Genomic DNA, 144,179 nt, shown 5'->3' on the forward strand with positions numbered 1-144,179 from the left:
CACGTCATGCGTGTGCAATCATCAATAAATAGCAAGAAATAACGAAAATTTTGCCCCCCCCCCTCAACTTTTGCCGGTCCCCACACGTCAGAGTGAATTAATGAAAAAGGAAAGTCAACCTTCTTATCATTCGATTTGAAAGTATGTCTATGACTCTTGGCCAAAACACATGTCTCACACTTCAAGACTTTATTTGAAGGAAATATTCTAGGAAACAAACGATGCAAGTAACCGGTGGATGGGTGTCCCAATCTTCGGTGCCATAACCAAGCCTCCCTATCTGTAGATCCGTGAGCTAGCATCAGAGTACCTTGTTGAGTCACTTCATCCACGTAGTATAACCCTTGGCGTTCAGTACCACGCCCAATGATCATTCCCGTCCTGATGTCCTGTAAGATACAAAAAGTAGGGTGCATTAGGACAACACAGTTTAGTTCTCTTGTAACATGACTGATTGATAGCAATTTATGGGATAGAGATGGAACATAAAGACAGTTTGACAATTTCATGGTTGGTGAAATTTGAATAGTCCCTCCTCCTTTTACTTGGATAACTTCCCCATTTGCAGTATGAATTCGAGATTTTTGGGGTTTTGACATTGAGCGTAAGTCAGAAATATCAAAGGTCATAGTGTCAGTCGCACCACAATCAAAAATCCATGAGTCATTTTTTTCATTATTTGTTGCTATATTAACTTCCCCAATAGCAACAGACCTTTTTGACTCTTCTTTTAACAAATCAGAAGTTTGAGGGAAGCTTTTGGTCATTTCTAAAAGTTGGGGTTCATTTAATAGATCAAGAATTTTAGGACTAAAGAATTGAGGGTTTAAAACTGAATTATTGGAATTATATGGATTTAAAGAAGAACTTTGAGAAAGTGAAGGGCTTGAGAAGGAATCCTCAAACCCTATACCTGCAACATCGACCCTCTTTTCTTCTTCTTTCATGGCTGCTAGAAAAACACAACCACTGTCCATTTTTTCATCGGATTTTTGGTATACGCTGCTGCCGCTACCACCGCCGCCACCGCTGCCGGTCTCTGGGTTGCTTACAGCAGCCGCTGCCTTCCCGTCTTTTCCCTTTTTGTGGCCATCAGCCCACCATTCAGGATACCCAACAAGTTTGAAACATTGTTCTTTCGTATGCTTCGCCATACCACAGTGGTCACACTTTAACTTGTTTTTATCAACCCGAGATGATGACGGATTGAATTTCTGATCCGACCGACGACCCCTTGAAATAAGCCCTGCCCCATTGGAATCACTAGAATCACTGGTAGAGTTCAACCCAGACGCTACCCCTTGTTGTGTGGTCCCGAAAATATTTTGATGGGTTGTTTCTTTTCGAACGGCCGCATACGCAGCCTCGGCCGACGGCAAAGGTTCCCACCGGAGTATCTCCCTTTTAATGGGGTCATATTTCCGGTCGAGTGCGTTAAGGAATTGAAACAATTTATTTTCTGATCTGACTTTGTTGTAAGTAGCGATGTCGGTAGAACATGTCATTGGGTTCGGATCTCTTCGTTCAATTTCTCCCCATATGCCCTGCATCACAATCCAGAACTCTTCTAACGGTATGCCATTTTGCTTGAACTCGTTTGCTTTGACGTGGAGATCGAAAGTTTGGAGCTTGTCTTTACCACTGCTATACGTAACTGAAAGAGCATCCCATAGTGCTTTTGCTGTCGGGAACTCTGTTAAGTTACTAGCAAGAGCCGGCTCGATATTTTGGATAAGCCACGAGAAAATAACAAGATCATCTTGTTCCCACTGATCATATTTTTCATCAGTGGGTTCTGGTGGATTTTGGGTAAGGTGGTTTAAAAAAGCTCTTGATTTCCCCCCTATGGCGACTCGTATCATCCGAGCCCATAGAGCGTAGTTTTGGCTTGTGAGGCTAAGGCTAATTTTTAGTCGATCGGAAGGATTTGGTTTGGAATTTTGGGTTTGAGTTTGAATGCTATCTTTCAGAAGGTTGGCAATTTGGATGGCAAGGCTATTGTCTTCTTTTTCAGACATGTTTTTTGGTTTTGGTTGATAAGAAGCAAAAGAGTCTAGGATCGTAGGTATGGCTCTGATACCATATTGACTTTGATAATCAGAGATATGAGAAAGGAATTGGAGTAATGCTTTTGTATTTCTTGTATATCCACTAAAAAGGAACATGGACAGTATTTATAGCCTATACAATTGTTACTAAGAAAGGAATGAATAAAAGACATTTAAAAAAAAGGTTGTCAATTAGCAAGCCAAGAAATCAGCTTTGAATAGCAAAGATGTCGATCTTGATTTGCAAGGTTGTCAATGGTTTATTTTGGTAAAAGATGGTGACAGCTCCAAGACTTTTTCAATCAAATATTTCAACACCTTCCTTGCCTGTGATCTCTTTTGGATCCTTATTGAAGATGATGTTTACTTTTCTTCGTGTTCTGTTGTCTTGTATCTTCCTTCTATACATATTTTTCTTCAACACTTACAAAAGTTTTCTATCAATTTATTTTATAAAGAACCCGCTTACATAAATATGGGGATCTAATTTGAATGCTCTTATGTATGTAAATGGAAAAATATCTCTTCATTTATGTTACTTATGTGTAATTTGATATAAAGATATCGTCTATTGGCTTCATGATGGACTCGTGCATTCATGGTAGAAATTAAATCGGTTTCAGATATTATTAAAAAAAAGAAAAAATTACAATTGCACCTAGTATATATTTTTACTAGGTTAGAACCCCGTGTATTACACGGGTTTACTAAATTTTTAATATACTAAATAATAAAAATAATATATCCTTAAAAAACTCGTGTATTGTATGGATTTAACAAATGTAATTTATATATCAAATAATAAAAAAAAAATTATATCTTTAAAAATCTTGTGTAATACATGAGTTAAACAAATGTAATTTTGTATAGTAAAGTGTAAATAATAAAGAAAGTTATTTTTTTTTAAACCCTATGTATTACACGGGTTGAATAAACCTAATTTTATGTACCAAATTAGAAAAAAAAAGTTATATCCTAAAAAAACTAATGATAATATATTAATACAACATTTGGTTTTCGTGACAGTAAGAAAAAGTTATAGCAAAAAAAAAAAAAAAAAACAAACGATTTCGTTATAGGGAAGCATTCTGTTTCAAATTCAAAGTAAGCTAAGATTTAATACTAATTTATTATTTGCTTAATTAATATTCTAATAAAAAATAGAAGCATTTTGTGAATAACACGTGTCACACATGAATTGATAGATAGATAGATATAGATTAATAATATTAACATGTTATTAAAATTTTATGCATGATAAAACCAATAATGCTTAGGGTTTTCCCCTCTTCTAATTGTTACAAAATATATATAAAACACACGATAATTGTTTTGATTAGTTGGCTTGAGGTGTCATAAAAGATTCATTTCTGGCTAAAAGGGTAAAAGTGATAAAACCACATGGGCCAAAATCATAATTTACTCTTGATACTAACTATATATTTGAACGTTTTGTTTAGTTTGGTATCAAATAGATTTTACGAAACTTAAAAAAAATAACTAATATTATTTATCATTTCTACATTTACAAGTTTTAAATAAAGGGTTAAATTTATTGAGACTACATAACATTTATAAGTTTTAAATAAAGGGATCTTCATAATCACAATATCCATCGCGTATCGAGTATTATCCATTAGTATATTGAAATATATGACCTTTTTATTATTGGTATATAAAATTAGATTTATTAAACTCATGTAGTACACGTGGTTTTTTAAAGATATATCTTTTTTATTATTTATTATACAAAATTACATTTATTCGACTCGTATAATACATGAGGCTTTTAAGATATAACCTTTTATTATGTGATATATAAAATTAGATTTATTCAATTCGTACAATACACAGAGGTTTTTTAATGATATATTTTTTTATTATTTAGTATAGAAAATTGTATTTATTCAACCCGTGTAATACACATATTTTTAAAGGTGTAACTTTTTTATGATTTGGTATATAAAATTACATTTATTCAAGACATGTAATAAATGAGGTTTTTTTAAAAATGCATTATTTTATTATTTGGTAAACAATATTACCTTTATTCAACCCGTGTAATACACGTGGTTTTAAAAATATAACTTTTTTATTTGTTATATAAATATTTATTATTTAATATATAAAAATATATTTATTTAACCCATACAATAAAGGAGGTTTTTAAAGATATATTGTTTTATTATTTAGTATATAAAATTAATTTATTCGACCCGTATAATACACGATGTTATAACCTAGTAAAACAATTGGTGATTAATATACTAAATAATATTTAGTATAAAATATTATTACACGGTATTACACGTGCACCGGCTAAATAGTTTTAACCTAGATATTTGGTGTTTTATTATTTAGTTATTTTTATTTGATCTCTTCATTGTATTATTATTATTATTAATGAAATTTGTATTAATTTAGATTAAATATTATTATTATTAGTATTATTAATAATTTTAATCAATTAAATGAGAGAATGACAAGTGTACCAAAACATGTTTCTTTTACTATATAGTATAGATGTGATAATTCTCCTATTTGTTTACTCATGAAAATATGATACAGTTACTTCACTTTGGAAATTTGGAAGCGTAATGGAAAGTCATTATGTGTATGTTTGGAGCGATATATTTATTTATTTATTTATTTTTTTTGCTGTTAATAGGGCTGTAAACAAACCGAACGAATATTAACACGGCCTTGTTCGTGTTCGTTTGTTAAGGATTTCATGTGTTCACGAACACTTACCGAACGAGATTTTTTGTTCATGTTCGTTTGTTAAGGAAATGAACTTGTTCGTTTTCGTTTGTGTTTGTTTGTTAATTTAGGTACCGAACACAAACGGACATTCATGAATGCACACAGACGCAAACGAACACAAACAAACGTTAATGAACATAAACAAACACAAACGAACATATATTTACTTTCGAAGATGATCATAACAAAAACAACACTAAGTAGATCCACCCAAAATATACCAAGCTAATTATCCAAACTTGAGTAGCTTAATATATAATTTTTATAAACATAACTAACACAAAGTAGTGTCTCAAAACTTCACCTTAAACTTCAAGTCTCCATTTAATCCACCAAAATAACCTTGAGATCGTCTATAACCAAAATAAACTTGAATTCGTCCAACCATCATCAAGTAAGCTCAACACATATGGCATAAACAAACGATAAAATATAAGTTGGGCCATACAATATAATATAATATAAGTTGGGTAATAAAATCAAATTATATATATATATATATATATATATATATATATATATATATATATATATATATATATATATATATATTCCTATACACAAACGAACACGAACATAAACAAACGAACGTAAACGAACACGTTACCGAACGTTCACGAACACAAATGAACGAACATGGCCTTTGTTCATGTTCGTTCATTTAACTATTTAACTAAACGAACGGAATGTTCGTGTTCGTTCATTTATTAAACGAACGAACACAAACGAACTTCCTGCCGAACGGTTCATGAACTATTCGCTGAAAGTTCAGTTCGTTTGCAGCCCTATCTGTTAACACGTGACTTGAATCTTAAATTTTCAAGCCATATTCAGAAGTGGCCGACAATGGATCGAGGTGTAATATTTAGAAAACAAAATTTGTTTTTTAGACTAGTATAGTGTTGGTCAGCTGAACTGGTGTATAGACATTATTGTCTAGTGGAGGTAGATATGATCAGATGGTTATGCTGATAACACGATGATGCTCCAGTGGTCTGTCAGTGATCCAAAAATTTGCCGTTCAAAAAAAAAAGACAAGTATAATACAAAATTGACCCTTTGACTCGTTAAATTATCAAGTTTTTTTTCTTTTTTGTATGGATCAAGTAAGTGTTTGTTGGAAAAATAGGTGAAAATAACATTTTCCACAATTATAGGAAAATGATTTTTTCCTATTTTGGATTAGAAATAAATATAATAAAATAAGCGGGTTTTATATATTTATTTGTGGGTTTGTGTTCTATGTTGCAAGAGCTTCGAAACGAACTAAACCACGTCCAAAACGGAGCTAAGATTAATGAGATATCGATGCTCAAAGTTGGGTGTTTGAAACATTGAATGCTGAAACAAAAGGAAAAGTAGCACATTGTCCCACATCGGAGGAGAGATGGAACTTAAATGGGTATTTAAGGTGGAACTCTCCATCCTTAATGTTTCATGGAAGCACACACTAGTGTACTCGCGAAGGGTCCGCACCCAAACTCGCACTCGCACTCGCACAAGTTCGCGCGCGCGTGGCGTGGGCGATGAGGCGCAATGTGGCGCTTTGATGGCGCACGCTCGCATCATCGCGAGCCGCTTGAGAGCCGCCTTTGTATTTTTGACCGCGTGCGCGTGTTTGATCTCAAGGGTTGCAAGGATCAAGTGGTAGGTGATGTGGCGCATGACGTGGCAGTCATGCGCATGCGCGCGCGAGTACACATGGCACGGAGGCGCGCGGTTGCGCATGGTGCTTGGGTCCTACTGTGTCGTGCGCGGCGCACCACAGTGAGCCAATACGGCGCGACCGTGTGGCACGCTCGTATGGGTTCATAGGTGACGTGGCGCACGCGCGCATGGACTTGAGCTAGTGTGGCACCTGCGCGCATGGTAGTGAGCCAAGCGCGCGCGCACCAGGGTAACTTGCCCGCGCGCGCCCGAAGAAGCTTCCAGCATTGAATGACAGTGCAGTTTCAGTCCAGCTTCGTAACTGACGAGTTAATAGGCTTTGACTGAGAATTAAATGACGTATTAAATTGTATTGAAGACGTTTAATGCAATTTAAACCTCTCTTTAATTTGTTTTTGACTGTTTCAACCTAGGAGCTGTATAATTACAGCTCCATACCCACAGCAGATGGACATCAGAAACAATAGCTATATGCTAACAATTCTCTACACACTTATGATTATCTTCTTCCTGCAAGTTTCAAGGTAACCTTCGGGTTTTAGGCGAACTCCGGTAGTACCGCTGCTTCGGCTGTTGTACCCTGGGAAACAAAACGAGTACTCTTGGGAGACTCAGAATTTGTTTTAAGGGAAGCGTGTGTACACGTGCCTCAGCCTTCTTCTTCATCTAAGTTCTTGTATTTCCTTTTATTTCAGTTGCAATTGTACTGTAATTTTCTGCTTTCTCATTTCTGTATTGTAATCAGTAAATTAAATTTGTTTATTTTATTTAAATTACGCGAACGGTTCCTACAATCTTAAAACAAATTTTTAAAACTGTTCGTGTAATCAAAACCATTCTACTTTGTGATTCAAACCAGTTTTGATTCACTCAGTTTGTGTTTTAAAAAAAAAAGATTTTTTTTTGTTTTCTTCTTCAAAGGAGTGACTTTGGTTGAAAATAATTTTGATTACTTCAGAATTGTCCTATAAATTTGCTAAAACTTTCTGTTTTGATCTTCAAAGTTGGACTTAGAAGCCAATCAGTAAGTTCTAATTATTAAAAAATTTCTGTTTTTTGTCTTCAAAGTTGGACTTAGAAGCCTAAACAGTAAATTTGTGGTAAAAATTAAAATTTAATAGTTTACTTCTGGTTTTTGCGTAAATCAGAATTTTTTGACTAAACTCTAAAATTTAATTTTTTCAGCATGTCGAACGAAAATGTTAACGTTAACAACACCACAAATGTTGTGACGGGAACCCCCCTCAACGCCACCACTGTGGGAGCGTCCACAGTGGCCAATCATGTTGAACGACCCGAGAAGTTCTCGGGTCTACACTTTAAGAGGTGACAGCAGAAGATGTTCTTCTACCTGACCACCATGAACCTTGCGAGGTTTCTAACGGAAACCGCTCCCCAACCTGTGGAAGGGGAGACCGACACACAAAGACAGTGTGCGGTAGATGCGTGGAAGCATTCGGATTTCATATGTCGTGGCTATGTGTTAAACGGCCTGTCAGATGCGTTGTATAATGTGTACTACAACGTCAAGACTTTCAAAGAGCTTTGGGATGCCTTGGACAAGAAGTACAAAACGGAGGATGCTGGCACAAAGAAATTTGTGGTAGCCCGTTTTTTGGATTTCAAAATGGTTGATTCTAAAACAGTTATTAATCAAGTCCAAGAATTCCAAATTATACTTCATGACATCTATGCGGAAGGCATGACTCTTAGCGAGACATTCCAAGTGGCAGCGATGATTGAAAAGTTATCTCCTAGTTGGGTTGATTTTAATAATTATCTTAAACACAAACGAAATGAGATGACTGTAGAGGATCTTATTGTTCGTGTTCGGATTGAAGAGGACAATAGAATTGCCCTAAAAGACAGCCTTGCACAGACTTGTGCTAGCGCAAATTTGGGTGAGCATGGGCAATCCTCTAAGGGCGCGAAGGGCAAGTGGAAAAAGGACAAAGGGAATGCAAAGGCTAGCAACCTTGGACCGAAGAAAGGGGTTGTGAAAAAGAAACCTCAGACGTTCCAAGGGAGTTGTTACAACTGTGACGAGTCGGGGCATCGGGCTAACCAATGCAAGAAACCAAAGCATGAGCGTGCGCACATGGTGGATGAAGACGGAATGCCTTTGGTGGCAATGATTTCCGACAATAGCGCAATGATGGATGAGGTCAATACTGTGACCAACACTCCAAAAGGATGGTGGGTTGATACGGGCGCGACCCGTCATGTTTGCGCATACAAAAGCATCTTTACCACCTTCAAGGCGCTTTCTGGAGAAGAGAAGCTATATATGGGAAATGCAGCCACCGCTGACATCATGGGTGAAGGAACGGTGATCTTGAAGTGGACTTCGGGGAAGGAGCTCACTCTAAGCAACGTGTTGTATGTCCCGGACTTGCGCAAGAATCTAGTCTCGGGCTGGTTGCTTAATAAGTTTGGATTTCGTTTAGTTTTTGAGAGCGATCAATTTGTACTAACTAAACGAGGAATGTATGTAGGCAAGGGCTATGCCCAAAATGGTATGTTCAAATTGAATGTAATGGCTGTCAAGAACATGAATAAAATTGCTACTACTTCTACTTATATGCTTGAGTTTTCTGATTCAAATAAATGGCATGGTAGATTAGGTCACGTCAATTTTAATTCGATACGCCGTTTAATCAATTTAAAGTGTATACCAACATTCCATATTGATTCACACTATAAATGTGAAACTTGCGTAGAATCCAAACTTACAAGATCATCATCGAAATCGGTTGAACGAATAACCGAACCCCTTGATTTAATTCACACTGATATTTGTGATTTAAAAGCGGTACCCACAAGAGGTGGAAATAAGTACTTCATCACGTTTATTAACGATAGTACTAAATATTGCTATGTATATTTACTAAAAAGTAAAGATGAAGCAATAAGTAAATTTATCTTGTATAAAAATGAAGTTGAGAATCAACTTCAAAAGAAGATAAAAGCTTTGTGAAGCGACCGAGGAGGCGAATATGTTGCACCTTTTTCCGATTTATGCGCAAAATGTGGCATTGTACATAAGTGTACACATCCTTATTCTCCACAATCAAATGGCGTGGCGGAACGAAAGAACCGCACTTTGAAAGAAATGATGAACGCCATGTTGATAAGTTCTGGGGTGAGCCAGGAAATGTTGGGGGAAGCCATTCTCTCGGCGAATTATCTTTTGAACAAGATACCACTCAAAAAGTGAGACGAAACTCCCTATGAGTTATGGATAAGGAAGAAATCTTCATACAAATACTTGAAAGTGTGGGGGTGCCTAGCAAAGGTGATTGTACCACCTCCTAAGGCTCTTAGGTTAGGACCCAAAACTGTTGATTGCATATTTATTGGGTATGCGCATCAAAGTAGTGCACATCGCTTTCTTGGACATGAGTCCAAGAATCCTGATGTACACGTAAACACTATCATGGAGGTGAATCCTAACGTTGTGTCTTACTTTGAAAATGTGTTTTCTTTGAGAAGACAAACACATGCAACGTCATCAACACCTAATTTTGAAGTAGGTGAAAGCTCATCTACACCCGTTGATGAGGTAGTTCATGATAAGACACATGAACGACATGAGGTTGAAGAAAGTGATCGTAGGCGAAGTAAAAGGCCAAGGGTTGAAAAATCCTTGGGTCCAGAATTCGTTAGCTATATGGTTGAGGGCTAGCCCAATACATATCGCAAAGCGGTTTCCTCTTCAGTAGAACCTCAATGGAAAGAAGCAATAAGAAATGAAATAGATTCTATATTGCAAAATCATACTTGGGAGTTAGTAGATCTTCCACCTGGTTGCAAACCACTTGGATATCATTGGATATTCAAAAGGAAGATGAAAACTGATGGAAGTATTGATAAGTACAAGGCTAGGTTGGTGATTAAAGGATTTAGACAAAAGGAAGGTCTATATTACTTTGATACCTACTCGCTTGTGACGCGCATAACCTCGATTAGATTGGTTCTTGCTATAGCGGCTTTAAGAAATTTGGAAGTTCACCAAATGGATGTTAAAACCGCATTTCTAAATGGCGATTTAGAAGAAGAGATTTACATGGAGCAACCCGAAGGTTTCTCTGCCCCAGGTCAAGAGGGTAATGTATGTAAACTCGTCAAGTCTTTGTATGGCTTGAAGCAAGTACCAAAACAATGGCACCAAAAGTTTGATCATGTCATGATTGACAATGGTTTCAAAATAAATGAGTGTGACAAATGTGTTTATTTTAAAGACACAAATCAAGGTTATGTGATATTATGCCTTCATGTAGACGATATGCTTATAATTGGGAGTAAGGATAAAATTATCAAAGCTACTAAAAGCATGTTGAAAGCGAGATTTGACATGAAAGACATGGGTTTAGCTGATGTGATCCTTGGAGTAAAGATCATAAGAACCCAAGATGGTCTTGTGTTAAGTCAATCTCACTATGTGGATAAAATTCTTGAAAAATTAAACTCGGGAGATACGAGTGTAGCTCGAACTCCAGTTGATACCTCCCAGCATCTCAAGAAAAATAAAGGTGACGGAGTTGCTCAGTTAGAGTATACAAGTATTATTGGCAGTCTAATGTATTTAGTGACATGTACTAGACCCGACTTGGCTTACACGGTGAGTAGGCTAAGTAGATACACCAGCAATCCGTGCGCGGATCATTGGAAAGCTATCACGAGGGTGCTTAGATACATAAGATACAAAAGAGATTATGGACTGCATTATTGTAACATCCGTCAAAGATAGATTCCCAAAGTCCGACCCGTTTTGAAAGATCCGAACCCTAAACCTTGAACCTCGGAAATTTTTGCGAAATAAATAATCATTCTTTTTATTTAATTAAATTACTTATTAATATTCTTTTTATACAAGCAATAAGTCTCGTTAAATTTCAAGTTAGAATTAAGGTTATGTAAGTAACCTAGTTAGTTAAATTAATTAAAATATTTAGATTAATACTCTTATTTAAATCTAGGTTAAATAAATTAATTAATTTTTTACAATTTAAAAGTTTTATTCCTTTTATTTTAATCTAGTTAACCTCGTTACGTTCTAAAGCTAGTTTAAAAGGTGAAACAAGTTAACCTAGTTAGTAAACCTAGTTAACTAAATTTCAAACCTTAGGAGGGGTCTTGGTGCAAGATTATAAAACGTTTAATATTAATTTGACTTCTCTTTTCAAATTGCCGCCCAAACAATATCACAGCAAGCAATCGGCTTTCATTTCCTTTCTCGCCAAGGCCTGATTAATCGGAATTCCTACTATAAGTTCCTTACCATTTTGGTCATCAATCAAGAACATGGACCAAGAACTCGACCACCTACATGTCCGCGAACCCTCTATATAAACCGAATCCAACCTTGTCGTTTTACACCTTCATGGTTTCACCTCCACAACTCTGACACTCTCTCGCGCACCCTCTCACCTTTACACCCTCTCCTTTCCTGTTAACTCACAACGTTCGTACTAGCGGAGAACCATAACTCGCCGGAGAAGTCTGACGCCGTCGGAGAAGACGACCGGAGTTCAAACTTTTGCCGGTTAAACGGAACTCGCCTCGCACCTTCATCATTTCGGAATTGCAAATGCAACGATTTGTAATATCGAGACTTCGTCCATTCCACTCTCGGTTTTCGTGGAACTCTACGCAAAAATGTAAGTATACTCGATCCCATTTTCGTTTTAATAACATTTGGGTGCAACATGTATTCCATATTCAAATTACACAATACTTGAGTCTTGTTTTTATCACACTCTATCCACATTTAAACATGAAACGATTTGATGCTTGTAACCCACATTCTATGCAACTTGAACTATTTTTTAATGCAACTTCAACACTCTTTGAGTGCAACTTCATTATATGCAACTTGAATGATATTTGAACGCAACTTCAACACTCTTTGAGTGCAACTTCATTTGGATGCAACTTTATTTGTATGCAACTTCAACACTCTTTGAGTGCAACTTCATTTGGATGCAACTTTATTTGTATGCAACTTCAACACTCTTTGAGTGCAACTTCATTTGGATGCAACTTTATTTGAATGCAACTTCAACACTCTTTGAGTGTAACTTCATTTGGATGCAACTTTGTTTGAATGCAACTTCAACACTCTTTGAGTGTAACTTCATTTCGATGCAACTTTGTTGGTGCACTTTTTTGTGTCTGTCGCTAGTCTTGTATGTAGTGTCGTATTTTGTACGGTCTTTAATCTATTATCGAGTCTGTATTCGTAGTCGACCAAGTCGGATATCCTCCTATCCGCTTGGGTCCGACATATTTTGTCTCTCTTAGTTGTAATGTACGTTAAACTATGCATGTCGCATGAAGGGTCTTTATGTAATCCATGTTTTTGTTCCTGTTCTGTTTCTGCAAACTGTTGTGCAGAAACAGTTCACAATTTGCAGTCCTTGACGAAACAGGGCTGTTTCTTCAAATGTGATGTCGACGAATCAGGCCATCCAGTTTCGTTTCTGTTCCGTCAAGGTGGTCAACGAATCAGGCTTGATTCGTTGACTATTGGGCTTTCTTTTGGGCTTTCATCAGTTTCGTCAGCCCACTTTCACTTTCGTCAAGCTGTAAGCCCAGCTGCTATATATAGGAACAGAAGGTTATCTGTTAAGTTAGAGATGCTAGTTTACCATTGTCAAGTGTAAGAACTGTGTTTGTATCAGTTGTGGCATTTCTCAGATTAATCAAACGAGTGTGTATCTTTGGTTAACCGTGTGTTCCATATTGTTCTATGTTTGTTTTGCTTTGTTAAGTGGATTCCGCACACTTAACTTTGTTTGCTATAAACAAGGATTCCGTAGTGAAAATCGATCCTCCGATTTAGGGACCTACAAACTTGAACAATATTTAGCAACTTGAACGATGTTGAAAAGTGGTAGCTAGTGTCATCGTCTTCATGTTGGATATTGAGTAACTTCAAAACTTGTTTTATTCTACTATGCTATGTATCAAACTTGTATACTCGCCAACATTTTTGTTGATGTTATATTAATACATGTTGCAGGTTGATAGTCAAGATTCAAGGAACAAGCTAGGATGGCTTTAGATACCCATTTTAGCAATTAAACCATGTTTGAATTTATGTCTACTATTTGAGACATTGTATTACATTCTTTAGTTAAAAATGATTTAATTCATATTGTCACATTTAGTGTTATGTTGTTTTGAGCAATTTGTTCGTCTCATCCCGATGTTTCCGCCATCGGTTGGGGTGTGACAGATTGGTATCAGAGCCATAACTATAGGGAATTAGGTAGGATTGCCTTACTTTTGCCTAGTCTATAGTAGGAGTACTCTGATACCAGATTGGTATCAGAGCCATAGTTAAGGGAATTAGGAAAAGTATGAATGCTTTTACCTAGTCTATAGTTTAGGAGCCTTATTCACTATGTGTTGCTTAAAACAACTTCCTTTCTATCTTCTTTGCTTCCATCTACTTTCTTGGACTCTTAATATACATGCCTTTCCTAAGGCTAACATAATACACTTGGAGGCTTTGAAGACACTCTTATAAAACAATCGAAACGATTCATTAATATAAGGGGTGATTCCCACATTTGGTGAAGACTTCAACTCAGCTATACTTTGATTTTGCCACGAAATCTACCCTCAAGTTAGGAGTGATATCCAAACCTTGAAGGGAGTTTTCCATTTCATATTCTAGTGGACCCTTATCTAAGGATAAGTACCAACCACATTAGGGTACGATGTTATCAAGTTAGAGGTGATACTCGCATCTTGTTAACTAGTCCCACTCCTCGATTTTCATTCTCGTCAAAGTTTCGATGTTCCCAATCGATTAAGGACGTGTAGTAACTGGAAGGACAAATATCGTTAATCGCTCCTCGATGAGAGTATTTGTCTATTAGGCCAAAGCACGTTCCCTTAATTCGAAAAGAACTTCGATTCACTTTGGAATAGTCTTATGTTACGCTCCGTGACAATCCATGTTATGTTTATCTCTTTTATGCTAAATCTTTTTTATGCTATCTCAATTTTCATGTGTTTTACATTTGTACGATATATCATTTCAATCTAATATATCCATGCTAGTATGTTATACTGGATTCGTGATTACTGAGTTATTTTTATGTGATGAACTTGTCTTTTAACCCACACCTTAACATGTATAGCACTATGCGTAGTGCTATAGGAGTAGCACCCGCCCGTATTCTAGTGGTCATGTTAAGTCTTTCAATTGCGGTACACGATGGGTTGACATGTTTATTCACATGCCAGTGATACGTTTATCTTGTTAACTAAGTATGTCATGTGAACTGTTCTAAATTTTATGCTAATACTCATATTCCCAAGTTTATCATCAAGATGGGAGTGATTTCCTTACCTTGACGATTAGCTTCGCTCACTTTCAACTTCACCAATGAGCTAGGGGTGATTTCCTTACCTAAGAGGTAGTTGGCAACTTTTTTCGTTATCAATGAAACTTTATATTTGATCGTTACTTTCATTTCAAGTTTGGAGACAGGAATCACACTATCTTCACAATTTAAAACAAATAATGATAATCTCTCGTGAACGAACTAAATTTACGATGCTTTCAGTATCTATGTTACACTATGTGAAATTCAGGGTTATGCTATGTGAAACTAGTTGAACCTTTTATATGCTATATGAAACTAATTGAACCTTTTGTATGCTATGTGAAACTGTATGCTTCGTGACGCATTCACAAAAACAATTTCTCTTAGACAAAACAATATGATCAAGTCTCATTTATTCTACGATTTCATTTGTATCTTTAAAAGTCTTACTCATAGATTTCGAGGACGAAATCTCCTAAAGTAGGGGAGACTGTAACATCCGTCAAAAATAGATTCCCAAAGTCCGACCCGTTTTGAAAGATCCGAACCCTAAACCTTGAACCTCGGAAATTTTTGCGAAATAAATAATCATTCTTTTTATTTAATTAAATTACTTATTAATATTCTTTTTATACAAGCAATAAGTCTCGTTAAATTTCAAGTTAGAATTAAGGTTATGTAAGTAACCTAGTTAGTTAAATTAATTAAAAGATTTAGATTAATACTCTTATTTAAATCTAGGTTAAATAAATTAATTAATTTTTTACAATTTCAAAGTTTTATTCCTTTTATTTTAATCTAGTTAACCTCGTTACGTTCTAAAGCTAGTTTAAAAGGTGAAACAAGTTAACCTAGTTAGTAAACCTAGTTAACTAAATTTCAAACCTTAGGAGGGGTCTTGGTGCAAGATTATAAAACGTTTAATATTAATTTGACTTCTCTTTTCAAATTGCCGCCCAAACAATATCACAGCAAGCAATCGGCTTTCATTTCCTTTCTCGCCAAGGCCTGATTAATCGGAATTCCTACTATAAGTTCCTTACCATTTTGGTCATCAATCAAGAACATGGACCAAGAACTCGACCACCTACATGTCCGCGAACCCTCTATATAAACCGAATCCAACCTTGTCGTTTTACACCTTCATGGTTTCACCTCCACAACTCCGACACTCTCTCGCGCACCCTCTCACCTTTACACCCTCTCCTTTCCTGTTAACTCACAACGTTCGTACTACCGGAGAACCATAACTCGCCGGAGAAGTCTGACGCCGTCGGAGAAGACGACCGGAGTTCAAAATTTTGCCGGTTAAATGGAACTCGCCTCGCACCTTCATCATTTCGGAATTGTAAATGCAACGATTTGTAATATCGAGACTTCGTCCATTCCACTCTCGGTTTTCGTGGAACTCTACGCAAAAATGTAAGTATACTCGATCCCATTTTCGTTTTAAACACATTTGGGTGCAACATGTATTCCATATTCAAGTTACACAATACTTGAGTCTTGTTTTTATCACACTCTATCCACATTTAAACATGAAACAATTTGATGCTTGTAACCTCACATTCTATGCAACTTGAACAATATTTGAATGCAACTTCAACACTCTTTGAGTGCAACTTCATTATATGCAACTTGAATGATATTTGAACGCAACTTCAACACTCTTTGAGTGCAACTTCATTTGGATGCAACTTTATTTGTATGCAACTTCAACACTCTTTGAGTGCAACTTCATTTGGATGCAACTTTATTTGTATGCAACTTCAACACTCTTTGAGTGCAACTTCATTTGGATGCAACTTTATTTGAATGCAACTTCAACACTCTTTGAGTGTAACTTCATTTGGATGCAACTTTGTTTGAATGCAACTTCAACACTCTTTGAGTACAACTTCATTTGGATGCAACTTGAACGATATTTAGCAACTTGAACGATGTTGAAAAGTGGTAGCTAGTGTCATCGTATTCATGTTGGATATTGAGTAACTTCAAAACTTGTTTTATTCTACTATGCTATGTATCAAACTTGTATACTCGCCAACATTTTTGTTGATGTTATTTTAATACATGTTGCAGGTTGATAGTCAAGATTCAAGAAACAAGCTAGGATGGCTTTAGATACCCATTTTAGCAATTAAACCATGTTTGAATTTATGTTTACTATTTGAGACATTGTATTACATTCTTTAGTTTTAATAAAATGATTTAATTCATATTGTCACATTTAGTGTTATGTTGTTTTGAGCAATTTGTTCGTCTCATCCCGATGTTTCCGCCATCGGTTGGGGTGTGACAATTATACCCGACAACCACTAGTGATCGAAGGATACACTGATGCAAATTGGATATCGGATAATAAAGATTCCAAATCAACAAGTGGTTACGTGTTTACACTTGGAGGAGCTGCTATTGCTTGGAAGTCTTCTAAGAAAACGGTCATCGCAAGATCCACAATGGATTCCGAATTTATCGCCTTGGATAAGTCAGACGAGGAGGCGGAACGGCTACGTCAATTCGTGGAATATATTCCAAGATGGCCAAAGCCTTTTCCAGCCATATGTGTACATTGTGATAGCTAATCAGCGATTGGTAGAGCTCAAAACTTGATGTACAATGGCAGATCAAGGCATATGCGACGTAGGCATAACACGATACGACAACTACTCTCAACGGGTGTTATCACAATTGATTATGTGAGATCAGCGGATAACATTGCGAACCCGTTTACAAAAGGCTTAAGCAGAGAGTTAGTAGAAACGTCGTCAAGAGGAATGGGACTAAAGCACGTGGTAAATGGGAATATGAGGGAAACCTAACTTAGTTGACTGGAGATCCCAAGATCTATGTTCAATAGGACAACTTAATCATATTACCAAAACGGAGTCACTGTGGGGGAGTACCCCAAACAAAACTAAAAGGGAGTTAAATATACTTCCTAGTCCATTCCAATCAGTGACATTGAAGTGAGGCTAAGCATATTAAGGTTAACGATTTCGGGAAATCAAATAACCATGATGCTTTTAATGATTCAGAGGAATCACCTATGTTAGAGAGAAGTGGGGTCGCTTCAAATGGATTTGTGGGTTGCGCAAATCCTAGAGCTCTCGCAGGACCAGGCTAGTGTTCCAGGACCATAATAGGACACGACAATGAGGAGTTGGCCAAACAAGGGAGAGTATTGTGTAAAGTGTATTGTCGTTTACACAAATGGGGGTATGTTGAAGGACATCGCGTCTACACACCGCTAGTAAGCTAAGTGCGCTTCAAAAAAGAAGGTTCAAAGGTCACAACCTACCTATCTTGCAATACTCAACTGTCGAAGTTTATCGTTGAAAAGTGTAAGGAAAAGATCCATTTCCATACATGTGGGGGATTGTTGGAAATTTGATGAAAATAACATTTTCATGTGGGGGATTGTTGGAAAAATAGGTGAAAATAGCATTTTTCACAAATATAGGAAAATGATTTTTTCCTATTTTGGACTAGAAATAAATATAATAAAATGAGCGGGTTTTATATATTTATTTGTGGGTTTGTGTTCTATGTTGCAAGAGCTTCGCAACAAACTAAACCACGTCCAAAACGGAGCTAAAATGAATGAGATATTGATGCTCAAAGTTGGGTGTTTGAAACATTGAATGATGAAACAAAAGGGAAAGTAGCACCTTGTCCCATATCGGAGGAGAGATGGAACTTAAATGGGTATTTAAGGTGGAACTCTCCATCCTTATTGTTTCATGGAAGCACACACTAGTGTCCTCGCGAAGGGTGCGGAGCACCCTTAATCGCACTCGCACTCGCACACGCTCGCGCGTGGCGTGGGCGATGAGGCGCAATGTGGCGCTTTGATGGCGCACTTTGCACCTCGCACGCTCCCATCGCCGCGAGCCGCTTGAGAGCCGCCTTTGTATTTTTGACCGCGTGCGCGTGGTGGAGCACAACGGTTACAAGGACCAAGTGGTAGGTGATCCGGCGCATGACGTGGCAGTCATGCGCATGCGCGCGCAAGTACACATGGCCCGGAGGCGCACGGTTGCGCATGGTGCTTGGGTCCTGCTGTGTCGTGCGCGGCGCACCAGAGTGAGCCAATACGGCGCGACTGTGTGGCGCGCTCGTATGGGTTCACAGGTGACGTGGTGCACGCGCGCATGGACATGAGCCAGTGTGGCGCATGCGCGCGTGGCAATGAGCGAAGAGCACGCACCGCGCATGGGCGTGAAGACCTGGGCGCGCACGCACCAGGGTGACTTGCGCGCGCGCGCGCGTAGAAGCTTCTAACATTGAATGACAGTGCAGTTTCAGTCCAGCTTCGTAACTGACGAGTTAATAGGCTTTGACTGAGAATTAAATGACGTATTAAATTGCATTGAAGATGTTTAATGCAATTTAAACCTCTCTTTAATTCGTTTTTGACTGTTTCAACCTAGGAGCTGTATATACAGCTCCATACCCACAACAGATGGACATCAGAAACAACAGCTATATGCTAACAATTCTCTACACACTTCTGATTATCTTCTTCCTGCAAGTTTCAAGGTAACCTTCGGGTTGTAGGCGAACTCCGGCAGTACCGCTGCTTCGGCTGTTGTACCCTAGGAAACAAAACGAGTACTTTTGGGAGACTCGGAATTTGTTTTAAGGGAAACGTGTGTACACGTGCCTCAGCCTTCTTTTTCATCTAAGTTCTTGTATTTCATTTTATTTCTGTTGTAATTGTACTGTAATTTTCTGCTTTCTCATTTTTATATTGTAATCAGTAAATTAAATTTGTTTATTTTGTTTAAATTATGTGAACGGTTCCTACGGTGTTGTTGTAAAGAAATATTTTACTCGCTTTGTAGATTTGTTATTGAATATTATGTGATTGATATTAATATTCATACTTAGTTCATTACATGTCATCCAGATTCTTAGTATAACTCTTTTTTGTTTGAAACGAGAGATTTCATTTATTGCATATGTTATACAACACAAACAATTTTTTTTTTTTTTTTGAAAAACAACTTTCATTCAACCACGAAACGGACAAGCTATATCCAAGGCGGGAATAACAAGCCGAAAGCAAAACAAACTATACAATTACATCACATCAAAAAGACACCACCTATCCCACCCCACCGAACCCTTTTTAAATCTATGTTTGTACCACAAGAAACCCAACGATTTAACATCCGCTACGATGTCGCTCACCTTTATATCTCTATTCGAAAAAACCTTCTCGTTCCTAGCCTTCCATAAACGCCAACAAACAATGACACCAAGTTTGCTAGTCTATGATATTGATATGTTTCACTATAATTCACGAATACGATCGATTAGAAAATTATGTGACACCACTAACCTTATCACATAATTGTGATATAATACGGACGTAAGGCGGAAGGCTAACTTGTTGACTTTCCAAGCATTATGCAATATTCAAAAAGTTGTGGTTGGTAATCAAATAGGTAGTCATGTTCGTGGAAACTGACCGGTCACTTATCACAAACATAAAATTGGGGAAAATACGAAAATAAACATTAACCAAATATCTATCAATATAAATATCTGAAATGTGTAAATTTAGGTAACACATGAAAATCATTCATTTCAAAACATGACACTTGTTTCGAGCGTCTAAAAAATAGACTCCTAAACTACCTTAAAATCTAATAAGAAATAGTCACGTGTTTAAATAGTCCAGATAAACTTTATATTTATTCATGCATCTGTTGGTGCACTTGTGTCTGTACTTTGTCTGTATTCGGTCTGATATAAACGATGTCCTGATTTGTATTGTAAGTTGACCAAGTCAACCATCCTCCGGTTTGACTTGGACAACATTTGAAAGATGTTCTGATCGAAGGATAGCCTCGAAGGATACACCGGATCCTTCGAGGTGATCGAAAGATATGGTTCGACCATGGTTCGACCATTAGACCTCGAAGGATGATCCTTCGAGGTCCATGCTGATCTTTCGTGTAACATGTGGTCGACAGATGATCCTTCGGACCATCTGTCGAATCCTTCGAGCAGACCTGCTGAGCTGGGTATATATACCCATGCATGTGTTGAGTGTGAGTTAGTTCTGGAGTTCTGCCATTTTACACACCGAGAGATAGAAAGCTTAGAGAGCATTCTGCCCAGAACTCACACACACACTTAGAGAGTTTATAGAACACTTCTGTAAACATTGAGCTTGTAACCGAACCTTCATTTGCATTAATACGACTAGTGTTAATCGGTGAATCTTTGTGTGTTTGTTTCTCTACTTGCTACGAACTCGGTTTGCTTGCTAGCTTGGATTCCGCACTCGCTAGTAGGTTTGTATAACAAGGTTTAGGTTCGTAATCCTCCGCGAAAAGGGACCTACAAGTGGTATCAGAGCTAAGGCTCTTAACCTTGTTTAAAACCGGGTTTTTACAAGTTTTGGTGTGTTGAAACACTTGGTTTTGCACCTGTTTTTACTAAGTTTCTTGCATTTTCTTTGAGTAAAAACGTGTCTAAACTAACCGGGAGTGTTCAAGTTTGGGTTGGGTAACATAAAAATTGGTTTTTAGAAAACTTTGTGTTTTCCGGTGGTATTCCGGTGTGTTTCCGGTGACTGAACTTGAGGATAAGGTTTTGCCTTTTTGGGTATAATTTTTGAAAGTCAAAAGGTTGGTGGAAAGTTGTGCAGAAACATCCCTTCTGCCGAAAGCAACTTCACCAACCCCATCACCTTTTTCACCAACCTTTCACATCAGATCAGATTGTGTCAGAGCTCTCGAAAGATATCTTTCGGCATCGAAAGATTATCCTTCGATATCTGTCGATCAAGGAAGGCTCGAAAGATTACTATCTTTCGACCCATCCTTCGAAGTCTGAAACATATCCTTCGAGAAAGGAATCTTTTCGAAAGATTCGTGTCCGAAAGATTAGGATCCTTCGTACTGGTGAATCTTTCGAGATCTGTTGATCGAAAGATAAGGATTTAACACGAAAGATAAGGATCTTTCAAAAGGGAATCCTTCGTGTTCTTGAGTCTTTCGAGATCATTGTTCGAGAGTCAACAGTAATCCTTCGAGTACTGTTGATCCTTCGAACAAGATTATATCTTTCGATTGTGATCTGTTTATTGTTAACAACTTTCTGTGATTTCAGATCTTTCGACCAGGATCTTTCGGTTGTGTATCTTTCGGATCATTCTTACTTAGCATTTATTTTGCTTATCTATCATGAATCCGAGTTGGTGGGGAAGTCCGGCTCCAGACAGTGGAAAATACATGAATACCAGTCAATCTCCATCATGGGCCGAATCTCCGGTATCTACATCCTCACAAACAAATGCCACTCCAGCTGGTCAATGGGCGTTTGTTTCAAATCAAACTCCGAGTATTCAAAGTCTTTTACTAAGCGAAAGTGAAACCGGAAGTTTAAACAGGCCTCCAAAGTTGATGCATCTTCATGAATATCCAGGATGGGTTGATCGTTTCCATACATACATTCTTGGTCAAAATACAGAGTTGTGGTTACGGTTCATTACGGAATTCGATCAAACTATCGAGGTTGCTGCTTCTTCGACAGCTACATTTGCCGATCTTCCTGATGATCAAAAGAAGACGTATGACTTAGAAAAGAAAGCATACGCTATTCTCACTCAAGCACTGAGCAAGGATATTTATCATCAGTTCGTCAGTTTCAAGACAACGAAGAAGCTGTGGGATGCATTGAAGACAAGAGGAGTAGGTAATGAAGCCACACGTCAACTAAGACGAGATCTACTGAAGAAAGAATTCGATGGCTTCACATGTATGGATAAGGAGTCCTTGGGAGATATGACAAGCCGTTTCTATCACCTGCTTACTGAGCTGACCAACTTTGAAGTCACAACGACTCCAACAGAGGTGGTAAAGAAATTTGCCGATGCATTGCCTCCTCAATGGAATAACTTCCTGGAAATCTTGAAGTACAACGGAACGTTGAGAACTACAAATATCAACGATTTCGTGCAGCTTCTGGAGAACAAGGATCAGGAAGAAACGTTGAAGGCAAAGAGAGTTGCAGTGCCACAGAATCCAGAGATGTATTATGGCACCTCCACTACTTCATCTGCAAAAACTGGTTCACATGCTCCACTTCAGACGGCGTTTGTCACAAGCACGGATATGTATGGCAATCCAGTGCAAGTTCCTGTAAAACCGCCTCCAACCACAGATCTGTATGGAAATCCAGTCCAACCACCTCCTCCTCCTCCTGCTCAACAACCTCAATATGCGTGTTATGGAGGAACATCATCTGCTGCAGGTCAACAATCAAAGTCAAATACAGTACAGCTCGACACGTCAAGTTTCTCTAAAATCAGTGTAGAAGTAGCTAAGGAACACATGGAGCTGCTTAACACTGTAGTGAGCGCGTACTGTGGATTGATAGAAGGTCAGATTGGAAACATTAATCTGACACAAGAAGATTACAGGCAGATTGATAAGGAAGAGATGGACTTGATGGACATCAAGTGGGCATTTGCGAGTGCTGTGAGAAGAGCAAAGGATTGGATGGAAAGTACTGGTAGAACCAGCTTGGAAAGTAAGCGAGACACCAAGTATGGGTTCGATAAGCAAGCTGTTAAGTGCTTCAACTGTGGTGAACGGGGCCACTTTAAACGGGAATGTACAAAGCCAGCCCAGCACGGGAATCAAAACCCCTTCAGGAACCAAGGCAACCAGCAGAACAGAAACAATGATCGTACATTGGTGCCTGTCAACAACCAAACAAACCGAGCACTTGCAGTTCAGGTGGATGAAGGTTGTGACTGGTCAATCCAGTTGGGTAGTGATGCTCCTGATGGAACAGCATGTTTTGCTCAGATTGTAAAGGAGCTAGTTCACACCAGTGGTGGAGAATCTTCTGCCAGTGGTGATGAATCGTCTGAAGATGAAGACTCCTCTGGATACAGTAGGAGCATTGATGAAGAATCATCCAATTCTGGTGATGATCATGTGGGTGAGACATCTAATGTTTCGGATGATATTGACATTGATGAACTCTTGGGGGAAGCTGTAGCAGAAACTCAAAGAAGATCTATTCTGGTGGATCAGGCTGCTTACTCTTCGTCTTCTCTCCATTCAGCCTTTATGGCTAATGTCGACGGTTCATCAAGTCAGGTATGTGTCGATGAACCCACTGCTGTTAATTGTGATGAATGTGCTAGGTTGCATGCTAGATGTGCTGATCTTGAGAAAAGTATGTTTGAGTTGCAAGGCAAACATGATGCTTTACAAGCTAGTTTGTTTGACTTGCAAGACAAACATACTACTGTGAATGAGAATTTGAGTGACTTGCAAAGTAAGCATGACGCTTTGCAAGAGAAATATGATGTGACATTCATTCACAATCAGAAGCTGACTGTGGATCTCTCTAAATGCACAGAGGCCAACATGTTTTATGAAAACCATGAAAAGGAATTTAAGTCAGTAATTGAAACATTAAAGAAAGATAAAACTGAACTGACTAAAATGGTTTCAAGAAAACAAACTGATATTAATTTGTATATATCTCGCCTTGAGAGTATGCAAAAAGAGATGGCTTGTGTGAAAACCGAAAGTGATGCGATCAAACTCAAGCTAGACAGTTATTTGAGTTCTAGCTATGTGTTAGATCACATCATTGACGTTCAGAAGGAAAAGAGAGATGTCACATGCATAGGCTACAAGAAGTGTCCACCACCAGTGAGACATAATTATGACGCCATGCCTGATGAAGAGGACAGAGTTTTCTTTGAACCTTCTGTGCCTCTGGATGTTAAGGAGTTTGCTGCAGGGCTCGGATACCAAAAGGAAGTATCCTCAGATTCAGATGTGTCAGCAGATACATTTGTGAGTGCTGAACAGAATCAAGATCCTCCAGTTGTGATTGAGGATGCTGATTCGTCTGATGATGAATCTGATGATACTGTCCCAGCAAAGTCTGATGCGGTAGTCAAAAATGAGGACATACCTCTTGAGAATCACATTCTATGTGATCCCCCTGTTCAACCCGCTAAGACTGTTGCAACTGAGTCCTCATCTGCAGGAGAGCCGGAGAGTGTGAATTTGCTGTACACTCTAGTTGGTGATGATAAAATTTACTCAGACAAAGATTTTCCCATTAAGAACGTTAATCAAGCCTTAATCTGCAAAGTCTTTGAGAATTCGACGAGTAAGTTCTTGGGAAAGGCAGGACCTAAAGTTACAGTTACACAGTGTCCTCCTATTCCAAAGGCTGAAATTCGAAAACAATTTGGGAACAAGAAATTACCAACAGTGCCAACACAGCAAAATCACACCAAACCCAAAGGTAAAGCACCGGCTCAAGCTAACAAGAAGCCGAATCAAAAGAAGAAGAAAAATGTTAACTTTGTGAAATCGACGGGAACAGACAAAATTGAAAAGTTTGAAAATCAATCTAACTTAGATTTTGTCAAGAAAGCGATTGTCGAGAAAAGAAATGAACCAAGCAGTTCAAAGCCTAGTACCTCGGGTTCACAAAGTTCAACATCATCGGCTAGACGATCACATGATTCTTCGGGGTTTGTAGAACGAAGATCATGTTTTGAGTGTGGAACCATTGGGCATATTATTAGAAACTGCCCATATCTTCATAAACAAAAAGGAAAGGTTGATGATCCCCGTGGCAAAACTGACCGTAAGCCAACTGTTTCCACAAAACAAGATCCCCGCCTTGTAAAAGAAAGGGAAAAGAAACAGAAACGCCAACAGGTCAAAAAGATAGAAAAAGCGATTAAAACCGATGCGGTTCAAAAACAATCTGTTGTTGTAAAACCAGACAATTCTAAAACTTCAAATCATCAAGAAGTTAAAATTTTAAAGAAAAACACTGGTGAAACCAAACAGACTTGGAAACCAAAAACGGTTACTGAATCAGGGGGGCCATCACAATTCACCAATCATCAAAGACAAGAAGTTATTGTCATTGATGAAAATGGAAGACCCAAGACCACAATGGCTTGGGTCCCCATCTCCAACTAATTCATTTGAGTTCATGTGCAGGGTGCTTCAGGAGGAACTATCAGTAGTCATTGGATTGTTGATAGTGGGGCATCCAGGCACATGACGGGCGACATGAAGCTTCTCTACGACGTTAAATCTATTAGAGGAGGTTATGTTGCTTTTGCTGGAGATAAAGGTGGATACATTACGGGAGAAGGAATGATATCTAACGGGATTGTCAGCTTTGACAAGATCAATTTTGTGCAACAACTTGATCACAATCTTCTTAGTGTTTCTCAAATTTGTGACAAGAAATTTTCAGTACACTTTGATGCTAATGGATGTTATGTGCTGAAACCCGGCTTCAAAATTCCAAAAGAATGGATTCTCTTGTCGGCTCCAAGGATAAATGATCTGTACGTCCTTGACATGAGCCAGGCTATTACTACGTCTGCACAAGCAACTTGTTTCGTTTCTAAAGCCACAGAAAAAGACACTATCTCTTGGCACAGACGAATGGGTCACATTCACTTACGCAAAATGAATCATTTGGTTTCAAATGAATTGGTGAATGGTGTTCCCCTCAAAAATTTCCATCTTCAAGACATCTGTGTTTCGTGCCAGAAAGGAAAGCAAACAAAGAAGAAGCACCCTACAAAGAAGATCAACACAGTGGCAGTTCCTCTTGAACGTTTGCACATGGATTTGTTCGGTCCTGTCAAGCACAAGAGTATTCGGGGTGATCAATACTGCCTCGTGGTTACTGATGATTATTCAAGATTTTCTTGGGTTGCGTTCATGGCACACAAGAGTGAAACCTTTGGCATCATCAAAAACTTAATCATTCAGATTGAGAATTTGTATAAGTTGAAGGTTAGGCGGATACGTAGCGACAATGGTACTGAATTTAAAAATCATTCCATGACGGAGTTCTGCACTTCAAAGGGTATTCTTCATGAGTTTAGTGCAGCTTATACTCCTCAACAGAATGGTGTCGCTGAACGTAAGAACCGCACATTGATCGAGACTGCTAGGACAATGTTGGTAGAGTCGCAGCTACCCATTCCATTCTGGACTGAAGCTGTGGCCTCTGCATGTTACACATTGAACAGAGTCCTTACAGTCAAAAGACACAACAAGACCTGCTTTGAGCTACTTCAAAAACGGAAACCAGATTTGTCTTATCTAGAACCGTTTGGAGCTCCATGCACAATCATCGATCCTAATGGAAAGTTTGGGGCAAGAGCAATTGATGGATACTTTCTTGGGTATGCCACCCCTAACTTACGAGTCTGGAATCTAGAGACTAAAAGGGTCGAGGAATGGTCTGAGGTCAGAGTACAAAGGCACACCTTGCCAATCAAAAATCCGGGTCAACCTTGGATGTTTGAGTACGATGACTTTTTCAATTCGATCAATGTTGAAGCCGCTGAAGAAAATGCTGCGGCTAGGATGTTTTTCGAGAGTGACAATGCAACAGGTTCACCGGTGGTTCGTCCAATTCTTGTTAATCAAGAACCATCTTCTTCGGTGAACAACAATACTCTCAACAATGAGGATTTTCATGATGCAAACGAATTGAACGAATCTTCAGAGGATGATGAATTTCTAGATGCAGATCAAGAAGCTCCTACAACAGCAGTTCATGGTACTTCAGAGGGTACTCCCCCAGTAGATACTCATAGAACAGCTGAGGCTACTGCATCATCCTCTTCGTCAATTCCGGGTCTTGAATTGGTTGTTGATCTTAATCTTAACAACCTGGGTATAAATGTTCCAGTTCCAGATAATCCAGATACAAGGATTCATAATACCCATCCTCAACAAAACATCATTGGAAATGTGCAAAGTGGCGTACAAACAAGAAACATGTTGCGAAACAACAATAATGCAGGCTTGTATGCAGCTATTCGAGAATCCGGGCAACAAAACGACTGGTCCTTCGCGTGTTATGTCTCACAAGAAGAACCAAGAACGTGGAAAGAAGCCTTGAAAGATAATGCTTGGGTTGAAGCAATGCAGGAAGAACTGCAACAATTCCAGAAGCTGGGTGTCTGGAAATTAGTAGAGAAACCTGCTGGATACAAGAAGATTGGTACCCGTTGGGTTTTCAAATGCAAAAAGGATGACCGCGGAGTTGTTATCCGAAACAAAGCTCGTTTAGTCGTTCAAGGTTTTCGTCAGATTGAAGGGATCGACTACAACGAAGTCTATGCACCAGTGGCACGTCTCGAAGCAATTCGAATTTTTCTAGCCTATGCGTCCTTCAAAGGATTCAAGGTTTATCAGATGGACATGAAAAGTGCATTTTTACATGGTGTGGTTGAAGAAGAGGTATATGTCGAACAGCCTCCAGGTTTTGAAGATCCTATCCATCCCGATCGGGTTTGGTTGCTCAACAAAGCTCTTTATGGTCTTCATCAAGCACCACGAGCTTGGTATGCAACCTTATCTCACTATCTGCTGGAGAACGGTTTTCGAAGAGGTCTTATCGATTGTACTCTTTTCATCAAGGAACAGGATGGAGATCTTCTTCTGGTACAGGTATACGTTGATGACATTATTTTTGGTTCTACTAATGATGTCTTGTGTAGGGAATTCGAGCGCATTATGCAGGATAAATTCGAGATGAGTGCTATGGGGGAAATGACTTTCTTCTTGGGCCTACAAGTACAACAAACGGAGTCTGGGATATTCATCCATCAGACTAAATATGTTGGTGACATCTTGAGCCGGTTCCAGATGTCTGATGCAACGCCCATTGGTACCCCATTGCCAACTAATCACGGAATTACTCCAGATTTGAAGGGAGAAGCTGTTAGTCCCTCAATCTATCGCGCTATGATCGGATCTCTTATGTACCTCACAGCATCAAGGCCAGACATAATGTACCCGACGTGCCTGCTTGCCAGATATCAAGTTAACCCGAAGGCCTCACATCTTGCTGCTGTTAAAAGGATTTTTCGTTATTTGAAGGCGTACCCTGACACCGGTCTGTGGTACCCTAGGGATAATAACTTTGAATTGGTAGCTTTCAGTGACTCTGATTTTGGCGGATGCAAAATCGACGGCAAGTCCACAACGGCTGGATGTCAGTTTTTAGGAAATCGCCTAGTTACATGGCAGTGCAAGAAGCAGACGTGTGTAGCTACATCAACATGCGAAGCTGAATACATTGCTGCCTCAAGTTGTTGCTCCCAAGTTCTTTGGATCCAACAACAGATGCGGGACTACGGTTTTGAATTCCTAACTACTCCTATTTACGTTGATAATTCTGCTGCTTTAGATATCACTAGAAATCCTGTGCAGCATTCAAAGACCAAACACATCGAGATCAAATATCACTTTATACGTGATTGCTTTGAGAAAAGGCTAATCGATGTTGTTAAGGTCCACACCGATGACCAACGTGCCGACTTATTTACCAAAGCTTTTGACAAATCAAGATTTGACTTTTTATTATTGGTAAACGGCATTAAGGTCAAGCAAGAGTAAAACCAACATCGGAAAATCATTTTTGTAAATATCTTTGTGTGTTCTTTAAATTTATCTTAGTTTGTTGATTTTAGGGGGAGTAAATCCAAAAATCTGAAAATCCAAAAACATCGAAAAATTTCAAAAACACAAAAACAATAGAAAAACAAAAATGAGTTTCCTGGCGAGCAAAAGAGAAAATGATAGTACGTCAGTGGTCTATCCAAACCTCTTTAAACCTTAAATGCAAAACGATAAGCAGCTCTATATAAGATGTATTGGTAGGCTCACAATCATTTTAAAGTGTGCAGGGTGATATAAATCTTAATCGACTGAAGACCAGGTGGGAACCACTCATTGGCATATGGTCTTAGTACCGAAATTTCGTTTGATAGATTGCCGAGGTTCTGAGATATTCGGTCTTTATGCTGCTTATCATCTGGGTATCATGGTTGTATCTTTTACCGAAAAATAACGGGGACGCAAGTCTAGATCTTCCATGATACTATACATACGTGTACATATTACATACTGCATTCGACCTCAATAAGTGATAAACAATCACATGTCCAATCAAATAAGTGATAAAATATCACATTTATCCGGGTGTCAAGTTCGTCTCTCTGCTGTACGAAAGTACTGACCTGTTCACGGACTTGCACCTGTGCCCTCATGCATACGAAAATCAAGTTCCTCATCAATAAGTGATTTTATATCACATAGGACTTGTTTTCAATTCAAAATAAGTGAGTATCTCACAATTTATACGGTCAAACAGATGATAATCGGTATACTCACCGGTAAGATGAACTCTCGTGCATACCTTGATACGGGAATGTGTCGTGATGTGGATGAACACCGGTCGGTAAGTATAAATCATACATTAACGTATCCTCTAAACATGATTACATCTGATAAGTTGAGCTTAAGTGGACAACAATACCGATAATTGTTATAGGATGCTTATCTTAATGTTAACTAACTGAACAACAAGAGTGTTTTGGCATGACCGTACACTGATATGATTCTCTTACCCTCGAAACTCGCAAAAAGATTGTCTGTATATATTTATTTACTGCTTAACTTTTATTATTTCTTTTAAACAGTTTCGTCGTTTGGTGCATATCAGCACGACATTAGCGGTGATGTCGTTTGATAACACTCAAAGGATTTTAAATTGTTATCTTTTAATTTCAAAAATACCAAAAAGATTTTAGGCGTGTTTTAATATAAACTTTATAAAAGCCAAAAAGATTTTATTTCTGCTTTATTTTCGATCGTACGATGTTGGAGCTTAAGTCTTCGTTACCTGAAACCTGACTGAAAACCGAACTGACTAAATCTTCATAAACGGTCAAAAATTTGCATGTTTGAAAGTTAAATCTAAAATTGACAAATTTAAACTTTCAAACTGTCGGACGGTGTTTGATTATGACATGGTCATTCGTGTGTCATGTATTTATGTTAACTATATTCCAAGCAGTTGTTCTCATTACGCGTTTAGATTTCTTGCATGTGCAGATTCTAAAGGCTAGGAGAACATGGTCGATGACGAGCTTTGGAATGAAGACACGACGAGAAGGCGCTCAATGAATGAAGATGATCGAGTTGCCGTTGGCCATCATCAACACCACAAGGATCTTACTTCATAAAGTTAAAGTATTTCACGAGCATAACTCAAGGGGGAGCTTATGTTAAGGGGGAGTTTGTCAACACACTTCCTACATGATACGGGTAGTTTGTTGATACACTTTCTACTTTCAAGACGTGAAGACTTTGAAGATCCTCCGGCATTGAAGACATGATAGGACATCAGAGTCTTGAAGACCTGAAGACCAAAGACTGTCGAAGTTCCAGACGAGTCTACACTTTTAGAAGAACAAGACAAAGCTTAGAGATCAAAGACAAAGCTACAGCCAAGGGGGAGTTTGTTGGTGCACTTGTGTCTGTACTTTGTCTGTATTCGGTCTGATATAAACGATGTCCTGATTTGTATTGTAAGTTGACCAAGTCAACCATCCTCCGGTTTGACTTGGACAACATTTGAAAGATGTTCTGATCGAAGGATAGCCTCGAAGGATACACCGGATCCTTCGAGGTGATCGAAAGATATGGTTCGACCATGGTTCGACCATTAGACCTCGAAGGATGATCCTTCGAGGTCCATGCTGATCTTTCGTGTAACATGTGGTCGACAGATGATCCTTCGGACCATCTGTCGAATCCTTCGAGCAGACCTGCTGAGCTGGGTATATATACCCATGCATGTGTTGAGTGTGAGTTAGTTCTGGAGTTCTGCCATTTTACACACCGAGAGATAGAAAGCTTAGAGAGCATTCTGCCCAGAACTCACACACACACTTAGAGAGTTTATAGAACACTTCTGTAAACATTGAGCTTGTAACCGAACCTTCATTTGCATTAATACGACTAGTGTTAATCGGTGAATCTTTGTGTGTTTGTTTCTCTACTTGCTACGAACTCGGTTTGCTTGCTAGCTTGGATTCCGCACTCGCTAGTAGGTTTGTATAACAAGGTTTAGGTTCGTAATCCTCCGCGAAAAGGGACCTACAGCATCTAAATTTAAACTCTACAAATTATATCTGATAAAAAGTTTATACATTTAACTAAAGTGGCTACGTTCAAATGTAAGCATGAGCCTCGCCGCTACCTTTAAAAACATAGAGTCATTACTCATTATCTAATATAATTTATAGAGTTTAAATTTAGACGTTTGAATAGATATAATGTCTATCCAGACTCTTTAAACACATGGCTAGATCTTATTAGATCTTAGGGTTGGTTCACCATGGTTTAGGAGTCTATTTTTAAGACGCTTAGGACAAATGTCATGTTTTAAAGTCTATGGATTTTCATGTGTTACCTAAATTTAGACTTACAAGATGTTTCTTTTGGTAAAATAGGTTTGGTCAACGTTCATTTTCATTATTCTCCTTAAAATTGTTATTCTTGCATATGACGTTTCATAATTGGCAACTTCTAATAAAACGTATAAAATACGGCATCTTTTTAGCAAGTTGGACATTGTGTTAAGAATATCATTTGTTCTATTTAAGAGCTACCCAACGATACAAATTTACCATATATCTTTTAGTCTCTACTGAAACAGTGATAAAAATTTCTTCATTTGTTACAAATATGAAGAGTACGTGTTTAAGTAAGTGTAAGTCATGGTTGTTTATTTTCATGATGTTGCTTATCTTCAAGGTTGGGTGTATACAAGGTATTTGTATAGAAGATGAAAGAAGGGCATTGCTTGAAATTAAAGCTTCCCTTCAGGAGTTTGCAAACTACTATGGAGTAGACAATCTTCTCTCCACTTGGGTTGATAATGGCAGCCAAGAATGCTGTGCTTGGGAGAGGATTAAGTGTGAGACAACCACCGAGTATGTAACACACCTGTCTTTGAGCAACATGCTTGGAGATCACGATTCACACTACGATTATTATTTGCGACCAAAGTGGCGGTTAAACTTCTCTCCCTTTCTTCGTTTTAAAGAGTTGAGAAGTCTCGATTTGTCATATAATGATCTTGACGATATGATTGCGACCACAGGTTTCATGGAGGAAATTTACTAGAATCATATACGTTGATATCAAGAAGCATTACAAATAACTTTTTTTTTTTAATCTTATCAGGACTTGAAAGGTTGTCAAGTTTGAAGAAGTTGGAGAAACTAAATCTCAGCACTAATTATATTCAAACCGACATCTTTCGTTCATTTGGTTCAATCATATCACTCAAAGTTTTAGATCTTAGTTACCTTTATGGAGATAACCAATACCCACTTCCTCATGGCATGTTGTTTGTCTTTCCACCTTAATAACTTTTTTATAATACGCATTCATGTTCTAAGTTCAACGCTCGTACACTTTTGTAGATATTTCCGAACTGTCCGCTTTGAAAAACTTGGAGGTATTGGATGTTACCGGATGTAGCTATTATGGAACCATACAAATGCAAGGTACGTACACTAGTACAAAAGGCAGTTTATTGGTTCTAGGATTTATGCCTTTTTGAGAGCATTTTTAGAGAGCACCAACAAATATATGGTGCTGCTCAATAAGAGCACCATTAAATCTCTAAATACACCACTAAAAAATCAATAATAGAAACCAAATCAATCCACCATTAAATCTCTAAACACCACCAAAAAAATCAATGATGGAAACCAAATTAGCCCACCATTAAATTTCTAAACACACCACAAAAAAATCAATGATTGAAACTGGACGTAAAAATATACATTATTTAAACAAATGTTTTTTAGTTTTATTTTATTTACAAAACATCCAAGATCTAATACAAAGGCAAATAAAACAAAAAAACTATAAAATCTACAAAGAATAATAAAAGAAAATTACATGTTCAAGGAAAGCTACAATGAGATACAAACATAATTTCTATAAAGTTATTTCCTAAAAAACAATTTAAAAACATACAATTAAACCAAATCAACATAGTGTATAATTGTACATCCTTGGCACTTCAAAGCATAAATGACGTCCATCGCCGTAATAGTTTTCCGGCGAGTATCTTCGGTGTATTTGATGGCATCCCACATAAAATCATCAAGAAAGATCTTAAAAAATCGTGTGTCTCTTCGTATATAAGGCCATTGTTAAGCTTTATGCCACATCGCCAGTTTCTTGATACTGTGGAAGCCGTTCCGAAAAACTTTCCGGTGATGCTTTGCTCCTTCTTAGGGTGTAAGGGGCACTCCCCTAAGAGGGGAGTCCCCTCTCTTACGCATAACCAATCCCCGTGTGCCACGTCAACTCCCCTCTTAAACTCCCCTAACACCCTAAATTGATGGCGGCACTCCCCTCTTAGGTGACTTAGTTTTTATTAAAAAAAAAAAAAGAAATTTTTCATTGGTCCACTCCTCCCTCTCTCTTCGGTGACTTCCCAGCGATTTCCTCCCTCTCTCCTACCTCACCGCCTTGATGGCAGCACCCCCCCTAATCGGCAACATGCTTCCCGCAAGGGGTCACCGCAGGTGCCCCGATCCCCCTTAACATTTTTCTCTCTCTAAAAAAGATTTTTTGATTTTAACATTATGTCTATATATATGTGGGTATAAAGGTTGTGTTTTTTGAGGCTTAATTCGATCCATTGATTGAATAGGATAAGAGCAATTGAAAACCGTTGGATTATGATCCATGTGATGCATAACAAAATGTTTTGATTGGTTCACTTTTTTGTTGCTATTAACTTCACCCTCAAAAAATCAATTTAATGGTGTTATTAACAATTTCACCCTCAAAAAATCAATTTAATGGTGCTATTAACAACTTCACCCTCAAAAAATCAATTTTTGGTGGTGTGTTTATTTATTAGTGTGATAATCTTGTTATTTGGTGCTTTGTATTCTAAAACATCACCAAAAATTGAATTTGACACCACCAAAAAAATGGTTTTGTACTAGTGGTAGTCGGTATGTATCATCCAAAGTCTGCTCGTAACTCGAAAGATCAATAACAGGCGATTTTGTTGGTTATGATTATTTTAAGTTCCTTAACTCTTTGCTCTAGCTATTAAACTACATATGACAAGATTACTCCAAAAATACCTCCTCCATTCAATATATGAAATATGATTATTTTCATGGAAAAACACAATTTTATAAAACCGGTACGAAAACACTATCAAATAATTCCCTAGTTATCTCTATAATTCTACTTTCCCAAGGATATTAAAAAATAAAGAAATAAACGTTTGAATTATTTGAGTGGAGAAATTAGGTTTTGATTGGACAAATAAAACGTCAGACTACTGAATATTAAGAAGAAAAAAAAACATGTCACGTGTCACCTTTTTAACGATACCTATTTAGGTTGACATATTAACTGCACCTTACTCAAATTTTCAACTCTATATTGAAAATTACATTTGACTAAGGTCCAATAATTTTTTGGTATTAAATCTTAAAATCAGCGATTATTACAAATTCAAAAATAAACTCTCAAACCTTCTTCCTCTTCCTAAAAAAACAGAGTAAGCCCCCCTTCCCCCTCCCCCGTTGTTATTTTTCCGGCGGTCTTTCCCTGACAGTGTGTAACTCTCCTGTCATCACGTGGCTTCTCTTGTTAGCTGTGTGTAACGAGCACTGTTAGCGCTGCCGTGGGATTGACTGTTTTTGGATTTTCGTTTGGCTTTTTCCCTCAGGTGTTCATTTGATCATCCTCCGGGAGTCGATTGCTTAGTCGGTCTGTCATTGATCGCGGCTGTTATTGCAGTTTAGCTAGATCTTAACGAATCCGATTAACCTTTCATTCTCTTGTGTGGGTTTCAAATGGACGGTGATCCTAGATCCGTCGATTCTCGGAGTATTACGAAGTTTTTTATCTCCAACCTGCCGGAAGGATGCACTCCATGGGAGTTGAAGTGCGATTTAGCTGGGTATGGAGATGTTACTGATACGTATGTGGCCAAATAAAAGGGACAAAGATGGATGTAGGTTTGGTTTCGCTTCATTTAAAGATGTCAAAGATAGAACCGGCTTGGTTAGATCCTTGAGGGGAGTGAGTTTGGGTGGTTGTAAGCTAAAAGTCAACATCGCCAGGTTTGCTTTGGAGAATGGTAGTGGCAACAAGAATACCGTCGGTGGTAACTTCAGGTTCAAAATGGCGGGTGGTGGAGATAGTGTTAATCCCAGTCATGTGAATCCAGGAGGTAATGTTAGGACGGCTTCTTTCAGAGACCTGCGCTCTTATAGTGATGTTTTGGGTAAAGGAAAGGAGAAGGAGGATGGCTTGAGTCCTGGGTCTGCCCAGGAATCTGGCAAGCAGGTAGTGGCTCCTGATAGGACGGCTGCCATGCAGGAATTTAAAGGGGTTGCGGTGGTGGGTAGGACGGTGGATTTGGAGACGTTGGTTGATCTTGACCGACTTCTTCGTATTGCAAAAGTTTCTTATGGTAACATTCAGTACCTGGGGGGGCTATCTGTTCTTATCTCGTTCAGAGAGGAACCTGCTTCCCGGCTTTTCATTGAATCTCGGGAGTTATGGGGGCCTTGGTTTTCGAAACTCTCTGCATGGGACGGTCAATCGTTGTCTTTTGAGAAAGTTGCTTGGCTTAGGTTCATTGGGCTGCCGCTGCACCTTCTTGATAGGGATGTCATTAAGTCGGTGGGAGAGCCGTTTGGGAAGATCCTTCATGTTCAGAAAGATTTTGAAAATGCCGATGACTTATCGTTCGTTAGGGTTGGGGTTCTGTCTGGTATCGTCGAGAGAATCAAAGAAGTTATCACTTTAAAATGGAAGGATAGGAATTACAGGATCTTGGTTGAAGAAGAACTCGACGTTTGGACCCCGGATTGTTTGGGAGGTATGTCAGGGGTCAGTCCGGCGGTGTCGTCACCGCTAGCTTCCTCGCCGGTGGTTATGGTGGCGGAGCCCGGGGTAGGAGACGGTGGTTTTGTGGAAGACGAAGAGGTTGGTTTGGATAATGGATCGGCCATGGGTGATGTTCAGACAGGTGGGAGCTCCAAGGGCGGCGGTAGTGGGAACATTCTCAATGATGTCCAATTTAATTGGCAGCCTTTTTTGGGGTCATGTATTGGGGAAGGTTCCAATATTCATGGGGATGGGACACAAGAAATTATGTTTTTTAAGGCAGGAAAGAAGTCAAAACGGCGCCGCAAGTGTGGGACCAGGAATCAATATTCTTCTCATATGGGCAGCCCAATCATTGGTGTAGAGTCCAGTGAAAAAGCAAGGCCCACTAAAAGGAATAGGGCCCATTTGGAAGAGGAGAGTGATCCTTTTTCTCTAGACCGTTTATTGGCCCAGTTGAATAAAAATTCTGATAACATTTCATCCTCTTCGTGTATGCCTGACTTTAATCTCAATGTTCCTCTTGACTCATCTGGGGTTCCTGTGGTGGGAGTTCATAAGGCGTCGCCCGAGATTCCGTCTACGTCGCCGGAGACGATGCAGCGCGGGACAGGGTTTACAGGTAGGGTCGAGGAAGGAGGCGAGGCTCCTTGTGGTTCTATCGATCAGGAGGTCAGTGACACTATTAAGCTTGGAGTTTCGGTGGGCATGGATCTGGGCAACAACGAAAAGCTGGTTAGAAATGTAATTTTGGGTAAAGTTATTAATGAAGTGTTAGAATGAATTTCTTATCCTTAAATGTGAGAGGGTTAGGAGGGGATGAAAAAGTTAGATGGTTTAAAGGTATGAAGTCGAAGTTTGGGATTAATTTTGTGGCTTTTCAGGAGTCTAAATGCAGGAACTTGGATGAAAATTTTGTTTCGAAGGTTTGGGGAGGTAAGGATGTTGGTTCGGTTTGGGTTGATTCTTCCGGTTTGTCGGGCGGTTTGATTAGCATGTGGGATAAAAATGTCTTTGATCACAGTGATTCCATCAAGGATAGGAATTTTATCATCTCCAGAGGAAAGATTAAAGGGTCGGGTCGCCGTATCAACATTGCGAATATTTATGCTCCTCAAGACGTTCAAGCTAAGCGTCTTCTTTGGGATAGGCTTCTTGAAATCATTGATAACTCAGCCGGTCTGTGGATTCTTATTGGAGACTTTAATGCCGTTAGGTCTCCGGACGAAAGACTGAAGACGCGTTTCAACTCTTTGTGTGCTGGTAATTTTAATTCTTTTATTTTTGATGCTGGTTTGTTGGAGTATGAGATGAGGGATAGGAAATTCACCAGATGGGCGGATAAAGGTAGAAAAGGGAGCAAGATTGATCGGTTGCTGGTGTGCCCGGATTTTTTTGGTCTATGGCCGAGCGCTTGTTTTAGAGCCCTTCCGAGATACTTATCTGATCATAGTCCAATTATTTTGATCACCAAAGAAACTAATTTTGGGCCGAAACCTTTTAGAATCTTTAACTCGTGGATTGGCCGGAAGGTTTCGATAAGACAGTTAGAGAGGCAGCGAACTCATTTGTTTCTGAAGGCCCGACGGATTTGGCCTTACTTAAGAAATTCGAAGTCATTAGGGCCCGTATCAAGGTTTGGAGAAACGAGATGATTAAAAAAGAAGGCGAGAAGGAATCGTTGGCGAGAACTGAACTTGAAGAATTGGAGAAAATTTTAGAGGAAAGGGATTTGGTTGAGGAGGAGGAGTGGGTTCTCTCGGAAAACGCGAAGCTTGTCAAGGAAATCGAAATTAATAAGACCAAAGATTTGAGACAACGTTCGCGGGTTAGATGGGCTAAAGACGGGGACGAAAATTCTTCCTCTTTTCATTCTATGATTAATTGTCGGAAAGCGAAAAATGCCATCCATGGGTTACGTGTCAACGGCTCTTGGTGCTCGAAGCCAACAAAGATTAAGAAGGAAGTCTTTGAGTTTTTTCGGGGTTGTTTTAAGGAGGATATGGCAGTTCGCCCTTCGGTGTTTTTGGACAATCTCAAAACTCTTAGTCAGAATGATGCCGATAGTCTGGTGTCGGTTTTCTCTAAGGAGGAGCTAAAGCAAGCGGCCTGGGAATGTGGCAGTAATCGGGCTCCCGGTCCGGATGGCTTCAATTTCTTTTTCCTTAAATATTTTTGGGATATCTTTGAGGATGATTTTATGCAGGTTCTGGACGAATTTTATTCTAATGGGTCGGTTAGTCGTGGGTGTGCCTCGGCATTTATCACCTTGATTCCGAAAGTCTGTGATCCTTCTAATCTTGGTGAGTATCGTCCTATTAGTTTGGTTGGGGCTATAAACAAAGTAGTATCCAAGGTTCTAGCTAACCGGTTGAAGAAAGTTCTTGGAACGGTAATCTCGGATAATCAATCGGCGTTCCTTTCTGGGAAGTTCATTCTTGATGGCCCCCTTATTATTAACGAAGCTATCTCTTGGTTGAAGAAGTCTAAAAGAAAGGCTTTTTTATTCAAATTGGATTTCGAAAAAGCATACGATAATGTGAATTGGGGTTTTCTTATTTCTATTATGACCCAGATGGGGTTCCCTCGGCTTTGGTGTGATTGGGTCCATGGGTTATTATCAGCGGCTAGAGCAGCGGTTCTGGTGAACGGCTCCCCTACCTTCGATTTTCAGTGTCTCAAGGGTATGCGACAAGGCGACCCGTTATCTCCATTCTTGTTTCTCATTGTGATGGAGGCTCTTTCATGTTGTTTCAATAAGGCTGTCGATATTGGTAGTTTCAAAGGTATTCGGCTCCCGAATAACGGTCCTATTTTGTCTCATCTCCTGTTTGCAGACGATGCACTTATTATCGGGGAATGGTTTGTGGATAGCATCTCTAATGTGATAAGGATTCTCCGTGGCTTTCACATTTGTTCGGGGCTTCGGATTAATCTCCACAAGTCTAGTATTATGGGGGTTGGTGTTCCTGATTCCGAATTAGATTCTATGGCTTCAACGGTTGGGTGTAAAGCGGAGTCACTTCCTGTTAAGTATCTCGGGATCCCGGTAGGAGCGAATATGAATCGCTTATCTAACTGGAGGGCGGTTATTGAGACTTTTGAGTCTAGATTGTCTCTGTGGAAGGCGGCGGTTCTCTCTATAGGGGGGAGGGTCACTCTCATTAAGTCTGTGTTGCAGAGTCTTCCTGTGTATCATATGTCTCTTTTTAAGGCCTCGGTCGGGATTATTAACCAACTGGAGGCTATCATGAGGAAATTTCTTTGGGGAGGGTCTGGTCCGAGCAAAAAAACCTGTTGGGTCTCTTGGGATTGTGTCACTGACCCTATTGATAAAGGTGGGCTGGGTCTGGTCCGAGCAAAAAAACCTGTTGGCTCGCTTCGGTCAACAAAGCTCTTATTTTAAAGTGGGCCTGGAGATTTAAAGTTGAGCCAAATTCTTTATGGGTTAAAGTGATCTCTGCGATTCACTTGCACCGGTGTTCGTGGGACTTTCTTCCGGTCAAAACTTCTCTCGGTGGTGTGTGGAAGTATATTGTTTATTCTATCGACAAACCGATGTTAGGTCCTGATCGGTTTCGTCATTTTGTCAAAGGTGTTGTGGGGAATGGAGCGTCTTTAGCTTTTTGGCTTGATCCTTGGCTGTGCAAAGATCCCTTGAGGTTCTGTTTTCCGAACTTGTTTGCTTTGGAATCTGATAAGAGATGTGTTGTTCGAGAGCGTATTGGCAGCCCCTTCTCCAACCCGGCTGCAAGATGGCGGTGGAAGAAACCTCCAGATAGTAATGTGGAGCTTGCGGAGTGGTCGGCGTTGTGTGTTCTTATTCGGGATGCTTGCTTGACAGTTGATTCTGATAAATGGCAGTGGTCGGCGGACGATTCAGGCTTGTTCTCGGTTAAATCGGCTTATGAGTTATTGAATCGGGATAAGTATGTTGGTAATCGGGTCTTGTGGGAGTGGTGCCGGTGGATTCCTATCAAGTGCAACGTGTTTGCGTGGAGGGCGGTGCTAGAGAGACTCCCAACTAGGGTGGAGCTATGCAAACGGAATATTGGCCTTCCGGATGTGGCTTGCCCGATGTGTGGAGATGGGGAGGAGACGGCTTCTCATTTATTCACGGCTTGCAGTTTTTCTACGGCTATTTGGTTAAAGATCAGCTCCTGGTGTAACGTTCCCTTCCCTGTGGCGTTTTCCTTTATAGACGTTGTGGAAGCTTTTCGTTTCAGTGGGCTGAATGGGTCGAAGCTTCTGTTGTATCAAGGCATTGTGATTATGGCTTGCTGGTTGATTTGGAAAGCTAGGAATGATTTGGTGTGCAATGCTAAAAGGCCGAAGGTGGAGGAGGTTTTTTGTTCGATTAGGTCTCTCGGGTTCTTTTGGTTTAAAAGTAGATCTAAATGTATAGATTTATCATGGGAGGATTGGTGTAAATTTGTATAGTAGGTTGTCCGGTATTGGTCGCCCGTTTTTTTGTCGGGTTGGCCGGTTTCTAATGAAGTTTTCCTTTAAAAAAAAAAGAGTAAGCCGAATCTCCCCGACCCCCGCCCCAGGTTCAACTCCTTAAGTCTAATAAAATTTTGTTATTCATTCTTGAAATCATCTATTAATTTTTAGAACGGAAAACTATAAGCCAGTAAAGGTCTGAACCATTAACTGCTGAACTAGTAAGAAGTCTGAACTATTAAGAGCCAATATAATGCTTAACCGTTCAGAGACAAATGTCGGTCAATTCAGATTAGTGGTCTTACCATTTAGACTCAGTATAATGCTTAACATTCAGAGGCAAATTTAGGAACCATTCAGACATTTATTCACAAAACAAACAGTCTGAACCATTCAGTACTGAATCAATAAGAGATCTGAACCATTAAGTGATTCATTAAAAGCTAAACGATCAACCCCTTAGTGGTTGGCTGTATAGGCTTTATCCTTTAGGTCATAAACTTCTTCACATAACTTTTAAAACTATTTAATACTACAACAAGGAAATACAATATATATTTCATTCCTATATTATTTGAATACTCGTGTGTATATATAGATACTAGGTTATAGATCCGTGTATTACACGAGTTGTGTGTAATATATATAATTTATAAATCTCTAAATACATCATAGAACGGAAATTACATTTTCAAATATAATAGTGGAAACGATCAATTAGAGTCGAAATTTGTCGGAAAGATTCAACCGAGTAGCATATGTTTCATTAAAAAAATGTGAAATCACCAAATGTGTCAAAAGTATTTGAATGCTTAAAATGTTCTTTGTCATTTTATTAAAAAGAAATCATATATCATACTTTTTGATAATATGTCTTCGCTAGTCATACAAGAACATCAAACATTACAAAATCCTTTTGACCCGTAAAAAATCACTTGTTTTAACATGAACTCGTTACAATAAAATTCAAACACTTTCCATTAAAAAAGAAACAAAAATCCTTACAAATATGTGATTGATCTTAGTAGTTCATAATATTCACCTTAAGCATAAATTTTGGTGAAATACAAGAATACAACATCAAAAAAATAATTTCCATCACCAAATAATTCATTACTCCTCTCAAAATCACTCTTTTTAGATTTTTTACACATGTGTAAATATAACAAATTTACACACGTGTAAATTGCAAACTTACACATGTGTAAATTTTCTTTATTTACGAATTCATGTACATTTAAACATGAAAATTAAATTTCTAACATTGTACTCGAATGATAAGTGTATTTTTTTTGGAATTTCAATTGTTTTTAACCAAGTTTTTGCCGTTTTTTCATTCGTTATCACAGTTCTCGCAATATTTAGCGTTCTGATTTAAACCTTCCCAGGTAAGGTTCATTTGAGAACCATCCTTATTGCGAGAACCTCGAAAACCAATATGAACACAAAATTAAATCTGAAAAAAATCAAAAAGCAGTCAATTTCTTTTAATATTAAAAAAATCGCTATATTTAGTTAGCAAAAAAAAAAAAAAAAAAAACTTTTTTTCGAGTAACAGTTATCCATGCACATGTGCATATGTATAATTACTTCGACAAATTCCGTAATACGTTATCAGTAATAGACAATTGCACTTTAATTTACAATATCATCCGTAATACACTACGTTTTACATTACCAATATTCAATATGCACATGTGCATCATTATGTACAACCATGATATAACGTGTTTTGGTAAAAGAGGTTTGTTATTTTGAATGGAGAAGTAGGCCCATATACATGTTTTTTGGTTAGTTATATCTAGTGTTAGATGGTTTGGTTATAGTTGTCAATTTATGATGTAATATGTTGATCGGATAGCATAAATGTTGTTGATATACATGTAATAAAGTGAAAATATTAGTAATGGTATTGTATTATGGATGGTAGGAGGTAATAGTATTGTATTATGGATGGTAGAAGGTAATGGTAGTGTATTATGGATGTTATGGTAGATGAAAGGGAAATTGTATTCACAGTAGTGTAACAAAACACCTTATTCATGTTGATACATATAGATGCACATGTGCATTTTTAATATTGATAATGTAAAAAGTAGTGTATTACATATGGTAGTGTAAATAAAAGTGCAATTGTCTAATATTTGTAATGAATTATGGAATTTGTCAAAGAAATGACAAAAATGCACATGTGAATATTTTTGTATTATGGATGGAATGATAAATGAAAGAGAAAATAGTGTACCAACACACATTATTTCATGTTTATACATATAGATGCACATGTGCATTTCTAATATTGTTAACGTAAAACGTAGTGTATTACACGTGTTAGTGTAAATGAAAGTGCAATTGTATAATATTTGTAATGAATTACGGAATTTGTCAAAGAAATGATACAAATGCACATGTGCATCGATAACTGTTACCCGGAATTTATTTTTTTTTTGAAATTTTTTTTATTATAAACGAAATATAGCGATTTTCCAAAACAAAAAAAATAGTAAAAAAATTTTTTTGAGTGTTTTTTATATTTTTTAGATATTACTGTTTGTGTTCACACTGGTTCTCGCGATTCTCACAATAAAGGGTGGTTTCTAACGGATCTTTCTGTGTGTGTGTGTATATATATATATATATATATATATAAGGTTGAGTTCATTTCAGAACTCTGAATAACTACAGAACTTTTAGAACTCCTAAAAAACAATCATTTTACATATAAGTTTTTGTATTTAGGATCTTTTTATAATCTATTATATGTATTTCTTTGATTACATACGTGTTAAAAGTTGTTTACATATGTTTAATTGTCAAAATTATATATATGAGTCATAACTAATTACATATATGTAAAAAAACTAGTGTATATATGTGTGATTATAAAATTACATATAAAAAGTTATAAAATTACTCTCAACATGTATGTCATCGTAAAAATACACATAAAAATGATAAAATTATCCTAATTATAAAAATATATAAATTAAAAGATTGTTTATTAGGAGTTCTGTAAATATTTATGGTTCTGAAATGATCCTGGCTCTATATATATATATATATATATATATATATATATATATATATATATATATATATATATATATATATATATATATATATATATATATATATACAGGGTGGAAGTTGGCTACAAAGTCCATTTTTTCTACAAAGTGTAAAATGTCATAAAACACCATAATGTCAACCATAAAACATACTCAAAACCCACAAATAACAAAGTGAAGATTACTAAAACGCAATATTTGTGGGTTTTGTTTTGTCTTTTGGATGATAAAGCTTTTATTATCTAATGACTAACATTAGTATGTTTTATGTTGATTATTATGTTGTGTTTTATATTCATAGGTCTACGATGGTGTGTTTGATGTTTTTTATGGATTGTTAGGATTTGGATATTGTGTTTTAGTGATCTTCACTCTATTATTTGTGGGTTTTGAGTGTTTTTTATTGCCGAAATTTTTATGATTTTGTACATTTTGTAGGAAAAATGGACTTTGTAGCCGAACCCCACCTATATATATATATATATATATATATATATGTATAGGGGATCGCTAGAAAGAAAACCACCTCGAGTTGTAAGAACCGCGAGAACTACACCCCACGGAGGGGCGTTCGCCGCGATTTTTTTTTACAATTAGATGTGTGCATTATAAACACGGCCGTAAAAATCACGGCGAACGCCCCTCCGTGGGGTGTAGTTTTTTACACCTCAAGTTTGGTGTTTTTTAATTTTTTTTCTTTTTTCTTTTTTCTTTTTTTTTCACCAAACTTGAGGTGTAAAAAACTACACCCCACGGAGGGGCGTTCGCCGTGATTTTTTACGGCCGTGTTTATAATGCACACATCTACTTGTAAAAAAAAATCGCGGCGAACGCCTCTTCGTGGGGTGTAGTTCTCGCGGTTCTTACAACTCGAGGTGGTTTTCATTCTAGCGGCTCCCTATATATATATATATAGGGTGGGAGTTGGCTACAAAGTCCATTTTTCCTACAAAGTGTACAAAGTCATAAAACACAATAATGTCAACCATAAAACACACTCAAAACCCACAAATAACATAGTGGAGGTTACTAAAACACCATATTTGGGGGTTTTGTGTTGTGTTTTGAATAATAAGGTTTTGATTATCGAATGACTAACATCAGTGTGTTTTATGTTGATTATCATATTGTGTTTTATATTCATAGTTGTACGATGGTGTGTTTGAAGTTTTTAAGGAATGTTAGGGTTTGGATACTATGTTTTAGTAATATTCACCATGTTATTTGTAGGTTTTGAGTGTGTTTTATGGCTAAAATTGTGGTATTTTAAGACTTTGTACACTTTGTAGGAAAAATGGACTTTGTAGCGGAACCCCACCATATATATATATATATATATATATATATATATATAGAGAGAGAGAGAGAGAGAGAGATAGAGAGTGTGCGAGGATTATTTAGAAATCACAATTTATCGCGAGAATCACTTGTGAACACAACCAAAACTAACTTAACAGGCTTAAAAACACACTTTATTTTTTTTTAGTTTTTCCATTTTTTAATAATTTATTTTTTAGCGGTCTCTTTTAACTTTTTTTAAGTCACGATTTTAATGGAATCTAAAAAAATAAATCTTTTTAGCATTTAGCTTATGTGAGGAGTTTAGTTTTTTTTAAGGTTTTTGTGGGGTGTGAGGGTAGGTTTTTTTTTTTTTTTTTTTTTTTTTTTTTTTTGGGGGGGGGGGGGGGGGAGGTGGGGGCCGTTTTAAGTTTTTGGTGAAGTATAGTTTTTTTAGAGGGTGAGGGTTTAAATTTTTTGGTGGTGGTGGGGGTTCATTGTTTGTTTTAATTTTATTTTATTTTATTTGTGTTCACACTCGTTCTCTTGGTTCTCTGCTTAAAGCTAGTTCTCGCATGAACAATACTATATATATATATATATGTATGTATGTATGTATGTATATGTATATATATATATAAATGTATTTGTATATGTATAGTTATATTTATATGTATATGTATATATAGATGGTAGAGTTCATTTGAGAACCACTCTCATTGCGATAACCATGAGAACCAATGTGAACAAAACAAAAAATACTAGATTTTTATTAAAATGTTTTTAAAATGATTTTGACATTTCTATGTTGTCTAATATTTTTGTGCTGGATTTTTTGTGTTGAATTTTTTGTGTTGAATTTTTGTAATTAATTTTTTACTAGATTTTTTACCGATTTTTTTGTTCTAGAATTTTTGTGTTGTATTTTGAGAAAACAAAAGGGGTGGGAGTTTGTATTTTGAGAAAACAAAAGGGGTGTGTATTTATATATTTTTAAACATAATTATTTTTATTTATTATTTTTTTATGATTATGATTTAACTTTTGTATTTAGGGTAAAATGATCAAAATACCTTCATGTGGGGTCTATTAGGTCTGGTTTAACCATTAAAACTAACTGAGTTTAGGGTAAAGAATGTAATGTGTTACAATTTGCAAACATAAAGTATGAATCTCATCACTTTTAAAGACAAAAAACACACTTTATAATATGATGTCAACATAAAGGACGAGTTTTGTAATTTATTCATTGAAATATAACACAACCTTTGGGGTTTTTTAAGTTTTCATATTCTATATAGCAATGTAATACTTAAATTAAAGATAAAAAGATACTCAATTTTATGGTGTATTTAAAAAAAAAACTTCGTATAAAATAGTTGTAAACGTTTCAAAATTTAAGGAATATGTATTTGTCTTTTATGTGAGGAGAGAAAGAGCACAAATAGCCTACTCTAAAAATACCCCTTACATATATTTTTCCTACAATTTATTTTTTACTATTTCTTTTATGCTACTCAAATAAAATCAACTTTTATTTAAGGATAACCATGTTTTACCAACCGACACTAAAGACTTTCATGCATGACCCAGGTTCTGACACAATAACTCCATTAAGAAAACTGAAAATTCTAAATCTTGGGTGGAACGATTTCAACGAAAGCCTTATACCATTTTTAAGTTCTCTTCGGTCACTCAGAATTCTAGATCTTTCCTTTAACAGGATCTTCGAATCATTTCCCTGTCAAGGTATGTTTTTTTCTCTAACTTAGTTGATCTTTTGTGGAATCGTACAAATGCCTTAATGTAAACTGATGATGTATGTAGCTTAAGTTTAAAGGGTTAAAAGGTTAAAAGGTTCGAATGACAACCCAGTTGTGGTGAACATAAAAAAGAATGGGACAGGGTCACGTCCCACCACATTTTACGTGTGACTTCCCCACTCAGCCGCAAAAGAGAGCATGTGGGCAAAGACACTCTTTTATCCGCAGGTCAAAGCCTTCAACCTCCAAAACGGGTAACCCCCTCACTGCACACATGGATCGCTTAGTCAAAGGTTTCCCTTCTCGGCACAATCCTCCTCTATAAATGACCATACTTGGTCATTCAATGGGACATTCTGAAATCTGACTCTCTCCCCCTAGAATTTGTACTTTGCATGTTCTATTCTTCACACATCAAAACATCATCACATTGCATGCATCAGTCCAGAGTTGAATCTCCTTCAACTTAATTTGAGCTCAAAGCAAGTGATAGATAAGTGATCCAACCCTACGTATTGCATACATAGGGGGACCAGCAACCTGCGTTTGCCAAAACTAGACTCGTGAACCCTTTTGCCTTACCATTCTATCCACTATCCTTGGTCTCATATTTGTTGTAGCAACAAGTTGGCGCCCACCGTGGGGCTACACCACTAAGTTCATCTTCGAAGACCAGTAGTGTAGCTCCAACTTCGTTAAAACCGTCATGTCTGAAGGTGAATCTCCGGGGGAGGTGAACCAAGTACCACGTATTCTACACCTAGTGAACCGGCTATGACCACCTCGTTCTCAACTCCGGGGAAAACCCCAACAGGAGCCACGTATCTTGAGTTTTCTTCCTTTCAGACACCAAGCCCATCTCGTTCAGGGGTTCCATCCCCTCATATCGGTGCAACAGGTACACCGACACGCATCGATTTAACACCTGATGGGTTAGCAAGCAACTTTCTACAGTTGAGGTCTCTCCTGAACCAGTACGCGAGCAGAGAAAGGGATAAAAGAGTAAGAATCAGACTGGATTACGACGAACCCGAGCCCTCATTATCACCTGGCCACCTCTGCCTCCTTTTATAAGCTTACAACCTACCGTATCCAGAAATGAAGCTGGTACTAGTAATCCTCCACCAAATCCAAGTTTATATGCAATTGCAAGACCAGATCCAACCACATTTCCTTTATTCTCCTCCCAGCTTGTAGCAACCGGTGCACCGTTGGGACACGAGTTAACTTTGAATCAGTTGCTACAGTCACCAGCTTCGAGCTTTCCACCTCCTGTGTCCACTACATGGGAGTAAGCCTTATCCGTTCTTCCCTTGGCACGAATTGTTGCCATAAGTACCCCTATGGGAATGAACAATATCGCTGCACCAGAAAGCCTTCAAGGCTTCATCCTCATGCCACAGATGATGGCTCAAATAATGGCAAACTTCCCTTGGCAGCACTTCATTAACCAAGTGCTAGCCACTCAAGGGAACGCAAACAACAATACGGCCTTAAGAGCAGAAGAAGATCTTGCAAAACCCTACAAGCCAAGCAATTTGTCCGGTTTTTCTGAACAAATTGCCGACTATGATTTCCAAACCCGGATTAAGATGCCATCTCACATAAGAACGTATGACGGAACCGAAGATCCTGAATACCACCTCCAAATCTTTACCGGGGCTGCAAGGATTGAAAAGTGGTCCAACGCCGAATGCTGCCTTATGTTTATGCAAACCCTTGTAGGGTCTGCCCGAATTTGGTTCAATGACTTGCCTGACAAAAGCATTCGAACCTTCGAAGATCTAAGCAAAGGTTTGTTGGCGAGCTTTTCGTAGCAAAGGAGGTACATCGAAGATGCAACAATGATTTTCCAGATCAATCAAAGGGATGATGAAAGCCTTAGAGATTTCATCAAAAGATACAAAAAAGAAGGGTTAACGTACGTAGGTGCTGACGAAAAGATGAGGTTTGCATGCTTCATGAATGCAATTACCTCCAAGTATCTCACTAGGGAGTTTAACAAGTGTCTGTCCAAGACCCTTGAAAAGGCCCATCAAAGGGCCGAAGCTCACATCCGGAGGGAGGAAGTTGTCGATATCATGGAACAAATAAAAAGGGGTCCTAGCTGGAGAAGTAACAACCCCAATAGAAAAAAAAACAACTATGGTTCTTATGATAAACGTTCCAGGAACTCAGATCTACGAAGGTCTGAAGGTAGGAACCCTTCAAGCAGGGAAAAGAATGTGAACTTCACAGCCTTAACCAAAATCCCACAAGAAATCCTTGCCACTGAAGAGGTAAAACATTGCTTCTAACTGCCCCGGCCTTTGCCTAAGAGACAAAGGAATGGAAACTCCACTCAATTTTGTGAATTTCATGAGGAAAAAGGCCATCACACCAACAACTATTTCAGCTCAAGAAAAGGATTGAGAAAGCCGTTAAGTTTGGAGAACTTGCCCGCTTTGTCAAAGGGGTAAAGGACAAAATGGCTGATGGAAAAGGTAAAGAGGTGAACATGGTAAACCTTGATGGAAAAAGTTCCCACAAGCGGCCAAGCTTGGAGGCTTGGAAGCTTCAATGTGTATGCTTCCCACCATCGGAAAAGGGCTGTCACACCCCAACCGATGGCGGAAACATCAGGATGAGACGAAGTGTGTATAGATTGCTAGAGACTTCATAACACTATGTGACAATATTTAATTAAATTCAAATTTCATTGCAATACTAAATTGTCATACAAGATTCAAATAGAAATAACAACATTGTTTCAAATTGTAACATAACAATAAAAGATAGATTAATCTAGGTGTGTATCTAGTCCACCCTAAATCTCATTTCATCATGTCCATACTTCATCAATTAACCTGCAACATGTATTAAAATAGAGTTCAATGCAAAAGCAAAGGCGAGTATACAAGTTTATTTACATAGCATAATAGAATAAAAACTCATATCCAACATGTTACATAATGAATAAATTTACTAGCAATGCAATTTTTGGCGTACAATATGATCAAACCCAAGAATACAACGCATAACAAGCCTAATCCCAAAAGTTTAGCGGGATGGTAAAGTTTAACTTAACAATACCCAAAAGAATAACGGGCGGGGCGTCAATCCTATAGCGCTATAATTGTTAAGGTGGGCTAGCAAAGTTAATGAGCATATAACGTTCCAAAGCGTTCATAGAGCATACAAGCATAGCAAATATTCACAATAGTTTCATGTCACGTTCATAGATAGAGTATGTTTTGTTTAAGCATAAAAGTTGTTTTGAATAGATATACATGTTGCATCCCAAAGTGTAAAGGGGAAAAAGGGATCGAGTATACTCACGGTTTACAAGTCTTGACTTGAAGGTCCGAGAGTAAGTTTGGTGGATGATTTAGCTTGGAGCACCTAGTCCTTCTACACGAGGAAATGTAGGTGTGTGAGTTTGGCGTTTACGGAAGATTAAGAATTTGGAGTTTAACGTAACATAAAGTATGATATTAAAAATAATCATCTTCAACTTTTAACTCTTATATAACACTATGTAACCACTAGGGTTATATTGTATTTCATGGGTAGTACACCCATTAGAATCATATCGAGATTTTAGGTCTTAGATGATATCCTACTACTTTAACATATAAACACAAGTTTAACATTAAAGGTTCGAATGGAGTATATATATTTAGGTTAAGTATTACGTATTATTTAGTCCAATAATTCATGTAGGAGGTAGAAGATTAGGATCTTCGTTTAGGCACCTCGAGTTAACATGGATGTCATGTTTGGGGTAGGAAGACAAGCTTCCATTTAGGAACCCCTTGAACGTTCACCACTTCACTTGATGTAAAGACAACCAAGGAGGGTCAAGAACTAGGATTAATACAAGGATGTAAATAATCTAAACTAAGAGAAATCATCAAATCATGTGAGGATTTTATGTTGGAGCAACCCAAGTTGTTCCACAATCACTCTACATCAAGATCTAAGCTCGAACATGACTTGTGGGTAAAATACCCTAATCAAAACAGAAAGTTATGAGGTTTAATCCTCTGATTTCAAGTGTCTCAACCTTGTTTTTAAGCTTAACGAACCATGAGATACGTTGTAAGCATTGGGACATAGGTATGAGATGTGTTAGACACAAGTTGGATAAGTTTAAACAAGCTTTTGAAGAACTTAAAACAAAACAGAAAGTTTATGGACCATTTCAGGGCAATTCCAGGTCTGGTTTCTCCAAGGAGAAGTCAAGGAATCGAACCCCATGATTATCCAAGCAAGTAGGAAGAAGAATCAAGTAATTTCGTTGAGAAATGAGCAAGTTATACTCACTTTAGTGCAAGAGTATGAATCTATCCGAAAATGCAGATTTGCAACTGATTTGAGAATGAATTTGTGAGTTGTAGAGAGTTGTGAAAGTGTAAAAATGCTTGGAAGGGGTGTGTATTTATAGGAGAGGGTTTAGGTTAGTTGGTAGATGGTTAATTAATGTTAAAAGTGAGTTTAAACATAAGAAAAACACAAAAATCGCGCCTAAATTCGCGTCTGTTCAAGGTTGTTTACGCTGATCTGGTAGTTTAAATGAGTGCTTAAATCAATTTTGGGCCGGGTTATGTTTGAAAGGAAGGCGCAGCTCAGTTGGTTAACACTTGCATGTGTGAGTTGAGTGACCCGGGTTCGAGTCCCGTAGTCAACATCTATTTTTTTGAATTACTTACTTTTTGTTTCAGCACATGAAACTTCCAGGAATGACACAAATAGTCCCTACAAGTATATATGCTTTTAGAATATTACAAAACAGTCCCTCTAGTTGAAGTTTAAGTTATTTACTCAAATAACCCCTTAACTTAAACTAATCAAGTTATGTTTTATTAAAAAAAAGAACTATATAGTTTAAACTAACTAGGTTAGTTTACTAACTTTAAAATCTAACGAGTCTAACTAGATTACTATAAAAAAATAAACTTTTTAAATAGCCAAAATTAATTTAATTAATTTGAATAATTATTTATAATGAATAAAAATCTTTAAACGATTATTCATTTCACGAAACTTTCAAGTTTCACTATTTTACGAGTTTCAACTTGTTTAACGAGCATTGAGCGTAATAACGAATCGGGAGTCTATGATAATATATCGTTCAAACGTGAACATTGCACATAAGTCTAACACAAACATGAATAAAATAGTTTCGTTTTCATTATGACCAATAGTCTCGAATTACAAATGAAACGAAAGTAGATTACAAAGAGAGTATAAGTGTCTAAATATGGAAAGTACAACATGACTTGCTAAAACAAGAAGTGCGGAAAAATGCGGAGCATTACAAGGGCCTTCTCTCGAATCCTTTGGTGGATGAAGCCACTATGGTAACCATCAAAAAAATTAATGCTTACATTGATACAGGTGCAGCAACTGAGATAATGTTCGAGAAGTGTTTCAACCGGCTCAGCAACGATGAACGTTCAAGACTTCAACCAGCTGAGTTCTCAATTAAAGGTATTGCTGACATCCCCATCAAGCCTTTAGGCCAACTAACACTTGATATTTTCTTCAGAGAAGGGAAGATGGAAAGGAATAAACCACTCACCTTTGTGGTGATCAACATGCTTTCCAACTATGATGTTATCATAGGAAGGCCAAAGTAGAGTGAGTTTGGTATGGCTGTTTTAGTTGGTCAAGTTGTAGTCAAGTTCCCAACCGAAAGAGGAATTGCAATCCTTCAACCTACCCAGGAAGCCTTCCTGGTTGAAGGGAAAACTCAACAAAAAATGAAGAGGAAGAGCAAGGTTGGATCATTAACCCTAAGTATCCCCAACAAAGGATAAGGGTAGCACCAACCTCACCGAAGACACTCTCTCATACCTCAAGAAGTTGATGTTACACTATATGGACATCTTTGCATGGTTTCTCAAAGACATGACTGGTATCCCTCGAGATATCGCCAAGCACGAGCTCAAAATCCCACCCAATGTGAAACCTATTGTTCAGCAGAAAAGGAGTTTAGTCCCAGATAGAAGCCTGGCAGCATGCAAAGAGGTGAAGGGCTTGTACAAGCTGGCATTCTCCGAGAGGTTAAATATCATTCTTGGATAGCCAACCCCGTGATAGTCAGAAACCCTGATGGATTCTGGAGAATGTTCATCGATTTCAAAGACTTGAATAAAGCTTGTCCAAAGGATTGTTATCCTCTTCCTGTATTGATCTAAAAGTCGATTCGCTCACAGGCTTCCCCTTCAAATGCTTTCTCGATGCTTATAAAGGCTATCATCAAATCCAAATGAAGAAAGATGATGAAGAAATGACAGCCTTCCATACCGACAAGGTTATTTTTTGCTACCAAAAAATGCATCATGGCTTGAATAACGCAGGGGCAACCTACAAACGCTTCGTAGATAAAGAATTTGCCTAACAAATAGGCAAGAACATGGAAGCTTATGTGGATGACTTGGTGATTAAGAGCAAAACTGAGGGCCAAATGCTCGATGATATACAAGAAAACGTTTCGAAATATCAGAAAGATCAATATGAAGCTTAACCCAGTAAAGTGTTCATTTCGTTTTGAAGAGGGCAAGTTCTTGCATCCTTAAAGCGTTTGACGTTCAAGCTAGCTGAGAAGTCTCTTCCTTTTTTTTTCCAAAACCCTTCAACGGAGTACAGACAAGAACGACTTCAGATGGACTGAGGAAGCTGAAGAAGCCTTTAACCAAATGAAGCAGTAGTTAGATTCAATGCCAGACATTGCTGCTCATGAGACTTGGGAACTAATCTCTATCTACCTCTCAGTTGCTGAGGAAGCAATCAGTGCGGTCCAGACCATCAAAAGAAACAAGGCTCGGGTACCAGTTTACTTCTTCAATAAAACTTTAAAGTTGGCAGAGACCAAGTATCCCCGTTGAAAAAGCTTGCTCTTGCGTTAGTGAAAACAGCCAGAAGTCTTCGAAGGTATTTTCAAGCACATCCTATACAAGTGGTCACTGACCAACCAATTAAAAATGTGCATGAAAAACCTGAAACCTCCAGACGTCTAGCCAAATGGGCAATGGAACTAGGTGAACACAACATCACCTACGTTCCAAGAAAAGCTGTGAAGGTTCAAATTTTGGTTGACTTCATTTTGGAAATTCCAAAGGAAACAATAACGGAAGTTAACAAAGCCTCCACTAAACCTTCTGACCCTGATACCTGGAAGCTTTTTACTGATGGAGCTTCCAGCCTTGAAGGGTCAGGAGCAGGGCTAATCCTAATCAATCCTCATGAATTGGAATTCACATATGCTCCCTGGCTTGAATTTCAGACAACCAACAATGAAGCCGAGTACGAAGCACTGATTGCAGGACTCAAGCTAACCAAAAAGATGGACGTCAAAAAGCTTCAAGTCTTCACGGACTCTTTACTTGTTTCAAGTCAAGTAAACGACAGCTACATAGCTAAAGAACCCAACATGAAGAAGTATCGTGAAAAGTCAAAGGAACTCATGGGCACATTTGAAACATGCACCATCAAACAAGTCCTAAGGTCATAAAACAAGAAAGTGATGCACTATGCAAGCTTGCTTCACTTACCTTTGCCCATCTCACCAAAAAAGTGTTGGTTGAAGTGCTGAAGACATCGTCTATTCAAGAACTCAAGGTACAAGATGTGATTACTGAGGAAGGGCCGAGTTGGATGACCCCCTTACTCAAGTTTCTTACAAATGGTGAGATGCCAAGTGATCAGACAGAAGCTAAAAGGTTTCGGATCAAATCAAGACAATACGTGTTGCAAAAAGATATCCTCTACAAAAAGGGATACCTTGCACCATTGCTTCGATGTGTTGGCCTAGAGCAAAGCCAATATCTGATCAAGAAAGTTCATGAAGGGATATGTGGGGCTCACTACGGCCCTAGATCAGTGGTTTCCAAGTTGATGAATCTCGGATATTTTGGGTCCACCATGCATCGAGATACAACCGAACAGCTGAAAAAGTGTGAAGCTTGTCAAATAAATGCTCCAGTGCCCAAAGCCCAAAACATGACTTGGTTCCTATCTCATCGGCCTGGCCATTCCATAAGTGGGGAATGGGCGTCGTTGGTTCATTCCCACAGGCCAAAGGAGGAGTCAAGTTTCTACTATTGCTGTGGACTACTTCACTAAGTGGCAAGAAGTGAAGCCATTGGCAAAGATATCAAGAAAACAAGTCATCGATTTCATTTCGGAAAACATTATCTGTCGATTTGGGCTGCCAGGAGTGTTGGTCACGGACAACGGGAAGCAATTTGCCGAGAAGCCTTTTAGCTCCTGGTGCAAGGAGTTCAGAATAACACAAGTGTTTAGCTCGGTGGCTTACCCACAGTCCAATGGAAAAGTTGAAAGGACAAACTGTAACATTGTTGAAGACATTAAAGCTCGTTTAGGAAGGCATGACAACAATTGGCTCGAATAACTTCCTAATGTGTTATGGGAAATTAGAACAACCAAAAAAACAAGTCACAAGAAAACACCATACAGCCTAGTTTGGATAAGAAGTTGTAATCCCGACAGAAATAGGAGTTACAACAAAGAGGACGTTCAACATTGATCTAGAATCAAACAAGCAAGAGACGATTTTTGTTGAACTTGGAACTCCTTGAAGAAGCCTGAGACTAAGCAGCCATACAAGAAGCGAAATACAAGCAAAAAATGGAATCTTACTACAGTGCACAAGTAGAATACGAATGATTCAGGCCCGGTGATCTCGTTCTTCGAAACAACGAGGCCAACAAAAAAGAAAGCCAAGGAAGCTTGGCCCTAAGTGGGAAGGGCCGTACACCATCCTTGAAGCCCACAAAGGAGGATCCTACAAGCTGGCAGACCCACAACGCAAAAAGCTTCCCCGACATTGGAATGGTAAAAACCTCAAAAGGTACCATGTCTAAACAAATGTATTAGAAAAATATAGCAAAGTGTTGTTTTGTTCCTTTTGTAACCCACACACTTTGATAAATGAATGATGAAGTTATTATCAAAACTTGTCTTTCTATCCTATATTTAGGTTGAGAACCTAGCAGAAAACTCCATGACAAGGGTCATGTAAGGGGATGAGCTCCCAGACCACATCGCTCAATAGGTTCAAGGGTTAAATGGACCTATATAAGGGGTGAGTTCCTAAATCAATACAACTCCATGAGACTTAGAAAATTTTTTCAAAAAATATGTCTCATAGACAGATTTGAACAGCCTACACCAAATGTTCCTTAAGCCTTAGCATAGGCTTACGAACCAAAATCAGAAGAAGTAAAGTCATAAATGGGATAGGTGTGATATCTTCTTGTTAAAAATATCTTAAGGATAAGTGACTGTAGCACTAAACCCTTTAAGGTATAAATAACATAAGGTAAACACATCATCAACAAAGAAAACAAAGCAAATAAAAGCACAAGGGAATATACAAAACAACAATGAAAAATATAACAAAGCATAACAAGTCAAGCATAACATAGCATAATCTAAGTTAGAGTATCAAAGGCCACACAAGAACATAAAACATAGAGCATTGTTCAAAGAAGCCATCAAGGCTTTAACCAACCAGGGACTTAAACGGTTGCCATAACGTAAAAACACACATAATATTGTTTTAAAGTGCTAAGATAGCTACGAATAGATTCTTCAAACGTCAGAAACAAACTTAGAAGCCTCAGCCTCAACAGTCTTAGCCTTCTTGCCTTTTTTGGCATTCTTTTTCTTCCTGCCCCATCATCGCATGCAACCTCGGAGCCTTCAATGCTTGCTTCCATTGAACCCTCAGCAATATCAGAAAAGGTATCCTCACTATCTCCACAGTGGGAACGCTTCTTAGATAAGTACTTCAACACTTCAGCACAAACTGCCTCATTAAGGCCAAAGGGTTTCAAGTCCTACAACACAGAAATAGGTTTACCAAAGCAAGATGAAACCTCACCAACATACGGATAAGTTAGGCCCTCCATGTTAAGAACAGCTTCCTTGAAAATGGCCGAGGCTTGAGGTTGATAAAAAGCAGATTGTTCTTGAGGGTGACAAGACTCATGGGCCTTATAACCAGCAACAAAACCCAGATGCTTGCCATGATTGAGGAGCTTCGTGTAAACATCACCAAGAGCAGAATGAAATTCAGTTGAATGGAGAAGGTTGGTAACCATCGGCTGAAACCCATGCTCAATCAACCATTGGTTGTCACTAGTAGCTTGGGACAAGGAAGCCTTCAAGCCTTCCTTCTCATCCAAGAAGGCCTTTTGCTGAACATTAAGAGCATCCCTATCAGCCTTTAACTGAAGCCTATCTGCTTCCATCCTCTTCTTCACGTTGTTTAGCTCAATTTAATGCCTTGTAGTCAATTCCTGAACTTTCACCACCCTTTTCAGCAAATCCCTCGATCTCCTTCTTCATGGCTGCCTTTGGTGTTGACATATGGCGTCAGTGCTAAGTTACACTAAGGCCATGCACATGCCACTCACATGCATATTCCACCATCTTTTACCGCCCACTCGTGAAGTCTTACTAAGCTTGAACCAGGTTCTCGCAGGATCTATACACTGAACGAGACATAGAATTACCCAACCACCCTTCTAACCCCCTTCCAGGCAGATAACGTGCTTTATATAGACCGTAAAGACACGAATGAGTGAATCAACAAAACATGAAGAATGGTTAAATAAATTCTCCTTCAATATAGAAAACTAGTTATTAACTTTATTAATGCATACCCAAATAAAAAGGAGCCAAAGTTGGAAATCAAAATATAATACATAAAAGATTTGTCTTCACCAAGTGATGTAAGAGTTTAGCCAAGCATGACCTTTGTTTAACAAGAACTCTTACGATCGATCTTGGATCCCGAGACTACCACTCTAAATAATGGAAGATGGATGATGGTGGTGTGTGATGGTGTTGTAGTGGTGGTGGAGTGGTGGCAAGTGAGAGAGACGTGGTTTGCCAAGGGATGGATTGGATTGGAACCAAGCACTCCTATTTATAGCTGAAGTCAGGCGATCAACACGGCCCCGTGCCCTCCCAGCACGGCCCCGTGGCCATCTTTTTCTCTCTTCCTCATTAACTGCAATGTCAGGTCTTGTACTAACACGACCCCGTGTGTCAACGGCATGGCCCATGGCCACTATACTTGCTGTACTATCTCAAATTCTGCGAATCTTAGAGTTGACCATGCCCCGTGTCTCCTTAGCACAACCACGTGTTGGTTTGTCTGTTTTGTCTTTTGCTGCTGTCCTTTCTTCTGCAGAAAATCTTGATTGGGCGCGACCCATGCCTGGTGGGCGTGACCCTGTGCCAGGGCTTCTGTTTTCGTTATTTTGTTGGTTTGGATGTAGATGGGGGCTTGGCGAGTCGTGTCAATCCTCTTTCTTTGTATTTATTTTGGTTTTTGCTGTTAATTTGCTTCTTTTATGCGTTTAAGCTTTTTTGACCCTTGAAAATAAAAAAGAAACAAAAAAATAGGCTTTTTCCAACATTAGTACCGAGAAAGGGTTGGTTTTACGCCTGTATTTATGCACATCAAATATAAAACCACAAACAAATGTAAATAAAACACAATCAATCAATAATCAAACTCATAGCCTAGGCATAAAATGAAATGTTGAAAGTTTACATATTACATGGAAATTAGAACAACAGTTTATACTTTTAACAAGTGCTAACTTCTTTTACCCAAAAACGTAAACTTCATGGAAAAAGTATCATGTTTATCATACTTTCAACATCCATTCCATGCCTGCTCATCAAAACAAGTGTGCATGGATGCATCCCCACACTTGTTCAATGCTCAATCCCATCAAGCAAGTTTCAAATTCAATTATGATTAAAACAAGTTCATGGATTCAATCTAATATTCAAATAAACAAGTTCAAAAAAACCTATAAATCATGTAATCACAATGCTTAAAACGAGTAAAAATTATTCCTTTGAGTGTTTGAAAGCTTAAAAATTCAACAAGAACGCAATTCAAAGAAACTTGAAGAACACCCACTTTAACCTGGAAATTAGAGCCTTAATTCCTCTCAAAAAAAAGTGAGATTTAGCAAAAATGAAGCTAGGGATTATGTTTGTCTTGAAAAACTAAGCAAGTGTGACCCAAGAATCACTTGATTTGGTGGAGCATTGAGAGTATTATGAGAGGGGCTGTGAGAGTTTGTGAAGAAGAAAATGATGAAAGGTGAAAAAGTTTGGAATTTGTGGACGTGATTTATTAAATTTGGATCAGGTGGATGTTATAGGAACTAGGTTCACCTTTTATAAAAGATAATTACAAAATATATAATAACGAGATTCTCATTATTCGTAGGAAATATAATAGTACAATACTGGTTGTAATAACTAAATAAAAAGAAAAAAAATATAATTATATATACCAATCTTGATTCAAGCATCGCTGGTGGGTCATTCACGCGCACTTGATAGCATCTTAGACTCGAGTATTCATCATCTTGAGTCTTGAAAAATACTCCCTCACTGCAACAAAGAGCACACTAAAACGTTGACGATTTTGGTTGAGGCACGTGTTCAACACGCTTCCCTTAAAACAGATTCCACGCCTCTACCAAAGACGACGCGTCTGTCTCCCAGGGTACAACAGCCGAAATAGTCTGTACTGCCGAAGATGGCCACGCGCCTGAGGTTACACCGGATAATTGTAGTGTTTGAACTTATGGAACAAATAAAGATGTGACGGTGGTGAAATCGAATAGAGAAAACATATCTCTCTAAGTACCTAATACATGGGTCTTCAAGTATTTTTTTTCTTTTCAATAACTTTCCATATATTCATGTAATTTTCTTGTGTCTTCTCTTGTATTTTTCTAGATGTTCTTCCTCTTAAATGAGGCACATAGCCTATTATACAAGAGTTAAGGATGGGTGAAAAGCCTCACTTAATTAGAGATATAAATACTCAAATTAAAAGACATTAAAACTCTACTTAAGAGTTTAGTCTTTAATTCATCATATAAAGAGTTTATTAATAATTATAATTTCATTAAATTATAATTCACTAAATATTCATTCACCAAATTTCCAACAGATGTGAATCGGGTAAGGTTTAGGATCTTTCGGACAATATGGGCCAGGTTTAATGGATAGTTAGGGTTGAATCGGGTCAATTAAACGATTAGGATGGCTTGGAATCGCCATTAAGTCAACGACTTGAAGTTGGGACGTCGTTGACCAACCAGGATAGATCGACTCCGTTTTTTTGATGTTAATGCACTTTTGGTGATAAGTGCAAGTGTTCCAATTTATTAGGGTCTTTATTGTACATATGCTCAAAATTAGTCCCAAGATGTTCCTAGGGACAATTTGTCCAAGTTTTGGGAGGATTTCCTTAGTCAGAGTTTTGGGTATAGGACTAAGGTCAGAGTTTTGTATGTGTAGCTTTTTTCTGAGTTTTCTCTAGGCAAAAGGTCTGAGCTTTGTGCTATATGTTTTGTCCGGGCTTTCTAGTTAGTCTTGAAAGTCCGGGTTTCACCTTGTATATATAACTTTATATGGAATAGACAAGGTAACGATTTCTGTGTGAATTTCTGTGCACCTAACCCTAATCATTGTCTTTTGTCTGGCGGCTGCTTTGTGTGAGTGACGTCATTCATCTTCATCAAGAATACTCAGTGTATTCTTGATTTTTCTCTCAACTCCTTGCATTCTAGTGTTTCATCTACAGTGGTTGATTATCAGGTGGATTCCGTACACCTATTGGTTGCTTTAGCTGAGTGAGATCTTGGATTTGGAGGCCTTACAAGTGGTATCAGAGCTTGATGCTGCTTTAGCTGCGTGTCCGTCCTCCCGTACAGTTGACAAATGGAAACGGCCTATGGAGGAAGTTATTGTGGATGAATCGATTGATGATATGCCATCCGAAAAACAATACCTTCGATTAGTCATGAAAGAACTTCAAAATCGTCTTCCACCCTCCAATAGAAAAAAGCTTGAGTTATTTCGAGCGAAGGTTGCTTCTTTCGGTCCCTCTTCCGATTGGAGTATTCGCTTAGCTAGCTGGAATAACAAAGCAAATGATTTAAATTCAATTGCGTTAAGCTCGTCTTCTGATGATGATGATGATGATGAGGACCGTCGACGTCCTGTTTCTAATGCGGTTCGTGTACCCGTTCCCTTCAGGACGTATAAGCGACAACGTGTCGCTGTTTCGGATCTTCAGTCTTCTGGTCCGATGGTTGCTTCAGTCACGGTTACATCCAGTTCTGCTCCATCAGACTCAAGAGGTCTTCTTAATACGGAGTTATCTATAGCTCTCCCGTCACTGTCTTCCTCGCTTCCATTTCCTTCCTTTGTGGAAGCTACCAGTGTGGTCACCTCTTCTCAACCGGTAACGCCGATTATGTCGTCTCCAATTCCTGTAGTACCGCTATTTGAGTCGTTAGCATCTCAAACGGGTACGGGAAATTTGTTTGCCTTATCAGGAAGTTCCTCTCTGCCAGTGCAACCTAGTACTCTTATTGATTTGCCAGCTCCAGAGACACGGAGGACAGGTCCAAAGATCGCTTTTGGTTCAAGTCCGCCAGCAGTTCGACTGAAGAAAGTTTCTTCACGTCCTCCAGTGATACCATCCTCAGGTCCTAGGCCATCCAGGGAACAGCCGTCTGGCTCAAGAGCTCCTGCTCCTAGATCTCCTACAGTTTCTGCTTCGAGACCATCCAGTTCAGGTAAAAAGCAGAACTTTCAAGAGTTTGTTCGTGACAAGTTTCAGGATGCAGCCAAGGTCATGGTTCAACACAAGACTCAGTTTTCTAAGCTGCAGAATGAAATTGATCTCTTGAAGAAAAGGGATGCAGAACGAGACCAGCAGATGGCTCAGCTTTTTCGTCTAACCAAGGATCAAAGTCTTCAGTTGGGTAAGTTCATAGCTCAAGAGGCATCGACGTCTGCTCGACAACAGACCTTGGTTAGTACTACGGATCGGCTTCTCGGGATTGTGACAGATCTCGTATCACTCCTTGCTGCTCAGGGGAGAGTTCGGCTTCGGATTTTCAGGTTCAGGCTAAGTGCAAAATGGATGAACTTAATAAAATCAGAGATGATCTTGACAAGGACAAGGATCCCAATGCGTCGAAGCAGGGGGAGCAGTCAAGGAGCGCACGTGCTCCTGAAGCTGCGACTCCGGCTCATGTTGAGGGGGAGTCCTCAGGAACAGCTGCAGGGGGAGATAAGGGCTCTGTAGAGGCTGCTGCTGAATTAGTTTTGGAACCTGGAGAAGTGGTTGAGGAAACGTTTGAGGATTGGCTTACAGACGACTACTTGGCTGGCAAGTTCAGTTTTATTGAAACTGCGAAAGGGAAGACAATTGAGTATGAGTCCTTGCCAGTCAACAACGATATTATCAGAAGCTTTGTGTTTGGCGTTGAAATGCCTGAAGAAATCTTCAACCCAATACGAATTCCCGAAGAAGTCAATGTGGCAGCTCACAGATGGTTTAGGGATCTTCCTGATGACACGCAAAGGAAGAGATACCTATCGACAAAAGGTGAGTACTCGGGACAGATTCGTAGTTGGGATTTCGACGAGCAGCATGGCTTGGTAATGATCAAAAGGACCGATGGGGTTCAGTACTTCAGGCCTAGGGCTAAGGATCTTCAGACTCTTCCAGCACGTGATCTTCATCACATTGCTCAACTCGATCTCAACAACCATACAAACCTTGCCAGTATCGGAGGATTGATTCCTCATCTAGTTGCTGAGAGTCGTGAGAGCAAGTGGAAGCTGTTCAAGCCAGCAGTCGGTCAAGGAGTTAAATATCTAAATAAGTTCACTGGTAAAGATGAATGGAAAGTGGTTTACCCTCCATCGAGTTGCCTTCATAAAATACCTATGCGAAAGTTCGATCTCGATAAGTTCGATAAAATAGGTTATTGGTATCTCCATGGGAAGACTGGGGAAGCCGTGATTACTGAGAAGAAAGTGACGGAGGAGATTGCTAAGATACTGGATCTTATTTGGCTTGCAAACCTAAGGGAATCACACTTGAAGAAGCTTCGGCGCCTGCCCCTAAAATACAATGAAGAAGATCGTGTTCTTGCGGACCAGTTCATCAAGGTGGTTCAGTTCTGTGTGAAGAACAAGGTCTGGGCAGGAAGCAGCTTTTCAAAGAGGGTTTGAAGATCTCAAGTTCAATGAAGACCATGCACTGATCAAGGGGGAGTTTGTTAATGCACTTTTGGTGATAAGTGCAAGTCTTCCAATTTATTAGGGTCTTTATTGTACATATGCTCAAAATTAGTCCCAAGATGTTCCTAGGGACAATTTGTCCAAGTTTTGGGAGGATTTTCTTAGTCAGAGTTTTGTGTATAGGACTAAGGTCAGAGTTTTGTATGTGTAGCTTTTGTCTGAGTTTTGTCTAGGCAAAAGGTCTGAGCTTTGTGCTATATGTTTTGTCCGGGCTTTCTAGTTAGTCTTGAAAGTCCGGGTTTCACCTTGTATATATAACTTTATATGGAATAGACAAGGTAACGATTTTTGTGTGAATTTCTGTGCACCTAACCCTAATCATTGTCTTTTGTCTGGCGGCTGCTTTGTGTGACTGACGTCATTCATCTTCATCAAGAATACTCAGTGTATTCTTGATTTTTCTCTCAACTCCTTGCATTCTAGTGTTTCATCTGCAGTGGTTGATCATCAGGTGGATTCCGCACACCTGTTGGTTGCTTTAGCTGAGTGAGATCTTGGATTTGGAGGCCTTACATTTGAAAATATGGATCAAAATAATAACTTTACACAAAAGGACCCTAGGCTAGAAAAATTCTTAAAGTATTTTGTTTGTTTTATAACTTATAAAAGAAAAAGCTTAGATTCGTTTTAACGAATCCTACCACACCCCCCCCAATAGATGTGTATTGTCTCGAATACACATAAGCCTAAAACATACCTAGAATCTTCATGACTCAGACATAGCGTCTGTTACTTACACACTCAAAGTTTAGTACGACTCGAAATAAACTAGAAAATAAACAAGCGAAACCACAACAAATATACAAACTATACATTGTTTTTTGCCCTATAATTGGTCTCATAAGTCGGAATGCTTACTAAAATGCTTGCCGAATCCTTTTGTTCATCCACTTTCTCGTAACCATCAAGAAACGGTTTCAAACTATGACCGTTTACCGCTTGTCTTGACCCGTCATTCGCTTCCTCAATGGTAACATCTCCCAATTATCTGACCTGTGTAATCACGTACCGGCCCACCCATTTACTCCTCTACTTTCCTGGGAAGAGCTTCAACCTAGAGTTGTATGCATGGCTTAGCGATAAGCATGCATAATTGTTTTAATAGTTAGTTTGTTTGAATTTTGAATTATCAGGATTCCTAGTTTTTTGTTTTTTGTTTATTTTTTTTTCAAATTAGATAGCTTCCTCCCCCAAGGATATTAAGTTATACATAGCATATAGGATCTTGTAATTATTATCAGTTTTCAATTCAAGTTAATAAAAACCAAGAAAAGGACGCCGTTAGAGAAGCACCCCAACAAACTATGTGTTGTTGCTGTTGTTTTGATTATCCAGCTGTACATCCGGAATCTGAAAATATTGTGTATTACATATAACATATTTGTTTTGTTTTGTATGACAGCATTAAGTCATTTACCTAATCTGGAGAAGTTAGATTTAAGTTCGAGCAGTTTTATTAATGGCACAGCAAGTAACGAAGGTAAACTGATTAAAATTAGAGTAAATTACTAGTTTTGTCCTTTATATTTGTACCAAATTGTAGGTGGTGTTCTTCGCCTTTAAATTTGACGAGTTTTGTCCTTAACGTTTCAAAATCATACACGTTATGTTCTTTGGCCCTAACCCGGTTAGTTTTTTTTTAGTCTTAAATCAGATCATGTGCTAGGCACATAGCACATAAGGATATAATTGTATTTTCACCCTAATAGTTAAAAAACACTTAAAAAACCTAAAATACTATATACATATACACTCATCTCTTTCGCCCTCTAATATTTCTCTCTTTAAACAAGCTACTGAACACTTTTCTTTTTCTCTCTCTCCACTCCATCTCTCTGACCACCGGTCTCCTTCCAAACCACTATGACCACCACCTTCTATCAGCACCACCACAACCTCCTCTACACTACATCACCCTCACAGCCACCACCAACAATCATCAGCGCCACCACAATAGAGGGGGTGGGGGGTGTAGAGAGACAGGTTGTGGTGGCGTTGATGGTTGTTGCGGAGTAGTGTAGGAGAGGTTGTGGTGGTGCTGATAAAAGGAGGTGGTGGTCGTGGTTATGTAGGTCCCTCTCGGAGGATGAGGTTCAAACTTAACCTTGTTATACTAACCCACTAGCAAGTGCGGAATCCAAACTAGTGAGCAAACCGGGATGAAACAAGCACAAACACAAAACACACAAAGATTCACCGATTAACACCACTTGTATTAATGCGAATGAAAGGTTCCGGTTACAAGCTCAATGTTTACAAATCAGTTTTGCAAACTCTCTAGTGTGTGTGTGTGTGTGTGTGTTGACAAAATGCTCTCTATCTCTCAAATGTGTCTGTGTACATCTGTCTGTCTTGAACACACTGCATGGGTATTTATACCCATACACAGCAGGTCTGGTCGAAGGATCATGCAGAATGACCGAAAGATCATCTGTCGATCACAAAGCCCTCGAAGGATCCACATTTACCTCGAAGGATGGTATATCCTTCGAGGTTCAACAGTATCCTTCGTTGGACAACTTTCGAGCTATCGAAGGATACACATAATCCTTCGATGGCCCATCTTTCGACTCAGACACTTTACAAACATATTCCTAACTGTTTGGCCAAGTCAAACTAGGAGGACAGTTGACTTAGTCAAACTTACATGACTAACAAGGACATCGTTTACATCGTGACCGAATACAGACAATGTACAGACACAAGTGCACCAACAAACTCCCCCTTGGCTGTAGCTTTGTCTCAATCTTCGATGGTTGTAGATTCGTCTCGATCTTGATCATCTTTGATCTTCGTGTCTTCAAGACTCTGATGTCCTTTCAAGTCTTCAATGTCGGAGGATCTTCAAAGTCTTCACGTCTTGAAAGTAGAAAGTGTATCAACAAACTACCCGTATCATGTAGGAAGTGTGTTGACAAACTCCCCCTTAACATAAGCTCCCCCTTGAGTTATGCTCGTGAAAAACTTTATCTTCATTGCTTGAGATCCTTGTGGTGTTGATGATGGTCAGCGGCAACTCGATCATCTTCATCTCTTGAGTGCCTTCACGTCGTGTCTTCATTCCGAAGCTTTGTCATCGACCATGTTCTCCTTGCCTTTAGAATCTGCACATGCAAGACATCTAAACGCGTAATGAGAACAACTGCTTGGAATATTGTTAGCATAAACAAATGACACACGTATGACCATGTCACAATCAAACACCGTCCGACAGTTTGAAAGTTTAATAAATGTGTCAAATTTTAGTTTCCAACTTTCAAAACTTGCAAATTTCGACCGTTTATGAAGATTTAGTCAATTCGGTTTTCGTTCAGGTTTCAGGTAACGAAGACTCGAGTTCCAACATCGTACGATCGAAAATAAATTAGAAATAAAATCTTTTTGGTATTTTTGAATTTTTCAAATGTAAAGACTGAAAGCAGTAAGTAAATATATACAGACATTCTTTTTGCGAGTTTCGAGGGTAAGAGAATCATATCAGTGTACGGTCATGCCAAAGCGCTCTTGTTGTTCAATTAATTAACATTAAGACAAGCATCCTATAACAATTATCGGTATTGTTGTCCACTTAAGCTCAACTTATCAGATGTAATCATGTTTAGGAGATAAGTTAAGGTATGATCTTGACTACGAGTTCCGAATAAAAAAGGAAACTTCACTTTACTTAAGACGAAGGAACCTTATACTTACCGACCGATGTTCATCCACATCACGACACATTCCCGTATCAAGGTATGCACGAGGGTTCATCTTACCGGTGAGTATACCGATTATCATCTGTTTGACCGTATATGATGTGAGATTCTCACTTATTTTGATTTGAAAACAAGCCCTATGTGATATAATCACTTATTGATGAGGAACTTGATTTTTATATGCATGAGGGCACAGGAGCAAGTCCGTGAACAGGTCAGTACTTTCGTACAGCAGAGAGACGAACTTGACTCCCGGATAAATGTGATATTTTATCACTTATTTGTTTGGACATGTGATTGTTTATCACTTATTGAGGTCGAATGCAGTATGTATTATGTACACGTATGTATAGTATCATGGAAGATCTAGACTTGCGTCCCCGTTATTTTTCGGTAAAAGATACAACCATGAAACCCAGATGATAAGCAGCATAAAGACCGAATATTTCAGAACCTCGGCAATCTATCAAACGAAATTTCGGTACTAAGACCATATGCCAATGAATGGTTCCCACCTGATCTTCAGTCGGTTTAAGATTTATATCACCCTGCACACTTTAAAATGATTGTGAGCCTACCGATACATCTTATATAGAGCTGCTTATCGTTTTTCATTCAAAGTTTAAAGAGGTTTGGATAGACCACTGATGTACTATCATTTTCTCTTTTGCTCGTCAGGAAACTCATTTTTGATTTTCTATTGTTTTTGTGTTTTTGAATTTTTCAATGTTTTTGGATTTTCAGCTTTTGGATTTACTCCCCCTAAAATCAATAAACTAAGACAAATTTAAAAACAAAGATATTTACAAAAATGATTTTCCGATGTTGGTTTTTACTCTGGCTTGACCTTAATGCCGTTTACCAATAATAAAAAGTCAAATCTTGATTTGTCAAAGGCTTTGGTAAAAAGGTCGGCATGTTGGTCATCGGTGTGGACCTTAACAACATCGATTAGCCTTTTGTCAAAGCAATCACGTATGAAGTGATATTTGATTTCGATGTGTTTGGTCTTTGAGTGCTGCACAGGATTTCTAGTGATCTGTAATGCAGCAGAATTATCAACGTAAATAGGAGTAGTTAGGAATTCAAAACCGTAGTCCCGCAATTGTTGTTGAATCCACAGAACTTGGGAGCAACAACTTGAGGCAGCAATGTATTCAGCTTCGCATGTTGAAGTAGCGACGCATGTCTGCTTCTTGCACTGCCATGTGACTAGGCGATTTCCTAAAAACTGACATCCAGCCGTTGTGGATTTTCCGTCGATTTTGCATCCGCCAAAATCAGAATCACTGAATGCTACCAATTCCCTAGGGTACCATAGACCGGTGTCAGGGTAATCCTTCAAATAACGAAAAATCCTTTTAACAGCTGCAAGATGTGAGGCCTTCGGGTTCACTTGGTATCTGGCAAGCAGGCACGTTGGGTACGTTATGTCTGGCCTTGATGCTGTGAGGTACATAAGAGATCCGATCATTGCGCGGTAGTATGAAGGACTAACAGCTTCACCCTTCAAGTCTGGAGTGATTCCGTTATTTATCGGCAATGGGGTACCAATGGGCGTTGCATCTGACATCTGGAACCGGCTCAAGATGTCACCAACATATTTAGTCTGATGGATGAATATCCCAGACTCTGTTTGTTGCACTTGTAGGCCCAAGAAGAAGTTCATTTCCCCCATAGCACTCATCTCGAACTTATCCTGCATAATGCGCTCGAAATTCCTACACAAGACATCATTAGTAGAACCAAAAATAATATCATCAACGTATACATGTATCAGTAGAAGATCTCCATCTTGTTCTTTGATGAAAAGAGTACAGTCGATAAGACCCCTTCGAAAACCGTTCTCCAGCAGATAGTTAGATAAGGTTGCATACCAAGCTCGCGGTGCTTGATGAAGACCATAGAGAGCTTTATTGAGCAACCAAACCCGATCGGGATGAATAGGATCTTGAAAACCTGGAGGCTGTTCGACGTACACCTCTTCTTCAACCACACCATGTAAGAATGCACTTTTCACGTCCATCTGATAAACCTTGAATCCTTTGAAGGACGCATAGGCTAGAAAGATTCGAATTGCTTCGAGACGTGCAACTGGTGCATACACTTCGTTGTAGTCGATCCCTTCAATCTGACGAAAACCTTGAACGACTAAGCGTGCTTTGTTCCGGATAACAACTCCGCGGTCATCCTTTTTGCATTTGAACACCCAACGGGTTCCAATCTTCTTGTATCCAGCGGGTTTCTCTACAAGTTTCCAGACACCCAGCTTCTGGAATTGTTGCAATTCTTCCTGCATTGCTTCCACCCAAGAGTTATCTTTCATGGCTTCTTTCCAAGTTCTTGGCTCTTCCTGTGAGACATAACACGCGAAAGACCAATCGTTTTGTTGCCCGGATTCTCTAATAGCCGCATACAAGCCTGCATTGTTGTTGTTCCGCAACATGTTTCTTGTTTGAATGCCACTTTGCACATTTCCTATGATGTTTTGTTGAGGATGAGTATTATGAATCCTTGTTTCAGGATTTTCTCGAACTGGAATATTTATACCCAGGTTGTTGAGATTTAAATCAACAACCAAATCAAGACCTGGAATTGACGAAGAGGATGATGCAGTAGCTTCAGCTGTTCTGGTGGCATCCACTGGAGGAGTACCTTCCGAAGTACCATGAACTGCTGTTGTAGTAGCTTCTTGATCTGCATCTAGAAATTCATCATCCTCTGAAGATTCGTTCAATTCGGTTGCATCATGAAAATCCTCAATGTTGAGAGTATTATTGTTCACCGAAGAAGATGGTTCTTGATTAACAAGAATTGGACGAACCACCGGTGAAACTGTTGCATTGTCACTCTCGAAAAACATCCTTGCCGCAGCATTTTCTTCAACGGCTTCAACATTGATCGAATTGAAAAAGTCATCGTACTCAAACATCCAAGGCTGACCAGGACATTTGACTGGCAAAGTGTGCCTTTGTACTCTGACCTCAGACCATTCTTCGACCCTTTTTGTCTCTAGATTCCAGACTCGTAAGTTAGGGGTGGCATACCCAAGAAAGTATCCCTCAATTGCTTTGGCCCCAAACTTTCCATTAGGATCGATCATTGTGCATGGAGCTCCAAACGGTTCGAGATAAGACAAATATGTTTTCCGTTTGTTAAGAAGCTCAAAGCAGGTCTTGTTATGTCTTTTGACTGTAAGGACTCGGTTCAATGTATAACATGCAGAGGCCACAACTTCAGTCCAGAATGGAATGGGCAACTGCGACTCTACTAACATTGTCCTAGCAGTCTCGATCAATGTGCGGTTCTTACGTTCAGCGACGCCATTTTGCTGAGGAGTATAAGCTGCAATAAATTCATGAAGAATACCTTTTGAAGTGCAAAACTCCGCCATGGCATGGTTTTTAAATTCAGTACCATTGTCGCTACGTATCCGCCTAACCTTCAACTTATACAAATTCTCAATCTGAATGATTAAGTTTTTGATAATACCAAAGGTTTCACTCTTGTGTGCCATGAACGCCACCCAAGAAAATCTTGAATAATCATCCGTAATCACGAGACAGTATTGATCACCCCGAATACTTTTGTGCTTGACAGGACCGAACAAATCCATGTGCAAACGTTCAAGGGCAACTGCCACCGTGTTGATCTTCTTTGTAGGGTGCTTTTTCTTTGTTTGTTTACCCTTTTGGCACGAAACACAGACGTCTTGAAGATGGAAATTTTTGAGAGGAACACCATTTACCAATTCATTTGAAACCAAATGATTCATTTTGCGTAAGTGAATGTGACCCATTCGTCTGTGCCAAGAGATAGTGTCTTTTTCCGTGGCTTTAGAAACGAAATCTGTTGCTTGTGCAGACGTAGTAATAGCCTGGCTCATATCAAGGACGTACAAATCATTAATCCTTGGAGCAGACAAGAGAATCCATTCTTTTGGGATCTTGAAGCCGGGTTTCAGCACATAACATCCATTAGCATCAAAGTGTACTGAGAATTGCTTGTCACAAATTTGAGAAACACTAAGAAGATTGTGATCAAGTTGTTGCACAAAGTTGATCTTGTCAAAGCTGACAATCCCGTTGGATATCATTCCTTCACCCGTGATATAACCTCCCTTATCTCCAGCAAAAGCAACATAACCTCCTCTAATAGATTTGACGTCGTAGAGAAGCTTCATGTCGCCTGTCATGTGCCTGGATGCCCCACTATCAACAATCCAATGACTACTGATAGTTCCTCCTGGAACACCCTGCACATGAACTCAAATGATTAGTTGGAGCTGGGGACCCAAGCCATTGTGGTCTTGGGTCTTCCATTTTCATCAATAACAATAACCTCTTGTCTTTGATGATTGGTGAATTGTGATGGTCCCCCTGATTTAACCACCGTTTTTGGTTTCCATGTCTGTTTTGTTTCACCAGTGTTGTTCTTTAAAATTTTAACTTCATGGTTATTTGAAGTTTTTGAATTTACTGGTTTTACAGAAACAGATTGTTTTTGAACCACATCGGTTTTAATAGCCTTTTCAATTTTCTTGACCTGTTGGCGTCTCTGTTTCATTTCCCTTTCTTTTACAAGGCGGGGATCTTGTTTTACAGAAACAGATCGCTTACGGTCAGTTTGGTCACGGGGAACATCACCCTTTTCTTTTTTGCTTATGAAGATATGGGCAATTTCGAATTATATGCCCAATTGTTCCACACTCAAAACATGATCTTCGTTCAACAAACCCCGAAGTATCATGTGATCGTCTAGCCGATGATGATGAACTTTGTGAACCCGAGGTACTAGGTTTTGAACTGCTTGGTTCATTTCTTTTCTGTACGATTGCTTTCTTGACAAAATCTAAGTTAGACTTGTTTTCAAAAGTCGCAATTTTGTCTATTCCCGTCGATTTCACAAAGTTAACATTTTTCTTCTTCTTTTGGTTCGGCTTCGTTTGTGCTTGAGCCGGTGATTTTCCTTTTGGCTTGGTGAGATTTTGCTGTTTTGCCACTGTTGGTAATTTCTTATTTCCAAATTGTTTTCGAACTTCAGCCTTTGGAATAGGAGGACACTGGGTAACTGTAACATGTGGTCCTGCCTTTCCCAAAAACTTACTCGTCGAATTTTCAAAAACTTTACTGATTAAAGATTTATTAACATTTTTAATCGGAAAGTCTTTATCTGAATAAATCTTATCATCTCCAACCAACGTGTACAGCAAATTCTCACTCTCCGACCCCTTCTCAGACGGGGACTCAATCGCAACAGTCTTAGCGGGTTTTGCAGGAGGATCACATAGAATGTAATTCTCGAGAGGTATGTCCTCATCCTTAACTACCGCATCAGACTTTGCTATGATAGCATCATCAGATTCATCATCAGAAGAATCAGCATCCTCAATAATGACAGGAGGATCCTGATTCAGTTCAGCAGGAGACACACATGTATCTGCTGAAGTATCTGAATCTGGTGATACATCTTTCTTGTATCCGAGTCCTGTGGCAAACTCCTTCACAACGAGAGGAACAGATGGTTCAAAGAACACTCAATCCTCCTCATCAGGCATGGCATCATAATTGTGTCTAACTGGTGGTGGACATTTCTTGTAGCCTATGCATGTGACATCCCTCTTCTCTTTCTGAACATCAATGATGTGGTCCAATACATAGCTAGAGCTCAAATAACTGTCTAGCTTAAGTTGGATTGCATCACTTTCGGTTTGCACACAAGCCATCTCTTTTTGCATAATCTCAAGGTGAGATATATACACATTAATGTCAGTTTGTTTTCTTGAAACCATTTTTGTCAGTTCAGTTTTATCTTTCTTTAATGTTTCAATTACTGACTTAAATTCCTTTTCATGGTTTTCATAAAACATGTTGGCTTCTGTGCATTTGGAAAGATCCACAGTCAACTTCTGATTGTGGATGAATGTCACATCATATTTTTCTTGCAAAGCCTCGTGTTTGCTTTGCAATTCACACCACTCGGCGTTCAAGGAAACATGTTTGTCTTGCAAGTCAAACAAACTAGCTTGTAAAGCATCATGTTTGCCTTGCAACTCAGACATGTTTGCCTCTAAATCATCACATTTAGCACGCAAACTATCACAGTTAACACAATTAGCAGTAGTGGGTTCATTGACACATACCTGACTTGATGAACTGTCGACATTAGCCATAAAGGCTGAATGGAGAGAAGATGAAGAATAAGAAGCTTGATCCACCAGAATAGATCTTCTATCAGTTCTTGCTGCAGCTTCCTCCAAAAGCTCATCAATATTTGCATCAACTGAAGCACTAGATGTCTCACCCACATTCTCATCACCTGAACTTGAGGATTCTTCATCTGAACTCCTGCTATAACCCGAAGAGTTTTCATCCTCAGAGGATTCACCACCATTGGCGAAAGATTCTCCACCACTGGTGTGAACAGGATCATCCACAACCTTAGCAAAGCACGCCGTTCCATCTGGAGCATCACTACTCAACTGAATAGACCAGTCACAACCTTCATCAACTTGAACCACAAGTGCCTGGTTGGCATTAGATGGTCCTGCTTGATTGCTAACCGGTACCGATGTACGCTCATTGTTCCTTGCTTGATTCTGATTTCCTCTGTTCCCTTGACCTCTGAAGGGATTTTGGTTCCCATGTTGAGATGGCCTCGTACATTCTCGTTTGAAATGGCTACGTTCTCCACAGTTGAAGCACTTCACAGCCTGTTTATCGAACCCATACTTGGTGTCTTTCTTGCTTTCCAAGCTGGTTCGGCCTGTTCTCTCCATGAAATCCTTTGCTCGTCTAACAGCACTGGCAAAGGCCCACTTGATATCCATCATCTCCATTTCCTCCTTATCAATCTGCTGATAGTCTTCTTGTGTCAGATTAATGTTACCAATCTGACCTTCAACTAGCCCGCAGTACGCACTCACTAACGTGTTAAGCAGCTCCATGTGTTCCTTAGCTACTTCCACACTGACTTTTGAGAAGCTTGAAGTGTTGAGCCGTACTTTTTCTGGCTTTGATTGCTGACCAGCAGATGATGTACCCCCATAACATGCTTGAGCAGGAGGAGGTGGTTGTATTGGATTTCCATACACGTCTGTGGTGGGAGGACGCTTAACAGGAACTTGCACTGTATTGCCATAAATATCTGTACTTGTGACAAAGGCTGTATGCAGTGGAGCATGTGAACCAGGATTGCTTGGTACAATGGATCTTGTAGAGGAAGTACTTGAAGTTCCATAATACATTTCAGGATTCTGTGGCACTGGAACTCTTTTTGCTTTCAAGGTTTCCTCTTGATCCTTGTTCTCCAACAACTGCACGAAGTCGTTGATGTTTGTAGTAGCCAAAACCCCATTATATTTCAAAATCTCCAAGAAACTACTCCATTGGGGAGGCAATGCATCAGCGAACTTCTTCACCACTTCAGCTTGAGTTGTTGCTACACCAAAGTTATTCAACTCAGTAAGCAAATGATAAAACCTGCTTGTCATGTCTCCCAGGGACTCCTTATCTAAGCATGTGAAACCGTCAAACTCTTTCTTGAGAAGATCATGACGCAACTGACGTGTTGCCTCATTCCCTACTCTTCTTGTCTTTATCCCGTCCCACAACTTCTTGGTTGTCTTGAAACTGACAAACTGGTGATAAATATCCTTGCTTAACGCCTGAGTGAGAATGGTGTATGCTTTCTTTTCCAGATCATATGTTTTCTTCTGATCTTCTGGAAGGTCGGCAAAAGTAGCAGTCGACGAAGCAGCAACTTCTATAGCTTGATCGAAATCTGTGGTGAAACGTATCCACAACTATGTATTCTGACCAAGAACATATGTACGGAATCTGTCAGCCCAACCCGGATACTCGTTTAAGTGCATCAACTTCGGAGGTCGATTCAAACTTCCTGTTTCGCTTTCGCTCAGAAGGATACTTTGAATACTCGGAGTTTGATTCGATACTAATGCCCATTGATTTGCCTGCGAAGATGTCGACACCGGAGACTCGGCCCATGAAGGAGATAGACTTGTATTTGTGTACTTTCCACTATCGGGAGCCGGTGTACCCCACCATGAGGGAGTGGAACCTGAACTGGTATATTTTCCACTGTCAGGAGCCGGTTTTCCCCACCAACTCGGATTCATGATTGATAAGAAAAATAAATTCTATATCAATATCTTGAAAGATGACAACAACCGAAGGATCCTAGCTCGAAGGATCTGAAAAACACAAACTTGTTAAGACTAAACAGATCACAATCGAAGGATCAAATCTTGTTCGAAGGATCAACAGTGTTCGAAAGATCACTGTTGAATCTCGAACAATGATTTCGAAAGATTCACTACCGAAAGATCCTTGTCTTTCGAATTGATATCCTTCGAATAGATTCCCTGGATCGAAGGATGAATCTCTGACTTCGAAAGACTGTTCGAAAGATGTTCATCTATCGAACTATCTTTGATCGAAAGATGGTCTTTCGATGTCGAAGGATATCCTTCGAATCCTACTGACACAACTGACACAGATGTGAAAGGTTGGTGAAAAGGTGATGGGTTGGTAGAGTCAACTTTCGGCAAAGGGGATGGTCAGACTGTACCTTCTCTACCAACTCAGATTGTTTAAACAAAATATTACCCAAAATGGACAAGCTTATCCAGAAACCGGTCACCGGAATTATGACCGGAATTTCGCCGAAAATCACCAAATCTCTTAAAAACATGTTTTAAGTTACCCAACCCGACTTTGAACGCACCCGAAAGGTTTAGAACACGTTTTTATATCAAGAACTCCAAGAAAAACACTAAAAACGGGTGTTAAACCAAGTGTCCAAACACACCAAGACTTGAACAAACCCGGTTTTAAACAAGGTAAAGAGCCAAGCTCTGATACCACTTGTAGGTCCCTCTCGGAGGATGAGGTTCAACCTTAACCTTGTTATACTAACCCACTAGCAAGTGCGGAATCCAAACTAGTGAGCAAACCGGGATGAAACAAGCACAAAAACAAAACACACAAAGATTCACCGATTAACACCACTTGTATTAATGCGAATGAAAGGTTCCGGTTACAAGCTCAATGTTTACAAATAAGTTTTGCAAACTCTCTAGTGTGTGTGTGTGTGTGTTGACAGAATGCTCTCTATCTCTCAAATGTGTCTGTGTACATCTATCTGTCTTGAACACACTGCATGGGTATTTATACCCATACACAGCAGGTCTGGTCGAAGGATCATGCAGAATGACCGAAAGATCATCTGTCGATCACAAAGCCCTCGAAGGATCCACATTTACCTCGAAGGATGGTATATCCTTCGAGGTTCAACAGTATCCTTCGTTGGACATCTTTCGAGCTCATCGAAGGATAGACATAATCCTTCGATGGCCCATCTTTCGACTCAGACACTTTACAAATATATTCCTAACTGTTTAGCCAAGTCAAACTAGGAGGACAGTTGACTTGGTCAAACTTACATGACTAACAAGGACATCGTTTACATCGTGACCGAATACAGACAAAGTACAGACACAAGTGCACCAACAGGTTATTTGGAAGGAGGGTGTGGTGGTGGTAAGCTAGAGTGTAGAGAGAGAGAAAGAAAATAGTGTTCTACTCAGTAGTTTGTTTAGAGAGAAAAAGAGATGAGTGTATATGTATATCGTATTTAGTTTTTTTAAGATGTTTTTTTTAACTAATAGGCTGAAAAGACAATTATACTCTCATATGTAAGGGACATTACCATATTTAACCAAAAAGTCCGTCTGAGTTAGGGCTAAAGGAAATAACGTGCAGAAGTTTGAAATGTTAAGGACAAAACTCGTCAAATTTAAAGACAAGGGACACTGCCTGTAATTTGGTACAAACATAAAAGACAAAAGTTGTAATTTACTATTAAATGTAAATTTCAAAGAGTTAATCAATCCTCAATTAGTACATTATTACCCAAATTTAGGACTTTGGTCCATGTTATGATTTTTTTATAGGTTGTAAGAGCTTAATGAGATTAAAGAATCTAGAGAGTATATCCATGCAATATAGCGACTTAAACAAGAGCATGATATCATGCCTAAGTTTCCTTCCATCACTCAAGATTCTTAATCTTCGTTATTCTCGGATACTGGGAAGTTCCTTTCCAATGCAAGGCATGCATTTTTTATGAGATTGTTAAGAAACGACTAAATATCAAATCTCACCTCATTACCATGCAATGTCTTTTGTGTAGAATTTTCTTTGTTGAGGAAGTTAAAGACACTTGACTTGAGCTTTTGTGATCTTCACTCACTCACTTTAAATGGTTAGGTTTCTTATTATTATTATTTTTTTCTTTTTGAACATCAAACTAACCTTCTCCTAAATACTCATCTCTTGGGAAGACTACACCTTTCAAATAGCTAAGTTGTTAAAATGTGTTTTTAAATCTATTTAACATCCTTAAATTATTGTTCTTTAGATAATTGATTTGTTGCTATCATGTGTTCCGAATTAGTATAATGGTAATTATATTGTCTGATATGTCTTTCCTATCTAATTCAGAGCTCCATAATCTACGCGACTTAGAAGTCCTCCTCTTGAATGATAACCAATTCAATGGAACATTACCGGTGGAAGGTATATATACTTTTTGTTCATCATGAAATTTTTTATAGGTGCTCTAGAACTGCATCAATACTATCTATCGTACAAGTTATTGATGTTAATTAATATGTTGCTTTAAGAAGCATGGAATGTCTTGAATGGGCATATGTTCTTAATAAGAATAAGTGGACACATATAAGCTTACATGTTAGTTGTGAAAATGATTGTAGTCGAAAAGTAAGTTTTACAAGAGGAATTTATACAGGGCCGGCCCGTTAGGCTTAACAATTTAGGCACGGATCTAGGGCCACAAAAAGTCAAGGACCTCCAATTTTTAGTAAAGTTATATATATTATATACGTATCAAACTTAAATAAAAAGCAAAACTAAACCCTTTCAAAATTAAACCACATACATAACCGCAGTCTGTAGCAACCATCTACCACTCGACCTCATCCGAATTCTGTGAATCAGCGCCAAAAAGCCCTAAAATTGAGCCGCAGTCATCGTTCCTACCTCCTATTGCAACCTGCTCTTTCGATTTTCTAGGTTATCGGCTATCACTAACGGTAATCACTCATGGCGTCGGGTCTCGGGATTGGAGGAGAACATATGAGCAAAATTAGGGCTAATTACTAAGCGTAGGTTAACTTTAGCAACTAATTTTTCTATTAACTCTATATGTTTTGCAAAAGGGCTTCCACTTCGTAGTTCGCTTAGGGTTTACAAAAACGTTGGAACGCTCTGAATTTATACATTATATTTACATAAGAGTTAATTACGTTTTTCGTACATGTGTTTTGTTGAAAATAATCATTACAGTCTATTAGTTTAAAAATTGTCAAAACATTGTACTTTCACTAATTACAGTCCACCTCCGTTAACTCATCCATTTATTATGTCAAGTATGTGTGAAATGGCCATAATGCCCTTTCTTACTAAAAGACATAAATAAAAACAAGTTAACTTCCATTTGACTCCTTGTGTTTTGATTTGGTCATTTTAACGGTTTTGCCCCAATAGTTTAAAATAGTCATTTTCTTCCCTGATTTTTCTAACTTATCGTCATTTTGCTCCCCGCCTCTAACACTATCCAAAAAATCCATTAACTAGAAGAGTATTTTGGTAATTTTATAGATAAAAGCAAGGGCATGTAAGTCTTTTCACCTAAATAGACCTATAACTTGTTTGTTAACATGTATATAAGTAATTTTTTTTTCTGATCCCCAGCTTTCCAACCACTGTTTCTACCGGCCACCACCATCCACAACCATCCACCATCACCCGCGGATATCCAAAATTCAGATATCCGAATTTGAACAGCCCTAATTGGGACTACATATTACCATTCTAGGAGAACCGTATTTTCTGACATAGCTTTTTCGATCGACTTTCCGGCGAAGAGTGTGGCGTCGATTTGTTATATGTAACGTATATTGTAGTTTTCTGACCGACTCTGACCCTGAATGGCAGATGATGGTGAGTCGGGTGGAGTCACATAAACCTAAATATAAGGGTGAAGGGGGTGCTCACCTAATAGGTGAGTCCCCTCTCTTACGCCAAACCAATCCCCGTGTGCCACGTCAACTCCCCTCTTAAACTCCCCTAACACCCCAATTTGATGGCGCCACTCCACTCTTAGGTTAATTGGTTTTTTTTTAAAAAAAAAAAAAAAAAGAAAAGGTGTGATTGGACCGCCGCCTTCTCTCTCCTCCCTCTCTCTCGGTGAGCCGCCACCGGTTTCATCCCTCTCTCTCACTCACCGATTGAACGGCGGCACCTTGCCTATCGGCAAAATCACTCCCCGCGGCACTCCCCGATTTACGCCCCGTATACCCTAAATCTGAGAGTTATAATAAGATTTTGAGGTAATCATTACCACGAAAAAGTTTTTGACAATCATATTTTTGCTTTTCAGTTTACTTTTTCAAATACAATATCTATACAATGATCTTTTATAATAATGTTTGGAAATTTGAAAACCGAGATTTTCTAAAACAATTGAGAGAAGATCAATTCATACATATCTATACTATATAATAAAACAAACATGTTTTGGGACACTTGTCATTCTCTCATTTAATTGATTAAAATTATTAATAATACTAAAAATAATAATATTTAATCTAAATTAATACAAATTCTTATTATTAATAATATTTAATCAAATCTAAAATCTAATCTAATACAAATTTTTATTATCAATAATATTTTTAAATATTATTTTTTAATAGAGTAAAACGAAGCATTTAACACTACGATAAATATGGATGTGGTTTATGAATTCTTTTTTTATCAAAAACAAATCGTAGGAGCAGAACTGGAAATAACCACAACAAATATGGATGGTAATGGATTAGGTTTGGGTTGGGTACTCCCATACTCATACTCGATTGTAAAATCGTGTCTCATACTCGACCCAATACCCGTCGGGTATTTGTCGGGTAATTACCCTTCGGGTATCAAATATACTCATTAGTTTGTTAAAGATATATGTTGTAATTTCCAAATACATGTCTTTACTATTATAATTATTATATGATTATATTTACACAACCATTATTATAAACAAAAAATGTACATTACGTACATATAAGTTTTATCATCAATTAATAACAACTTTATTATACTTATACACTTATATATATATATATATATATATATATATATATATATTTCACACATACATAATATAAATACTATTATAAAATACATATACTAAAATAAAATTTATTTTTTCACATTATGTACATACTAAAATAAATAAATAACTAACAAACAAAGGTTAATGAAAAATAACAATATAAATTAAAAAATTTGGATATATGATCGGGTATATAGTTTGGGTAGACGAGTATGTGGTTTCGGGTAATCGGGTCGGGTATCATCTAATCTCATACCCGACCCATACCCGCAAATTTTTTTAAAACTAATCCCATACTCGGCCCAATACCCGTCTGGTATCGGATATACCCGTTTCATTTGTGTTAGGTATTAGGTATTCCTGTCGAGCTCGAGTATTTTTGCTATCCCTAACAACAAAATCGTTATCAGTGCCTATGTTGCTAAAGATAAGGAATAAAAGAATGTGTAAACTTTGATAAAGGGTATGGATAAATCAGTAATTTTATATTCAAAAAACTAAAACCTATTTAAAAAGATGAGTTTTAGTGGCTTTTGGAAAAACATCTTTTTACCTTCTTCAAAAAGCCAAAAAAAAAGACTTTTATCATTCTCAAATACTTTTTGAATTTATTGGCTTTTTAAAAAACACAATAAGTTATTTCAAAACTCAATCCTGAACGCCGTCTAACTATATTTATTTTTATCAACCCGTGTAATACACGGGGTTCTAACCTAGTTGTATTTTATAAGTAAGTGGCCGGAATGCAAAAAGGCTCATTATATATAGCTCTTAGTTTTACCGGTTGGCGTCATTTGCTCATTATATATCAAGCACCAAAGACGTTTGGCGTCATTTGCTTGCCAATTCCCTCCACTCACTAGTCAACTGCCTCATTATCACCAGCTTCCACCTTAAATATTCAATTAAGTGCCCGGGTAGAAGTAATGTCTAGAGATGGTGTGTTTGGGGCACGACCATGAGAGAACAAAACTAAATATTTGCGTAGAATTTGGAGATTATTATGCTACTGGGGAGGATCTATGATCTGAATCTTTAGATCCGTGTGTTTTAAAAAATTGTGTTGAAAATGGGCTTGCACCGTTTGCAACACAATAGATTGCACTTAAATATTAAGCTTCAAAATCAGTCTCTATTGGGCTATTTTCGGCAGATCATTTCTTGTAGTTTGTAAGCAAAATTTGGCTCATGTTACCTCACTACATGTCATCTTACAAGGTTTTTTTTTTCTTGCGTTACAACCTACGTTTAGCTTGAGGATAATAAAGAACTAGTTACGTTAGTTAATAGTCGTGCTTAACTAATATAAATAAGTGGTTTGTGATACTGAATCAGTAAGAGAAATATATTTCACTTCATAAGTTCATATCATAGTTAGATGTCGACTAAAACAATTGGCAGTTAACTCTGCAATTGTAACACCTCCTGACTGACTTGTATCGATGTTTAACAAGTTTCCTTTTAGTCTTAAATAAATTCCTTTAAGAAATTCCAATGAAATAATTTGATGACACTAAGATCACTAACATCAAACCTTCTAGTAATTCAATTCCCGTTTCTTTTAATTGTTTGAGAAACTTATGTATTGTTTCTTGTTGGTGCACTTGTGTCTGTACTTTGTCTGTATTCAGTCACGATGTAAACGATGTCCTTGTCAGTCCTGTAAGTTGACCAAGTCAACCGTCCTCCTGGTTTGACTTGGCCAACAGTTAGGAAATGGTTGTCTATTGGTCTGTGTCGAAGGTTGGTCTATCGAAGGATTGATTCTATCCTTCGATGACCTCGAAAGATATGTTACGAAGAACACTATGGACTTCGAAGGATATGCAATCCTTCGAAGTATATTTGGATCCTTCGAACACTTTGTAATCGATAGATGATCCTTCGACCATCTATCGAATCCTTCGACCATGACAACCTGAGCTGGGTATATATATACCCATGTATGTGTTAGACATAAAAAATAGATGCACATTTGAGAGATAGAGAGTTCTAGAGAGCATTCTGTCCGAAACACACACCCACACTTTGAGAGTTTGCAATACACATTTGTAAACACTGTGCTTGTAACCGAAACCTTCATTCGCATTAATACAAGTGGTGTTAATCGGTGAACCTTTGTGTGTTTGTGTTTATACTTGTCTCATCCCGGTTTGCTTGCTAGCTTGGATTCCGCACTCGCTAGTGGGTTAGTATAACAAGGTTTGAGGTTCGTCATCCTCCGAGAGGGACCTACAATTGGTATCAGAGCCATGGTGCCCGATTTAGTAAATCTAACAGTTTACTAAGTCACATGTGCTCTAGATCTGTGATTTTTGTGCGTTTTTGTTCAAGATGTAAAAATGGTGAAAATGAGAAAAACTCAGATCTGGACCCGAATATTCAGATCTGTGCTAAAACGAGTGTTGGGTTTTATGTTTTTCTCCTAAAAATTCAAGTTATCATCATCAAAAATCGTTTACAAAGTGTTTTCATCGAATCTGCATATTTACAGTCTCCTGTGTTCTTGATGTTCTTATTATCTTCATACTTCGAAAGATCAATCACAACTTCGAAAGATCAAAACAATTACTCGAAGGATCAACTGATTTCGACAGGTCATCTTTCTGTTTCGAAAGGTCAGCCCAACTTGTTTCGAAGGGTCATTGTAACAAACTTCGAAAGATCAAATCAACCTCCAACAATTTCGAAAGATCAACCTCTACAAATCTCGAAAGATCAACCTTACCCCCTAAATAACTTCGAAAGATCATCTTGTTGTGTATCGAAGGGTCATCACAACAGAATCGGAAGATCATAAGTTTTTGAAAGGTCATCTTTGGTCGAAGGTTCCTCCTCAGATCTCGAAGGATGCTGTTTGGGGCTCGAAAGATTGAACAAATCTTGATAGATGATGGTGCTGCTGTTGTTGTATCGAAGAAAGTAGAAGGTCGATGATAACAGGTTGATGTCGGCTGGATTATTGTGCTTGAAGGTGGAGGATGACAGCTGATGCTGTTGTATCGCAGAAAAGGACATTTGGAAAAGGATGTTAGCGGCTAGTTAAGCAACTAAGGTTTACTCAGACATTTGGAAAAGGATGTTGGGCTCACTTGTGCGAAACAAATAGGCCCACCAATGTTGGATATTATGAAGTAGCAGTTGGGCCTTACAATGAGTTAGGGCCACGAAATTTCAAGAAACAATGTTGGGCTCTACATTTCACGTACTGGACCACACAAAAATGAAGTGAAAATTTATTTTTGTGAACTTGTTTGGTGTGGGCCTCTAATTTCCTTTTGAATCATAAGTCTTCATGGCCCACTAGTATTTGTGGCACAAGTGTTTGTTGGATTTCATTAAAAAAAAAATAATTTTTATAATAATAATAATAATAATAATAATAATAATAATAATAATAATAATAATAATAATAATAATAATAATAATAAACAAATTACTAGTGGGAGTCGGGTCGGGTGTTCGCGAAGATTGCTTCTATTTTTCAACGCCAAATTCGTACAAATTTGGGAACGCAAGAAATGATGCGGAATGATGAAAACAAGAGATGATGAAAACTTGATTTTTGAAAAATGTGGGGTAGTCACGGTTACCGATGCAAATGGCAAAAATGGTAACGCGACTATTATGGGCCAAAAACAACACGGTATGTTCACTTCCGCACGTCAATATTTATGATTGTTACCGGTTATTCGGAAATGTTCGAAAGCATTTTGTTTATTGTCATATTCTCGCATTTGAAAACGAACGTATGAACCTGGAACGTCTATACCGGTCCTAACGAGTTCACAAAGTCTTTGGAGGGATACAAGTCGGATCCTACGGGGTACTAGGCGAAATTTCTTTATCAACTAGAATATGCAACGAAGAAATCTTTTTGTTCATTGTCATATTCTCGCATTTGGTAACGAATGAATGAACCTAGAATGTCAATACCGGTCCTAACGAGTTCACAAATTCTTTGGGGGGATACAAGTCAGATCCTACGGGGTACCAGGGGACGTTTTTATTCAACTAGAATATGCAAAGAAGAAAGTCATGTTCGTGAATTTTCGGAACCGAGAACATTCAATGAAGATTGACGACAGTTCCGCTCAGTGGAGGGAATTGGTGAACATTTGACGACAGTTTCTTTGAAGTGGAAAGAATCTGTTAAGGTTTAGAGATTTTACCAAAGAAATGGGGGGATAAAAATTTTCATATGTTGAATTTCTTCGGTAAATTTCTAAACGCAATCACAGGTGGTAGAGTTTGTGATTTTCTGGTGATAGAAACGGTTCTGCGTGGAATGTTTTGCACAGACACATATTTGAGGATTTTAATTAATTCTCCAGCCAAGCCAGCGTGAAGGGTTTTGCACGGAAACATACAGGTATCTAAAGTCGACAGTTGTTTCAAAGCGCTGTTTACTGAAGACCTGGGGAATCTTTATGGAAGTTGATAATTCAAGGCTGAAGACCTGCAGGATTCGGTTTTGGGTTTGATGTTTCTTTGGGATTTTACAGGGATCTGGGGGTAACTCAATTCGTTGAGTTTGCAAACGATGTACTTGGTCAAGCTGACTTCCTGGGTACTGATGCTGAAGATCCGTAGTGCATTACGTGGTCAACTTCACAAAGGCGAGACAATGAGATCTGGATGTAGTTCAACTAAGCGTGCCGTTTGGTTGAGCTTGCAAGGGATACACTTGGTCTAGCTGACTTTCCTGAGTGTTGATGCTGAAGATTAAAGTGCATTACTTGGTCGATTCCACAAAGACGGTTTACAGAAGACAGTTCATCAGAAATCTCTATCAATGTAGTATGCTTGAAGATCAAGACTTGATGCAGTTTTTTAAAGAATGGAACCCTTATCAAATGCCGGTTGGAGTATTGGAAGATCAGCGGAAGATCGGTCAATTAAGCCTTTTGAGGAAATTGCACAACACTCAACACGGATACGCGTACTTTGAGGGGGAAATATTATACAGGGAGCATCAAGATACTACTTACCTGGATCATCGGTCAAGGGGGAATTTGTTAACGCACAGAAGATGAATACTTGACTGAAGATCGATTGCAGTTGCATTTTCGGCATTCGACAGCAACGGACAAGGGGGAATTTGTTGATGCAGATTTTGTGTCCGATGCTTGTCGAATAGATTAGTTATTATTTTACGCTGAATTTGTAATAGTTAGTGAAACGGTCTATTGAACGTGTATAGACCCGCTCGTTTGAAGTGGTCAAACGAGAGGGTTATTCGTTTGACCGTGTGTGTTTGCTAGACAAATTATGGTTGTATAATGTTTGGTGTCGAAGGATAGGGCATCGAAGGATTGTGCATATCCTTCGATGAGCTCGAAAGATATCCATCGAAGGATGAAGATGGACCTCGAAGGATATGTCATCCTTCGAGGTATATGTGTATCTTTCGAAAGCTGAATGATCGACAGATGATCTATCGATTAGTCAGTTAGATCCTTCGACCATACAACCTGTGTTGGGTATAAATACCAACTTGGTCATTTGCAACACAAGAGAGTGAGAGGAGGTTTGTGACCTCACCGGGAGAAATCACCACTTGATTTCTCCCTGGATGTATACTTCTTTGGTATTAGTTCGGTTATCATGTAATCGGGCCGACTTGTAATGTTTTACTACTGGATTAATACAAAGTTTGTTTGTTTATCATCTCTAGCTCTTCCATCTTTGAACATAATCATGAAAATCACGGTTTTGATCCCGAAACCCGGACCTACATTTCTTCTTTTATAGACATAAAAATAAGTGCTTACCAAACATGTTTTGATCTGATGTTGAAACAAATATCACACTAATAAGTTCACAATAAAAAAAAAAGTAAGTGAAATAAGAATTTTAGATGTGCCCTAGATGGTTCAGTACAATTAGTCAAGTTATGCATAACCATGATATTTTGTCTCGTATCAAAATTCCAGTCTATTTAATAAACTATACAAGGATGCTCTCTTATTGTCATTTATTCAGATTTGAAATATTTTCACCATCTGAAGGCCTTAGATTTGAGTTACAACAATTTTGTTGGAAGCATCCCATCAACAATAAAGTTATTATATTCTCTTGAAGTTGTCTCGTTCGCTCACAATAATCTAAACGGGTCGTTATCCAATCATGGTATGTTCTCTAAAATATTTTTTTTTTTTGCAAATACTTTGTTACAATTTCATTGCCCTATACTTGGTTAATCTTTCTAACTTTGAATGACCGTGCAAGTGCAAATCATTTTTACTTTTAAAGGGTGAACTAACAACGAATCTTCTATTTTGACAGGATTGTTGGAATTAAAGAACCTCAAAGAGCTCGATCTTAGTCACAACATGTTTGATGGAAAATTATTTGAATGTTTCAATAAGCTGTCGTCTCTTACGTTGTTTGATATTTCTTCAAATCGATTCACCGGAGTAATTCTGCCGTCGGTTATTGCTAATCTCAAATCTCTCAAGTACATAGATTTTAGCCATAACAAATTTGAAGGTTCGTTCTCATTCAGCTCATTCTCAAGTAACAAAAACCTTGAGGTTGTTGCATTCATAAATGAGAATGACACGTTAACGGTGGAAACAGAGGAGCCTATAGGTTGGACTCCAATGTTCAGGTTGAAAGTTCTTATACTGTCAAATTGCAACTTAAATAGGCAGAAAGGAAGTGTAGTTCCTGGCTTTCTACTTCATCAGAATGAATTACAGGAACTAGACATGTCACACAACTCTTTAAAGGGACAATTTCCAAATTGGTTAATTAAAAATAACACAATGCTGGAAGTTCTTAGTCTGAGAAACAATTCATTTGGCGGCAAGTTTTCTTTGGCGTTTTATACGAATAGGAATACACAGAAATTGGATGTGTCCGACAATGACATTATAGGTGATATTCCTAGAGATATACAAAAGTACCTTCCCCATATAACTCGGTTGAATTTATCCAGAAATTCTTTACATGGTGTAATCCCGTCTTCAGTTGGTGATTTGAGTTTGCTAGAACACCTGGATCTATCTCATAATGCCTTGTCTGGGGAAGTACCAATTGAATTGTTCACAAACCTCCCTAATTTGGAGATATTAAAACTATCAAACAACACTTTTCATGGCGAGGTACTTTCAAGAAACTTAAATTGGTATAACATTGACCGGCTTCACTTAGATAGCAACTCTTTCACCGGGAAAATTGGAAGTGAAACAAGTGACGAAATAATAGCAATAACTTCCACTGGTAGAATAAGTCTTTTGGATATTAGCAATAACCTTTTTACCGGTTTGGTCCCTGTTTGGATAAGTGACTTGCCTTACATGAGGGAACTTGTGATAAGAAATAATAGCTTGGGAGGTTCGTTTTCTTGTGGAACAGCTCCATTCACGTTTCTTGATATATCAAAAAATTATTTTTCAGGACCTATCCCATCGTGCTTAAATTTCCAAGGTTTGAAGCATCTCCATTTGAGTTCGAACAAATTTACAGGACCAATTCCTGGTTCCTTCTGGAACTTGAGTAATGCTTTAACTTTAGATATAGGCGACAATCACTTGTCAGGCAGGATTCCTGAATTTCTTGGTGAACTGTCAAATTTAAGGATTCTTATTCTGAGAAAAAATAACTTTAGTAATTCTATTCCCAACGAGTTGTGCAAGTTAACTAATGCAAGTCTAATTGATCTATCCAATAACTTCCTCTCTGGTTCAATACCTAGCTGCCTACGAAATATTACTGGCCCAAGTTACAAAGTTTTCATGCGGACTACCGAATTTAATCCATCTGCTGTTGAAAGTGTCTACAGCAGTGTTCTAGAAAGTTGGTATATAAGGAAACCTAAAAATGAAGCGCTTCAAACGCAAGACGAAGTTATGTTCACAACAAAAACCCTCTCTCTACCTTACAAGGGTGACATTCTTGATATCATGTCAGGATTGGATCTATCCTGCAACAAACTAACCGGTGAAATTCCAGAAGAACTAGGGTTGTTGTCCCAGATTCGCGTTTTAAACCTGTCTCATAACATGCTGAGTGGACCAATTCCAAAGAATTTATCTAATCTTGCCAATATAGAAAGTTTGGACCTTTCTGTTGGTGCACTTGTGTCTGTACTTTGTCTGTATTCGGTCACTTTGTAAACGATGTCCTTGTCAGTCCTGTAAATTGACAAAGTTAACCATCCTCCTGGTTTGACTTAGTCAACAGTTAGAAAGATGTTTGTCTGGATCGAAGGATAGCCTCGAAGGATACAACTGATCCTTCGAGGTGCTCGAAAGATATGGTTCGACCATTAGACCTCGAAGGATGATCCTTCGAGGTCCATGCTGATCTTTCGTGTAACATGTGGTCGACAGATGATCCTTCGGACCATCTGTCGAATCCTTCGGACATAGCATCTTGAGCTGGGTATAAATACCCATGCATGTGTTGAGTTTCATGAGACTTGTTAGAGAAAAAACACACACATCCGAAAGCTTTGAGAGCATTCTGTCCAGAACTCACACACACACTTTGAGAGTTTACATGTTAGATTTGTAAACATTTTGTTTGTAACCGAAACCTTCATTTGCATTAATACGACTAGTGTTAATCGGTGAATCTTTGTGTGCTTGTGTTTATACTTGTCTCATCCCGGTTTGCTTGCTAGCCTGGATTCCGCACTCGCTAGTGAGTTAGTATAACAAGGTTTAGGTTTGTTCTCGATCCTCCGAGAGGGACCTACAAGTGGTATCAGAGCCTCGCTCTTACCTTGTTTAAAACCGGGTTTGTTCAAGTGTTTGGTGTGTTTGGACACTTGGTTTAGCACCCGTTTTTGGTGGTTTTCTTGCTTGTTTAAACTGAAAAACGGATCTTAAACCTTTGGGAGTGTTCAAGGTTGGGTTGGGTAACTTGAAAAATTGTTTTTAAGTGATTTTGAATTTTCCGGCTATATTCCGATCAAGGTTTCCGGTGACTGGTTTTAGGATAAGGTTATCCTTTTTGGGCAATCTTTTCAAAAGTTGGTGGGAAAGTTGATCTGACATCCCCTTTGCCGAAAGGTTGACCTTACCAACCTGTCACCTTTTCACCAACCCTTCACATCAGATCAGATTGTGTCAGAGCTCTCGAAAGATATCTTTCGACATCGAAAGATTATCCTTCGACATCTGTCGATCAAGGAAGGCTCGAAAGATTGTTATCCTTCGACCCATCCTTCGAAGTCTGAATCATATCCTTCGAGAAAGGAATCTTTTCGAAAGACTAGTGTCCGAAAGATTAGGATCCTTCGTATTGGTGAATCTTTCGAGATCTGTGTTCGAAAGATAAGGATTTAACACGAAAGATAAGGATCTTTAAAAAGGGAATCTTTCGTGTTCCTGAGTCTTTGAGTCTTTTGAGATCATTGTTCGAGAGTCAACAGTAATCTTTCGAGTACTGTTGATCCTTCGAACAAGGTTATATCTTTCGACTGTGGTCATTTTATTGCTAACAAGTTTCAGTGATTTCAGATCTTTCGACCAGGATCTTTCGGTTGTGTTATCTTTCGGATCATTCTTACTTAGCATTTATTTTGCTCATCAATCATGAATCCGAATTGGTGGAATCCGGCTCCCGACAGCGGTAAATATACAAGTTCTGGGTCTACTCCTTCATGGTGGGGTACACCGGCGCCAGACAGTGGAAAATACACGTCTACAAGTCTATCGCCTTCATGGGCCGAGTCTCCGGTATCTACGTCTTCTCAGGGAAATCAGTGGGCGTTGGTATCAAATCAAACTCCGAGCATCCAAAGTATTCTCTTAAGCGAAAGCGAAACAGGGAGTTTGAATCGACCTCCAAAGCTGATGCATTTAAATGAATATCCGGGTTGGGCTGATCGTTTTCGTACATATGTTCTGGGTCAGAATACAGAGCTGTGGATACGTTTCACCACAGATTTTGATCAGGCTATCGAGGTTGCTGCTTCTTCAACTGCCACATTTGCAGATCTTCCAGAGGATCAGAAGAAAACATATGATCTGGAGAAGAAAGCTTACGCCATTCTCACTCAGGCGTTAAGCAAAGATATATATCATCAGTTTGTCAGCTTCAAGACTACCAAGAAGTTGTGGGACGGTTTAAAGACCAGAGGAGTAGGGAATGAGGCAACTCGTCAACTGCGTCATGATCTACTTAAGAAGGAATTTGACGGTTTCGCGTGCTTAGATAAGGAGTCTCTGGGTGATATGACAAGCAGATTTTATCATTTGCTTACTGAGTTGAACAACTTTGGCGTGACCACAACTCAGACAGAGGTTGTGAAGAAGTTTGCTGATGCATTGCCTCCCCAATGGAACAGTTTTCTGGAAATCTTAAAGTATAATGGGGTCATGGCTACTACAAACATCAACGACTTCGTACAGTTGTTGGAGAACAAGGATCAAGAAGAGACCTTGAAAGCTAAAAGAGTTCCAGTGCAACAAAATCCAGAAATGTATTATGGAACTACAAGCTCCTCTTCTTCAAGAGCCATAGTGCCGAGCAGCCAGCATGCACCTCTGCAGACAGCCTTCGTCACAAGCACTGATATGTATGGCAATACAGTGCAAGTTCCTGTCAAGCCTCCTCCAACCACTGATATGTATGGGAATCCAATACAGCCACCTCCTCCTCCTCCCGCTCCAACACAACGTGCATGTTATGGAGGAACATCATCTGCTGGTCAACCAACAAAACCAAGTACAGTGCAGCTTGACACTTCAAGCTTTTCTAAAGTCAGTGTGGAAGTAGCCAAAGAACACATGGAGCTGTTTAACACCGTAGTGAGCGCGTACTGTGGGTTGATAGAAGGTCAGATTGGCAACATTAATCTGACACAAGAAGATTATCGGCAGATTGATAAAGAAGAGATGGATCTGATGGATATCAAGTGGGCCTTTGCGAGTGCTGTTAGAAGGGCAAAGGATTGGATGGAGAGCACTGGCAGAACCAGCTTGGAAAGTAAGCGTGACACCAAGTATGGGTTTGATAAACAGGCTGTGAAGTGCTTCAACTGTGGTGAACGGGGTCATTTTAAAAGAGAATGTACAAAGCCAGTCCAGCACGGGAATCAAAACCCCTTCAGAAACCAAGGCAACCAGCAGAACAGAAACAATGAGCGTACATTGGTGCCTGTCCACAACCAGACTAACCGTGCTCTTGCAGTTCAAGTGGATGAAGGTTGTGACTGGTCAATCCAGTTGGGTAGTGATGCACCCGATGGAACTGCATGTTTTGCTCAAGTTGTTAAGGAGTTAGTTCACACCAGTGGTGGAGAATCTTCTGCCAGTGGTGGTGAATTGTCTGAAGATGAAGACTCTTCTGGGTACAGCAGGAGTGTTGATGAAGAATCATCCAATTCTGGTGATGATCATGTGGGTGAGACATCAAATGCAGCAATTGATGCAGATATTGATGAACTTCTGGAGGAATCAGCAGCAGAAACTCAAAGAAAATCTATTCTGGTGGATCAAGCTGCTTTTACTTCTTCTTCTCTTCATTCAGCCTTTATGGCTAATGTTGGCAGTTCATCAAGTCAGGTACATGTCGATGAACCCACTGCTGATAATTGTGTTAACTGTGATAGCTTGAATGCTAAATGTGCTGATTTAGAGGGAAACATGTCTGAGTTGCAAGCCAAACATGATGCTTTAAAAGCTAGTTTGTTTGACTTGCAAGACAAACATGATTCCTTAAATGCTGAGTGGTGTGACTTGCAAAGCAAGCATGAGGCTTTGCAAGAGAAATATGATGTGACATTCATCCACAATCAGAAATTGACTGTGGATCTCTCAAAATGCACAGAAGCCAACATGTTTTATGAAAACCATGAAAAGGAATTTAAGTCAGTAATTGAAACACTTAAGAAAGATAAAACTGAACTGACTAAAATGGTTTCAAGAAAACAAACTGATATAAATTTGTATATATCTCGACTTGAGATTATGCAAAAAGAGATGGCTTGTGTGAAAACCGAAAGTGATGCGATCCAGCTCAAGCTAGACAGTTATTTGAGTTCTAGCTATGTGTTAGATCACATCATTGATGTGCAGAAGGAAAAGAGAGATGTCACATGCATAGGTTACAAGAAGTGTCCACCACCAGTTAGACACAATTATGATGCCATGCCAGATGAGGAGCACCGAGTGTTCTTTGAACCTTCTGTGCCACTAGATGTGAAAGAGTTTGCTGCAGGGCTCGGATACCAAAAAGAAGTATCCTTAGATTCAGATGTGTCAGCAGATACAGTTGTAAATGCTGAACAGAATCAGGATCCTCCTGTCATTATTGAGGATGCTGATTCTTCTGATGATGAATCTGATGATACTATCACAGCAAAGTCTGATGCGGTGGTTAAGGATGAGGAAATACCTCTTGAGAATTACATTTTATGTGATCCTCCAGCAAAAACCGCTAAGACTATTGCAGTCGAGCCCGTGTCTGAGAAAGAGTCGGAGAGTGTGAATTTGCTGTACACTCTGGTTGGTGATGATAAGATTTATTCAGACAAAGACTTTCCGATTAAAAACGTTAATCAATCTTTAATCAGTAAAGTTTTTGAAAATTCGACGAGTAAGTTCTTGGAAAAGGTAGGACCTAAAGTTACAGTTACACAGTGTCCTCCTATTCCAAAAGCTGAAATTCGAAAACAATTTGGCAACAAGAAATTACCAACAGTGCCAAAACAGCAAAATCACACCAAACCCAAAGGAAAAGCACCGGCTCAAACCCAAAAGAAGCCGAATCAAAAGAAAAAGAAAAACGTTAACTTTGTGAAATCGACGGGAACAGACAAAATAGAAAAGTTTGAAAATCAATCTAACTTAGATTTTGTCAAGAAAGCTTTCGTTGAGAAAAGAAATGAACCAAGCAGTTCAAAACCTAGTACCTCGGGTTCACAAAGTTCAACATCATCGGCTAGACGATCACATGATACTTCGGGGTTTGTTGAACGAAGATCATGTTTTGAGTGTGGAACCATTGGGCACATAATTCGAAATTGCCCATATCTTCATAAATTGAAAGAAAAAGTTGATGCTCCCCATGAACAAAATGACCGTAAGCGATCTGTTTCTGTGAAACAAGATCCCCGCCTTGTAAAAGAAAGGGAAAAGAAACAGAAACGCAAACAGGTCAAAAGAGTTGAAAAAGCGATAAAAACCGATGTGGTTCAAAAACAATTTGTTTCTGTAAAACCAGTTAACCCAAAAACTTCAAACAACAAAGAAGTTAAAATTTTAAAGAATAATACTGGTGACATAAAACAGACATGGAAACCAAAAACGGTTGTTAAATCAGGGGGACCATCACAATTCACCAACCATCAAAGACAAGAAGTTATTGTCATTGATGAAAATGGAAGACCCAAGACCACAATGGCTTGGGTCCCCATCTCCAACTAATCATTTGAGTTCATGTGCAGGGTGTTCCAGGAGGAACTGTCAGTAGTCATTGGATTGTTGATAGTGGGGCATCCAGGCACATGACTGGCGACATGAAGCTTCTCTACGATGTAAGATCTATTAGAGGAGGTTATGTTGCTTTTGCTGGAGATAAGGGTGGATACATAACGGGTGAAGGAATGATATCTAACGGGGTTGTCAGCTTTGACAAGATCAATTTCGTGCAACAACTTGATCACAATCTTCTCAGTGTTTCTCAAATTTGTGACAAGCAATTCTCAGTGCACTTTGATGCTAATGGATGTTATGTGCTGAAACCCGGCTTCAAAATTCCAAAAGAATGGATTCTCTTGTCGGCTCCAAGGATAAATGATTTGTACGTCCTTGATATGAGCCAGGCTATTACTACGTCTGCACAAGCAACATGTTTCGTTACAAAAGCCACAGAAAAAGACACAATCTCTTGGCATAGACGTATGGGCCACATTCACTTGCGCAAAATGAATCATTTGGTTTCAAATGAATTGGTGAATGGTGTTCCCCTCAAAAATTTCCATCTTCAAGACGTCTGTGTTTCGTGCCAAAAGGGTAAACAAACGAAGAAGAAACACCCTACAAAGAAGATCAACACGGTGGCAGTTCCCCTTGAACGTTTGCACATGGATTTGTTCGGTCCTGTCAAGCATAAAAGTATTCGGGGTGATCAATACTGTCTCGTCGTTACAGATGATTATTCAAGATTTTCTTGGGTCGCGTTCATGGCACACAAGAGTGAAACCTTTGGAATTATCAAGAACTTGATCGTTCAGATTGAGAATTTATATAAATTGAAGGTTAGGCGGATACGTAGCGACAATGGTACTGAATTCAAAAATCATGCCATGACGGAGTTTTGCACTGAAAAGGGTATTCTTCATGAGTTTAGTGCAGCTTACACTCCTCAACAAAATGGCGTCGCTGAACGTAAGAACCGCACATTGATCGAGACTGCTAGGACAATGTTGGTAGAGTCGCAGCTGCCCATTCCATTCTGGACTGAAGCTGTCGCCTCTGCATGCTATACATTGAACAGAGTTCTTACAGTCAAAAGGCACAACAAGACCTGCTTTGAGCTTATCAATAAACGGAAACCAGATCTGTCTTATCTTGAACCGTTTGGAGCTCCTTGCACAATGATCGATCCTAACGGAAAGTTTGGGGCAAAAGCAATTGAGGGATACTTTCTTGGGTATGCCACCCCTAACTTACGTGTCTGGAATCTAGAGACAAGAAAGGTCGAGGAATGGTCTGAGGTCAGAGTACAAAGGCACACCTTGCCAGTCAAATGTCCTGGTCAACCTTGGATGTTTGAGTACGATGACTTTTTCAATTCGATCAATGTTGAAGCCGTTGAAGAAAATGCTGCGGCTAGGATGTTTTTCGAGAGTGACAATGCAACAGTTTCACCGGTGGTTCGTCCAATTCTTGTTAATCAAGAACCATCTACTTCGGTGAACAACAATACTCTCAACAATGAGGATTTTCATGATGCAACCGAGTTGAACGAATCTTCAGAGGATGATGAATTCCTAGATGCAGATCAAGAAGCTCCTACAACAGCAGTTCATGGTACTTCAGAAGGTACTCCTCCAGTGGATGCCACCAGAACAGCTGAAGCTACTGCATCATCCTCTTCGTCAATTCCGGGTCTTGAATTGGTTGTTGATCTTAATCTCAACAACCTGGGTATCAATATTCCAGTTAGAGATAATCCTGAAACAAGGATTCATAATACCCATCCTCAACAAAACATCCTCGGTAATGTGCAGAGTGGCGTTCAAACGAGAAACATGTTGCGAAACAACTACAATGCAGGCCTGTATGCCACAATCAGAGAATCCGGGCAACAAAATGATTGGTCTTTCGCGTGTTATGTCTCACAGGAAGAACCAAGATCTTGGAAAGAAGCCTTGAAAGATAACTCATGGGTGGAAGCTATGCAGGAAGAATTGCAGCAATTCCAGAAGCTGGGTGTCTGGAAATTGGTAGAGAAACCTCCTGGATACAAGAAGATTGGTACCCGTTGGGTTTTCAAATGCAAAAAGGATGACCGCGGAGTTGTTATCCGGAACAAAGCTCGTTTAGTCGTTCAAGGTTTTCGTCAGATAGAAGGCATCGACTACAACGAAGTGTATGCACCAGTGGCACGTCTCGAAGCAATTCGAATCTTCTTAGCCTATGCGTCCTTCAAGGGATTCAAGGTTTATCAGATGGACGTGAAAAGTGCATTTTTACATGGTGTGGTTGAAGAAGAGGTATATGTCGAACAGCCTCCAGGTTTTGAAGATCCTATCCATCCCGATCGGGTTTGGTTGCTTAACAAAGCTCTTTATGGTCTTCATCAAGCACCGCGAGCTTGGTACGCAACCTTATCACATTATCTGCTGGAGAACGGTTTTCGACGTGGTCTTATCGACTGTACTCTCTTCATCAAAGAACAAGATGGAGACCTTCTTCTGGTACAGGTATATGTTGATGATATTATTTTTGGTTCTACTAATGATGTCTTGTGTAGGGAATTCGAGCGCATTATGCAGGAGAAATTCGAGATGAGTGCTATGGGGGAAATGACCTTCTTCTTGGGCCTTCAAGTGCAACAAACGGAGTCTGGGATATTCATCCATCAGACTAAATATGTTGGTGACATCTTGAACCGGTTTCAGATGTCTGATGCAACGCCCATTGGTACCCCATTGCCAACTAATCACGGGATTACTCCAGATTCGAAGGGTGAAGCTGTTAGCCCCTCAAACTATCGTGCAATGATTGGCTCTCTTATGTACCTCACAGCATCAAGGCCAGATATAATGTTCCCAACGTGCCTGCTTGCCAGATATCAAGTTAATCCGAAGGCCTCACATCTTGCTGCTGTTAAAAGGATTTTTCGTTATTTGAAGGCTTACCCGGACACTGGTCTATGGTATCCTAGGGATAATAACTTTGAATTGGTAGCATTCAGTGATTCTGATTTTGGCGGATGCAAGATCGACGGCAAATCCACAACGGCTGGATGTCAGTTTTTAGGAAATCGCCTAGTCACATGGCAGTGCAAGAAGCAGACGTGTGTAGCTACCTCAACATGCGAAGCTGAATACATTGCTGCCTCAAGTTGTTGCTCCCAAGTTCTTTGGATCCAACAACAATTGCGGGATTACGGTTTTGAATTCCTAACTACTCCTATTTACGTTGATAATTCTGCTGCTTTAGATATCACTAGAAATCCTGTGCAGCACTCAAAGACCAAACACATCGAAATCAAGTATCACTTCATTCGTGATTGCTTTGAGAAAAGATTAATCGATGTTGTTAAGGTCCACACCGATGACCAACGTGCCGACTTATTTACCAAAGCTTTTGACAAATCAAGATTTGACTTTTTATTATTGGTAAACGGCATTAAGGTCAAGCAAGAGTAAATCAACATCGGAAAATCATTTTTGTAAATATCCTTGTGTTTTTAAATTTATCTTAGTTTATTGATTTTAGGGGGAGTAAATCCAAAAATATAAAAATCCAAAAACATCGAAAAATTTCAAAAACACAAAAACAATAGAAAATTAAAAATGAGTTTCCTGGCGAGAAAAAGAGAAAGTGATAGTACATCAGTGGTCTATACAAGCCTCTTTAAACCTTAAATGAAAAACGATAAGCAGCTCTATATAAGATGTATCGGTAGGCTCACAATCATTTTAAAGTGTGCAGGGTGATATAAATCTTAATCGACTGAAGACCAGGTGGGAACCATTCATTGGCATATGGTCTTAGTACCGAAATTTCGTTTGATAGATTGCCGAGGTTCTGAGATATTCGGTCTTTATGCTGCTTATCATCTGGATATCATGGTTGCTTCTATAAATAGACTAAGTCTAAGATCTTCCATGATACTATACATACGTGTACATAATACATACTGCATTCGACCTCAATAAGTGATCAACAATCACATGTCCAAAATCAAATAAGTGATAAAATATCACATTATCCGGGTGTCAAGTTCGTCTCTCTGCTGTACGGAAGTACTGACCTGTTCACGGACTTGCACCTGTGCCCTCATGCATATGAAAATCAAGTTCCTCATCAATAAGTGATTATATCACAAAGGGCTTGTTTTCAAATCAAAATAAGTGAGAATCTCACATCAATATACGGTCAAACAGATGATAATCGGTATACTCACCGGTAAGATGAACCCTCGTGCATACCTTGATACGGGAATGTGTCGTGATGTGGATGAACACCGGTCGGTAAGTATAAATCATACCTTAACGTATCTCCTAAACATGATCACATCTGATAAGTTGAGCTTAAGTGGACAACAATACCGATAATTGTTATAGGATGCTTATCTTAATGTTAACTAACTGAACAACAAGAGCGTTTTGACATGACCGTACACTGATATGATTCTCTTACCCTCGAAACTCGCAAAAAGATTGTCCGTATATATTTATTTACTGCTTTCAGTCTTTACATTTAAAAAAATTCAAAAAGCCAAAAAGATTTTATTTCTTCTTTATTTTCGATCGTACGATGTTGGAACTCTAGTCTTCGTTGCCTGAAACCTGAACGAAAACCGTAATGACTAAATCTTCATAAACGGTCAAAATTTGCATGTTTTGAAAGTTAAAAATTGAAAATGATAACTTTATTAAACTTTCAAACTGTCGGACGGTGTTTGATTGTGACATGGTCATACGTGTGTCATGTGTTTATGATTAACTATATTCCAAGCAGTTGTTCTCATTACGCGTTTAGATTTCTTGCATGTGCAGATTCTAAAGGCTAGGAGAACATGGTCGATGACAAGCTTTGGAATGAAGACACGAAGGCACTCAAATGATGAAGATGATCGAGTTGCCGCTGGCCATCGTCAACACCACAAGGATCTCACTTCATAAAGTTAAAGTATTTCACGAGCATAACTCAAGAGGGAGCTTATGTTAAGGGGGAGTTTGTCAACACACTTCCTACATGATACGGGTAGTTTGTTGATACACTTTCTTCTTTCAAGACGTGAAGACTTTGAAGATCCTCCGACATTGAAGACTAGAAAGGACATCAGAGTCTTGAAGACTTGAAGACCAAAGACCGTCCAAGTTCAAGACGAGTCTACAATTATAGAAGATCAAGACAAAGTTTAGAGATCAAAGACAAAGCTACAGCCAAGGGGGAGTTTGTTGGTGCACTTGTGTCTGTACTTTGTCTGTATTCGGTCACTTTGTAAACGATGTCCTTGTCAGTCCTGTAAATTGACAAAGTTAACCATCCTCCTGGTTTGACTTAGTCAACAGTTAGAAAGATGTTTGTTTGGATCGAAGGATAGCCTCGAAGGATACAACTGATCCTTCGAGGTGCTCGAAAGATATGGTTCGACCATTAGACCTCCAAGGATGATCCTTCGAGGTCCATGCTGATCTTTCGTGTAACATGTGGTCGACAGATGATCCTTCGGACCATCTGTCGAATCCTTCGGACATAGCATCTTGAGCTGGGTATAAATACCCATGCATGTGTTGAGTTTCATGAGACTTGTTAGAGAAAACACACACACATCCGAAAGCTTTGAGAGCATTCTGTCCAGAACTCACACACACACTTTGAGAGTTTACATGTTAGATTTGTAAACATTGTGTTTGTAACCGAAACCTTCATTTGCATTAATACGACTAGTGTTAATCGGTGAATCTTTGTGTGCTTGTGTTTATACTTGTCTCATCCCGGTTTGCTTGCTAGCCTGGATTCCGCACTCGCTAGTGAGTTAGTATAACAAGGTTTAGGTTTGTTCTCGATCCTCCGAGAGGGACCTACACTTTCGTCTAATAGTTTGACTGGCAAATTGCCATCAGAACTGATTTACCTGAATTTTTTAGCTGTTTTCAATGTCTCTTTCAATAATCTATCAGGTAGACTCCCAGAAATGAAATTACAGTTTAGCACCTTTACTAAGGAGAGCTATGAAGGGAATCCGCTTCTTTGTGGACCACCATTGGAGAATAAATGCACGACTGAATCGCACATGAGTAATCCAAGAAATGAAGATGGAACTGATGAGAAATGGTACCATATGGATATGGCATCATTTTATGGAAGTTGTGGTTCCACATGGTTTGTGTTCATGTTGGGATTTGTAGCGCTTCTCTACGTTAATCCTTACTGGCGTAGAAAATGGCTGGACTTGGTTGAAGAATGTATGTATATGTGCTATTACTTCCTGTTTGAGTCATCAAGGAAGCTCTTTATGTTGAAAGATGATTCAAAGCACGTGGTTCTGTTGGTGCACTTGTGTCTGTACTTTGTCTGTATTCGGTCTAATATAAACGATGTCCTGATTTGTGTTGTAAGTTGACCAAGTCAACCATCCTCCGGTTTGACTTGGACAACAGTTGAAAGAGGTTCTGATCGAAGGATAGCCTCGAAGGATACACCTGATCCTTCGAGGTGATCGAAAGATATGGTTCGACCATGGTTCGACCATTAGACCTCGAAGGATGATCCTTCGAGGTCCATGCTGATCTTTCGTGTGAACTATGATCGATAGATGATCCTTCGGACCATCTATCAGATCCTTCGATCCAGACCTGCTGAGCTGGGTATATATACCCATGCATGTGTTGAGTGTGAGTTAGTTCTGAAGTTCTGCCATTTGCACCGAGAGATAGAGAGTTTCTTTGAGAGCATTCTGTCGGAACTCACACACACACACTTGAGAGTTTACATGTTAGATTTGTAAACATTGTGCTTGTAACCGAAACCTTCATTTGCATTAATACGACTAGTGTTAATCGGTGAATCTTTGTGTGATTGTGTTTATACTTGTCTCATCCCGGTTTGCCTACTAGCTTGGATTCCGCACTTGCTAGTGGGTTGGTATAACAAGGTATAGGTTTGTTCTCGATCCTCCGAGAGGGACCTACAAGTGGTATCAGAGCTAAGGCTCTTAACCTTGTTTAAAACCGGGTTTTTACAAGTTTTGGTGTGTTGAAACACTTGGTTTTGCACCTGTTTTTACTAAGTTTCTTGCATTTTCCTTGAGTAAAAACGTGTCTAAACTAACCGGGAGTGTTCAAGGTTGGGTTGGGTAACATAAAAATTGGTTTTTAGAAAACTTTGTGTTTTCCGGTGGTATTCCGGTGTGTTTCCGGTGACTGAACTTGAGGATAAGGTTTTGCCTTTTTGGGTATAATTTTTGAAAGTCAAAAGGTTGGTGGAAAGTTGTGCAGAAACATCCCTTCTGCCGAAAGCAACTTCACCAACCCCATCACCTTTTTCACCAACCTTTCACATCAGATCAGATTGTGTCAGAGCTCTCGAAAGATATCTTTCGACATCGAAAGATCATCCTTCGATATCTTTCGACCAAGGAGGGCTCGAAAGATTAATATCCTTCGACCCATCCTTCGAAGTCTGAAACATATCCTTCGACAGAGGAATCTTTTCGAAAGACTAGTGTCCGAAAGATTAGGATCCTTCGTATTGGTGAATCTTTCGAGATCTGTTGTCCGAAAGATAGGGATTTAGCTCGAAAGATAAGGATCTTTCAAAAGGAAATCCTTCGAGCTCTTGAATCTTTCGAAATCATTGTTCGAGAGTCAACAGTAATCTTTCGAATACTGTTGATCCTTCGAACAATAAATCGATCTTTCGACTGTGGTCAGTTTGCCGCTAACAAGTTTCTGTGATTTCAGATCCTTCGACCAGGATCCTTCGGTTGTGTTATCTTTCGGATCATTCTTACTTAGCATTTATTTTGCTTATCTATCATGAATCCGAGTTGGTGGGGAAGTCCGGCTCCAGACAGTGGAAAATACATGAATACTAGTCAATCTCCATCATGGGCCGAATCTCCGGTATCTACATCCTCACAAACAAATGCCACTCCAGCTGGTCAATGGGCGTTTGTTTCAAATCAAACTCCGAGTATTCAAAGTCTTCTTCTAAGCGAAAGTGAAACCGGAAGTTTGAACAGGCCTCCAAAGTTGATGCATCTTCATGAATATCCAGGATGGGTTGATCGTTTCCATACATACATTCTTGGTCAAAATACAGAGTTGTGGTTGCGGTTCATTACGGAATTCGATCAAACTATCGAGGTTGCTGCTTCTTCGACAGCTACATTTGCCGATCTTCCTGATGATCAAAAGAAGACGTATGACTTAGAAAAGAAAGCATACGCTATTCTCACTCAAGCACTGAGCAAGGATATTTATCATCAGTTCGTCAGTTTCAAGACAACGAAGAAGCTGTGGGATGCATTGAAGACAAGAGGAGTAGGTAATGAAGCCACACGTCAACTAAGACGAGATCTACTGAAGAAAGAATTCGATGGCTTCACATGTATGGATAAGGAGTCCTTGGGAGATATGACAAGCCGTTTCTATCATCTGCTTACTGAGCTGACCAACTTTGAAGTCACAACGACTCCAACAGAGGTGGTAAAGAAGTTTGCCGATGCATTGCCTCCTCAATGGAATAACTTCCTGGAAATCTTGAAGTACAACGGAACGTTGAGAACTACAAATATCAACGATTTCGTGCAGCTTCTGGAGAACAAGGATCAGGAAGAAACGTTGAAGGCAAAGAGAGTTGCAGTGCCACAGAATCCAGAGATGTATTATGGCACCTCCACTACGTCATCTGCAAAAGCCGGTTCACACGCTCCACTTCAAACGGCGTTTGTCACAAGCACGGATATGTATGGCAATCCAGTGCAAGTTCCTGTAAAGTCGCCTCCAACCACAGATCTGTATGGAAATCCAATACAACCACCTCCTCCTCCTCCTGTTCAACAACCACAATATGCGTGTTATGGAGGAACATCATCTGCTGCAGGTCAACAATCAAAGTCAAGTACAGTACAGCTCGACACGTCAAGCTTTTCTAAAATCAGTGTAGAAGTAGCTAAGGAACACATGGAGCTGCTTAACACTGTAGTGAGCGCTTACTGTGGGTTGATAGAAGGTCAGATTGGAAACATTAATCTGACACAAGAAGATTACAGGCAGATTGATAAGGAAGAGATGGACTTGATGGACATCAAGTGGGCCTTTGCGAGTGCTGTGAGAAGAGCAAAGGATTGGATGGAAAGTACTGGCAGAACCAGCTTGGAAAGTAAGCGAGACACCAAGTATGGGTTCGATAAGCAAGCTGTTAAGTGCTTCAACTGTGGTGAACGGGGCCACTTTAAACGGGAATGTACAAAGCCAGCTCAGCACGGGAATCAAAACCCCTTCAGGAACCAAGGCAACCAGCAGAACAGAAACAATGATCGTACATTGGTGCCTGTCAACAACCAAACCAACCGAGCACTTGCAGTTCAGGTGGATGAAGGTTGTGACTGGTCAATCCAGTTGGGTGGTGATGCTCCTGATGGAACAGCATGTTTTGCTCAGATCGTGAAGGAGCTAGTTCACACCAGTGGTGGAGAATCTTCTGCCAGTGGTGATGAATCGTCTGAAGATGAAGACTCCTCTGGATACAGCAGGAGTGTTGATGAAGAATCATCCAACTCTGGTGATGATCATATGGGTGAGACATCTAATGTTTCGGATGATATTGACATTGATGAACTCTTGGGGGAAGCTGTAGCAGAAACTCAAAGAAGATCTATTCTGGTGGATCAAGCTGCTTACTCTTCGTCTTCTCTCCATTCAGCCTTTATGGCTAATGTCGACGGTTCATCAAGTCAGGTATGTGTCGATGAACCCACTGCTGTTAATTGTGATGAATGTGCTAGGTTGCATGCTAGATGTGCTGATCTTGAGAAAAGTATGTCTGAGTTGCAAGGCAAACATAATGCTTTACAAGCTAGTTTGTTTGACTTGCAAGACAAACATACTACTGTGAATGAGAATTTGAGTGACTTGCAAAGTAAGCATGACGCTTTGCAAGAAAAATATGATGTGACCTTTCTCCACAATCAGAAATTGACTGTGGACCTCTCTAAATGCACAGAAGCCAACATGTTTTATGAAAACCATGAAAAAGAATTTAAGTCAGTAATTGAAACATTAAAGAAGGATAAAACTGAACTGACTAAAATGGTTTCAAGAAAACAAACTGATATCAATTTGTATATATCTCGCCTTGAGAGTATGCAAAAAGAGATGGCTTGTGTGAAAACCGAAAGTGATGCGATCAAACTCAAGCTAGACAGTTATTTGAGTTCTAGCTATGTGTTAGATCACATCATTGACGTTCAGAAGGAAAAGAGAGATGTCACATGCATAGGCTACAAAAAGTGTCCACCACCAGTGAGACATAATTATGATGCCATGCCTGATGAAGAGGACAGGGTTTTCTTTGAACCTTCTGTGCCTCTAGATGTAAAGGAGTTTGCTGCAGGACTCGGATACCAAAAGGAAGTATCCTCAGATTCAGATGTGTCAGCAGATACATTTGTGAGTGCTGAACAGAATCAAGATCCTCCAGTTGTAATTGAGGATGCTGATTCGTCTGATGATGAATCTGACGATACTGTCCCAGCAAAGTCTGATGCGGTAGTCAAAAATGAGGACATACCTCTTGAGAATCACATTCTATGTGATCCCCCTGTCAAACCCGCTAAGACTGTTGCAACTGAGTCCTCATCTGCAGGAGAGCCGGAGAGTGTGAATTTGCTGTACACTCTACTTGGTGATGATAAAATTTACTCAGACAAAGATTTTCCCATTAAGAACGTTAATCAATCCTTAATCTGCAAAGTCTTTGAGAATTCGACGAGTAAGTTCTTGGGAAAGGCAGGACCTAAAGTTACAGTTACACAGTGTCCTCCTATTCCAAAGGCTGAAATTCGAAAACAATTTGGCAACAAGAAATTACCAACAGTGCCAACACAGCAAAATCACACCAAACCCAAAGGTAAAGCACCGGCTCAAACTAACAAGAAGCCGAACCAAAAGAAGAAGAAAAATGTTAACTTTGTGAAATCGACGGGAACAGACAAAATTGAAAAGTTTGAAAATCAATCTAACTTAGATTTTGTCAAGAAAGCTATTGTCGAGAAAAGAAATGAACCAAGCAGTTCAAAGCCTAGTACCTCGGGTTCACAAAGTTCAACATCATCGGCTAGACGATCACATGATTCTTCGGGGTTTGTAGAACGAAGATCATGTTTTGAGTGTGGAACCATTGGGCACATTATTAGAAACTGCCCATATCTTCATAAGCAGAAAGGAAAGGTTGATGATCCCCGTGGCAAAACTGACCGTAAGCCAACTGTTTCCACAAAACAAGATCCCCGCCTTGTAAAAGAAAGGGAAAAGAAACAGAAACGCCAACAGGTCAAAAAGATAGAAAAAGCGATTAAAACCGATGCGGTTCAAAAACAATCTGTTGTTGTAAAACCAGACAATTCTAAAACTTCAAATCATCAAGAAGTTAAACTTTTAAAGAAAAACACTGGTGAAACCAAACAGACCTGGAAACCTAAATCGGTTACTGAATCAGGGGGACCATCACAATTCACCAACCATCAAAGACAAGAAGTTATTGTCATTGATGAAAATGGAAGACCCAAGACCACAATGGCTTGGGTCCCCATCTCCAACTAATTCATTTGAGTTCATGTGCAGGGTGCTTCAGGAGGAACTATCAGTAGTCACTGGATTGTTGATAGTGGGGCATCCAGGCACATGACGGGCGACATGAAGCTTCTCTACGACGTTAAATCTATTAGAGGAGGTTATGTTGCTTTTGCTGGAGATAAAGGTGGATACATTACAGGTGAAGGAATGATATCTAACGGGATTGTCAGCTTTGACAAGATCAATTTTGTGCAACAACTTGATCACAATCTTCTTAGTGTTTCTCAAATCTGTGACAAGAAATTTTCAGTACACTTTGATGCTAATGGATGTTATGTGCTGAAACCTGGCTTCAAAATTCCAAAAGAATGGATTCTCTTGTCGGCTCCAAGGATAAATGATTTGTACGTCCTTGACATGAGCCAGGCTATTACTACGTCTGCACAAGCAACTTGTTTCGTTTCCAAAGCCACAGAAAAAGACACAATCTCTTGGCACAGACGAATGGGTCACATTCACTTACGCAAAATGAATCATTTGGTTTCAAATGAATTGGTGAATGGTGTACCTCTCAAAAATTTCCATCTTCAAGACATCTGTGTTTCGTGCCAGAAAGGAAAGCAAACAAAGAAGAAGCACCCTACAAAGAAGATCAACACAGTGGCAGTTCCTCTTGAACGTTTGCACATGGATTTGTTCGGTCCTGTCAAGCACAAGAGTATTCGGGGTGATCAATACTGCCTCGTGGTTACTGATGATTATTCAAGATTTTCTTGGGTTGCGTTCATGGCACACAAGAGTGAAACCTTTGGCATTATCAAAAACTTGATCATTCAGATTGAGAATTTGTATAAGTTGAAGGTTAGGCGGATACGCAGCGACAATGGTACTGAATTTAAAAATCATTCCATGGCGGAGTTCTGCACTTCAAAGGGTATTCTTCATGAGTTTAGTGCAGCTTATACTCCTCAACAGAATGGTGTCGCTGAACGTAAGAACCGCACATTGATCGAGACTGCTAGGACAATGTTGGTAGAGTCGCAGTTGCCCATTCCATTCTGGACTGAAGCTGTGGCCTCTGCATGTTACACATTGAACAGAGTCCTTACAGTCAAAAGACACAACAAGACCTGCTTTGAGCTTCTTCAGAAACGGAAACCAGATTTGTCTTATCTAGAACCGTTTGGAGCTCCATGCACAATCATCGATCCTAATGGAAAGTTTGGGGCAAGAGCAATTGATGGATACTTTCTTGGGTATGCCACCCCTAACTTACGAGTCTGGAATCTAGAGACTAAAAGGGTTGAGGAATGGTCTGAGGTCAGAGTACAAAGGCACACCTTGCCAGTCAAAAATCCGGGTCAACCTTGGATGTTTGAGTACGATGACTTTTTCAATTCGATCAATGTTGAAGCCGTTGAAGAAAATGCTGCGGCTAGGATGTTTTTCGAGAGTGACAATGCAACAGTTTCACCGGTGGTTCGTCCAATTCTTGTTAATCAAGAACCATCTTCTTCGGTGAACAATAATACTCTCAACAATGAGGATTTTCATGATGCAAACGAATTGAACGAATCTTCAGAGGATGATGAATTTCTAGATGCAGATCAAGAAGCTCCTACAACAGCAGTTCATGGTACTTCAGAGGGTACTCCTCCAGTAGATGCTCATAGAACAGCTGAGGCTACTGCATCATCCTCTTCGTCAATTCCGGGTCTTGAATTGGTTGTTGATCTTAATCTTAACAACCTGGGTATAAATGTTCCAGTTCCAGATAATCCAGAAACAAGGATTCATAATACCCATCCTCAACAAAACATCATTGGAAATGTGCAAAGTGGCGTACAAACAAGAAACATGTTGCGAAACAACAACAATGCAGGCCTGTATGCAGCTATTCGAGAATCCGGGCAACAAAACGACTGGTCCTTCGCGTGTTATGTCTCACAAGAAGAACCAAGAACGTGGAAAGAAGCCTTGAAAGATAATGCTTGGGTTGAAGCAATGCAGGAAGAACTGCAACAATTCCAGAAGCTGGGTGTCTGGAAACTAGTAGAGAAACCTGCTGGATACAAGAAGATTGGTACCCGTTGGGTTTTCAAATGCAAAAAGGATGACCGCGGAGTTGTTATTCGAAACAAAGCTCGTTTAGTCGTTCAAGGTTTTCGTCAGATTGAAGGAATCGACTACAATGAAGTCTATGCACCTGTTGCACGTCTCGAAGCAATTCGAATCTTTCTAGCCTATGCGTCTTTCAAAGGATTCAAGGTTTATCAGATGGACGTGAAAAGTGCATTTTTACATGGTGTGGTTGAAGAAGAGGTATATGTCGAACAGCCTCCAGGTTTTGAAGATCCTATCCATCCCGATCGGGTTTGGTTGCTCAACAAAGCTCTTTATGGTCTTCATCAAGCACCACGAGCTTGGTATGCAACCTTATCACACTATCTGCTGGAGAACGGTTTTCGAAGAGGTCTTATCGATTGTACTCTTTTCATCAAGGAACAAGATGGAGATCTTCTTCTGGTACAGGTATACGTTGATGACATTATTTTTGGTTCTACTAATGATGTCTTGTGTAGGGAATTCGAGCGCATTATGCAGGATAAATTCGAGATGAGTGCTATGGGGGAAATGACTTTCTTCTTGGGCCTACAAGTACAACAAACGGAGTCTGGGATATTCATCCATCAGACTAAATATGTTGGTGACATCTTGAGCCGGTTCCAGATGTCTGATGCAACGCCCATTGGTACCCCATTGCCAACTAATCACGGAATTACTCCAGACTTGAAGGGAGAAGCTGTTAGCCCTTCTATCTATCGCGCCATGATCGGATCTCTCATGTACCTCACAGCATCAAGGCCAGACATAATGTACCCGACGTGCCTGCTTGCCAGATATCAAGTTAACCCGAAGGCCTCACATCTTGCTGCTGTTAAAAGGATTTTTCGTTATTTGAAGGCGTACCCTGACACCGGTCTGTGGTACCCTAGGGATAATAACTTTGAATTGGTAGCTTTCAGTGATTCTGATTTTGGCGGATGCAAAATCGACGGCAAATCCACAACGGCTGGATGTCAGTTCTTAGGAAATCGCCTAGTTACATGGCAGTGCAAGAAGCAGACGTGTGTAGCTACATCAACATGCGAAGCTGAATACATTGCTGCCTCAAGTTGTTGCTCCCAAGTTCTTTGGATTCAACAACAAATGCGGGACTACGGTTTTGAATTCCTAACTACTCCTATTTACGTTGATAATTCTGCTGCTTTAGATATCACTAGAAATCCTGTGCAGCATTCAAAGACCAAACACATCGAAATCAAATATCACTTCATACGTGATTGCTTTGAGAAAAGGCTAATCGATGTTGTTAAGGTCCACACCGATGACCAACGTGCCGGCTTATTTACCAAAGCTTTTGACAAATCAAGATTTGACTTTTTATTATTGGTAAACGGCATTAAGGTCAAGCAAGAGTAAAACCAACATCGGAAAATCATTTTTGTAAATATCTTTGTGTGTTTTTAAATTTATCTTAGTTTATTGATTTTAGGGGGAGTAAATTCCAAAATCTGAAAATCCAAAAACATCGCAAAATTTCAAAAACACAAAAACAATAGAAAAACAAAAATGAGTTTCCTGGCGAGCAAAAGAGAAAATGATAGTACATCAGTGGTCTATCCAAACCTCTTTAAACTTTAAATGCAAAACGATAAGCAGCTCTATATAAGATGTATCGGTAGGCTCACAATCATTTTAAAGTGTGCAGAGTGATATAAATCTTAATCGACTGAAGACCAGGTGGGAACCATTCATTGGCATATGGTCTTAGTACCGAAATTTCGTTTGATAGATTGCCGAGGTTCTGAGATATTCGGTCTTTATGCTGCTTATCATCTGGGTATCATGGTTGTATCTTTTACCGAAAAATAACGGGGACGCAAGTCTAGATCTTCCATGATACTATACATACGTGTACATATTACATACTGCATACTGCATTCGACCTCAATAAGTGATAAACAATCACATGTCCATATCAAATAAGTGATAAAATATCACATTTATCCGGGTGTCAAGTTCGTCTCTCTGCTGTACGGAAGTACTGACCTGTTCACGGACTTGCACCTGTGCCCTCATGCATACGAAAATCAAGTTCCTCATCAATAAGTGATTATATCACAAAGGGCTTGTTTTCAAATCAAAATAAGTGAGTATCTCACAATTTATACGGTCAAACAGATGATAATCGGTATACTCACCGGTAAGATGAACTCTCGTGCATACCTTGATACGGGAATGTGTCGTGATGTGGATGAACACCGGTCGGTAAGTATAAATCATACATTAACGTATCCTCTAAACATGATTACATCTGATAAGTTGAGCTTAAGTGGACAACAATACCGATAATTGTTATAGGATGCTTATCTTAATGTTAACTAACTGAACAACAAGAGCGTTTTGGCATGACCGTACACTGATATGATTCTCTTACCCTCGAAACTCGCAAAAAGAATGTCTGTATATATTTATTTACTGCTTAACTTTTATTGTTTTCTTTTAAACAGTTTCGTCGTTTGGTGCATATCAGCACGACATTAGCGGTGATGTCGTTTGATAACACTCAAAGGATTTTAAATTGTTGTCTTTTACTTTCAAAAATACCAAAAAGATTTTAGGTGTGTTTTAATATAAACTTTATAAAAGCCAAAAAGATTTTATTTCTGCTTTATTTTCGATCGTACGATGTTGGAGCTCAAGTCTTCGTTACCTGAAACCTGACTGAAAACCGAACTGACTAAATCTTCATAAACGGTCGAAATTTGCATGTTTTGAAAGTTAAAGACTAAAATTGACAAATTTTATTAAACTTTCAAACTGTCGGACGGTGTTTGATTATGACATGGTCATTCGTGTGTCATTTGTTTATACTATATTCCAAGCAGTTGTTCTCATTACGCGTTTAGATTTCTTGCATGTGCAGATTCTAAAGGCTAGGAGAACATGGTCGATGACAAGCCTTGGAATGAAGACACGACGAGAAGGCGCTCAAAAGATGAAGATGATCGAGTTGCTGCTGGCCATCGTCAACACCACAAGGATCTCACTTCATAAAGATAAAGTCTTTTCACGAGCATAACTCAAGGGGGAGCTTATGTTAAGGGGGAGTTTGTCAACACACTTCCTACATATACGGGTAGTTTGTTGATACACTCTCTGCTTTCAAGACGTGAAGACTTTGAAGATCCTCCGACTTTGAAGACCTGGAAGGACATCAGAGTTTTGAGAACTCGAAGACCAAAGACCGTCGAAGTTCAAGACGAGTCTACTTTTATTGGAAGACAAAGACAAAGCTACAGCCAAGGGGGAGTTTGTTGGTGCACTTGTGTCTGTACTTTGTCTGTATTCGGTCTGATATAAACGATGTCCTGATTTGTGTTGTAAGTTGACCAAGTCAACCATCCTCCGATTTGACTTGGACAACAGTTGAAAGAGGTTCTGATCGAAGGATAGCCTCGAAGGATACACCTGATCCTTCGAGGTGATCGAAAGATATGGTTCGACCATGGTTCGACCATTAGACCTCGAAGGATGATCCTTCGAGGTCCATGCTGATCTTTCGTGTGAACTATGATCGATAGATGATCCTTCGGACCATCTATCAGATCCTTCGATCCAGACCTGCTGAGCTGGGTATATATACCCATGCATGTGTTGAGTGTGAGTTAGTTCTGGAGTTCTGCCATTTTACACACCCGAGAGATAGAAAGCTTAGAGAGCATTCTGCCCAGAACTCACACACACACTTAGAGAGTTTATAGAACACTTCTGTAAACATTGAGCTTGTAACCGAACCCTCATTGCATTAATACAAGTTGTGTTAATCGGTGAACTTGTGTGTTTGTTTCTTTACTTGCTACTAACTCGGTTTGCTTGCTAGCTTGGATTCCGCACTCGCTAGTGGGTTGGTATAACAAGGTATAGGTTTGTTCTCGATCCTCCGAGAGGGACCTACAGGTTCAACGGTCATTTGATGCACATGCAAGTTGTTATGCTGGTTCCTAGTCTTCTGGTTCGTCTGCTGGTTTTTAGCAAGTTATTTTGAATAGTTTTTGAATAAGGGTTTATCCCAAGGTTGTTGAGATGTCCTAGTTATATGGCTATAGCCGTTGTTATCTGTTTCTTTAAAAAGAGTCGTAGTTTTCTTTTTCAATGTATGCACTTCAATTCACTCAATAAAAGAACCAAGCATTTGAGTCATTAAGATTGTGTTTGTGAGTGATCATAACTGTTAAAACCAACAGTTGTGGTATCAGAGCCGGCTAGTGCTCTTATCTGAAGCTTGAGTGTGTGAAAATCATTTAATTTGCTCCAATGGCAGAACAAGTGAATGCTCTTCCGATGGCTCCTACCCCTATTCCTGTCTTTAAGGGAGAGGGTTATGAGTACTGGAGCATACGTTTGAAAACAATACTGATGTCTCGAGATCTCTGGGAAATGATTGAATCTGGAGTGAATGAGTCTGAAACTGATCAGGCTAAATTGAAAGCCAACAGAAAGAAGGATGCACATGCTATGGCAGTCATTCAGCAGGCTGTTCATGATCAGTTATTTTCAAGAATTTCGGCTGCATCCTCTGCTAAAGAAACGTGGGAGATATTGAAGATGGAATTTCAAGGAGATACTCAAGTGAAGGCAATAAAGCTTCAAGGTCTCAGAAGGGATTTTGAGAATCTTAGTATGAAAGAAAATGAATCTATTGGTGATTACTTCTCAAGGGTAATGGCTATTGTGAGCCAACAAAGGTCATATGGTGAAACTATTGCTGATCGTTCCATTGTTGAGAAGATTCTACGAAGCTTGACACCAAAGTTTGATTATGTAGTTCCATCCATAGAGGTGTCGAATGATCTAGCAACCTTGACTCCAGTAAAGCTAATGGGCTCCTTGCAGTCCCAAGAAGAAAGAATTAATAGCCGTAGCCAAGACAAGGTAGAGAGATCTGATGAGCAGGCTCTCCAAGTGTTTCAAGACACAAGCAGAAGTCCCCAAAGTAATACAAGAGGGAGAGGTCGTGGCATGTTTAGAGGCAGGGGAAGAGGTAGAACTTTTGAAAGAAATAGAGGGCCTCAATGCTATTTGTGTAACAGGTTTGGTCATGTAAAAAGAGACTGCTGGTACAATGATGAGGGTCACGCAAATGTCGCTGAAAATGAAGATCAGGAAGAGATGAATGCAGGAGAAGAACCTCACCTGTTTATGATGATGATCCCTTCTGAACACTTTGCCCTCATGGCTGATGATGGTCAAAACAAGGGCTCTAACTGTCTCTGGTTCCTTGATTCTGGTTGTTCAAACCACATGACAGGAAATAAAGACAGTTTTACCCATATTGATCCCTCCTTCAAGCTGAATGTGAGATTGGGAGACAAGAAGAGTCTGTCAGTAGAGGGTAAAGGCACTGTTAGAATAGACATCAAGAATGGAGGCTACAAATTGCTTGATGATGTGTACTATGCTCCAAGCTTAGAGTATAATCTTCTCAGTGTTGGCCAGTTGATGAGAAAAGGATACTCTCTTCTATTTGATGATGGCAAGTGTGTTATAAAGAACAAAGCAACAGGAACTACACTCATGACCATTCTGGTGGCAAGGAACAACATGTTTTTAATGGATGCTTCTCATGCAGAATCTGCCAGCTCTTCAAAGACTCTTGCTCCTGTTGATGAAGTGTCAAATCTGTGGCACTTAAGGTATGGCCACTATAATTTGCATGCTTTAAAGCTTCTATATGATAAAAGAATGGTCCTTGGTTTGCCACGAATTCAAGCGATGAATGATTGTGATGGCTGTACTTTTGGAAAGCAAACTAAGGCACCATTTAACTCAAAGTTGTGGAGGGCTAAGAAGAAGCTTGATCTGGTTTATGCTGATGTCTGTGGTCCTATGCAAGTGCCTAGTTTGGGAGGTAGTTTATATTACTTGTTGCTAATCGATGACTATACAAGAAGATGTTGGGTTTACTTTATCAAAAACAAGTCAGAAGTTTTTAGCAAATTCAAAATATTTAAAGCTCTTGTTGAAAAAGAAGCCGAATGCTCAATTAAAACTTTGAAAACAGATAGAGGAGGAGAATTTTGTTCAAATGAGTTTAAATTGTTCTGTGAAACTAACGGCATTAAGCATGAGCTTACTCCTCCTTACACACCACAACACAATGGTGTAGTAGAGAGGAAAAACAGAACAGTTATGGGTCTGGCTAGGAGTATGATCAAACAGAAGCAACTGCCTAATTACTTCTGGGCTGAGGCAGTTGCTACTGCTGTGTATCTTATTAATCTGGCTGCTACCAAAGCAGTGAAGAGTCAAACTCCTCAGCAGGCCTGGACAGGTGTCAAACCTAGAGTGGATCATCTGAGGGTGTTTGGTAGTCTGGCTTATGCTGACACACCTGCTCAGGGCAGGAGGAAACTTGATGATAGATCAGAAGTATCAGTCTTCATTGGGTATATCAATGAAACTGATGGATATAGATTGTATAGTCCAACAAGTAAGAAACTGTTCACAAGAAGAGATGTGAAGATCAGGGAGAATACTCAATGGGTATGGGAAGACAAGGCTGACAAAAAGACCTATGAGGCTAGTTATTTGGACCCATTCCCAGAAACGTATCAGACAGAAGCCACAGCTAATGGTGATGCTGAAGCAAGTTCATCGCAGTCTCCACAAACTTCACTTAGTGATAATTCTCAGACAAATGAGAATGTTGCATCATCAGTAAGTGTAGGTGTTGAACCAAGTCAACAATCATCTAGTCAAGTTGGATCTCCTTCTCCAATACTGAAGTCCTTAAGTGATGTTTATCAGAATGCAAAGCAAGTAACAGTTGACTATGAAACTAACACTATATATGATCTTACTGCATGTCAGTTTGCACTAAGTGTTGCAGATCCTATGAGTTATAGTGAAGCTAATGCTAAAGAAGAATGGAAGGTTGCAATGAAAGAGGAGATAAATGCAATTGAAAAAAACAACACTTGGGAGCTTGTAAGTCTACCTGCTGGAAAAAATTTGGTTGGTTTAAAATGGTTGTTCAAAACTAAAATAGGTTCAAAAGGAGAAGTGATAAGGCATAAAGCCAGACTGGTCGCAAAAGGGTACTCACAACAGCAAGGAATAGATTATCTGGAGACGTTTGCTCCAGTGGCCAGATTTGAAACGATACGACTAGTCCTTGCAGTTGCAGCTCAGATGGGATGGCAAGTACACCAGTTGGATGTTAAGTCAGCCTTTCTAAATGGTGATTTAACTGAAGACATCTATGTTCAACAACCTGAAGGTTTTGAAGTAACTGGAAGTGAAGATAAAGTATATAAGTTAAGGAAAGCTTTGTATGGTCTTAAACAGGCTCCTAGAGCCTGGTATTCAAAGATAGATAGCCATTTTCTCAAGCATGGGTACAACAGAAGCTACAATGAGCCCACTCTTTATGTGAAGAAGCTGAAAGATGAACACATGATCTATGTCTGCCTATACGTAGATGACATCATATATGCAAGTTCAAGTTCTAAGCTGATTGAAGAATTCAAGCAAAGTATGATGAATGAGTTTGAAATGACAGACCTGGGGTTGCTGAAATACTTCCTGGGATTAGAAGTTAAACAGACAAAGTATGGCTTATTTCTGTCACAAGAAAAATATGCTAAAGGTCTGATTGACAAATTTGGAATGACTGGATGCAATGCAGAAGGGATTCCTATGGTTGTTAATGAGAAATTTCAAGTTGAAGATGGGGCGGATAAGGCAAATGAAGTGGCTTACAGAAGTTTGATAGGCGGGCTTATTTATTTAACGCACTCAAGGCCTGATCTTGCATATTCAGTTGGTATAGTATCAAGATTTATGCAAATGCCTTCAAAAATTCATTGGGGAGCTGCAAGAAAGATATTAAGATATGTTACTGGCACTTTGAACTTTGGAATTTGGTATGAGAAAGGAAAAAAAATTGAGTTGATTGGGTTCACAGATAGTGATTGGGCTAGTTGTATGGATGATCGCAAGAGTATATCGGCTAATGTGTTTTCTGTGGGAAGTGGAGCTGTGACTTGGAGCTCAAAGAAGCAGCATACAGTAGCACTTTCTAGTACAGAAGCTGAGTACATAGCTGCTACTGCTGCTACGTGTCAAGCTGTGTGGTTAAGAAGGGTATTGGAAGAACTTGGTCTTCAACAAGAGAGAGCTACTACATTGTTTTGTGACAATAGATCTGCCATCAATCTAAGCAGAAATCCTGTAATGCATAGCCGGTCAAAGCATATTGAACTGAAACATCATTTTGTGAGAGAAATGGTCACACAAGAGCAGGTTGTTCTGGAGTTCTGCACTACTAATAATCAGTTAGCTGATATATTAACTAAGGCATTGAACAGGGAAAAGTTTATTGGTCTTCGTCACCTTTTAGGAGTTAAGGAGTTTGAATCACGGGGAGGTGTTGAAAGATGATTCAAAGCACGTGGTTCAACGGTCATTTGATGCACATGCAAGTTGTTATGCTGGTTCCTAGTCTTCTGGTTCGTCTGCTGGTTTTTAGCAAGTTATTTTGAATAGTTTTTGAATAAGGGTTTATCCCAAGGTTGTTGAGATGTCCTAGTTATATGGCTATAGCCGTTGTTATCTGTTTCTTTAAAAAGAGTCGTAGTTTTCTTTTTCAATGTATGCACTTCAATTCACTCAATAAAAGAACCAAGCATTTGAGTCATTAAGATTGTGTTTGTGAGTGATCATAACTGTTAAAACCAACACTTTATGCGTTTTCGTAGTATGCATGCTTAGTTAATAGTGTGTAATACAGCATATATAAAAGTTGCATTCATATGTACCTGTACTGAACTCCTTGTGTTATGTATAATAAGAGAAAGTATAATGTACAAAAAGGCTTATCCTACATTAACGTACGCGACAACAAATATAACTTGCGTCATTTTTTTTTGATCAAATATAACATGCGTGATTTGCATCCATGCGTGTTTTATAAGCTCCCATGCGTGATTTTGTACCTCCATGCGTGATTATCACAAAAACTAGGGTTCCATGCGTTATTTTTCCCTGATCTGATGGTTGACGCTGTCGCGTACGTGAAGTACGATAAGGCGTCTTGTATGTTAACCGCACTCTCTGTATAATAATGTCCAAAAAGGCGTTAACTATTAATGTTGGTGGAACTTTTTTTATGCAAAGATATATTTACCGATCACACCCGTTCGATGTTGTCTGCCCCATTCCTTCACCTCCACCTGTCTCCGCCCCATTCTGTATCGGTGCTCAAGAATTGTAAGAGTCACAACTGTGCTTTTTGGTCATATAATCAACCTATAGTATTGCTCGGAATCTACTAACATTTCTGTTCTGTCTATTTAAGATTCAATTGCATAAAATCCCAAGGAAGAGGTGCATGTTTCATCACTCTTTATAGGTGTAAATTTCTGTTGTGCAATGATTTAGATTTCTTTTTTATTTTTAATTTGTACATGATTATTGATAATAAAATTAAGTTCAGAGAAATGCGGAGAGTTCGAAATTGAGGGGGTTAAGGATGTTTAATGTGTAAGAAATGAGAATTCATCAGAGCTTTTTTTCGGAAGGAGTGGATCAACCAACCGGCCATGTTCGAATCCGCCGGCCCGTAATGCGGTACCTCCCGATCGGTCTGGCCTAAGCCCCGTGCAGGAACTCCACTGGCCCGTGATCGAACCCATGACCTGTGGGTAAACCTTCACACCTCTTACCAGCTGAGATAGTAGTCATTGGCAATTTATCGGAGCTTGTAGCGTTTTCTCCATTTGTAGTGTTTTACATGATTACTTTCAGGAGTTAGTGGTTTTGATGATTGCTTCGTTTGATTGTATTCAAAATGCTAACCGAATAACACTACTAGAAAATAGAATTAATGCAACTTTTTAAAAGCAACCTTTTTCGGATAAGTTTCATTTGATTGTAATGCAACTATGTTGAATTAAAGGTTGCATTAGAAGATTTAATTCAACCTTTTTCATAAAAAGTTACAAAATTATTATAAATTTTGTTATCGTGCAAGGGGTTGTGAATCATTTGTCACACCCCAACCATCCACGGAATGTGTCAAAAAGTGATGTGTGATTGTTTATAACTAATGACACTATTTAAAAAGTGATTATTTACTTGTACCAAATTAAAGATTCAATACAAGTAATCAGATTACATAAAAGAATATGAATTAACAAATTTACTTTTATTTAAAGTCTAAGTCCAAATGAGCCCTATGTTTCTTGTGTCAAGTATAAAATAAGAAGTCAACTAACAAGTTGGTGAGTAATCATAGCTTGTAATACATATAATAAAATAGAGAATCAAAAGTCCATGATCTAATATAAGCGTATATGAATAAACGAGTTTGCAATGATAAACCTACTTGACAAGAATCGAAAAAATATAAAATCAGTCTTGATACCCAAATGTCATCACAGGTGAAATTATGGTGAGTGTCAATCCAATAGCGATATTTACTTCTTAAGGCGTAGTTCGTTAATGATCAAAGCGAGAATAAAGAATAAAGAATAAGGCTCACAAAAGAATAAGTTCAACATATAACACAATAATAACATAGAAATAAATTCCCATAATTTGAATAAAAAGAATTAAGAATTCAAGAATAGGTATACATGATACACCTCAAAACATAAAATGAAAAAGGAGCTATGAATACACACATGTTGTGAAGATAGCCAAAATACAACTTAACACAAGTTGTAGCGTTTTGGAATAAATTTCAAAGGTTATCATGACAACATATAAAGGGAAGGTTTAAATGAAAACCACTATTTATTGTGAAAATCGAAAATTAACTAAAAAAGCCAAAAAAACATACAATTTTTTTTTTAATTTTTTTTTTGTAAACCAAATTTCGCATGTTTTTTTATATATAGAAAAAGTTAAAAAAATTGTGTAGTGCACATGTGTAATACTACACATGTGTAGTACTACACATGTGTACTACAATTTTTTTATAAAAAAAAAGTTTTCTTTATATATATAAAAACCAACGATTTTTATAAAAAAATTGAAAAAAAAAAATTGTGTGTTTTTTAGGCTTATTTTAGTTAGTATTCAAGTTTTCATAATAAAAGTGGTTTTCATTTGAACCATCTCCCAACATATAATATATACAAGTGTAAATGAAATTAATAAAATGAGTAGGATAGATTAGGGATTTCTAGGTTTGTACAATATGGGATTTTTAGTTTAAGTGATGAAAATGATTTGAATGTTAAAATATAAATATAAATATAAATTCAAATATCAACAACTCAGATATCAGATATCAAACGAGACCAAGATCCACAAAGACCCTATGCGCTTGACTTGATGTGGTGTCGTTTGCATCATGTCGTTTGAAAATCAAAGGATACACAAATGATTTTTAAAGACTATCAGGGTTGGTCAAACAACAACCCTGATATTGGTCAAACAACAACCCTCATGTCATTTGACTTAATCAACTGAATCCCCAAACCACACCCGTATTCAATGTATTTCAAATTCAAAATTTATAGTTTTTGGTAAACATAAGATTTTGATGAAAACATTCATTCTAATAGATTTTAATATGGACGATTAACCAAGATCAAACCACAGTTTTGTCATCTAACATTTAAAATCCCCTTTTATGATCTGTTTTAGGTACGATATGGCCTCAATAATCAACAATCAAATAAGTGGATTACAAATCAAATTAGAAACGAAATAACATTCATATGAGACCAATTAATCTAACCTGGGTCTGATTTTAGTCTAAAACACTGTTTTAATGAACTGATTTAGACGTTCCCGAGTCTTATTTAACCCTGTTAAATACAGGTTATATTTGTTACAGCTGTCGCCGCTATTGACCACTTTTATCGCCGCTATTGACTTTTAGCGGCGACCTGTCGCCGGTAAAGTGTCGCCGGTATTGCTCGGACGCTATTGACCAGTTGTCGCCGCTAAAGACTCCTGTCGCCGGTATTGATCTTCCACTTTTAGCTAAAGACTCTTGTCGCCGCTAAAAGTGTCGCCGGTATTAAGCTATCCCGGAGTGTTTGTTGCGTAACTGATCGTGTTTACGCGCCAGTTTGAGTATAACTCTCCAGAAAGCAATATAGAGTTCAAAATCGATAAAAAATCATCATGTGCATAAAATGAAACATAAAAGACAAATATTGGGTGTCAAAACACACTGTTTTATTAATACTGTATTGTTCAGAGTTTGTACAATGATATCACAAGCACAGATGCCACAACCCCCCCCCCCCCCAATAGACGTGTATTGTCTCGAATACACATAAGCCTAAAACATACCTAGAATCTTCATGACTCAGACTTAGCTTCTGTTACTTACACACTCAAAGGTTAGTACGGATCGAAATAAACGAGAAAATAAACAAGCGAAACAACAACAAATATACAAACTATACATTGTTTTTTGCCCTTTAATCGGTCTCATAAGTCGGAATGCTTACTAAAATGCTTACCGAATCCTTTTGTTCATCCACTTTCTCGTAACCATCAAAAAACAGTTTCAATAGTTTACCGCTTGTCTTGACCCGTCATTCGCTTCCTCAATGGTAACATCTCCCAATTATCTGACCTGTGTAATCACGTACCGGCCCACCCATTTACTCCTCTACTTTCCTGGGAAGAGCTTCAACCTAGAGTTGTATTCATGGCTTAGCGATAAGCATGCATAATAATTGTTTTAATAGTTAGTTTGTTTGAATTTTGAATTATCAGGATTCCTAGTTTTTTTTTTATTTATTTCAAATTAGATAGCTTCCTCCCCCAAGGATATTAAGTTATAAATTGCATATAAGATCTTGTAATTATTATCAGTTTTCAATTCAAGTTAATAAAAACCAAGAAAAGGACGCCGTTAGAGAAGTACCCCAACAAACTATGTGTTGTTGCTGTTGTTTTGTCCTTTATATTTGTATCAAATTGCAGGTGGTGTCCTTTGCCTTTAAATTTGATGAGTTTTGTCCTTAACGTTTCAAAATCCTACACGTTATGTTCTTTGGCCCTAACCTGGTTAGTTTTTGTAAGGCCCTATAATGGTGTAGGTTTACGCCTATCTTTATCAAACACAATTATAGGTTTATTGGGCTTAGCCTTGGAGTGGGTTAGATAGTAATGGAATAAGCCATGTGGGCTAATTAAGGGATTTGGGCCTGTTTGGTTAGTAATGTGCATGTGGGCTTGGCCCAACTTGTAACTAGGCCACCCTATGTAACTATAAATAGGGTGAGCCTAGGTCATTCTTAGGTTAGACAATTCTAGACATTTTAGTGAGGTTCTTCATCATCGCATTCAAATTCTTGTCAAGTGTACCAGACGGTTCTCTAGAAACCGTGTGCACCTTGGTTGTTATAAGAGATTGTTTGTTCTTGTTCTTCTACACTTTTCTCAGTATTCCGCACTTTGATTAGTGTTTGATATCCGATTGTAGTGATTCTGGACTTACAATTGGTATCAGAGCCTAAGTAGTCTCACGAAGGCTCGGTTTTAATCGGATATTTTTTTAAGATCGAAGAACACGAAGAACAGGTTGAAGATTTGAAGGATAGTTAAAAAAAATAGTGTTTTGATCTGTTTTGATAAAATAGTCAAAGTGTTTGCTTGTTTTTCGAAGGTTATTGGTGGAAATAAATCAAGAGATTGAATTTCAAATCAATTCCTTGATTCTCGGGGATTTGATTAGTGGAGTTATCTACGAAAAATTGCAACAAAAAGTGAAAAGTGTGCTAACAACTTTCAAGCTCTTGTGCGACTACAACATTTGCCTGCTACAAAATTTAAAGTTACATCATCAGACATCAAGTCAACTTGTGCGACCAATAAAATTTTCTTGTGCGATCCACTTCATCAAGTAATATATTATCATCTTCATTGCCTTGGAACTTGTTCGATCAGACTAAATTGTGCGATTCTAAAGTCAACATCTTATCTTCTTGTGCGATTCAGCTACAATCTTGTGCGATTCAGCTACAATCTTGTGCGACTTCAACCTTGTGCGATCAGAGACATCAACATAACCTTCAATCGACTCCCAGTTACTACGGTTACTACTGTTCATCATCAAAACCGGTCATCTTTGAGTTCGAGTTCGAGTTCGTTTCGACATAGGACATCAACCAACCTGCAACCATCCGTTAACCATCATCAGTCGCCATCACACCTTCATAACCACCACCTCCGATCACCGTACCGCCGTCTCCGGCCGCCCCATCTCACATCACAGTCATCGCATCTGGCTGTCGTATCTTCTCACTTCATCATCAAGACCACCTGAACATCACCTCCAATCTCCGCCGTACCGACTCCGACACCGTTTCGAGTTCTAGGTCGTGTTTACACCGTTTACCTTCCCCTTCACCGTCAAACTTTTCATCTCCTCACGTTGAACCGATCTCCGACGTAACCTGTCACCTCCGGTCCATGGTCTTCAACCTCTGAACACCGGTCATTCACCACTGCATCACCTTCCCCGGCGACGTTCGAGGATCATCATCTCCGGCGGCTGACCTTATACTAGGGTTTTGGACGATCGATTAAAAGAAGAGACGTACAGTTGTTTTCATTTGGTTTTTATAATAATTATAATAATTATTAGGTTTTGTTTTATATAAATAATATTAAAAGTTAAAAATATTATATTTTGTTAAATTAAAAAGTTTATTATTTTCTTTTAAAAATAAAAAGGGGGTTTGATTATTTTTGGTGATAAGTCTTGATAGATTTGAAGGTGCGGTACAGATTGTTGATTTGTGTGTGTGGCAACGGGTCTAAGTTAGCAAGTACACGGGTTCTCGCTTTGGGCTTGTGTTGTGGAAACAGTTAAAGGCGCACATATTTGGGGGATCACATCTTTGGGGAATAACATTTTCGGGGGATCTCATTTTCGGGGGATCAAATCTTAAACATGTCTTCTAAGAGAGAGGTGCTTGAGCAGGAATTTCAAGGTTTCAAATACTCGTATGGTGAATCTATAGAAGCACTTACAGGCCGGTTTGCTAAACTGCTTTCTGAAATGGAGAAGGCTGAGATTGAGGTGTCTAATCGCACGAGCAACACAAAGCTTCTGGGTGTTCTAAAAAGGATTCCAGATCAGGCAAACTGTAGTTGGTTTAGGAATGTTTGTGAAATAATTGTGACAACCGACTGCTACTGTTACAAAATGAAGCCGGATGAGCTGATCTCACTCGTCAAATCATATAACAATGCTGACAAGCAGTCTGCTCAAGGCAACACATCTGATGCAAGTTGCTCACCCACTCCTACTTCTACTGCTCCATTGCCTACTGCAGTTTGCTCATCCACTTCTGATGCAGGGATTCAAGTTCACGACTTCACTCTCATTCCCAATGAGGTATGTTTAGATGATGTCTGTTGTACTGAAAAATGTAAAAAGAAAGTGAAAGGTTTTAAAGAACAGGCTCAATCGCTTTCTATGCAACTTCAACTTACCAAATCCAGTACCTACGAAGTTAAAAGGAAACTAGATGGGTATAAGGAAATGGTAGAGGCTCAAAAACGTGACATTCGACAGTTGCATAGTGATTTAAGCGAAGCAAAATGTCGATATCTTCACTTTAAGGAGCTATCTGAAAAATTAACTGTTGAATTAGACAACTTAAAATCGACCTTTGAAAACACTGAGTTTAATTTCAAAAAAATTTGATGTTTCAAGTGAAAAGGTTGAGAAAATGATAAATCAACAGTTAAAGTATAGCAAAAAGGAAGTGAGGAATAAGGGGTTGGGTTTTGTAGCTATACCCCCACCATACAACCATAACTATTCCTCAATTCCCATGACTGATGAGGAGATAGCCGATTTGCCTGAAATGGAATATGGGAAGCCCGAGGATAGGAAGGTTGAGTCTGTTAAGCCAAAGAAAGTTAAAATCACAAGGCCAGATAAAACTGAAATTATTCTAGAAAAACAGGCATTTGATAAAACTTTCGTGAAACCTGCTGAAGTTTCAAACCACACTGAGACTTTAAATTTTGAGAAAAATGCTGATGTTGATAAGCATTTTCAAGTGTTAGATAATACTGAATCAACAATTTCTCAAAAACCATCTAAATTGCAAAATAAAAGGGAAGAGTCTCAAATTAAATCGACCAATCTTGAGTTTGCTATGTTAAATGAGTTTTTTGAATGGTGTCGCAAACAAACTGATTCAGCTGCTCCATTTGATTCGTCATGTGACTCCTCAGAGACAGCTAACTGTGAAAAGTCAGAGTTAGTTGATTCAGTTGAGTCTAGTAACGAGTCACCTGAAATAGTTGAATCAGAACCAACAATAGTAGAATCTGAGCCACCTGCTCTACCTGACTCCAAATGTGAATCACCTGAAGCAACTGATTCTGAGAAATTGAAATTAGTTGAATCTAGTGAATCCAGCTGTGAGTCTTCTGAAGCAGCTAACTCAGCAGCAGAGGATTCAACAGAGCCACTACAAAAGGAATGTAACTCAGGTGGTTCAGCTGAATCAAGCAGTGAAACAGTGACTGAGCCCACAACGTCCGAAGTTGAAACAACAAGGCCAGTCAGTCCCTGATGTTAAGTGTGTGAGTGTTACTGATGCTTCTACTTCATGTGCAGATGAGGTAATAATAGAGGATTGGGTTGAGGAGGATGATGTTGTTTGTCAAAAGGGTAACGATGTTTGTTTAAAAACATCAAATTTATATGCTGATGCTCCTCCTTATGTGAGAAAGGCTGATTCTGAGCCAGCTTTGAGAGGCCCTACAAATAAATATGTGCCTCCAAAGCCAACAGTTAGAAATGAAAATGTTAAATCCAATGAATGTGCTAACTGTTGTAAACAGGGACATAAGAAGCAGGGGAGAAAGTCTGAAAAGTTTGCAAACAAATCATCCAACAAGCTTTATAACTCATACTCAGCATCAGTTGGATCTAATGGATCGGGACATGCCCCTTATGTAAAGAAGCAGACTTGCTACAACTGCGGCATACCCGGTCACATTGCTAGGAATTGCACACATCGTCCCTACGTGCCATACTATACACAACATCAGAAGGTTACACAAAGGGATAGATCTTATTCTAAGCCGATGAAGGTTGAAAAGCCTAAGGCGATGATGAATAGGAATCCCAAGGTTAAACCATCTGATAGGGACTGGAATGCTGCAAAAGCTAAGCGAAAACAAGCTTTGAAACCTAAACAAGTTTTGAAAAATAAAAGGGTTGAAAAGCAAACTGTTTTTCCCAAGGCTCCTAAGAAATTAGAGAAGCCTAAACAAATTTGGAAGGCAAAACAGAAAGCAGCGACATCACCAGTCCTTGAATCTAAAGGGGGAATGTGCTTTCGAGAAGTATCTTACGTTGATGCTTCTGGAATACCCAGGACCACGACGGCCTGGGTACCAATGTCTTACTAATCTCCTTACTTTTCAGGGACAACCAAGGAGGAGCTGTTGACAATCCTTGGATGTTGATAGCGGTTGTTCCAGAGACATAACGGGTAACATTTCACTATAGCAATAAGTTTTAATTCTTTACAGTTGATATGTTTCGTTTGAAGGAGATAAGAGAGGTAAGACAAGATCAGCGAAAAGGTACAAATTTGAATTTCATATTCTAATTTCAATATTGATCAGTCTTAAATCTTATGATGGAACGGTTATGCAAAAACAACAAAAATATTTACATTTTCTTGTGTGTTTCTCTTTGTACATACGTTTTCGTTGTTTAGGTAAATTTGCGCGTAAGATTTACGCACAAATTTAGGGGGATATCTAACATATCCATCTGTAAATAGTGAAAATGAGAAAATATAAAAAAATGAGAAAAATAGAAAAATCAAAAATATTTTGTTGCATTCATGGGAAGTGAAATAAATGTTCGTGTTAAAGGGTTTGACTAACACTTGTAAGGTGCCATAGCTGAAAAGACTAGGATCTACTGCGATATGTCGATAGGCTTGATGCTCAAAATGATAAAGATACTAAGTGATATAAACATAACGAACTATGTGCCATGTGGGTAACATACCAATGGCGTATGATTTTATGGTCTTAAATCTTGCGTTGATAGATAGCCAACATCTGAGGTTTCGGGTCTTTATATTGTTGAATCATCCAGGGATATCTTGGCTGTCCTTCTGTTTAGAACTAAAATTGTACATGACCCCAGGAAAGAAAGTCACTTGGAATTAGCTCATTTCTATTTGAATGTCTGTATGTTGTCCCGATACACACAATTTTGATCTGATTCTGAAATCTTCTCTGAAAAAAATCGTGTACCTCCTCTACTGCATCCAGATACATGTTGACCTGGAGGTGCTAGGCAACGACAGCTTCTGCTGCATCCAGATACATGCTGACCTAGCTGTACGTTGTCGCGCTATAGATCTAATACACCCGAAAGAGGCCCTCTAGTGCCCAAAAGAAACCCAAGAAACCTATATGAAACTGAGAAAAACTCATTTGATCTGTATATTATACCAAACATACTGGCAATCGGCTCGGATCACCCAAAGTAAATTAGTGTTGATAAGTGTAGTCTAGCCCGAAACTCTGTGATTTAATCCCGTAAGAAAAGTGCGTGCAAAAATGATGTGTAAGATATTGCGTTGCTGTAAATATTGTGTTTCGTTTCTGTTAATTTTTATTTGTGTAAATATTTGTCATAGGTTTTATTTTATAAAATTTTGTGGCCGTGTTGTCGTGAATCGAAGGAGACCGAATTTTTGTAAAGTATCTTTGCAAAATTTTTTTTGGGATTAGAGCCCACAAAATCTAAACAATTTTTCATAATCTCAAAACTGTTAAATCAAATGATGTGAAAAATTGACGGCTGGGCCCACCGCAGACTTGGTGGACCCCCTTGGTTGAAATTCTCATTGGTGGTTTATAGAATCTTGTGCGTAGGGTTTTGGGATAAACACCAAAAATCATTGAGAGTAAAATTGTTTTCTCTCAAAACCCCATAACTTCCGATCGCACAATCCTCTCATATTTTTCAACACTGTGTGCAATCATGTCTGATCAGAAGGGAAAAACAAAAGGTCAATGTTTCTCATTACTGTTTTTGGATCGTGATTTTATCATACTTGAAGGTAAGTCATTAGGTGAATGTGTGAATAACAATGGCCGCTTAGATGATGTTGTCTTGTTGAAATCTAAACTATTAGGGTTTGTAGGTTTTAGCAGGTTTGATGTTAAATGAATTAAAACCCTAAATTCTGATAGGAAAAGTTTGTTTCAAAACCCTAGACAGTCGCCGGAATTCGCAGGTCTCGCCGGAGAAGAAGATCTGAGACGGCGAGTGAACCCCACGCGCCGTCGGATTGAATCGCACAAAATAGGGTTGGTCGGTTTTACCCCTGAGACCTTGTGTGAAAAGACTGTATTGCCCTTGTCTCTTATAATCTTGTGCGATTGAAAGTTGGTTTGACTTTCGTTGACTGAATCTTGTGCGGTTGACCAGATCTGACCAAATCTTGTGCGTGTGACTTTTGTTGACCGGTCTTGTGTGATTGTTTTGTTTGTTTTATTACTAAACTGCCATCGCACAAGATCTGCCTGATCGCACAAGAAATATTCAATCGCACAAGGGATTATGGTTTGGGCCTGATCCGATTCTTTTGGGCCGATAGTTATTCAGTGAATTTTGGTTATCTACTAAGTCATAATTTTTTGAATTCCTTAACAGAACACAGTTGTGTTTTTATTCTTAAAGGAATTTAAATTTATGATGGTGTTAGTTTAACCAATTTTATGGATAAAATTTCAAAATCTTTAATGTTAACATTTATGTATCCACATTTATTGGGCGCTCTTGTGCAGATACAGGGAAGAAAGTCAAGGGTCCGCATGTTCCAGCGTGGGAGAAAACTATGAACATTGCTTGCGACCTATCGGATCCTCCAAAGAGTTTTGATACATTCAAGTCACTGATAGTGGGTCTAAACACCTGCAGATTAGCTCATTCTCTTCGGGAGAATCCAGTCATTTGTGAAGATTGGATTAAAGACTTTTGGGATAACTCAACGGCAAGGAAAGGTGATTCAGTGATCATGTCAAAGGTTCGAGGCACAGAGGTTTCAATCAGTGAACAAGACATACGAGAAGTATTGCTATTTGGAGATGCAGCCGACGATCCAATAGAGTACTCGAAAGAGAAAGTTATGGAAGTTTTGACCAAAATGAGCTATGAGGGAGTGACTCCTCCTCCCACAATCAAGAAGTTGTTGCATCCATACTGGAGGCTTCTGGCTCATATCTATCTGGTGTGCATCAGCGGAAACAAAAGTGGTCTTGACAAATTGACACCGAAGCAAACGTCCGCAGTGGTATCCTTAGTTGAAGGGTGGAAGTACAATTATTCCAAAAGTGTGTTCGATGACATGTTTGTAAATGTGAAAACATTGAATGAGAAGTACTGGTATAAGTTCCCAAGATTTGTTCAGATGATATTGGAAAAGAAGTATCCTAAGCTGCCAGTTACCGTGAAAACTTATGATGCCAAGATGATGGACCATTCAGTGTGTACATGGATAAATCAGAAATCTAGAGAAAATGTTGGGGTCAAGTATGAGAACAAGCGTGCACTAACAAAATTGGGCATTTTTGCTGAGATTCAAGAAGCAGTACCAACTCAAATCAATGCGATTGTAGCCGAGGAGCATGATGTAGAGATAGTTGAGCCTCCTGTTGGTGCTCAAGAGCCAATTGAAAACGTAGATCTGACTGGTATAGAGAGTGAAGAAGATGTTAGAGACGACCGAATGATGGAAGATGAAGAAGAAGATGAGTGTGTTGATGAAAGTGAAACAGAGATCGAGACGATGAATGAAAATCCTACAGCTGAAACAGTTCTCGTGAGCCCTCCTCATGTTGAATCTATAACTGAAGCTACTGTTGATGATCGTTCATTAGAAGAGCCTATCGCTGATCTTCAGCCTAGGAAACGAAGCAGAAGAGATCCTAGGCTCAGCGGTGAGACAAATATTCAAGCAACCTCAGAGACATCAAACCCCTCTGACACTTCCCAGCCAAAGATCAATTACACTCCTTCAGAACTCAATCCCAAGATAATTGATTTTATTCTGGATGAAAACTGCAATGCATATGCCAGCTCCTGAGCCTGGTGAGGGTTCAAGCAGTGGTCCCTCTGACGCTGATGTGATTAAAGCTGCTGAATTACTGCAAGCTGCTGCTGCTCAAGTTGAAACGGCAGCTAAGTCAAAGCAAGTTGAAGCTTTTGAAGCTGCTGCGACTGCTGATAGCTCGGACAGTGATGATATTTTTGAAGAAAATGAGACAACAATCTTGATGCGGAGGATTTCTACACTTGAGGAAGACAAGATTTTCAAAGATGCTCAGATTGCCAGTCTAATGGAAGAGCTGCTGGTTAAGAATCAAAAGATCTATTCTGTTCTCTTCTCAACCTATTGCCAGTTAAGATTTCAGAAATCTGGATTGGACTTGTGAAATATGTGGTAGGGAAGATACTTGCATGATAGAGTGTGCTGTTTATATTTCTAGGATTTGATTAGTATTTATTTGGGTGTTCATTGTTAAGAAATCAAAACATGATAAAATAGATTATATGCAGATCTAGACACAGGCAGGATATCTTAAAGGATGACATCAGTATACTCACCTGCTACGATGAATCGTTGTGCTTACCTTGATCGCGGGGGTATGCCTTGGAATGGGACAAACGGGTATAATAGTATAATATTACCTTAAGCATATCACGAAGTTGAAAAATTGAAAGTTGAGAGTTAAAGTTTAAGTGGACAAACATATTGGCAATCGCATAGACCAATTTGATTAGGGTCGTACTGAAAAGTGTTCCTTAGTCTGCCTAAGAACGAATTTTGATCCCATTGCAATTTGTAATTGTATAATTCGTTTCTTTGTTTATTTATGTTTTAGTTTATATTGTTAGTTTTTATAAAATCAAAAATCCAAAAATAGAGTGGTTATTTGTTTTCTTTGACTTAAAAATATAACCGTTCTTGAAGATTTGACTAATCATCATAAATTGAATGAAATTTAAATTGTGAAATCCGGATACAAATACTTGGATGTACCGAGTGTTCATGTGGTACTTTCCTCTGTTGCACATAAATGTTTGCTTATGAGTTTCTGAGCATGTGCAGAAATTAATTCAAATCAAGAAACAGGGGTTGTTGAAGATTGAGATGATGTTGGTTGCTGATAAAGCATGAAGCATCACAACAACAAGATGTGCCTGAGTCAGAAGAACCAGATACAAGTCATCATCTGACAGTGATAGTGCATTTGAAGAAGTACCTGTGAACCTGCTTGAAATTGAAGACATTGACAAAGAAAAGAGTTGCTGAGAATCCTCCGCTTGCATTCTTTTCAACAAGATTTTCAAGCAAAGCTGATCACGAGTAAGAAGAACAAAAGAGCCCAAGTTTGAAAATTAATAGATAAAGCATCTTCCCACGGATTCATGATGAAGACAACAGTTTGATAAAGACAGCATAAACATAGGGGGATATTGTAAGGCCCTATAATGGTGTAGGTTTACGCCTATCTTTATCAAACACAATTATAGGTTATTGGGCTTAGCCTTGTAGTGGGTTAGATAGTAATGGAATAAGCCATGTGGGCTAATTAAGGGATTTGGGCCTGTTTGGTTAGTAATGTGCATGTGGGCTTGGCCCAACTTGTAACTAAGCCACCCTATGTAACTATAAATAGGGTGAGCCTAGGTCATTCTTAGGTTAGACAATTCTAGACATTTTAGTGAGGTTCTTCATCATCACATTCGAATTCTTGTCAAGTGTACCAGAAGGTTCTCTAGAAACCGTGTGCACCTTGGTTGTTATAAGAGATTGTTTGTTCTTGTTCTTCTACACTTTTCTCAGTATTCCGCACTTTGATTAGTGTTTGATATCCGATTGTAGTGATTCTGGACTTACAGTTTTTTTTATCTTAAATCAGATCATGTGCTAGGCACATAAGGGTATAATTGTCTTTTCACCCTATTAGTTAAAAAACACTTAAAAAAACTAAAATACTATATGCATATACACTTATCTCTTTCACTCTCTAATCTTTCTCTCTTTAAATAAACTACTGAACACTTTTATTTTTCTCTCTCTACTCTATCTCTCGGATCACCATGACCACAGATTACATAAAAGAATATGAAAGAACAAATTTTCTTTTATCTAAAGTCTAAGTCCAAATGCGCCCTATGTTTCTTGTGTCAAGTATAAAATAAGAAGTCAACTAACAAGTTGGTGAGTAAACATAGCTTGTAATACATATAATAAAATAGAGAATCAAAAGTCCATGATCTAATATAAGCGTATATGAATAAACGAGTTTGCAATGATCAAACCTACTTGACAAGAATCAAAAAAATATAAAATCAGTCTTGATACCCAAATGTCATCACAGGTGAAATTATGGTGAGTGTCAATCCAATAGCGATATTATCTACTTCTTAAGGCGTAGTTCGTTAATGATCAAAGCAAGAATAAAGAATAAAGAATAAGGCTCACAAAAGAATAAGTTCAACATATAACACAATAATAACATAGAAATAAATTCCCATAATTTGAATAAAAAGAATTAAGAATTTAAGAATAGGTATACATGATACACCTCAAAACATAAAATGAAAAAGGAGCTATGAATACACACATGTTGTGAAGATAGCCAAAATACAACTTAACACAAGTTGTAGCGTTTTGGAATAAATTCCAAAGGTTATCATAACAACATACAATATATACAAGTATAAATGAAATTAATAAAATGAGTAGGATAGATTAGGGATTTCTAGGTTTATACAATAGGGGATTTTTAGTTTAAGTGATGAAAATGATTTGAATGTCAAAAATATAAATACAAATATCAACAATTCAGATATCAAAAAACACCAAGATCCATGAAGACCCTATGCGCTTGACTTGATGTGGTGTCATTTGCATGATGTCGTTTGAAAATCAAAGGATACACAAATGATTTTTAAATACTATCAGGGTGGGTCAAACAACAACCCTGATGTCATTTGACTTAATCAACAAAAACCTATGTCGTTTGAATCCCCAAACCACACCCGTATTCAATGTATTTCAAATTCAAAATTTTAGTTTTTGGTAAACATAAGATTTTGATGAAAACATTCATTCTAATAGATTTTAATATGGACGATTCCACTTTTAGCAACGACAACTATTGCCGCTAAAAGCATCGCCGGTATTAAGCTTGGTCGGTAAAGGTTGAAGGGCAATAGCGGCGACACCTGTCGCCGCTAAAAGTTTGTTTTTTTAATACAACAGCTTTATATACAACTGCCCAGCCAGTTTTACGGCCGAAAAAACAGAACCTGCCTATTTTCAAACAACGCAAACATACGCCATGAACATAATCAACATATACTAAAGGTAATATAGTTAAAAACTATGTTTAAGTTGTACATTATAATCCTACAATGTTTAGTTAAATCATACATTAAAAACAACAAGTCACTCCTCGTCGGATTCCCTATCGAATAAGTCATCAGGATCGTAGTCTTTTGACTTTCCTTTTCCTTTTTCTTGTGAAGCAAGATAGTTGTTAAATTGGTTCAAAAAGGACGGGGTTTGGAACAAGCTGTTAACAAAATCCTACAATAATAGATATCAAAACGTATATTAGCATATATTTAACAAGGAAACATGCGTTCCTTTGTCATTTTATAAATTGCATAGTTTACCTCGGAAAAGGGTTCTTGCGTCCGAGCTTACGAAGACGACATGTTAGATGACGAGTTCGAGGACGTGTTGGAAGAAGGTTTAGGCCCCATCCCGCGGTACCATCCTCGCAGCTCACCCAACGCTTCCTGATATGGGGAAATTGGTGGACCCTAAAAGCGTCGCCGATATTAAGCTTGGTCGGTAAAGGTTGAAGGGCAATAGCGGCGACACCTGTCGCCGCTAAAAGTCTGTTTTTTTTAATACAACAGCTTTATATACAGCTGCCCAGCCAGCTTTACGGCCGAAAAAAACAGAACCTGCCTATTTTCAAACAACGCAAACATACGCCATGAACATAATCAAGATATACTAAAGGTAATATAGTTAAAAACTACGTTTAAGTCGTACATTATAATCCTACAATGTTTAGTTAAATCATACATTAAAAACAACAAGTCACTCCTCTTCGGATTCCCTATCGAATAAGTCATCAGGATTGTAGTCTTTTGACTTTCCTTTTCCTTTTCCTTGTCCTTGTGAAGCAAGATAGTTGTTAAGTTGGTTCAAAAAAGACGGGGTTTGGAACAATCTGTTAACAAAATCCTACAATAATAGATATCAAAACGTATATTAGCATATATTTAACAAGGAAACATGCGTTCGTTTGTCATTTTATAAATTGCGTAGTTTACTCGGAAAAGGGTTCTTGCGTCCGAGCTTGCGAAGACGACATGTTAGATGACGAGTTCGAGGACGTGTTGGAAGAAGGTTTAGGCCCCATCCCGCGGTACCATCCTCGCAGCTCACCCAACGCTTCCTGATACGGGGCAATTGGTGGACCCTCACCGCTCCATTCACTTGTGGCCTGTTGTATGTTCCGCTGTATTTTACGAAGATGATTAAATGTGTGTGTGTGTGTGTGTGTGTGTATATATATATTTGTTATAGAAAATAATACTTAAAAGAAATACTTACGTAATTTTGTTCAGCAACCGGATCAACCCAATTCCCTTGATTGTCCGTGTGGGTTTTAGCATACGTAGGTACCCAATCCATCTCCTGTTTAACATTAAACTTAGATTATACATTAAATAAACAAAATCTTACACACACGCACACATACATAAAACATTACATTTTTATAGGCGGTGCTATTGTACGACAATGTCCCCCCACGGTATGGGAATTGTTGTTTCTCGCGTACTAGTGTGTTGGCCTTGCTTCTTTTATTATATTTTTCGTCCCGGAAACCTTCATGGTTCTCAACCAGTTATCATTGGGCATATCCGCGGGATGGTATGCCCTTGCGCTCACAATATCATTGTAACATCCCTTGCTCTTAAATAATTTTTTTAGCTTCATACTTGCGGTCAGAGTACCGCTTCATAAGCACAGCCCTAATACCACCCGTCAAGTTTTTGGCCTCTAAATCACGTTCCACTTCATCAAAATTGAAATTTTCCTACAAATTAAATCAAAAAGTTAAAATATCATATATAAATTAGATTTGCATGTTCTTAAATGTTTGATAAAATTTTATGCATATAACTTATTTACCCGTAAGTGGTTCATGAGGGCATCCTTGTAATGTTGTTCAACGTTATCCCATCCAATTTTATCGAACGAGATGGTCCGCCACATATACAGGCCGGCCTCCCTTGAAAACAGATCCCTTGATTTATCAACAGGGGTACACGTGACCTGTCTGTCAAACGTAAGCGATACAGCCCCCCTGCTTTAACCAGACGCCTTAGTTTCTTGTTTTTGGCTTTCCCCTTAACCTTCCTCGGGGAACCGCTGCAATTAAAACAAAAAAAAATTAGTAACAACACTTATAATATATAAAATATAAGGACTACAAAATAATTTAGTAAAAGACTTACCGTCTGTCTCGTGTGTGCCACAAAATCCACCAGGAGGAATCGGTGGATCACCAGCGCTGTCACCCCCATGTCCCCAGGGGGCCACATCCGCCATATAAGCGAATATCAGCAATATCGAAAACATAATCCCTATAAAGTTACAAATCTTACAGCATGTGTATCTAATAGAAATTAAGGGAAAGTACAACAAGTATAACTCAAATTCAAATAAATATTTCAAACAAGTGTTTATCAATTACAAATCAATATAAATTACACTAACTTTTCTTTTAGTCAGACTCCACATAATCGGGATCATCCTCATCACAATCAGCCTCGACCTCATCACAATCAGTCTCGACCTCAAACACTTCATCGAAGGTAGCCGTTGGGGGATCAACTTCAATAGAAGGCTCACCCGCAGTAACATGAGAAGATCCAATTTGAAAGTATTGGGTCAATTCAATGACAAGTGGACAGTCATATGAAGAGTTGTTTTCGAAAACGTCAATATCTTCTAAGCGTCTGTCAACATTTTGAACCTTGTTGACGCGGCCATCACTTAATGGCCGCTCCCAAATTCTTCGATGATTAACATTTTCGACTACCCACCTATGTTTATTTTTTTTTGGCTTCGAGACGTTTCTTGGATGAAGACCACTTGTTTGGCTTGCGAAGCAAATATGAGTTGATCATCTTTGTCCCATTCATGTTCACTGCTTATGCTGGTGATATTATTGTCATGGTTTGCACCCATTTGAGTATCAAACCACTTGCACCGAAATAGGACAGTGGAATAATCATTTGTATAACGCAACTCAATAATTTCTTCTAATTGGCCATAAAATTTCACACTGTTCTCTCCAACCACTTCCACCCCAGAGTTTTGCGTTGCGCATTTTGCATCACCTTCAAGTGTCTTAAACCTAACACCGTTGACTATGCAAGCAGTGTAAGTGTAAGTGTAAACAGTCATTTTCGCACAAATTGAAAGAGCATACAACTCCGGGTGGAATTCTGGAGAATTTTGTGTTTTCATCGAATGGACCGAACAAATATAGAGTAATAATGTTTGTTATATATGTATTACCTAGCAAGTGTAGAGTAATGAGTGTTATATATGTATTATACCTTATGGAGAAACCATCCCGAAAATTTGGTTTTAAGATCATCTTGGGAATGTGTATGTTTGAATTCACTACATTGATGACAAATATAAGAAAGGAATGAAAAATACCAATTAACAGATTATGAAAGGTTAAAGATAGAAGCACTCACTTCATGTACTCCTTAACTTCTGCGTAGTTTTCAAGGACAACCCATTCCATCTTGCTTTTTTCGATGAATGGTAGATATTTGTCCTTTGTTGCGCCAACAGGACGACATTTGGACTCAAACACCCATAACTTTCTTTTTTCAACAACGACATCATTATTTCGTTTCTATCTGGGCGATTGAACTTAGTTTGAACATCTTTAAGGTACATTGAACAAAATGTTAGAGCATCTTCAAACACATAACCTTCAGCTATACAACCTTCAGGCCTTGCCAGGGTTTTAACATAGTTCTTTAGTTTTTTTCATGTACCTTTCAAATGGATACATCCATCTAAAAGCTACTGCACCCCCCGCAATCGCTTCATCAGGTAAATGCACAAGTAAATGAACCATAATGTCAAAAAACGCAGGTGGATAGATCATCTCTAACTTGCATAAGATGGTAACAATATCATCCTTTGCTTTCTTCATATCATCCACCGATAGTGTTCTAGAGCAAAGTTTCTTAAAGAACATACAAAGGTCTACTATTGGTGTAGATGTATCTTTAGTCAAAAGCCCTCTAACCCCAATCAGTAATGTTAGCATTGTTATCTGTCACCCTCTTACTGATATTAGATCCAAACCCATCTGGTAATTTAACATTTTTTATAAACTGACAAAAAAGTTTTCGATCATCGGACTTGAATGAGTACTTTGGGTGGGGACTTAATAACTTGCCACCCGATTGTTTCAGCCATTGTGTCGGCCGAATGTTTAGTTTTTCCAACTCGGACTGCACATTTGGCGTGTCTTTGCTCTTATCGTTCATTAGAAGAGTACCGAGCAAGCTGTCTCACACATTTTTCTCTATATGCATTATATCTAAGTTATGTTTCAGCTGCAAAGAAGACCAATACTCAAGGTCAAAAAAATATGCTTCTTTTGGACCAGTTCAACTCAAAATCTGACCGGGTTATCCTCCCACCTCCAATATCTGGATGCTTGCCTGGTAGACGATTAATTAAACGACCGAGTTGAGCTTCTATGTCAGCTGGGCTAAACTGTCTCGGAGGGTCTCGTGTCTCGGGTCTCCCGTTAAAGTCGAGACTTGTTCTCCAAGGATGGTTGGCATCTAAGAACCGGCGATGACCAACATAAGCACATTTACCAGTTGCACGTATTGAAGGAGTGTCTTGGTTACAAGTTGGGCATGCCATGTAGCCTTGTCCGCTCCAACCTGATAGACTACTACGGGCTGGAAAGTCATTTATGGTCCATAACAACGTCGCCTTCATTGTGAAGTATGTGTTTGTTGCTGCGTCTTTAGTAGGGGTGTGCATGGGTCGGTGTGGTTCGGTTTTTACCATTAATCATAACCATAACCGCTATCTTCGGTTATGGTTAATCGGTTATTAAGTCGGTTATGGTTCGGTTTTGGTTAATTTCGGTTATTAACCATAAACTTTAACTAAAACTAACTTTTCGGCTAAAGTTAAAAATTATATGACAATGGTCCTACAAAATAAGAATGAAACCCACTATGTTGGACTTAGTTTGGGCATTTTTTTATAAGACAACCAAAACTATACTTTTTGGTTAAACTACCGATGTGGGATCCATTTTAATAAAGTAATTATGTAGTCGGTGTTATACAGAATATTCATATGACCATAACACCTCAGTTTTTCATCAAAATAAAAGACTTCTACATTAATATCATTTAGTTATAGAATATTAAAAAAACCCTCTACATGGTTATTGTAAAACATAAATCCATTATATAGAATTACAGACATAACATTACAAGTTCGGTTCGGTTTTGGTTATGTCGGTTAACCAAAGCTTCATAACCATAACCATAACCGACTGGTCGGTTAACCAAAGTTTCATAACCATAACCATTGGTTATGTTGGTTATCGGTTAAAATCGGTTTGGTTAAGTTGGTTATGGTTCGGTTATCGGTTATGGCGTTTAATTTGCTCACCTGTCTGCCACAATTGCTTAAGCTCATCCGCTAACGGTCTAAGGAAAAACTCCATGTCTTTCCCCGGTGATTTAGGGCCAGGAATCAACAAGATCAACATGAATGTGGACTCTCGCATGCATAGCCAGGGAGGCAGATTATATCTGGTGAGTATAACCGGCCACGTGCTATTAGTCGAGGATCCACTACCGTTGTTAAAGGGATTAAAACCGTCAGCTGCAAGCCCTAAGCGAACATTTCGTGGCTCCATCGCGAAGTTTGAGTACTTTTTATCAAAGTCTTGCCATGCAGATCCATCAACTGGATGACGCATAGTCCCATCTTTCGATCATCCGGTACTATGCCATATCATATATTTAGCTGTGTACCTTGAACAATACAAACGCCATAATTTAGGCGTCAATGGAAAGTATCGTAACACCTTACGAGCCACCTTCGTGCCTTTTGTGTCTTTATTGACCCATCAACTCTCGTTTGTCCGGGACAATTTTGCAAGGACTCGTTTTCTTTCCAAAAGAGAGCACAATCATTTGTGCACACATCTAACATCTCATATGCCAAACCAATCTTCTTAAATGTCTTCTTAGCTATATAATACGAAGGGGGAATCTTGTTGCCTTCTGGCATTGACTCTCACAACAACGAGCGTTTTCGATCTACTACTTCATTTTGCAAATGGTACGTATCCTTTATATTCAAAAGCTTTGCTAAAAAGTCGATAGAAGAAAACTTGGTACAACCAGGATATAATTATGTTTCAACTTCCTTTACCACGTCTTCAAAATCATCAACAACTACGCTACTATCTCCATTGGAGTTTTTTTGGTTAGGGTATGTATCTTCTTCCATACGCTCCCCCCTAATGTCTTCAATAACGTTTACCATACCGTCTTGTGGCGCAAGATCGTTTACTTCTGCAATTGGAGTCGTGTCCCTGTGATAGGTCCACTTCGTGTATTCCTTCCAAAAACTGTTAATACGCAAATGGTATTTCATTTCTGCCATAGTTTTTAAGCCGGAATTTTTACATCGAGTACACGGACATCTAACTTCATCGTGGTTTTTTATCACTCTTTCACACATCTCGATAAATGACTTGAGTCCTTGCTTGTAATGAGGTGAATGACGTGGGGAATCAATCCAACTTTTATCGATAGGCATTATGCAACCGAAAGAAAATCTAATTTAGGATTAACAAGATAAGGGTAAGCTGCTAAACCCACTTTTTGAACACTTTATCTCATATGTGAATGTGTATTACATGATTGTTTGTTTAAGAAAAATTCGGCAGCATTACCTCTTAGCTGCCAAGTATATACGTAATGATATATATACCCGAGGAGCAAAGAGAAAATGATAACCGAATCCTTCTTAAATAAACAATCATGTAATACACATTAACATCCTAAATGAGATAAAGTATTCAAAAAGCAGTCCCAAGATAAACGGGGACAACCCGAAATTAATTTCTAAATCAATTCCGGGCGGGTACTTCTAAGCTCGTTATGTTTAAAATGATTAATTCAAACACGGGCACAGTTTTTTAAGCATGTTATGTTCTTAATGATTGTTTTAAATTTTGGGCGGAACGTTATGTTTTAAATAATGATTTCAATTTCGATTGGGTATCTTCTTAGCACGTTATGTTTGAAATGATGAATTCAATATCAGGCACGATTTTTTAAATATGTAATGTTCTTCATGATGGTTTAAATTTTGGCGGGTATTTTCTTAGCTCCTTTTGTTTTAAATGGTGATTTCAATTTTGGCGGGTATTTTCTATATTCATTATGTTATAAAGACACATTTACATACGTACACATACATACCTACAAACACACATTTTGACCAAAAACACAAAATTTATACTTACTTACATACACATTTGCATACTTTATACAAACATACATAATAACATACACATTTTTCATCAATTACAAACATTTATATGCACAATTGTTCAATATTTATACACCTACATACTAACATACACCTACATACATACATACATTCATAGACTTAAATACACAAATACATGCTTACATACACCTACATACACAAGTACATAGATTTTTATATACACATTTTCACCAAATACACCTACATTATACATTTGACATACTAACATACACCTACATACATATATTAATTCATAGACTTACATACACATATACATGCTTGCATACACCTACATACACAAATACATAGATTTCCATATACACATTTTCACAAAATACACCTACATTATACATTTGACATACTAACATACACCTACATACATACATTAATTCAGACTTACATACACATATACATGCTTGCATACACCTACATACACAAATACATAGATTTCCATATACACATTTTCACCAAATACACCTACATTATACATTTGACATACTAACATACACCTACATACATACATTAATTCATAGACTTACATACACATATACATGCTTGCATACACCTACATACACAAATACATAGATTTCCATATACACATTTTCACCAAATACACCTACATTATACATTTGACATACAAACATACATCCTTACATACACATTTACATACCTAAACAAAAAATTATACAATTTCTAAACTTTGAAAAAAAAAATATATAAAACTAACCGTATTTTCAAGTTTCTAAGAGATGTAGACCGTGTAGACGAGTTAGTGACCGGAGAAGTGATGATGATGGTGATGATCCAATTTCACTACCATAAACACAAAAACACACAAAAATATACAAAAATTAAAAGCTATAACATGTATATAACAAAATAAAAAAGAAATGTAACAAAAACAAAGGTTCACTTACCGATTTGGGTGAAAATCGCGTGTTTCCGGCGGTAGAGGGAAGGTTTTGGGGGAAAAGTGAAGAAAGAGGGAAAAAAAGGCGCTGATATGGGTCTAATATCGTAACACCATTAGCGGCAACGAGCTGTCGCCGGTATTGACCTTTGTCCCAGCTAAAGCATTGAACAGAGATAAGGTTTGTGTGGCTAGGGTTTAAAGTTCTGACGCCTACTTTTAGCAGAGACACATGTCGCCGCTATTGACCCTAGCCTTGTCGCTGCTAATACCTTTTAAATCCCCAACCGTTAGATCAGAATTATGATCAACGGCTGCGGTTTGGTCTCAGGCTCGGTGACACGGATCGACCAATAGCAGCGACACTTGGCCTGTCGCCGCTAATGGTGTATAATTCTTGTAATGAGGGGGAGAGAAAAGAAAGAGATGAAAATATAAAAAGAAACATGTTCCCAAGTTTATTTAGGGATAGGAGGGGAGGGAAAAAGGAGGGAAAAGGGAAGAAAATTTGTCCATATATTCATCCTCCTAAATTGGAGAGATTATGAGAGAAAATATTATTAGTTACTAAATGTAGGTCCCTCGGAGGTTGAGGTTAAACCTTATCCTTGTTATGTTTAACACACTAGCAAGTGCGGAATCCAAGCTAGAATGCAAACCGGTAGTTTACTTGAGAACACAAGCTACAAAGAGAAAGGTAGACACACGAGATATCAAAGTTTTCTCTTGTATTTCAGTGGACACGGTTACAGCCCTTGACCAAACTGAAAATACGCTCTCTACAAGACTAAGTTCACTCACATTCTCACCTTGTTCAAGTGAACACATTACATGAGTATATATACTCATCACAGCTCGTCTGGTCGAAGGATCAGATAGACTGATCGAAAGATCATCTATCGATCTGAAACCTATCGAAGGATCCACATATACCTCGAAGGATGATATCCTTCGAGGTCCATCAACATCCATCGAAGGCTTATCCTTCGAGCTCATCGAAGGATCTAAACAATCCTTCGATGACTCATCCTTTGACACAAACAAAAAATTACAACCATGTTCTAACTGTTTGGCCAAGTCAAACCAGGAGGATGGTTGACTTGGTCAAACTTACAAGACTAGCAAAAGACATCGTTCTATATCATGACAAGATACAGACAAAGTACAGACACAAGTGCATCAACAAACTCCCCCTTAGCTGTAGCTTTGTCTCGATCTTCGTGTCTTCAAGTCTCTGACGTCCTTTCAAGTCTTCAATGTCGGAGGATCTTTAAAGTCTTCACGTCTTGAAAGCAGAAAGTGTATCAACAAACTCCCTGTTTCATGTAAGAAGTGTGTTGACAAACTCCCCCTTAACATAAGCTCCCCCTTGAGTTATGCTCGTGAAAAACTTGATCCTTATAGCTTGAGATCCTTGTGGTGTTGATAATGGTCAGCGGCAACTCGATCATTTTCATCTTTTGAGAGCCTTCACATCGTGTCTTCATTCCGAAGCTTGTCATTGACCATGTTCTCCTTGCCTTTAGAATCTGCACATGCAAGAAATCTAAACGCGTAATGAGAACAACTGCTTGGAATATAGTTTATATAAACAAGTGACACACGAATGACCATGTCACAATCAGACACCGTCCGACAGTTTGAAAGTTTAATAAATTTGTCAGTTTTAGTTTCTAACTTTCAAAACTTGCAAATTTCGATCGTTTATGAAGATTTAGTCAATTCGGTTTTCGTTCAGGTTTCAGGCAACAAAGACTCGAGCTCCAACATCGTACGATCGAAAATAAAATAGAAATAAAATCTTTTTGGCTTTTATAAAGTTTAAATTAAAACACACCTAAAATCTTTTTGGTATTTTTGAATATTTGAAATGTAAAGACTGAAAGCAGTAAATAAATATGTACAGACATTCTTTTTGCGAGTTTCGAGTGTAAGAGAATCATATCAGTGTACGGTCAAGCCAAACACTCTCTTTGTTCAGTTAGTTAACATTAAGATAAGCATCCTATAACAATTATCGATATTGTTGTCCACATAAGCTCAACTTATCAGATGTAGTCATGGCGAGGGGATACGTTGAGGTATGATTTATACTTACCGACCGGTGTTCATCCACATCACGACACATTCCCGTATCAAGGTATGCACCAGGATTCATCTTACCGGTGAGTATGCCGATTATCATCTGTTTGACCGTATATGATGTGAGATTTTCACTTATTTTGATTTGAAAACAAGCCCTATGTGATAGAATCACTTATTGATGAGGAACTTGATTTTCATATGCATGAGGGCACAGGAGCAAGTCCGTGAACAGGTCAGTACTTCCGTACAGCAGAGAGACGAACTTGACTCCCGGATAAATGTGATATTTTATCACTTATTTGTTTGGAAATGTGATTGTTGATCACTTATTGAGGTCGAATGCAATATGTACACGTATGTATAGTATCATGGAAGATCTAGACTTGCGTCCCCGTTATTTTTTTTGGTAAAAGATACAACCATGATACCCAGATGATAAGCAGCATAAAGACCGAATATCTCAGAACCTCGGCAATCTATCAAACGAAATTTCGGTACTAAGACCATATGCCAATGAATGGTTCCCACCTGGTCGTCAGTCGATTTAAGATTTATATCATCCTGCACACTTTAAAATGATTGTGAGCCTACCGATACTGATGTACTATCATTTTCTCTTTTGCTCGCCAGGGAACTCATTTTTGTTTTTCTATTGTTTTTGCGTTTTTGAAATTTTTCGATGTTTTTGGATTTTCAGAATTCTTGGATTTACTCCCCCTAAAATCAATAAACTAAGACAAATTTAAAACACAAAGGTATTTTCAAAAATTATTTTCCGATGTTGGTTTACTCTTGCTTGACCTTAATGCCGTTTACCAACAATAAAAAGTCAAATCTTGATTTGTCAAATGCTTTGGTAAAAAGGTCGGCACGTTGGTCATCGGTGTGGACCTTAAAAACATCGATTAGTCTTTTCTCAAAGCAATCACGTATGAAGTGATACTTGATTTCGATGTGTTTGGTTTTTGAATGTTGCACAGGATTTCTAGTGATCTGTAAAGCAGCAGAATTATCAACGTAAATAGGAGTAGTTAGGTTTCTCTATGAGTTTCCAGACACCCAGCTTCTGGAATTGTTGCAATTCTTCCTGCATTGCTTCCACCCAAGAGTTATCTTTCATGGCTTCTTTCCAAGTTCTTGGCTCTTCCTGTGAGACATAACACGCGAAAGACCAATCGTTTTGTTGCCCGGATTCTCGAATAGCTGCATACAAGCCTGCATTGTTGTTGTTCTGCAACATGTTTCTCGTTTGAATGCCACTTTGCACATTTCCGATGATGTTTTGTTGAGGATGGGTATTATGAATCCTTGTTTCAGGATTTTCTCGAATTGGAATATTTATACCCAGGTTGTTGAGATTAAGATCAACAACCAAATCAATGCCCGGAATTGACGAAGAGGATGATGCTGTAGCTTCAGCTGTTCTATGGGCATCCACTGGAGGAGTACCCTCTGAAGTACCATGAACTGCTGTTGTAGGAACTTCTTGATCTGCATCTAGAAATTCATCATCCTCTGAAGATTCGTTCAATTCAGCAGCATCATGAAAATCTTCATTGTCGAGAGTATTGTTGTTCACCGAAGATGGTTCTTGATTGACAAGAATTGGACGAACCATCGGTGAAACTGTTGCATTGTCACTCTCGAAAAACATCCTTTCCGCAACACTTTCTTCAACTGCTTCAACATTGATCGAATTGAAAAAGTCATCGTACTCAAACATCCACGGCTGACCAGGACATTTGACTGGCAATGTGTGCCTTTGTACTCTGACTTCAGACCATTCCATGACCCTTTTTGTCTCTAGATTCCAGACTCGTAAGTTCGGGGTGGCATACCCAAGAAAGTATCCCTCAATTGCTTTTGCCCCAAACTTTCCATTAGGATCAATCATTGTGCATGGAGCTCCAAACGGTTCAAGATAAGACAGATCTGGTTTCCGTTTGTGAAGAAGCTCAAAGCAGGTCTTGTTGTGCCTTTTGACTGTAAGGACTCGGTTCAATGTGTAACATGCAGAGGCCACAGCTTCACTCCAAAATGGAATGGGCAACTGCGACTCTACCAACATAGTCCTAGCAGTCTCGATCAATGTGTGGTTCTTACGTTCAGCGACGCCATTTTGTTGAGGAGTATAAGCTGCACTAAATTCGTGAAGAATACCCTTTGAAGTGCAAAACTCCGCCATGGCATGATTTTTAAATTCAGTACCATTGTCGCTACGTATCCGCCTAACCTTCAA

At 38.7% G+C, this 144,179-nt stretch overlaps 1 protein-coding gene across 3 annotated transcripts; it reads left to right on the forward strand.

Moving 5' to 3' along the window:
• The first annotated feature begins 32,314 nt into the window (after positions 1-32,314).
• On the forward strand, positions 32,315-88,361 carry LOC110935701 (receptor-like protein 13). Of its 3 annotated transcripts, XM_035989731.1 has the most exons (10): positions 32,315-32,824; positions 32,908-33,066; positions 33,150-33,233; positions 46,989-47,144; positions 64,719-64,796; positions 76,985-77,143; positions 77,224-77,295; positions 77,535-77,609; positions 86,206-86,352; positions 86,509-88,361. In XM_035989731.1, exons 1-10 carry the CDS (start codon positions 32,407-32,409, stop codon positions 88,341-88,343), a joined length of 3,183 nt encoding a protein of 1,060 aa, XP_035845624.1. In that variant the 5' UTR covers positions 32,315-32,406; the 3' UTR covers positions 88,344-88,361. The 3 variants fall into 3 exon arrangements, with proteins under 3 accessions (XP_035845624.1, XP_035845625.1, XP_035845626.1); XM_035989732.1 differs by lacking the exon at positions 46,989-47,144; XM_035989733.1 differs by lacking the exons at positions 64,719-64,796; positions 76,985-77,143; positions 77,224-77,295.
• The last annotated feature ends 55,818 nt before the right edge of the window (positions 88,362-144,179 follow it).

Source organism: Helianthus annuus, chromosome 4, assembly GCF_002127325.2.
Source record: "Helianthus annuus cultivar XRQ/B chromosome 4, HanXRQr2.0-SUNRISE, whole genome shotgun sequence".
Classification (NCBI taxonomy): Eukaryota; Viridiplantae; Streptophyta; class Magnoliopsida; order Asterales; family Asteraceae; genus Helianthus; species Helianthus annuus.

Excerpts from the sequence above, each read along its gene's own strand:
- LOC110935701 (XM_035989731.1), top strand. The coding sequence starts at position 32,407 with ATGAAGAGTACGTGTTTAAGTAAGTGTAAGTCATGGTTGTTTATTTTC. Across the intron at positions 47,145-64,718 it reads CGAATCATTTCCCTGTCAAG|CATTAAGTCATTTACCTAAT; the intron begins GTATGTTTTTTT and ends TTTGTATGACAG. Across the intron at positions 77,610-86,205 it reads TGGAACATTACCGGTGGAAG|ATTTGAAATATTTTCACCAT; the intron begins GTATATATACTT and ends TCATTTATTCAG.